Source organism: Capra hircus, chromosome 29 (assembly GCF_001704415.2).
Source record: "Capra hircus breed San Clemente chromosome 29, ASM170441v1, whole genome shotgun sequence".
NCBI lineage: Eukaryota > Metazoa > Chordata > Mammalia > Artiodactyla > Bovidae > Capra > Capra hircus.
Genome location: NC_030836.1, coordinates 25,508,430 through 25,629,856, shown reverse-complemented (window position 1 = coordinate 25,629,856; position 121,427 = coordinate 25,508,430). Strand labels below are relative to the sequence as shown.

General features: G+C 39.4%; 2 protein-coding genes, 1 long non-coding RNA gene and 2 pseudogenes across 9 annotated transcripts; 1 reads left to right on the top strand and 4 right to left on the bottom strand.

The window, feature by feature from the left end:
• On the bottom strand, window positions 3,544–46,277 carry TSG101 (tumor susceptibility 101). Its single transcript, XM_018043442.1, has 10 exons — window positions 46,085–46,277; window positions 41,043–41,127; window positions 38,784–38,849; window positions 35,183–35,346; window positions 28,261–28,387; window positions 24,825–24,891; window positions 22,152–22,243; window positions 6,822–7,024; window positions 5,345–5,584; window positions 3,544–3,889 (listed from the first exon to the last, which is right to left on the bottom strand). Exons 1-10 carry the CDS (start codon window positions 46,124–46,126, stop codon window positions 3,800–3,802), a joined length of 1,176 nt encoding a protein of 391 aa, XP_017898931.1. The 5' UTR covers window positions 46,127–46,277; the 3' UTR covers window positions 3,544–3,799.
• On the bottom strand, window positions 47,120–47,854 carry LOC102186839 (annotated as a pseudogene).
• On the bottom strand, window positions 48,679–107,324 carry UEVLD (UEV and lactate/malate dehyrogenase domains). Of its 6 annotated transcripts, XM_005699526.3 has the most exons (12): window positions 107,174–107,324; window positions 98,906–98,990; window positions 92,438–92,503; window positions 86,710–86,873; window positions 80,626–80,761; window positions 79,737–79,855; window positions 75,020–75,122; window positions 67,955–68,125; window positions 66,741–66,914; window positions 55,269–55,332; window positions 53,211–53,334; window positions 48,679–51,459 (listed from the first exon to the last, which is right to left on the bottom strand). In XM_005699526.3, exons 1-12 carry the CDS (start codon window positions 107,213–107,215, stop codon window positions 51,292–51,294), a joined length of 1,416 nt encoding a protein of 471 aa, XP_005699583.1. In that variant the 5' UTR covers window positions 107,216–107,324; the 3' UTR covers window positions 48,679–51,291. The 6 variants fall into 6 exon arrangements, with proteins under 6 accessions (XP_005699583.1, XP_017898657.1, XP_017898656.1 ...); XM_018043168.1 differs by lacking the exon at window positions 75,020–75,122 and having other exon boundaries at window positions 67,955–68,099; XM_018043167.1 differs by lacking the exon at window positions 92,438–92,503.
• Window positions 65,501–66,149, bottom strand: LOC102188382 (annotated as a pseudogene). The gene has a single exon (XR_001297441.2). The product of XR_001297441.2 is annotated as a cytochrome c oxidase subunit 5A, mitochondrial pseudogene (transcript).
• On the top strand, window positions 118,585–120,214 carry LOC106503731. Its single transcript, XR_001297444.2, has 2 exons — window positions 118,585–119,427; window positions 120,107–120,214. It is a non-coding gene; the product is annotated as an uncharacterized LOC106503731 (long non-coding RNA).

Genomic DNA, 121,427 nt, shown 5'->3' with positions numbered 1-121,427 from the left:
CTTATTAACACAGCATGAAGTAACAAAATGTAGTTTATATTTAACTTGGGATACTCTAGTTCAGAAAGGTCACAATTATAATTCAGTTAACATGAATTCTATTTACTGGAGAAAATTAAAGGGGAGAGGAGGAAGGGGTGCTAATATGATAGCAGTCCTTATTACCATCTTAGTTTCCTCTGGCTAAGAATGCTTGAAATCTAATACAAACCCTGGCTATGGAAAAGGACTTGAAGTGATAAAGTTAAAACTTAACTTATACTTGGCAATTTCAAACTGTCCCTTTCTTGTTTGGCGTATCTCTGCCAAGAGGATCAAATTGTAGGCTCCATCCCTGAAGATTTACATTTAGCTGACTGGGGATAGGGCTTAGACACCTGAATTTGTTGAGTTTTGCTACGAATTCCTAGTTGTAAACCTCTCAGGGCAATTATAACAGTTTTGCTAAGGTTTTTTTTTAAAAAGCAAAACACTTGTTATATAACACTATGTAATAAATGGATTTGGGGGTATCTTTTCCTTAGTTTCTGTGTGGATTGGGGTGAACATTGCTGGGGTCTCTCTGAAGGATCTAAACTCAGATAAAGGAATGGATACAGATCTAAGTAGTAGGGCAATGTCCACAAAGAACTGGTTGCCAGGGCAGTATGTTAGTTTTGCATCTTCAGTACCTTGAAAGTTAGCTATAAGGCTGAATTGTGCCAGAGGGATGAGATTTGGGTCCCTTAAGTACATGTTGTTGTGTCTCCAATACTTTTCTTTCATTAACACTTTTTATTTTTGTGTGATCATATTCACCAGATAATAAACTCTTAAGCAGTCAGGGACTAAGTCTTTCTTGCTCCTTGGTGAGCCTAACCCAGTATCTAACATACTGTAGGCACTTATTTGTTAAATTCTTGTTTAAAAGAATATATTTTTAAATTGTTGCTATAAATTCTTTACTGTTAATAGTAAAGTTGATTTCACATTAATTTCTAGGTCTCATAACTCTCACTTATCCTAGTAACTCTTTTCTACCTTAACCAAGTCCTGTAAGAAATTCCTAGGAAAAATTACTGATGGAAACAATTCAGATTTGTGGCATCGTCAGGCTGCCACATATGGATGTTCAAAGACACACACAGTGTACAGAAAGGGAGCCCTCTCTTGGGTCCCAGCTAATCATGTAACTTATGTTCATCATTTCTTCCAAATCCACAGTGGCTGTGAGACGATTAAAAAGAAATGGGGTGCTGCCCTATCTGTGCTGATGTAACAGCAAGTTTTTTGAACAATCTTAGGAGTGCATCCAGTTGCCAACATGAGTAAGGTAGAATGTTTATGTTTGAAAAAATGTTTATCACCAACATAAAATGAGATAAAAGAGCATTTATGGGGGATAATTTCTGAAGTTGATTCTACGGAAGCACCTCTTCCTATAATATATTCTTTACTGCTGTTGAAGAGAGACAAAGGGTGGGTGGTAGAGGAGGAAGAGACCTACCTTTGTAGACCTTTCTCCTGGCCTCCTGTGATATGTCTTACTATATTCGATTAGATGAAAGTCTTATTGCATCTTTGTTATTTAACTAAGTGAACTAGCTCTATAAATATCTAGTAACATTGGGAACCACTGTGTGGGCAGGTCTTGTACCATTTTGAGTTGTTCTCTGTTTTCAATTGGTCCAAGAAAAGACCTAAGAAATCAGCGCTGGTCACAAAGATATCAGCAATTGAGTCTCCTGGGGCGAGGGAAGTTGGGGCCCAGGTATGAAGCCTCCGCTAATTTGAATGGGAGAGGGTAAAGTAAAATAGAATTAAATCACTGGGAATAAAGTCACAGAAGTTTTAAAGTAGTTCCTTATAGGAAGTGGATTGTGGGCAAGGAGATAGGAAAAGAAGGGTAGGTCCCAGCAAACATGGGAAGAGGTTGGGGCCTGTGTGGAAAGATGGCAGGTGAAGCTGAACAATAAATGTCTAGTCATCTGTTTTAAACTGTTCTTTCCTGGTGGTCTTTTTTTCTGCCACAATTCATACTACAAATCTGTTAAATACTCATTCACCCAGCAACTGCTCCTTCTCATACTGCAGACCTTTGTTAGAAAAAAAGAAAAAGGAATAATTTTTAAGTCTTTATTTTCAGGGCCACTATTGAATAAATGAAGACCATACCTTAGTGTTCCATGTGTTCTGGGAGAGAATGGTATTACAGACCTCGTAAAGGTAAAGCTGACCCCTTGAAGATGAGGCCCATTTGAAAAAGTGCAGAAACTCTTTGGGAAATTCAGAAGGAGCTCAAGCTTTAAAGTTACTTAAAACTACTATTCTGAGGTTATTGAAAAAGAGATGGTAGTTACAAGATTACATATGTCAAACTTCTGAATAAACCTGAATTCCTAAAAGTTGGAAAAATGGGGGAAGGGGGGCAGAATGAGTCCTCTATTTAGCCCTTCAGCTCTTTAAGTTATCATCCCACATTTGGATGCAAATTCCCAAATGACTGTATCAAAGAAGGTGGTTTGGTGCCTCTGATGTACCAGTACTTGCCTTGTATATTACTTATGTAGCAGCCATTTGGTCCAAAAGGATGTTATAATGTATGTTTACTGTGTTTAGAAATTGATGCTTTTCATCAAGTTTATGCTAATTCTTTTGTTTTGGCTGGCTGATATATCCATGTTCATTTATATGCTGTAATAAAGCTGTAACTTCCTCTACCATGTAAAAATAAAAGTATATATACACAAAAATAACTTGTCAGCTTCAATCCTAACACTGAATTAAACCTTGTTAGTTTTTATTCTGATAATTTTTACAAGTAGATTTTAATTTTTTAAGATTTAAACTGTATAAACTCTTCAGTGATGAGAGCAAATTGGTCTGTCTTCTCTTGGGAAAGATTGCTTCACACCCTACATACCTTAAAGTATCTTAAATTAGAATGTTCGTTTCTTTAGAACCTTCCAGCTCTCATTTGACAGAGAACACTCTGTTCTGCTGGGTTAGCTCTATGGGACATATGGGTCGCTGGGTGGGTGACCACAGTCTTACCCAGAGTCACTCACCAGGGAGACTGACTGACATTCAGGTCACTAGGTGGGTGACCACAGTCTTACCCAGAGTCACTCACCAGGGAGACTGGCTGTAAACGACAGTAAGTGCAGACAGGCAGTGTACACTGTACCTTCCTCCTCAATTGTGGCCAGGTCATCCTGCTGAGTTAACATAAACTCTCAGATGTGTAGCTTGGCACTGGCCACTCTGCTACTCTCATGATGAAAACAGTTATGGTTCTGTCAGGTCTGGAAAGGGAAAAAACTACACAGAACTGGCAGGAGGATATGAGGACCTTTCACAGAAAAAGTCATTCAAATCCAAACATTTGAACATTTGGATTTCTATGTATTATATCCCATATTGAGTAGAATCCACTTTATATGCTAGAGAATAATACTAGATTTCAACTCATGATGGATATTATACTTTGCTAAATTAGAAGCTGAGTTTTACTAAGGTTTCACATATTTTGTTTCATATATTCTGTTGAGTAAAGAAGAGAAAAATTATGCAACAAATTTTATTTAGCATAGTCAGTCCCAACATTCAGCACAAAAAGAGTTTACAGAGGATAGAAAGTGCATTAATAAAAGCCAGTCTTTACCAAAAGAAAACAGAAAATATATTATTGATTCAAAATATTTTACACTTGAATGATAAACTGCAATAACTTATTTTGGGCACCTACTGATATAAGAGAAAGGAAGAGAAGAAAAGAATACTTTAGAAGAGTTCAGTCTCCCATCTGGTATCAGAGAAGTCAGTAGAGGTCACTGAGACCGGCAGTCTTTCTTGCTTTCTGCATTAGTGCCCTCAGCTGGAACTGTTTACGGGACAGAAGACGTACATGCTGTGAGGGGGAAGAAGTTAAACAGTTTAGACTAGCCCTTATCCAGGTCCAGGCATAAACTAGCAGACAGTTTGTAACCTAGATGGGAGTTAGGAACCCTAAACTCCTCAACGGTCCTCTGGAGCCCAATACTACATTTTATGTGGCTGTTAACTCACGGGATTGATGCTGGCAGGCTGTGTTAAGGAACCTGCGGAGGCTTTCCTGGCGACTCAGATGGTAAAGAATCTGCCTGCAATGCAGGAGAAACGCATTCAATCCCTGGGACAGGAAGATCTCCTGGAGAAGAGAATGGCTACCCACTCCAATACCCTTGCCTGGAGAATTCCATGGACAGAAGAGCCTGATGGGCTACAGCCCATGAGGTCGCAAAGAGTTGGACACAACTGAGCAACTAACACACTTGTATTCAGGAAAGTAGTCTTCTGAGACCATACAATGTGTCACAGGGAAAGCACCCCCACGCAGGATCTGGCTCAGTTCAAGCTACATCTTGAGACAACCAAGACGCCTGGGAAACTTGTACTGTGATCCTAACAAAAGTTAAAAAACTTTTAGAACTGTTTGTCACTACTTAGCTAAAAAAGGGGAAGGGCAGGGATGAGCAGCACAAGGCCACCTTTGGTCCAGTGCCTAGCAAACAGCATCCTTTTCTCACCTCTCCATGTTTATCTTGGCCTAAGTTATGCCACCCAAGCAGAGGAGAGCGTACAGAAAGGGAACCCTCTCTTGGGTCCCAGCTATTCATATGCTTCTACCAGGTCCAAGAGTGGTTTGGCCATACACTCACAGTGAGATAGGCAGGGTCAGCAAGCAACCTGACCAGCCTTGCAGGCACACTGAAGCATCAGAAGCAGCTGTACTGAATATCCAAAGGATGGCTGTTATCCCTAAAGCCATGCTCCTCATGACCTAACAGAGAACAGTAGCCAAACTTGGCTTACAGCTCTTCCACGTATGCACAATAGCATTAAGCCTGGAATAATCATTTAGAAGGCCCTATTGCTAGCAGGGCAAGCCCAATACTCTACAAGGGGAAACAGGTATAAAAGTATGCAAGTCTAAGAAAATTAACAGAGGGGAAAAAAAAAGCAACAAGGATGGGGCAGTCAATGATCTTAATTTAGATGATGTGACCTGAAAGAATGGAAATCTGACTGTGCCTGCTGATCCACCCGGGTGCAGTAGTAAGAAGAATTACATTCAGCTTGATGCCACCTTAGAGTAGGAACTGCAGCCACTAAGCCCACTTTTCTTCCCATACTCAGATTATCCTCAGTCCTCTCTGTAGGTGGGAAGACACTGCTCATAGCCATTTACCCCACCTGCTCACTTTTGGAAAGAAAAAGAATTTTAACTCATCCCCTACAGACAAACCCTCTTGATTTGTGGTTTTCAGCAACAGTGGTTCTAAAACGTTCCAAAACTCTGGAAAGCAGAGTGAAGAAGACATACCTTTAGGAAGACATCTAGGTCTATTACTCCCCGCCTCAAGGCTTCTCCCAGGTAAAAAATAGTGTCTTCAATAGCATTTTCCTCTGCATACAGATTTAGGATCTGTTTGTATAGTGGGGCTGTGGGAATGATAACTTCATCAATATCATTGTTTTCAGATTGATTTTCCATTTTCTCCAGGGCAGAACTGAGTTCTTCATCCTTCTTTCTCAAAAGTTCTATGTTTTTATCAACCTCAGCCTGAAAACAGAATAGTCCAAGCATGATGATTTTACACTAATTGTAATTATCCGTTTGTCAGACATCTACAACCCAACTGCACAGAAGCAGAATTGCTAATAAAACAATGCTTAAACAACTCATGGATGAGATTCACGTTTCAAATATAACACATTTCAAAGCTAGAGGAAAAGGTGTGCTCTAATAAGCTAAGTGCAAACAGGAGATGCTAAGCTGAGCACTTTCGGTGGCAGTGATAAGCCTGTCACTTAACAGTGATAAATACTGCAAACTAAACCTTCACACAAGACACGTTCCAGCAGGAGGTTTCTTACATTAAAATCATAAAAGAGGCCCTTCTTTCAAAACAAGGGGACATCTGCCTCAGAGGAACAACTTTCCCCAGTCTACACAGACAATTCAATGCACAGAACTCCACAAACACCTTAATTTTAGTCCCAAGATATAGCAGGTGGTGGTTGCGGGCTCTGAATTGTACTGGTGCCACCTTCCTCAATGTTTGAAAATAGCTGACCGTCGAGCAGCTCATTTTACACACTAGAACCATTTATTAGACTAACATGTACATACAAATCACTTTCTCCAAAGCCTCAAACACTCAATAAACTCTCTATCCTTTCATCAAAAATGCACACTTACTGGAACAGATTCTCCCTCACAAGAATGAAAGTGAAGAGTGAAGCTGGTACTCAAATTAAGCTAGTGCCTCTACATCTTTAAACAAAAGAAGTCACAGGACTGACTTATACCGACTCTTCAGGGCACAGCAGTCTGATAAAAACGTGAGAAAGCTGAAGAGCTAAAGGTTGCATACCAAAGATACTTTACATATAGTTCAAACAATGTTTGCAAACAAAAAAGAACTGATCCTTAAGTCTGCACCCTGAGTCTGCAGATCTTTATCATGGCTTAGAACTCTCTCAAATTCTTATTTCTGGTTGACTATCTGGTAACATCAACACTCCAACAGCCCTCCTATGGGTCAAAACATTATCCCGCAGTGTGAAGGTGCAAGCGAAAAATCCTCTAAATACATCCACTTCCCAGTCAAAGACTGTATTTCAATCATAGGCTCCGTTTTTTAACAAGCTGTATAGGAGCTATGTTCAAGTGCTTAAAGAGTGTGTACAGTCGTTTGAACTCTAATACCCACAGTACTCAGGGTAGCTACAGTACATACAGAAAACTTTGCCATAGCTACAATTAAAATAGTGCAGTTATGCAATGAGTTACTTACTACTTCTTGGTCTAAACGGTTAACCATCTCTTCGAGTTTCTGGTGACCTTTTTTCAGGTCTTCCTCTGTTCGTTTCAAGGCGTTGAGTTCTGCCTGGGCACGATCCATTTCCTCCTTCATCCGCCATCTCAGTTTGTCGCTGACCGCTGAGATGAGAGAGGCTCGGATAGTGTCCTCGCTGATTGTGCCATCCCTACTGGGACCTGCAGGAGGAAAAGGCAAAACGCTTGCTTACTTCCCAGTCTCTCTCTATTCCTTTCACGGGAATCATCACAAAACAGGACAAAATACGGGTCTACACTTTCAAAGTGTGAGGAAAGAAAATGCTGTATGCCGTATCATTAAACATAACATTAAAACAGGAGCTGATTCAGAAATACTCTCCCCATGAGAGGTTACTTCTTGTTCAGTCACTAAGTCATGTCCAGCTCTTTGCAATCCCATGGGACTGCAGCATGCAGGCTCCTCTGTCCTCCACTATCTCCTGGAGTTTGCTCAACTCATGTCCACTGAGATGGTGATGCTAACTGTCTTATCCACCACTGCCCACTTCTCCTTTTGCCTCAATCTTTCCCAGCATCAGGGTCTTTGCCAATGAGTTGGTTCTTCACAAAAGGTGGCTAAAGTATTGGAGATTCAGCATCAGGCCTTCCAATGAATATTCAGGGCTGATTTCCTGTAGGACTGGCTGGTTTGATCTCCCTGCAGTCCAAGGGACTCCCAAGAGTCTTCTCCAGTACTGCAATTTGAGATTATTGTTTATCCATATTTACCCACTTTCTTCGCTTACAGCCCAAACAATTAGCTATTTTCTCAATGAGGCAGAGGCTCATTGAGAGCTTCTACAGATATCTCTATAGATTACAAAGATCCCTAAATCTCCAACAAATGGAACAACAAATTATACCAAGGAAAAACATCTGATTCAGGTCAAGTCCATTCTCAGGCTTTACTGCTAAGCTGAAGGAAAAAAGCACCACCCACTCTAGAGGCCATTAAGATTGAGAATGGGCAGTTTCCTTAAACCAATGTAGAGGTTAATACGGCTTCCCTTCTGTAAGATGTTTATTCCGTTACCAAAAGAACAGGAAAGAACAGATGTGCAAGAGAACGCCATCCAAAAAATTCAGCTGATAAACTTCTGTTCTCAGATTCTTTACTCTTTACCTTCCTAATCAGTGTCTTATATAAAACTTACCCCTCAGATATTTTCTTGAAAAGGTTCCTCCCTTTAATATAAGCATAGATACTTTTTATGACTACCAGTGTTCTTCAGCTAGGGTCATAAATCAGCAAATGAGACACAGTATTTTGATTTTCAGTTATGTTTGATGACAGAATACCATGTGGGGAATTATACTTACCTTTACTGCTTACAATGAATAAAGAATGATTACAGACTAACAGTACCACTTCCACTCTGAGCTGAAAATTTTTATCACCTTGATGCTGAGTTCTACTTACTGAGGAGTGGGGTGGGGGTGGGACCTTTAAGTCGGTTTGTAAAAATGTACCCAGATTCTCAGCACTCGTGTTCTCATCCATCACAGGCCCATTCCTGTTTCCAGGCTTTTGTAAATGACACTGGGAGACCTTGGCGTCCTCAGACGTCACTGGTTTCAAAAACAGAGTCTAAGTCTACGGTTCTGTTTCCCCCCGTTTTTTGTTTCTACCACAGAAGAACTGTTTTTTGTCACTTGGATTCTATTCTTCTTGCAAGTGAAAATGAGCACAAACAGCACCTCCCATGGCCAGGTTTCCCTGAGGAGTGTCCTCTGTCCATCTGTGCTAAGGATGCTGCATGTATGCGGTAAAAAGAAGAGCCCACCATCAGACTCTCCTGCTAAGTCTCCCTCTTTCCTCTCAGGAACGTCCCGCTAAGAAGCGCCCAAACAGTACCCATAATCCAGCATTTACAAAGAGGCAATTAATACTTTTGATTATTACCACATAGATCCATATATGCTTTTCAGAATTTACTTCCAATTTTACAAAAGTATGTCAGCTTATTATTTCACATTTCTGAGAAGCAAAACTATTAACTTTCAGATGTGTGCTTTGGAATTCAGAGTTGTAAAGCCAGAGGGTAACTTGAGGTCTTATTTTTCACATCCCTGACCTCTTAATACCTGACTTTTCCAAAGCGTTCTCATCAATTTGCCAGTTACTGTATCATCTCTGGGCTCCTTCCCCTCAAGTTTTCCCAAAATCTTCCTCAGTGACCACCTCTCTATTTACATCGTCTTGTACAGACACCGGATGACTCTTAGCGACCTCCCCGAATTCACCAATTCATATCTCCACTCATTCCTCCTCGAAGCTTTGGCCTCTTGCTTCTCCCACTCCTGTTCCCCATGAGCATCCCCCCCCCAGCCCTAACCCCCTGCCCATCTCTTGGTCCTGAGCACGGGCTGCCTGCCACGACGGCCTCTCTCTCGTGTCAGATCGCCAGCCATCTTCCAAAGGCCTTGTCTGCCGGAACCTAAACCAAAACCTGATCCTTTGGATTCTTTCCTAAAGCCCTAAGCCCTCTTTAACCAACTTCTCATAAAAGAAAAAACAAAAACAAAAGTCCTCAGAACATGTTCAAAGACTGAAACTACCAGATGGGAGTCTTCCACTCTCTTCTCCCATTCTGCTTTGGAACAAGAATCCTAATCCTTTAATTATGTGCCTGACTCCTCACTATTCAAAAGCACTCACTTCCCTTTCTCAGGAAGACAACCTGTTTTCCTCTCAGTATGACTTAAAGATTTAGCTGTTTTAGACAAAACATTTTTGACATAAATTGATGCCAATCTCCCAAGACAATAGAAATAAAAATGAAAATAAGCAAATGGGACCTAATCAAACTTACAAGCTTTTGCACAGCAAAAGGAAATCATAAACCAAATGGAAAGACAACCCACAGAATGAGAGAAAACATTTGCAAATGATGCATGCGACATGGGCTTAAATTTCCAAAATAAACAAACAGCGCATCCACCTTGACAACAAAAAAACAATCCACTGAAAGATGGGCAGAAGACCTAAGTAGACATTTCTCCAAAGAAGAATACAGATGGTCAATAGGCACAGGAAAAGATGCTCAACATCGCTAATTATTATAAAGAAATGAAAAAACTACAATGAGGTATCACCCCACACCAGTCACATTAAAAAGTCTACTAATTACAAATGCTAGAGAGGGTATGCAGAAAATGGAAACCTCCTACACGGTTGGTGGGAGTGTTAAGTTGGTGTAGCCACTGTGGAAAACAGCTTGGAGGTTCCTCAGAAAACTAAAACTAGAATTACCATATGATCCAGCAATTCCACTCCTGGGCGTATGCCTGGAAAAAATTGTAGTTAAAAAAAGACACGTACCCCAATGCTCACAGCAGCACACTCAGAACAGTCAAGGCATGGAGACAACCTAAATGCCCATCAAGATGAGTGGATAAAGACGATACGGTATATATATACAACAATACCACTCAGCCACAAAAGAAGTAAATAATGCCATCTGCAGCAACATGGACGCAATCAGAGAGTCACACGAAGGGAAGTCACAAAGAGAAAGACAAACACCACATGGTAGCACTTGTATCTAACACGTGGCACAGATGAACCTATCCATGAGACACAAGCAATGACACAGAGAGCAGGCTGGGGGCTGCCAAGGAGGCGGTGGGAGAGAGACGGCGAGAGTGTGGGGTCAGCAGACAAACCGGGGAGGTCCTACTGTACAGCACAGGGGAGTATATTCGATGTCCTGAGACAGAGCACAGTGGAAAAGAAAACGAAAAACAACGTGTGTATACACATGTATGACAGTCATTCTGCTGTACAGTAGCAACTAACCTTATAAACCAACCATACTTCAATTTTTAAGAAAGACTTAAAAAAAAACCACTTTATTTGGACAGAATTTATGCCAAATCAAAATCTCTAGTTTTTCACATTGCACTAATTCATTTAAGTCCTAGGTGACAGCAAAAAAGGGTACAACAGCTTAGAATTTTGTGCTCACAAGGTGATTTACAAAATAATGACTAGAAATGGTATTTCACTAAGCCCTCATTTTATGATAGATGCATTAACAATAGGAATTTTAAAACTTTTTTCTGAAAGAACTTTCTTATTACGCCCATCTGAAATGTTACTATGATTCCTGTGAGATACAACAAAACTATTCCCAGTGATTAGGAACCCAAATGATATGAATATGGTTAGGCATTCAAACGTGTGGTCAATCACATGCCATCCAAGTGTCCCATTCATCTGTGCAGAGATGATCTGAACTAGTACAAACTTGAGGGTCTTCTTATAACTAGTCTGGATGTTTTACGTACAAACACATCAACAAACTTTGCTAAAATTATTACATTAAAATGGATCAAGTTATACTGATGCTGAATTTTCAAATCCCAATTAAAAAAATTTAAATCCTGGAATTTATATTGTTTCTCTTATAAAATATATTAGGGCAAATGAAATGCTACCATACAGGACCAAATAAGTCCTTCCAAGTAAGTTTCCAGCTAAAGCCACTATCATTCAAAACGGGAAGGAAGCTGAGGCAGCACTCACTTGGCTTTCAACAAAGGTCACAGTTCACCCGAGGAGCCTAGAAATGCCAAGTCTAGACCTAGTCCTCTCTCTTATCACAAACAGACATGTTCAGTATATCTGAACATTTTAACATCTATCTACTTTCTAAATAGAAGAAATGAATTGTAATTAAGTTATGAAATGTGAACGCCAAGAGAAAAGCCCAGATTAAAGTTCAAAATTAAATGAACCATGACACTTAAAGAGATTGTTTATGGGGGGTGGGAGGGAGGCTCTTGAGGGAGGGGATATATATATACAGTGATGACTGATACATGAGGTATAGCAGAAACCAGGGCAATGTAGAGCGATTATCCTATTAAAAATGAAAAATAATAAAATACATTAAAAAAGAGATTGTTTATATAAACCAGTAAGAAAAAAGTTGGTAGAAAATTCTTTTCTTCTTCCTGATCACTTTTCAAAAAATCTTTTTTTCTTCCCAAATGTCTTAAGAGAAATTTTAATTTCTGTTATAATGAGCCTTGGATTAATAAGAGTTTGTGGCAAACCGCCAAACCTCAAATCCCTACACATTGACCTTTTACTCATGCAGAATCAGATTTCAGGAGTGCCCTTCTACAACTCCAGATTAGCAGCAGTTGAAAAGGTAACACAGATTCTGAGAAACAATCCTAAACAAAACTTCATTTAAATGTCAGATAGGATTCAATCACTAACCTTAATCCTTTAGAAGTGAGATAATTTTTCTAGTATTAGGAAACCAGTACTCTACTCAGTGAATCTGATAATTCAGTCAATAATTTGGGCCAGTAAAGTGCACTTTCTGATTTAGAACCATTTTTTAAACATTTAAAGATAATCAGTTTTATTTCTCTCCTAACAATACTTACTGATGATCACTACTTCCTACAACTCAAAAAGAAACTCATTAGAGAAAGAATCCATAGTAACCCCAAAGAAAAATACAAAATAACTAGTAACTTTTCTGACCTCACATCTAACCAGCAAAAGTGAGTCATTTGCCCCCCCAGCATTTTTATTTCTGATGTTACCTGCTCAAGACTCACATAATCAACTTCAGTAATAATGGCATTTGTGCTACAGAGCAAATTACAGAGCCTAAGCAATCTGAAACAGAAGCTTAATGACCAACTACTCAGAAACTAGGTCAAGCGGACCCTGGGGATCACTGGATCAAGCCCATATTAGTTCCTTTTATAATAAAAACAAAAAAACAGGTCACTCTGAAACAGAAACATTTCAAACAACTATATGAGCAAAGTCATTCTGATTTATGCTACTAAACACAAATCAAGCAAATTCATTAAGCTGTGTACAAAGGGCTTTTTATTTATAGTCTATGAACAAGTAAGCTTCTGATATTACTGGCCAGGCTCTGGGCAGGTCATGGAACTTTCTCCCCAAAAAATCAGGAGACCTTAATTTTTAAAAAATATTTTAAATACTAGTAGAGCATACTCTGAAGTTTCAATAACCACAACCAATGAGAAAAAAGGAAAACATAAGCAGGTTAACACTTCTTGAAAAGAAACACACAGCAGAAAAAAAGATTTAAATTAATTTACATAACAGTTCAACAGACCTTATTAAAATAGGATACCAAAGTAGTAACTATTAAAAAAAAATGCTGCTACTATCATAATAATGAAAGATGCTACTAGCAAGGTTTAAGCACAAAGGCCAATTAATCTAAGGGACAGATTCCATCCTTAAAAAAATGGGTCAGAATCAGTCATTCCTTAAGATTATTTTGTGAAAGAGCACAATTAAAAAATTCTATAATGAGAACAAAACCAGAGGTATCGTGCTCCATGATTTCAAACTATACTACAAAGCTTTTCAGTAATCTAAACACTATGGTGCTGGGATAAAAACAGACAGATTAATGGGACACAACAGACAGCCCAGAAATAAACCCACTCACATGGTCAATTGATCTCTGACAAAGGAGGCAAGAATACAGAACAGGAAAAAGCCTCTTCAGTAAGTGGTTTCGGAAAGACTGGACAGCTTTGTGTAAAGAATCAAACTGAACTACTTTCTCACACTATATACAAAAATAAACTCAAAATGAATTAAACTTAAATGTTTATAAGACCTGAAACAAGACTCCTGGAAGAAAACACAGGCAATACTAGGGGTGAAACACACAGCATGATCAATGTAATTAACACTGCCATATAGGAAAGCTGTTAAGAGTAAATCCTAAAGAGTTCTTATTTTTTTAGTATTTTTTTCCTTTTGTATCTATAGGAGATGACAGATGTTCATTAAACTTACTGTGGTAATCACTTCATGATGTATGTAAGTCAAATCATTATGTTGTACATTTTAAACTTATACAGTACTATATGTCAATTATATCTAAATACAACTAACTGTAAGAAAGAAACTTAAAAAAAAAACAGAAAACATAGGCAGTATACTCTGTTTAACACTGGTCTTCACATTTTTTTGGATATGCTTCCTCAGGTAAGGGAACCTAAAGAAAAAAAAAAAGCACCCCCCCCCGCCCCGCCAAAAAAACCCAAGCAATAAAAAAACAACAAATGGGACTACATCAAACTAAAAAAAGCTTTTGATTAGCAAGAACTATCAACAAAATGAAAAGGTACCCTACTGAATGGAAGAAGATGCCTGCAAATGATATATCTGATAAGGGGTTAAGATCCAAAATATACAAAGAACTCATGCAACTGAGGATCAAAAAAGACGACCTGGTAAAAAACGGGCGGAGGACACCCAGATGCCGTGACAAGCTCAACACCACTGACCATCAGGGCACTGCAATCAAAGCCAGAGTCAGAATGGCTGCTACCAAAAGGAGAACGGGTGCTGGTGAGGATGCGGAGGAAAGGGGACCCGCATAATCGCAAACTGGTGCGTCCACCTCAGAAAACAGTACGGAGGTTCCTCAAATAAATTAAAACCAAAACCACCACGTGACACAGCAATTCCACTGCTGGGTATTTTTCCGAAGAAAACAAAAACAATGATTCAAAAAGATATATGCACCCCTATGTATTGCAGCATCATTTACAATAGTCAAGATATGGACGCAACCTCAGCATCCATCAACAGACGAATGGATACCCCTCTTCAGCACATGTGACCACCTCCTCTGTCCTCACACAGGTCCAGGCCACCATCTCAGACCTGGATTCCTTTAATGGCCTCTTCAAGGAGGCCACCATTCCCTCCCAGGGTCTCGCACAAGGTATCTGTTGGAACATCAATCAGATCTGATCACTCCTCTGCTTAAAGCCTGCCCATGGTTCCCCAGCTCACACAGAGGAAAAGCCACAGGCCTCGCCCTGACCCACAAGGACTTAGCTGAGCCAGGTCTGTTTCCTCTCCGACCCCATCTCTCCACACACCCTTAACTCACACCACTGGCCTCGCTGCTGTTCCTTGAACCAGAAACATACTCCCACCTCAAAGTATAAGGTGTAGAAACCTTTTTCCAGGCTTGGATAGAACTCTTCAAGCAGAGGTAACAGCAGTGAATAGATCTCCAGATCACCATACAAGCAAGCAGAGCACAGACGGGGCTGAAACAGCAAACCAGTGTGTTTGCTGCTCAGGGGGCTGCAGGAGGCCAGTGGTGTAAGCAAGGTGGATGCAAAGGAGGTGAGAAGAGGAGGCAGTCCTCCCCCTCCAGGTCTTCCTGTGCCCCTCTTCAATTTGAATGTTTCTAGATAGCATGTGTCTCCACCTGGCACACCGCCTATTTGCTGTAAGTTTGTTTCCTGTCTTCCCTCACTGGAATGCAAACTCCATGAAGGCAGTAAGTTACTCTGTGTTGTTCCCAGTGGGGTTCTTACTCCTGGTACATAGCAAGCACTCAGTAATTATACACTAAATGACCACATTAATAAACAAATAACTGGAAAAAAAAAAGACAAAAAACACCCAAGGGCTTCCCTTGTGGCTCAGCTGGTAAAGAATCCGCCTGCAGTACAGGAGACCTGGGTTCGATCCCTGGGTTGGGAAGATCCCCTGGAAAAGGGAAAGGCTGCCCACTACAGTATTCTGGTCTGGAGAATTCCACGGACTGTACAGTCCACAGGGTGGCAAACAGCTGGACACAACTGAGCAACTTTCATTTCACTTCAACTGAAAAAAACAGATGAATAGATAAAGAAAAGGTGGTATGTGTATATATGCGTGTGTTTGATGTACTGACAGTACATCCTCTAATGACCTTCATAAAGGAGCCGGTATGTGGACGGACTTTCTTCATATGTATATTCAAAACATGCGGAGGTGTCACTGAGCGGCACCACACTTTTCTGGGTACCACACGGGACCACACTTCAGTAACATTCTTGAACATTCGCTTGATACATCTTAAATCTTTCTTAACTTGGACTATAATATCCAACACCTTCATCACTCCTAGACTGCCACCTGGGTGCACCACCAGCACACTGGAGTCTGACAGAGAGAGAGTGCTACACGTGAATCAAGATAGAAGTGACTGGTCCCACATCACGCCACTCTTTGCTACCCAACAGTTTGGCCTTCTCCATGGGAATGCCCTGCTGGGGACCAAAGCTTTTCAAGGTGCCTGTTTTTCAGCCCTGAAAACATACAAATGACCACATATTCATCCCTGTTCCTGCATTTTTCTGGGATCTGCTATTAGAACAAACAAATACTAATGCTGTCTCCTAAACTTATTCTTTATAATTTGGTGATGGTCAAGTAGTTTTAAGCCTTTAAGATCAGAGTTCAAGTTCTCTTATAGTCTTGGCAATGCCAACTTGGTAAAAAGTTATATGCCCAGTCCTAACAAAAATGTTTGAGTCTTAAGAAATATATACTTGAATCTGAAAAAACAGAAATTAAAAATTTTAAGTTTTTTTAGATATCAAGGAAAGTTCACCTTCCTTCTGATGCTTTGTTAATAAATACTGGGCAGAAAATCTCAGGAAAACCATCCAAATTCCTCATCTTTTCCCACTGATCTTCCAGTAGAAAATGTTTTTGATAGTCAAGTGCAAAGATGACATCCAAAAAATAAACCTGATCTTACAAGAACTTCAAGGAAGAATTTAAGTTACAGATCATAAATTTTCCCTCATTAAATAATATAAATGTATTATAATATCACTACAGTTGCCCAGACCTGATAGAAAAGCACCTCAAAAGGCTTTTCATTATTCAACAGCTGCTGTCACTACTTAGTCAACGCCCTCTGCTGCTGCTGCTAAGTTGCTTCAGTCGTGTCCGACTCTATGAGACCCCATAGATGGTAGCCCACCTCGAGAAGGAAATGGCAACCCACTCCAGTGTTCTTGCCTGGAGAATCCCAGGGATGGGGGAGCCTGGTGGGCTGCCGTCTATGGGGTCGCATAGAGTCGGACACGACTGAAGCGACTTAGCAGCAGCAGCAGCCCACCAGGCTCCCCTGTCCCTGGGATTCTCCAGGCAAGAACACTGGACTGGGTTGCCATTTCCTTCTCCAATGCATGGAAGTGAAAAGTTAAAGTGAAGTCGCTTAGTCGTGTCTGACCCTCAGCGACCCCATGGACTGCAGCCTACCAGGCTCCTCCATCCATGGGAGTGAGGCAAGAGTACTAGAGTGGGGTGCCACTTCCTTCTCCGAGCCAATGCCCTCAGTGACCATCAATCTCATGAATGCAGTTTTAAAGGTCAGGTTAGGCCAGAAGCTGTCTGAGAGGTAACAAAAATATAAAATGAGATGACAGAACAAATTCTTATTTTCTTTTAAGTGGTGTTCAAAATCTACATGGAATGGAGTCAGAAAGAGCTGTTTTAAGTCCCAAGATCTGCATCAATCCTCAGTCTTCTGCATTATTTCAAGGGACTGCTATACAGAATGTCATCTCACTCTTCCAATAAGCAGCCTAACTAAGGTGATGTGCTATCACTAAAAATGGTGTGCTGTTCACTTGACCCAGAAACCCCCACAAAATCCAGCAAACGAAGAAGTTCAAATCTTCATGTTCACTTAAAGAACACTTGTGAAACTGCCCAGGCCATTAAGGGTACGCATATCCAAAAAGCCACCAAGTATCTGAAGGGTATCACTCTACAGAAGCGACATGTGCCATTCTGTCATCCCAACGGTGAAGTTGGTAGGTGCGCACAGGCCAAACACTGGGGCTGGATGCAGGATTGACGGCCCAGAAAGAGTGCTGCATTTTTACTGCACATGCTCAAAAATGCAGAGAGTAAAAAGCTGAACTGAAGGGCTTAGATGTAGATTCTCTGCTCACTGAGCACATCCAGGTGAACAAAGCCCCTAAAATGCGGGGCAGGACTTACAGAGCTCGCAGTGGGATCAAGCGGTACCTGAGCTCTCCCTGCCACACTGAGACGATCCTAAGTGAAAAAGAACAGACTGTTCCAAAACCAGAAAAGGAGGTTGCATGGAAGAAAAAGATATCCCAGAAGAAACAGAAGAAACAAAAACTTACAGTCTGGGAATAAATGTCGCCAAAAAAAAAAGCAGATAAAAGTGTTGGTTGCATTAAAAAAAAAGTAATCTCTATCAATTCATTTTAAGTGGCTCTTTTACTTCAATATTGTTCAATATTGTACAAGCATCCACACTAATAATAAGGTACGAGTTAATTAATGATGCCTTGAAACAAGTCTTTGTTTTATATCATAAGAGCAAATCTTTAAACTGTCAAGTTCCACAAAGGATAAATAAACACATTAATTCTTTCTCATGCCTAAATAGTACAAAAATAATAGCACAAATCCTGATGACCACTGGCAGACTGAGAAAATATTGACTACTTGTGAACTCTAATATTTAAATGACACATTTATGTTTCTGCTTTCCTTTATGACAATTTTGAAGTTCAAGAGTGTTTTTCACAATGTACTACTAAAATATGATGAAAAAAAAATCAAGTAGACAAGCAACAAAGGGTAGAAAAGCAACATACATTAAAGGATATTCTAGATAATCATATAATGATAATTTGTTTCTAGACTTTCTAAGAAAGTACTCTTAGAAATACAATAAAACATTGCTCTGATAATTTGTTCTAAAAACAAACATTAGATTTGATCCAAAATGTACCATTTTCCCCATATTCCTATTTCTTGTTATATGGATGTCATTTATTCTAAGCTATAAAATGCTTCATACCTATTGCATTGAAATAGGTTAACATAAAAGATCTTTGGAAACTTAGGTTCTCAACAAATCAGATACCATCATCTCAATGAGAAATACAGGGTTATCAAACAGCACTATCAATTTATTGATCATGCCTGAGCCAAAATGGAGAACTTAACAGGAATTAGCATGTTTTGCTTATTGGAGTAAAGACCTCCCATCATCAGGTTTCTAACCCAAGCACTTAAATTACACTGTAGGACTTCCCTGGTGCTAAAGGGATCTGCCTGCCAATGCAGAGGATACAGGTTTGATCCCTGGTGCAGGAAGAGTCCACATGCTGCAGAGCAACTAAGCCAGTGTGTCACAACTACTGCACCTGTGCTCTAGAGCCTGCGAGCTCAACTCCTGAGCCCACGTGCCACGACCACTGCAGCCTGTGCGCTCAAGCCTGTATTCCACAAGAAGCCACCGCAGTGAGAAGCCAGTGGCTACAACGAAGAGCAGCCCCCGCTCACAACTAGTCAAAGCCTGCACACAGTAATGAAGACCCAGCACAGTCAAAAATAGAGAAATAAAATTACACTGTAAAAAAAAAAAAAAAAAGACCTGATTACAGAAGGATGAGACAGACGGATGAGAATATTTTTTAAAAACAAAACCAATGCCACTAGAATCTCAATAATTAGAATGTATCAATGACAAAAACTGAAGAGAATACTTTTGCTGGGAGGGAGGGATATTTACAACAGATATCAGGATGGTTATAATCTATCAGAAAATGTAATAGAAAAGTAAACTTCACAAGAATCTATTGGATTGGCCAAAAAGGTCTTCCGGATTTTCCCATTTTACAGAAAAACCTGTATGAACTTTCTAGATGTTCCACATGTTTGTATACGTGTGCAGGGTTGTGGCGAGAATAGATTGGTCAGGGTAGGCCTGACTACTCCTTGCAAAGGAAATAGGCAGTGGACAAATCCTAAAATGAAAGAGTAGGAGATGAGTAGGAGAGGAAGTCAGAAGTAATGGGGAGGAAAGCGGGGTCATAAAGGGCCTTCCAAGCCTTAGAAATGTGGAATGAATTCTGAGTGAAACAGCAAAACCTTGGAAGATTTTAAGTAGAGAAGTGATATAATTTATTTATCTTTTAATAGGCTCATTCTAGCTGTTATGCTAAAAACAGATGTAGGGGCTAAGGACAGAAGAAGGCTTCTGAAGTAAATCAGATGAGAGAATGGTGCCTTGGATCAGCACTGGATATGATCAGATTCTAGATATATTTTGAAAATAACAGGTTCCTGATGAAAAATCAAGTATGATGCCAAAATCAGAGTATTAAGTAGGCATCATGGAGGTGATACCTTCAAGGATCACAGCCTTGTCATGGCAAAGGGGCCTGTATAACTCACTGAAGCTATGAGCCGTGCTGTGCAGGGCCACCTAAGACAGATGCGTCATAGTAAAGAGTTCTCTGACAAATCGTGGTCCAATGGAGGAAGCATTCTCGACACGAAAACCCCATAAACAGTATGAAAAGACAAAACAGATATGACACCAGAAGATGAGCCCCCCAGGCTGGAAGGTGTCCAATATATCTGGGGTAGAGAAGAGGGCAATTACTAGCTCCATGGAAGAACGAAGCAAATGGGCCAAAGCGGAAACAACGCTCAGTTGTGGATGTGTCTGGTGGTGAAAGTAAAGTCCAAAGCCGTAAAGAACAATACGCATAGGAACCTGGAATGTTAGGTCCACGAATCAAGGTAAATGGGAGGTGGTCAAGCAGGAGATGGCAAGAGTTAACATCAACATCTTAGCAATCAGTGAACTAAAATGGATGAGAACCGGCAAATTTAATTCAGATGACCATTATATCTACTATCACAGGAAAGAATCCCTTAGAAGAAATGGAGTAGCCCTCATGATCAATGGAAGAGTCCAAAATGCAGTACTTTAAAAAAGTACTGCATTGAGTACTGTATTGGTGCAATCTCAAAAACAACAAAATGATCTTGATTTGTTTCCAAGGCAACCATTTAACATTAATGGTTTAATGTTGGACAGTAATCCAAGTCTATGCCCCAACGACTGATGCCGAAGAGAGCTGGCAGAGAGAGTGCCTGAAAAACAATGGAAGGAGATTCATAACACTGTTGTACAGGAGACAGTGACCAAAATCATTCCAAAGAAAAAGAAAAGCAAGAAGGCAAAGTAATTGTCTGAGGAGGCTTTACAAATAGCTGAGGAAAGAAGAGAAGTGAAAGGCAAGGGAGAAAGGGAAAAATATTTACAACTGAATGCAGAGTTCTCAAGAATAGCAAGAAGAGATGCAAAGACCTTCTTAAATGAACAATGCAAAGAAGGAGGAAAACAATAGAATGGGAAAAGACCCAATCTCTTTAAGAGTAGGGAAAAAGCAAATACGGTGGTACAGGTGGTGGCAGATAGTCAGGAAGGGTGGTGGGAGTCTGCAGAAGTTCCTGTATCACTTTCATTTTCCCAGTTGAAGAAAATTACATTTCAGGTAACTCTACTAATAAGCAACATAAAAAAGCAAGAAATACTGGTCAGAAATAATAGGTCTTACCTGACCCACTCATATTTCCCAATGGTGCTTTCTTCTCCTAAAAATGCACATCTACCTTTACATATAACCAGGCTGGAAAACCTAAGAATCTGTTGATAGTTCAACACATACAAGGTTCACCAATAAAAACACAGGAAAAAGTGATTAAGAATCAATCAAATTTATTTCTATGCTCTGGTAGAAGGCTCATTTATATGACGATAAATCACTTCAAGATTTAGAGTATAGGACACTGATAAAACTCTTTCTAGAGTTTTAGCTCTAAAAAGAAAGAGTACTCTAACAATTCACATGTAAAAGTGAATGGGAAGAGGGTGATAAAACTGCTGGTATTTAAGGGTACAAACCTGTAACAAGTAATAAACCACAGGGTTTCCCTGGAGGCTCAGTGGTAAAGAATCCGCCTGACAATGCAGGAGATGTGGATTCGATCCCTGGGTTGGGAAGATGCCCTAGGAAATGGTAACCCACTCCAGTATTCCTGTCTGGGAAACCCCGTGGACAGAGGAGCCTGGTGGACTTCAGTCCAAGGGGTCACAAAAGAGTCAGACATGACTTAGTGACTAACCAGCAAAAGCATCAGCAGTAAACCACAGTGATCTAATGCACAGTATAACGGACTTCCCTGGTGGCTCAGATGGTAAAGTGTCTGTCTACAGTGCGAGAGACCCGGGTTCAATCCCTGGGTTGGGAAGATCCCCTGGAGAAGGAAATGGCAGTCCACTCCAGTATATTGCCTGGAAAATCCCATGGACAGAGGATCCTGGAAGGCTACAGTCCATGGGGTTGCAAAGAGTCGGACACGACTGAGCGACTTCACTTTACTTTACCTCACTTTATAATGAATATAGAATATAACAGTGTACCACAATTATGTAATTAATATTGCTATAATGCAATCACATTATAATATATAAATCTACCAAAATAACACACTGTACTCCTTAAACTTACACAACGTTACATGTCACTTACTCAATAAAAAAGAAAAGTGAAATGCACTTTTCACAACAGGAGACTGAATTTCCTTCCGAGCAGAAACACAGTTTTGAAGGGTACTTACCAACAGTGGTCACAGGAGGCTGGGAAGGGTACTGGGAACTTGTTGTGGCAGGATACTGACCACCAGGTGGGTAAGGACAGCCTGTGTAACCACTAAAGAAAAGAACAGAAAACATTAAATACTGTGATGGCCCAAAGAACCCCAGGAAGCTAAGCTGGATATTCTGTTGTTTTACCAGTTAATGACTTTCCAGTTTTAGAGCTACAGTCATCTATTCAAGCGAAGTTCTACAGAAATTCCATTAATGACATTGGATTTAATGAAATACTCTTGCATGGCCGTGGTTTTTGTTTGCTTTCTCTTGGCCCACAGCATGCAGGATCTTAGTTCCCCAATCAACTATGCCCCTTACAGTAGAAGCACAGAGTCTTAACCACTGAACTGCCAGGGAAGTCCCTTGGCCCTGGTTATTTGAGGGCCACCTTCACAGTAGCAGAAAGCAACTTGAGTTTTTCTAAAGGCAATCCAACAATATCAGAACTAAAAGCAACAGATATTTTGTGAGAACTTTTCCATTCTGATTTCCTAGCATATAGTACTCATATCCCATGAAAGTTGCACCTTTATTCTTTTCAATTCTCCTACTCATAATCCTGTATTTTCCTGACATATTAGAGTATTTCCTTATTCTTTGCTGGGTTTGTTTCTTTTTTGGTTTTCATATCATACCTGTGACTACATAAATGAGTTGCTGAACTTGATGACTAATATGTTTCCTCAGCTGTAAAACGCTATTACTGTTTGCTGCTCCCTCGATCCCTAAATGCTTTCTTTTCTTAAGGTCATCCTCATAAATCAGTTCCTTCATTTATGAAGCCACCTCTGAGCTCCCACCTCCAAATCAGATGTGACCTCTCCTTTAAAGCTCAGTTTATCACAGTATTTATCATTTTCTGCCTTTTCTGATATCAGGAACTCTTTCTAATAATACATGCTTGCTAGTATATATACCAAAACCGAAACACCTATTCTTGACATACTTTTTAATTTCCTTGTATACATGCTGCAGGTGCTAAATAAAACTATCAAGAGATCTTAAAATTTGAAAGAGACCTTAGAGGTTATCTAGTCCAACTTTCTATAACAAGAATAAATATTCTCATATTCACTGTTTTAAAAATACAAATTCTTGAGTCACTGACTTTTATTAACTCTCCTTTAGGATAAAGGGAGAAGGGAAAGAGGTTCTCAAGCTCTTTTGCCAAGACCTTTCATATGCCAAAAGATACAGATAGCAATTTGAATAAAGTTACCCTTAACTCATCAGCATGTCATGAGATTAAAAGTTACATCACACACACACACACAACCCCATTAAATCTTTGAAAAATAGCTGCCTCAAAAAGCAACTTCTTACAAATAACCTTACAAAAGACACTCTGAAGGTTATGTAAGATTAAGTGAATATGATTCACATTTCTGTCAATATTTTCAGCCTTCATTTTTATCTACGAGTCTTTTTTGAAGTGGCTTTATTGTTCAGAAGTCCATTTCCTTATTGTGTTTTTAATAATCATTCCCTATATACGTGAAGTTCATTCTAGCTTACTAGCAACTGTTCATTATAAAGGCTTCAGACAGAATTCCAGCCTTAAGAAATCCAAAACTGATAACCGGTTACTGTATATAACAGCCATAGGAATCTGTCTCTCTTGTCTCTGATGGATGTTCATCTAGTCTCTGCTTACTCATCTAAAGGTAGAGTATTTACTACCTTATTAAGCTAGTCCCTGAAACCAAGAAAGGCCCCCAAATAAATATGCTTGCTAAATTTAACTTATAAGAGCCGGCATATATATGTACATACATATGTTTATTTATGGCAGGTGTTGCGGAAATTTGGGTGCATTTATTTGTGAGGGTTTTTTGAAGCTGAGAAGAATTGAGGGTTAACATTTTGGTAATTCTTATTAATTTCTAGTAGCTGTAAATTTCTTCTAGGCATCAAGTACAGGCCTTTCTTGCATTCTAAGCTAGTCCCAAGACTACCTTGGATTCTAAGTTAACCCCAAGGAGTGGAACCTACTCCTAGATTGCCACTGAAACAGGGACACATTTAAAACATGAGTTAATAATTATTTTACTGATTTTTCTCACATGTATTATTCACAGACTGATTTTACTATTAGTTTACTTCTATAATATTATCACCATATGGATAATAAAGGTTGGCAATAAACTGAATAAACAGTAGTCTATGAACTGAATAAGTAAATATCATGGGGACAAGAGTGACCCCATCATATGAATTATTAATTCATTCCCTATAGTTTACAGAAAAGGTCAGTTTTTTAAAAAGGATATTAAAATATTTTTCTCCATGGCTGAAGTCATCATAATTAGTATTCCATTAATCTTTCAGCTATTTACAACAGATATACAGCGTTCTCAAAAGGAAAGAAGCAAGGATTTCAAGGTCCAAAACTAATCAAGATCATCGTCATTTCCCACCCCTTTCCTGTCTGTAAATAGAATAGAGCTGCATTTCCTTAGAATGGAAAAACAACTCCTGTTCAACTATGTACATACCATAAAATTTCACCAATAAACTGAGTTTTACCTTCCATTAAACTGCAACCAAATTTACTTTAATGCCCTAGTTAGCACCCATTATTTTATTCTAGATCTAACAGAATTTCTAAAACAATTATTCAAAAGATATTTTTTCATTACCTGGGATTGGGAGGGTACCCGGATGGGTATGCAGAAATCCCACTTGGCATGCCTGGCATGTAGGAAGCTAAAAATAATTTTTAACATTTTAAAATAATATGCACAGTCCTGGATATACAGGTTATTAAATAAGACTTACATCACCATCAAACCACGGCAAAATTTCATACAGGTAAAGAATTCAAATCTTGCCAGAAAACAAACACTCCATCCATATTAGTTCTTTACTACAGCTAATAAATATCTTCAAATCACCTAATTTTAAAAGCATTAAACATGAGTTATGACAACACACATGACAATCCCAATAAGGAATAACTGGCCAACAGGTCAACTCGGTTAGCTCTTTAAGCCTAAAGCAATCTACAATCTGAGAGACAGGAGTCAATTCAGTTTGGAATTTGGAGGAAGGGGTCCAAGGTCAGTTTCTTACAAAGTGACCTCTTTATTATATCTAAGGTATCTTTTGATATTTCTTACAAGATTATGTTGACCGATTAGCACAGTTGGTTTTGTTGGCTTGAGTGAAGATTTTAAAAGACTTCAGATTACTATTAAGAAGTCCTACACAAAACTTATATTCACCTAGATTAGTTAAAACAAAACAAACAAAAGCTTGGAAATACTAAGGGGGAATACTAAGGGGTTCAAAGCTAGTATGCTTAAAGAATGTTTTATATATATTTTAAAGAGAACACTAATGATGTAGAAGCTAGTCAGTGGTGCCAAGAAGCTAACCAACACTGAGGAAGAAAAAGAGAATTTCAGCCTTAACTGGAATTGACTTGTCTGAGAATCAAATTATCCTCAGTGAAATTTTTCACACTGAAATAATGATGAATTAGCTATTAATTCAATCAATCAATATTTTAGTGCCTTCCTATGAAAGGTATCAGATTGAAAAAAAAAAAAAGACTTCCTGGCCTCAAGCTGCTTATAGTTTTATGAGATAAAGGAATATCAATACAGAGAGACAAGTTGTTATGACAGGGTGAGTACAGAGTGTTATATACGGGATCATGTAGGAGGTAGCTAATTTCAGCACAGGCTGTGGTGGTAAACAAGAGTGATCAAGTAGATGAATAGTATACAAAGGCTTGAAGAGAGGCGGAACCTTCGGGAAATAAATTTTTGGAGTACATAATGCAAGTAGATGGGAAAAGCTTGCTGGGATCTGACTATAGGCCTTAAAAGTCTTTTTTTTTTCTTCTTAAAAGTCTTTATCAGAGTTGCTGAGCTTACATCTCCAAGCATCAGTGTTCATAGTTTTCTTGTTAAGATGAATCTATAGGTGTCATAAGTAAATTTTTTCTTAAGAAAAATGAAGCTAAGGATGATGTTTAATGCTATTTCAGAAAGGGAAAACACCTTCCAAAATGTTACAACTGCTAAATCTCATAAAACATTTCTTCTTCCCAGGTCAAAACACAGTTGATCTTTATGAACATCAAAAGATGAGGCTGGCCACTATTAGGTGTCAGCAACATGTACAGTCACTTACTAGTTTCTCTCCCCATGTTAGTTTCTCTCGCACACATATAAACGACATTTCACCATTATAAGCAATTTTCTCATAATTATAAGTAATTTTCCTTTTCTAAGGTTCTGCAAAGCTATTAATTTGACCAAACTCTTCAAATTTTGATTTTGGGAAACAACAAAAGTTATCTGAGTCCAAGACTAATAAGGAAGCTGATAATGAGGTGAAATAATTTCAGGGCTAGAATAAAATGGAATACAAATAAGCATAACATATATAAGGATTAAATAAGAACTAATATGAACTGTTTAGCTGTGTCTCACAGTTACCACTGATTAAGTGCTGACTATTACTATTAAAATGAGGTTTGGCCATAGCACACTTTTTTGGTGTGACTTCTACCTAACTCAAAAGTCATCCTAACACCAAAGATCAAAAATGTTTAAAAGATAATGATGATAATAATAATAGAAGTACATAATTTTTCAACTAGAAGATCGTATTTAAGTATGGATCCAAATTTGTGGGCTATTCCTTGATGTGTATGTGTAGGACAGAATTCAGACCTTCATTTCTTTGCAGTCATACCTAATAAAAAAGAATATTATTTAAATGTATAAAAAATATTGAAACTGTAATGGGTAGACAGTAAGTTGGTCTCTGAGTAATTCACATATATTAGCTCTAGACTGTTTAGTGATTTACAATGAGTGAGCACAGAATGGAACTGTAACAGTAATCTATTTAGAGAGATCTCTTTCTAGAATGCTGCACTTCCAATGTTAATATTAAACTAGGAGAAATTTAGGAAAAACGTGTTGCTTAGGAGACTAACTTTCTTACCTTTATCATAAGTGGTCACTGGCTGTGTTATTTGAGCAAATAAATATGAATGACAAGCTAGGAAATATTTGGCATTTCAAACTTAGATGGGCAAGATTAATCTTGTGTATTAAAATCAACAAAATTTATTAAGATGAAAACAAATTTCTGGACCAAAAGAATCCCTAGAATCTACTTAATTAAAAGAGCTACAAAATGCTACAACCAAACTTTTTCTGGGAAAGCAGGGAAGGAAAAGGATTCACGAAATTCTGTTAGATTCCCATTCAGCTTGTGAGTCAAGATGCTACTCAAGATAGAATGAATTAAAGAGGAAGAGGATAATTTTCAGCAGAAGGAAAATGAAAGTTCATGTAATCTAACTTATAAGATAAATAATTTGGTTAATTACAATATTAAACAAAATCTGTTAAAAAAAACAAACCACAGCTCAAAACACAGTAAACAGGTTTAGTAAAGTCAAAACAAGTACAACCAACTCTCAATTATCTATGGTGATTTTAAAGTATCAGTAATAATTATTAAGAAAAAAAACAACCAGAAATAATAGAGATAATGTACACCAATTAGGGGAGAATTGATACTGACTCCATGCCCCACCCCCTGGACTCAAAGTAAAATGAATTGGCTGTACTCAAGAGAAGAAAGCTGAGAGCTAGAAGGTCATTGTGTATACCCAGAATAGCTGAACATGAATGATACAGTTGATTTTAAAATTGATTATTATCTACAACACTGATCCTGGAGTTGCAAAGAAAAGGAGGTCAGATTGCCTTTCGAGTTGCATCTGCCTCTAAATTGATCAAATAAAGCTATTCCATGGCATGCATAATTTAAAAAAAAAAATTCCAGCTCTATTCCAGCATTCTTTCTCCTCCATTTTGGAATCCAGCACACCCATACTTAGATTTCTACCCACAAACGAAAGCCCAAATGCCAGTCTTTGTTGGGAATCTGTACATGCAGATGTGGGGCTTCAGAACACCTCCAAAAAATCCACTAACTTGATAAGCTAAAAAAGCAAAGGGAAGTCATTACAAAAAGCTCTTTTACAAGATTTTCTGTTTTCTTTTGTTTATGTGAGTTTAAAAATCAAATCTCAATTCTACTTACTATTTGGTGGCCCTGTTGCCTGGTATGGAGGATAGGATGCTGAAACAGTAGGACGAGAGAAGACAGGAGGCTCATCTCCAAACACCACAATCATGACTTGAATAAGCCCCAACAAGTCTGACTGTGGCTAAAAATGGAAAACAAATTGAACGCAGTTTACAGATTTAATTTTTGGTAAACAGGAAATGTCTGGCTAGTTATCTGTTTTCAACTTAGCTCCACAATTTTCTTTGTATGACTCCAAACGTGAAAATTACATTTAACTAACAGAGAGCTATGTGATTTCTTACTATTTATGTGTAGCAAGGCTGCTGTTTCATGTATAGAAAACCAGCACTAGCAAAAGCACTATACTGCAAAATTCAGGTAGTATTGTTCTTCATGTGACACCATACAGCTAACCAAAATTTATTATATTTCCAAAGGACAAATTAGGGATTCTGGTACAAATTTAGGAAAAGAAATAAGCACTAGTCACAAATATTATTTAACGCCTTTGAAAACACATGTTCAACTAATTTTTATTAAAGATAGTATTGGAATTTCTTAAATTATAGGTAGACTCCATTTTAAAAATTACTAGATTGTTCTACAAAAGATACAAATTGCTATCTTTCCTTCTAATACCATAGTCCAGTATTCTTGCCTGGAGAATCCCATGGACGGAGGAGCCTGGTGGGCTACAGTCCACGGGGTCGCAAAGAGTCGACACGAGTGAGCGACTTCATTTTCACCATGCTAGGCAAAGTTGTTCAAACTGGCTTATCTGATGATCCTGTTTCCACCCCTTACTATATTTTGTGTGTAGCTCATCTCATATACTTTATTCATGAGTTCATCAAGTTCTGAAGGATTACTCAACGATCTTGATCAGCTAACCATCTTCATAACTTTCCCTTCTCCTAACAGAAGAATTTACTAGCTGTTTTCAACTTTCCTAAGCATCAATTTTGTTTACTTCTGTCCCAAATATGGTCAATGACAACAGATAACATTTCAGAAAGCTTCTTATGCAAACTTACTGATTCTCACTATTCCATTATCTTTTCTTATGTATGTTTGTGAACTTACACACTGAGGCCGGGAGCAAGCATGTAAAGTATCTGTGTAGCACTGAAGAGAGTGGGCTAGAGATCATGGCTGGTGTGTGTGTGGGGTTGCTATTGAGAACCACAAAATTTAATCTCTTACTTTTAGTCCAAGAAAACTCCCAACTAACTCATAAAATGATTTTAAAATCATGCAACTTAAAAACTGAGATATAGCATAAAATTTACCATCTAAAGGTATACAGTTCAGTGGGTTTTTTTCCCCCATCATCACTATCTAATTCAGAACACTGCCATCATCCTTAAAAGTAATCTGTATCTATTAGTGATCCCTTCCAATTTCCCCCTCCCTCCAGCCCCTGGTAACCACTAATCTATTTTGTCAATGGATTGCCTACTCTGAATATTTCATGTAAATGGAATATGTGTCTGATTTTGTTAATGTAGCATATTAATTTCAAAGGCTCACTCATGTTGTAGTATGAGTAACGACTTCGTTTATACAGTCTCATAACCATCATTTTGTCAAGACAAGTTTTATTTTTAATTCTTCATCATACCATTCCTTTCATGTTAGTTTTTGAAGGAAGGAAAAGGAATTGTTTTACATCTACTTCCAGGCCTATTATAAAGCAACAGGTCATTAATATTTCAGAATGACAAATGACTAATTCAAAATAATAAGGATACTAAAAAAATGGCAAGAATATTAGTTTATTTTAGCTCAAATGCCTAAAGGTCAACTGAAACATATCTTTATAAAATTGCTTGCCTATTGAAAACCTGCAAAGAACAAAACTGCTTCCTTCCCTATCCCTGTTTGTTTGCTTTTCCAGAAAGCAATAAAAAGGTTAATTTTACATTCCAAGCAGTATATATGTTCAGAATTAAGATTAATAAGCAATTGGTAAGAGCAAGATAAATGACAGCAGCCTTCATTCATCCTCTGCATCATGCTGCTGCTGCTGCTAAGTCGCTTCAGTCGAGTCCGATTCTGTGCGACCCCATAGACAGCAGCCCATCAGGCTCCCCCATCCCTGGGATTCTCCAGGCAAGAACACTGGAGTGCGTTGCCATTTTCTTCTCCAATGCATGAAAGTGAAAAATGAAAATGAAGTCGCTCAGTCGTGTCCGACCCCCAGCGACCCCATGGACTGTAGCCCACCAGGCTCCTCCGCCCATGGGATTTTCCAGGCTAGAGTATTGGAGTGGGGTGCCATCGCCTTCTCCCCTGCATCATGCTAGATTACTGCAATAGCCTTCTGTGTGGCTTCTAGTTTTACTTATTTGCTATGATTGAGAGGACTGTCTATAGAAGTTCATGCTCCTCGCCCCTAATATAGAGTTGTTGCTGAGAATCAGTTGTTTATGCAGTAACTGCATTTTCTAGTCTCTCTTGCAACTAGATTTTACTAACAGACCATAAGCAGAAGAGATTTAACTTCTAAGCCAAGGTGCATAAGGAAAGCAGTCCTTCACTAGTCCCTCTTTGCTTGTCTTCCTTGATGCAGAGGACTCTGAAGCCCTGGCAGATGGTGGCACAATAAACTGGAAAGAGCCTGGTGCCTGAAGCTCTAGTGAAGGAAAGCTGCCTGCCAGCAAGGAAGACTCCTAGTGGACTATTATGTGGGCAAAAAATTTCTAGTGTTAAGTCTCTAGAATGTTTTAGAGCAGCTAGTGATTTTTCAGTCAGAAAGCTAATTAATGTATTCATCTAGTACACTTCAGATATTATACCTGATAATCACTGTATTTAATACCCTACTCTTGTTCAAACATTTAAAATGACTCCCAACTGCTTTTTAAAGGACAAAATCTGTAGCTAAAACTCAGAATCTTCCATGATATAACCTTGAATACCATGCCAAAGTTAGCTATCATTATGTCTTGTTAGATCTGCAGAATATATCATACATAGATAAATGTATAAAACAAATGTAACTTTAAAGAGGAGCCATAAAGGAAATATTTTTGTAGCCATCATCCAAGTTAAGAAGCAGAAGACTGCCAGTAACTTGTAAGTTCTGGACTGTATTCCCATCTATCTATAGTTACCCACTTCTCTGACTTAGTGGATAATCATTCCTTTCTTTAAACATACTACATCTTATAAACAATTCTCTAAACAGTATGTTTAATTTTTCCAATTTCTGAAGTTCATATGAATTAAATCAAACTGTGTATTCTATTCAGACTTATTTCAGCAATGTTTGTAAGATACATTCTTGTTCAAGAATATAATTATAAATTCATTTTGATCACTGTATGGTATTCTACTGAGTGAATATACAACTTCTTTATTCATGCTTCTACACTGCTAACAGTCACGTGGATTATTTATGTTGTCATGAACATTCTTGCTATGTTTCCTAAAGTATATATGTGCAAGGTTTACTCTTATGCAGTGGTTTTCAACTGGGGGTGCTATTTTAGCCTCCTAATGAATACTAGAAACGTCTAGAGACATTTATAGTTGTCACAACTGTCATGATACTGGCATCTTGTGGATAACGGGCAGGGATTCTATATCCTGTAATAAACAGGACAGCCTTTCTACAGTAAAGAATTATCCAACCCCCAGCCCACAATGCCAACAGCACTGAGGCTGAGAAACGCTGCTCTAGTGTAAAAGTAGAACCAAGGCGTGGAACTGCTGGGACACAGGGCACGGGCGCTACAGCTAAGGCCAAACTGATCTCGAGCAGCCGTGTAAACCTCCATCAGCGTGCCTAAGGCTTCTCTTTGTTCCACATCCTAACTCTTGGTATGGTCAACTGGGAGTGAAAATTTAATGGCCATGTAATGGTATCTCATGATTTAAAATTATTATAGATTTCCCTCTCTACTAGCAGGATTAAAATCTTTCCATATATTTATTGGCCATTAGGATTTTTTGTGAAATACTTATCCAATAGTTTCATCTATTTTTCTATTAGGCTTCCTTCTTTTTATGATTCCCAAAAGTTATTTTTATGTTCTGGATATTATACTGTAGGTGATGAGTATACTCTTTCAGTTTATGGTTAGTCTTTTCACACTTTTTAATTTGTGTTTAATGAACAGAAGTTCTTAATTTGCATAAACTCAAGGTAAAATTTAGTCTTTTCTTTTATAGTAAGTTTTGTATCTTCTTTAAAAAAAAAAACCCCACCTATTATGAGATCATGAAGGCAGTCTCCTATATTAAGTTTTACTTTTCTGCTTTTCACAATCTACCTGAAATTAATTTTTGTGTACAATACAAATAGGAATCTGTCCCAACTCCACTACTGAAGTTCTTAATCTTATTCCCACTGGTCTTCTATACCATCACTGTTATACATTAGGTGTTTATACTTAGGCCTAACTTTCTTTTTTTTTTTTTTTACTGCGCTTAGCTTTACTGTGTTTTCCAGATATTGCAATTTTTACAAATTGAAGGTTTGTGGCAACCCTGTGTTGTCAGATAATAGTTAACATTTTTTTTAACAATAAAATATTTTTTAAAAACTTTCTTGAAGTATACTTGATTTACATTGTTCTGTTAAGTTCTGCTGTACAGCAATGTGACTCAATTATACATATTCTTTTTCATATTCCATTATGGTTTGTTACAGTATACAATAATTTTTTTTTAAAATTAAGGTATAAACATTGTTTTTTTAGACCTAACACTACTGCACATTTAACAAACTACAGTACAGGGTAAACGTAACTTTTATATGCATTGGGAAACCATGCAATTCATGTGACTCATTTTATTACAATATTTGCCTTATTGCTATGGTCTGGAATCAAGTCTACAATGTCTCCAATATATGCCTGCACAGTGGATCTTTTTTCTCGGTTATTTATTATGCTCCATCTATCCATTTGAATACTTCTCTGACAATTTCAAGCCATCTTAATTACTATTTTTTTATAAAACATTTTGATACCTATAGGGCAAGTCCTTGCCATTTCATTCTTCTTGGCTATTCTCAATCTTTTGAATTTCCATATAAATTTTAGATTCAGCTTATCAAGTTCACAAAATTAAGAAACAAATACACAAAGAAACAAAAGCTTCTCTTAGGAAACAGTTCAGTTTGTAAATATACTACAAACTGAAGAGTCTATATAATACTGAGTCTTCCAATCCATGAATAAGGTTCTCTTTCTTTTGACTTAAGTCTTCTTTAGTGTCTTTCAATAAAATTGAAAATTTTCTCTGTAATAGATGTGTACATCTTTTGTAAGGTTTGTTTCTAGGTCTCTAGCATTAAAAATATAAAGTATTCATATGCCAGTTCATTCTCTATTCCACTGAGTCCAATCTGCTACTGACCCATCTATTGAGTTTTTAAATTTCTATTATTCTATTTTTCAGTTCTAAGATTTCTATTTGGTTCATTTTTTTAATATCTAATATAGTTCTCCACCTTGAACACATCAGTCATAATCATTTTCAAGTCTCTGTCTGATAACTGGGTTACCTGAGGGCAGTGCCTGTTTCTAGTGTCTTTTCCCCCCACTCTATCTATGTCCTATCTCTTGATGTACTTGGTAATTTTAAATTGGATGCTTGACACTGTTCATGAATAATTACACAGGTTCTATATACTATCTTCCTCCAGCCAAAGTTCACTCTATCTTATCCTTGGCAGATAAATGTGGAAAATCACCTTAATGTAATCAGGGGCTGGGCTGATTCAAGGCTGGAGTTTTACAGAGCTCATTCTGAGTTCTCACTCACAGGGTGTGTTCCTCCAGCATGCCAACTTAAGAATCTAGGGTATTTACTTCTACCTGTCCCTTATGGCTAAGATGGTAAAGTGTCTGCCTACAACGCCGGAGACCCGGGTTTGATCCCTGGGTCGGGAAGTTCCCCTGGAGAAGGAAATGGCAACCCACTCCAGTATCTTGCCTGGAAAATCCCATGGATGGAGGAGCCTGGTAGGCTACAGTCCATGGAGTCATAAAGAGTCGGACACGACTGAGCAACTTCACTCATCCTCCTTGATAAGGTTTCAAGATCCTACTGCTTCCACAACCTAAGACTGCTGAGAACTTGGCTGTGTTTTTCAGAGGCTCTCTGCTTAGCTTTTTTAACATCGTGTCTTTGAAATTTAGGAATTCAGCATATGTCTTGAGTGGGAAATGCAGATTATATCTGGCTCACTTCTTTGTAGCTTCCTTTTCTCCTTAATTCTTGGCTCCTAAAATAATGGGTGCCTAGCAGACAAACCAACAACTGTTGTCTTTTGAGCTCTAGGACACTGTTAGAAACTTTGCAGCCTTCTTTGCCTCTAGCTAAAGCCTTCTGCCCAGATTCTCAGCCTCTCACCTTGCACCAAGAATCAGTAAATACTCCTAGGGAAAACTGGCAGAAAGTTGATTCATCTTTTTGCAGTTTCCTTCTTCACAGGATCTTGGCCCTTCAAGTCCTAATTGTCTCACAGTTCTGTAAAGCATTTCACAGATGTTGGTTCTACTTTGTTTGGCTTTTCTAGCAATATTTTGGATAGAAATTGTCAGAGCTAAACCATCAAAAGTTTCTTCCTATTACTTCTTGACTGGAACACTTTGAGTAATGAGATTTGAGCAGTTTCACAAATACATGCCAAAGAATACTACTTTTTAAAATGTATTCCCCATATGTGAATTCTATCTACTCTTAAAGGTTCAACTCAAGCAAACAAAATAGTGACTACACATATTCTGTAAAGTACCAAGCTCTATAAAAATACAAGACATGTTTCTTTCAAAGAGCCTTTTTCAATTACCCAGCTCAGTGATTAGTGATCTTACATGAATTTATCCTCCTTTAATCCTACTTGAGTGTTAACATAAAGTAAATGCTAGTAAACAAAATATATAATACAACAAATTCACAGAACACCATTAATACTTACGTGCTTCCACTCATGTAGATAAGGAAGATATATCTTCCCATTAGCATCCACATGCTTTCCTGTTTTAATAGTCATTGAGCTAGTAGGCTTAACGAAACAAATAGGGGGATTATACGGATATGTGTCCAGCAGCCACAGGCAGATTGGAATATTGTATGTATTACCTGACAGAGAAAGAGAAACTTCAGTTACTCTAATGGTTTAGTAGGTAAGCAAGAAAGAGCTACAACTAAGCAACACTTAAAAAAAAAATCACAACAAATATTTTATGCCTCAAAGTCTGTTTAAGATCAGTTTCTCAAATTTTCAGTTTGTAAAATACAAGAGCAGGATTAAGGAGTTAACTGATCACTACTCTACCAGTGTGAGCTTACTGCTGTAAACATTATTCACAAATTATCTTTTGGTTCAAGCCATTATTATTTGACTTCAGTTACTAAAATTTCCTGGGAAGACCGGAGACAATGGCATTCTATCAGAAAGGGATATACATTGGACTTGAAACTCCCGTGCCAAAAGTTGGACTGTGTAAGACCTAACCCAAATGTCAAACAGATGCTGACTACTGGTCACAGCCTGACCATTGAATGGCTTTTCAGAGGTAGTTTCAGAATCAATGATGTCATCTCCTTCTCTTTGCTTTATGAAATAGAATCTCTCTCAGTTGAGAAATCTGCCTACATATAGTCAAAATGAACTGTGTTTCAAAGGATCCAATAGAGTTAATAAACTGAACATAAATCAAAGACTTTTCCTACTAAGCTCAAAGCCCAATGTCCCAAGCAATCATCTGAATCACCTAACAATTTAGATATATGTCCCCTTCTTAGGAAGAGTGTTACTTTATAAAAGTATATATACACACATTTCACTTGAAAAAAATCAGTGATGGGACTTTGGATTTATTTTTTTATTCAAAAGTACTTCTACAATGAACCGCCCCCCACCTCCCAAAGGATACATCTTAATACATAAAACATAACTTTATTTCCACCACCTAGAATTCTTTGCTTTGTGAAAATGATGCTTTCTCCAGAATTAGGCTTAAGAACTGTGCCATATAAAAAAATGGTGAGGGAACAGAGGTTTAGTTTAGATAAAATGCACATAAAAAAGGGAACCTTTGTGCACTGTTGGTGGGAATATAAACTGGTGCAGCCACTGTGGAAAACAGTATGGAGATTCCTTAAAAATGAAAAACAGAAAAAAATACGATTTGGCAATTCTACTTCTGAGTATTTATCTGAAGAAAATTAAAATACTAATTTGGAAAGCTGCAACATTAGCTACAATAGCCAAGATATGGAAGCACCCTAAGTACCTACTAATAGATGAATGGATAAAGATGCGGTATACAGATACACAATGAAGTAATACTGAGTCATAAAAAAGAATGAAATCTTGCCACTTGTGACAACATGGATGGACCCAGAGGGTATTATGTTAACTGAAATAAGTCAAACAGAGAAAGACAAATAAAGTATGACTTCACTTACAAGTGGAATTAAAAAAAACAAAACAAACGAACAAACAACACTAAACAGAAACAGATTCATAGATCCAAAGAACAAACAGGCAGTTGCCAGAGGGGAGAAAGGAGATCAAGAGGTACAAACTTCCAGCTGCAGAATAAATGAATCATGGGTATGAAATGTATAGTGAGGGGAAAGTCAATAATTATGTAATGATTTGTATGGTGACAGATGGTAACTAGACTTATCATGATGATCACTTTGAAATGCACAGAAATATCAAATCACTGTGTTGTGTAACAAAAACTAACGCAGTGTTATCAGTGAATTATCCTTCATACATGCACAAATAAGCAAACATAGAAAAAGAGATCAGATTTGTGGTTATCAGAGGTGAGGGCTGGGGGGAAGGGTGAATTATAGGAAGGTATCAAAAGGTACAAACTTCCAGATTATAAGATAAGTACTGGGAACGTAATGTACCATATGATAAATACCATGAACACTGCTTTATGTTATATATGAAAGTTAAGAGAGTACACATCACAAGAGAAAAATATTTTTTTTCTATTTCTCTAATTGTATCTGTAAGAGATGATGGATGTTTACTAAACTTAATGTGGTAATCATTTCTTGACGTATGAAATAAAATCATTTCACTGTATACCTTAAACTTATCAATGCAATTATCAATTATATCTCAATAAAATTGGAAGAAAAAATAATGCTTTTAGTTATGTCAACCAGAGTTTTCTGCCTCCTACTTTCACTCATACCTATTTCCTCACCAGAGCTTACTTCCTGGGGTAAAGGCAAAGTCAGCTATCCTGCATTTTACTCATACTTGCTCTATGAAATGCTGATGCTCAAGTGTTTTTTCCTTCTGAATGGCTGACTCATCCCTTAATATTAGGTTTGAACATCATTTCTTGGATGACCTTCCTATATGTTCCTGTTCTCCTCTATAATCTCATAGCACATATTTTATTATTCTATAGCAGTTATAGAATAGTATAAATATCTATCTATTCCCCATTTCCTCTATTTGTGTATTTCTTCCAGAGACAGTACATCTTTTATCCACCTTTGTATCCCTAGCCCTTAACCCCTACAACATAGCAGGTACTATATAAGATCAGTGGGTAGGTTACAGAGACACCGGCCTTATCTAGTCACAAGAAACAATTAACCAACAAAAACAGAACAGCTGCTTATGAAGCTGAATGCTCCATTATCGCTTTAAGTATTTTAGCAAAGGGTGCCTGACTGGCTAAGAGATGTAATTATCCTTCATCAGCATTACAACCATAGATAATAGCTAATTTTGGTACCTGTTTATTATTATATACCAGTCTCTGAGCTAAGTCCTTTGCAATATATATCATTATAAATTAATTATTCTTTGAGTTAGGACTATTATACAAATGCCACAGATGACCACTACCACAAAGCTTGGAGAAGGCAATGGCACCCCACTCCAGTACTTTTGCCTGGAGAATCCCATGGATAGAGGAGCCTGGGAGGCTACCATTCATGGGGTCACAAAGAATTGGACACGACCAAGCGACTTCACTCACTTTGTACTTTATCACTGGAGAAGGAAATGGCAACCCACTCTAGTATTCTTGCCTGGAGAATCCCATGGACAGAGAAGCCTGGCAGGCCATGGTCCATGGGGTCGCAGAGTCGGATATGACTGAAGTGACTAAGCATGCATTACAAAGCAAGAACTAAAACCCTATTCTGCCCTGACTGTAAAGCCTCTATCTTAGTCACTATATTACACAGCTTCCCACTGTCAGGTAAGTTTGAACAGGAGGGGAGGCTGAACTAGGAGGCAGCCAAGATCCCTTTCTAGTTCTAAGATTCTCTGAAACAAAAATCTCCAGTGCCCCTAGGCACATACTTGTTGATAAATCTTTGTAAGGAAGGTGGTGGCGAAGGAAGCTTTGTAAGGAAGCTGAAAATATTAGGTGCTGCTGCCAAATGAACTTCAACTAGAAGTTAAAGCTTCTATATCATCATGAAAGTCATGAGAAAGCAAGCTTAATTTACTTACAATTCTTTGGCAACTAAGTATGAATTAAAATGCATCTATGCTAGAAACATAAATCACAGAAGACATTTACCTCTATAAGGCACAGGAATTGTTCCAGTAAGGTTCATTAGTTCCCTGGAACTGCCATCATTAAAAACTGAAAGGTAAGAATATTGAGTTAATCAATAAGCATTTTGACAGATACTCTTACATAAGTTATTCTTTCTGAAACAATGGCTATAATGCATTATTACTCTTGAAAGGGACAAACCTGCTAATGTTCAAACATTTTGTCCAATAACAAATTATCCTTTGTTGATTCACTTAATGGGATCAACTTTTGAATGAGTAAAGATACTATGAATTACTTGGGAAAATATATGTGAATGCTATAGTATCAACAAATAAGAGCTCTGGGTCTTCAACCAACATGATTATAAGATTACTTAAAAATCACTATGAATTTTTGCCCTGGGGGCTCAGATGATAAAGAATCCACCTGCAATACAGGAGACCTGGGTTCGATCCCTGGGTCAGGAAGTTAACTGGAAAAGAGAATGGCTACCCATTTCAGTATTCTTGCCTGGACACTTCCATGGACAGAGGAGACTGGTGGACTACAGTCCATGGGGTTGCAGAGTGGGACACGACTGAGCGACTAATGCTTTCACCTCCACAAATATTAACCTAATAGCATTAAATTTTAGATTTCTCAGATGTTCACTCCCACTCACTGTCATTTTCAATCCCAATGTAGTATCCCACAGTAATAAAAAGAAAAAAGATTTTCACAAATATGGACATCTTTTAATACAAGCATTTCTCACATCACACAAGTTTTCCTATCTATAATTGATTGAATAACTAGGGTACATAATCTGTATTCCATGGACAGCTATTATTTGCAACAATTTGGAATTAACCCTGTACTATATGGGAAAGGGCTATAATGTACAGTACAAGAACACAGAACTATACTGTTGACCTCAGTTCTTTTATCTACTATTGACACTTATACCCTGTGAGGTAATTTACTCTGATCTTGTGTTTTAAAAAGACTACTCCATTAAATTCTAGGGTGATATTTACTCTAAAAGCATGTTGATGATAATGGTTTAGACTTGGTCCAGTCACACAAAGCTATATAAGATTTGTTCAATGAGGCTGCAGTCTTTGTCAATTTTGATCATTTATTCTTTCAGTACTCATTAAAAACTACACACTTACCATAACTTTCTAGCCTTAGTCACTTTATTCCCTAAGAGAAGCCATGTTAAAAGTAACTCTAACTTTGGAAAGATGAGTTTTTTGCAGCTCTAAATACACAGTGCAGCAGGTGGACAGGAGGGAGAGCTGGGCCCTCGTGTGGGAGAGGACTTCTGGTTCACAACTGTTCAGGAAATTCAGGACCGATTCCCCCTCTGCTGCCTCCCACCTCTCCACCAGGCTCCTGTTTACAAAGCCCCTGGGGTGAGTGGAGTTTAGAGTGAGTCTCAGCTACAAATTTCAGCTCCTTGCACTCACTGCCAGGGGCCTCACTACAGGCACAAGGCAGCACGGTTTCCCTCGGCCCTGGCACACTGTCTACACGGAGACGGGGTCGGAGAGATTACGTTAGGATTGGTGGGGCCAAAAGGACTATTAAAAACACCTCTAAATATTGTCATTTCTTACTTAAGTCACAACTTCATTTCATCTCAATAGAGTGGACACAAACCATCACCTACACACTCTACAGAATTAAGGACAACAATTTTTAAGTGTTTTCTTCATCTATAAAATGAAAAGAATAGTCTAGAATATAATTTCACAAAATGTGTTCCTAAGAATACAAAGAGATGCTCTAGAGAGAAAAAAACGGTTCACTAATTAACTCTAGAATATACTGAACAATGTATTATCTTCTCTCCCCTCTTGGTGAGACAAAATACATAAACATATTAAAAGTTCTGAGAAATCTTGCTCCAAAGAAATCCATTTAATTTTGTTTAACCTGCAAGTATTCAAACTTATCCACAGAATCCCCTCCGTCTCCCCACCCCCCAAAACAACATTCTTCACAACTATGGATACTATTTCTGGAAATGATGGACTATACTATCTATAACATCACTTCTAGGTCTAAATTTGCACCACTTTTGTTAGAGTAGTATTTTAAAGCTTAAAATAACTAAACAAATATAAGATGTTATTATTACATCTTGTAATTTCCTCTCCCCCGAACACATTTTTAGGTAAAGGCTCAGTCCTACAATGAAAAAAAACAGTAGACTTAAAAGGAAAATGGAAACCCTACGATTATTAACAAAAACAGTAAACTCCAACTTGGTATTTTTATACATAAACTCACCATATGAATCCAATACAGGTTTGAGATCTTTGTATAAACTAATAACGTTAACAGTTTCACGTACAGTTAGGTCTCTGTATTTGTACTGAAAAGGAAAGTAAAAAACGTATTTAGTTTAGAACAAATACACAAATTATACTGCTAGTTCAATTTTTTAAAAACTATTTTCTTAATAGCACTTTTCTTTAAAGTATAATGGTTCTGACTAATCAATAACAATTAAATAAAGACTGAAAGAACCTCAGTAGCTTTCTCTGTCACCTCTTCAAAACTTTACCTTCATTTTAGCTTTTCCCAACTTAAAATATGCTCTCCACCAAATCACATCTCATTCTCAAAGACCTAGCTCACATCTCTTTCCCTATCAATCAATTCTGTCCCAGACTCCCCTTTGGCCCATACCACTCTCACCCCGCAATGCGTCACGTGCTGTACTGTATTCTCATACCCCTGCCTTGTGCCACTCAAGTCCAGGAAACCTAGGAACCTTGCTTACAGCTCTGAGCAGAGTAGGAAACCAGGAAATGGGCATCTCCATGTGCTCACAACACCCTGAAGCTCCAGTTGACAAGCTCCACTCACGCACACAAAGCTTTCAATCAGCTTTTAGTGCTTCTCTCTTAAAAAGGAACAGTCAGCTATTCCAAAAAGAAAGTCTCCAAGAAGCATGTCACAGACCTAAACAAACAGAAAAGAAGGAACTAAAAATAAAAATGGGTGTTCCCTGATAGCTCAGTTGGTAAAGTATCCGCCTGCAATGCAGGACACCCTGGTTTGATTCCTGGGTCGAGAAGATCCACTGGAGAAGGGATAGGCTACCCACTCCAGTATTCTTGGCCTTCCCTTGTGGCTTCGCTGGTAAAGAATCTCCCTGCAATGCGAGAGACCTGGGTTCTTTCCCTGGGTTGGGAACATCCCCTGGAGAAGGGAAAGGCTACCCACTCCAGTATCCTGGCCTGGAGAATTCCATAGAATGTATAGTCCATGGGGTCACAAAAAGTCGGACAGGACTGAGCGACTTTCACTTTTAAGAATAAAAATAATGCAAGGAACAGAAGAAAACTTCAAAAACAATCAGCATTAAAAATTTCAAAGAAGGAAGAAATGATATTGTAGTGATAAGAACTCTCAGAAAAGGACGGACTCTTGGACGTTTAAACAAAAATAAAAGAAGAAACAAGACATTCTTTTTCCTCTCCTGTGTTTGCCCCTTCTCAGTGTTTTGGCTGGTTCTTTCTCTTCTCCTAACCTTTGATCGATTGAGTCCCAGGGCTCAGTCCTTGATCTTCTTCGTCTAAACTTACTCAGGTGTGGACCTCCATGCATTGCTTAAAATACCATTTATACACTGATAACTTAAAAATTCCACTTTCCTGAACTCCAGACATGTATATCCAATTTGATATCTCCACTTAGATATCTAACGAAAGTCAAATGATGTAACATGATCAAATTGAACCCTTTGTCTTCCCCTCAATTCTATACCTCTTGCTGCTGCTGCTAAGTTGCTTCAGTCATGTCCAACTCTGCGACCCCACAGACGGCAGCCCACCAGGCTCCCCCGTCCCTGGGATTCTCCAGGCAAGAACACTGGAGTGGGTTGCTATTTCCTTCTCCAATGCATGAAAGTGAAAAGTGAAAGTGAAGTCACTCAGTCGTGTCTGACTCTCAGCAACCCCATGGACTGCAGCCCACCAGGCTCTTCCGTCCATGGGATTTTCCAGGCAAGAGTACTGGAGTGGGTTGCCATAGCCTTCTCCCTCTACCTCTCTTACATTCTTCCATATCCATATCCTTCTAGATGCTCAGCACAAAAACTTCGATATTATCCTGGATGCCTTGGTTTCCTACACATCCACAGTGAGTCTGTCAGAAAATCTTGTTAGTTCTACCTTCAAAATCTCCAGCATCTGATCACTTCTCACTACCTTCAGAGCCACACTGAGGTTATTATTATACAACAGCCTTTTAAGGGGTGGCTATCCCTCTACTCTACTGAACCCGCTACGGTCTAGCCTCAGTACAGCAGCTTGAGCTAGACTGTTAATACAGCCCCACCACACGGCAAGGAGATGCCAAAATGCTGACAGTGGCCTGCAAGCCCCTCCAAAATCTACCACTCCTTTATTTAGCAGCACTGTTCCCCTTTTCTCACTCTAGTCCAGCCCCTTTATGCCCCTTTGCTGTTTCTCTATCATGCATGACAAGAGGGCTCTTGAGCTTGTTTTTCCTTCTTCCTGGAACGTTATTACTCCAGACTGTTCCAGTTTGCTTCCTCACCGCTTTCAGGGTCTCTGATCAAACAGACCTCAGGAAGGCCTTCCTTTACTATTCTATAAAACTGCAACTTATCCTATCCTCACATTTGAGAAGTCTATCACCCTTTCTTGCTTTACTTTTCTCCAAAGCACTTAACACCCTTCAACACGCTACTTAATGAACTTACTGAGTTGTTTATTCCTTCTATGCAAATTTAAATTCCACAGGTACAGAGTTTTCTATCTGTTCACTACTGTATCCCTAGAATCTAATAAAACAATGTGAAGTGCATTACAATGTAATGCTAATGTATCAGCTCTCTCCTAACTAGTTGGCAGTGACTCCACCCTGGAAAATCCCATGGACGGAGGAGCCTGATAGGCTGCTGTTCATGGGGTCACAGAGTCTGACAGGACTGGGCGACTTCACTTTCACTTTTCACTTTCACGCACTGGAGAAGGAAATGTCAATCCACTCCAGTGTTCTTGCCTGGAGAATCCCAGGGACAGTGGAGCCTGGTGGGCTGCCGTCTATGGAGTCGCAGAGTCGGACACAACTGAAGTGACTTAGCAGCAGCCACCAACAGGAACGCTGTTACATACAGCATGAAAGAATACAGATAGCTGTCTGTATGAAAAATCTAAGTAATTTGTGTAAAGCAAGATGGACCAACAATAGATATACCTCTCTTAATTACAAAGATGATGACAGAAAAGGATGTTCAGCTAAAAGCTATATTTAAGTTGGAAGCTAAAAGTTGCTCTAAGGAAAAAAATAACTGTAGTAATTCCCACAATCAGATAAGAGTAAAGGACCATCACCCTAGCAATGTGTCCCAGGTCCTGGCTACCAGTTCTTTCACTGGGCCACATCTACCTGAAAGGATAACAACTGAAGCTAATCCTCCACCAGAAGGAAAAAACTCCACAAACAGCTTCTATTATCCTACTTACTATTCCTACATACCTATCTATTAACAAGCTGGATAGAAAAGATGCCAGTAATCAGAAGTGACATCACCACTTGTAAGAGACTCAATTTTTCAGGTATTGGGTCAAGAACCAGATGAAAGACAAATGTTCTCTCCCACCTCTGCTCTATGTCCTTTTTTATTAAAAAAATATTTACTTTTAATTGAAGGATAATTGCTTTACAGTATTGTGCTGGTTTCCACCAAACTATGTCCTTCTCTGCTCTTAGGATATAAAGAGGATGGAGGGAGGAGATGGCAGGTGTAGGTATAAAATATCTTTTAAAGATGTTCTGCCTCTGTCTTCGAAGGCAGGTTCCTCAACAGAAAGTTTAGGAAACTTGATTATGGTTTCTACAATTCCAAACCAATATTTGAATATTCTTGTCCTTATATATAGGTACTTTCATACACATACATGAAGGAATAAAACTTTAAGGACAATGTAATCAATTAAAAGATTTTTTTTAAATGCTATGGAACAGACACCCTTCAGTTACATAGTATATAAAATAATGTACTTTGAAAAATTAAATGCTACAACATAGATTCAGGCCACAGTTTTCTAAGGCTCCCTAAAACTTCTTCTGCAATTAAAGATAAGTTTACTCTATCAAAAGAAAATCAACTATATTTTAATTAGAAAAAAAGAAAGAAAATCAGAAGCCTCGAAGATATGATTAGAAAAATCAAAGAGTAGCTTTATTTCAAAAATCATTAATTTCTCCTTAGAGATTATTTGCTCTTCAATCAAAGACTATAGGGATGATTTTACTGGGCAAAAAAGTATATTTTTCTAAGAAATAAGTTTACATGTAATAATGTGTTTTAATAATACGGAAAACTGTTTTAAACTACTTCACTTTCTACCATTCTTATTTTGACAAAAGTATCTAAAGGTAAACCTATTTAACTGGAGAATATTCAACTCTCAACCATTTCACATACATCTTATTTCCATTAATTAGCTTTGATAAATTTAAAAAAAAAAACACAAAACAACAAACAAACCAAAAAGCACCCAATTCACTCCGGTATCAGGTGCCATATTTTAAGTAGTTGTTAAAATAATTCACGGCTTTAAATACAACTGAAAAATACAACTTTTTTAAAAAAGGAGAAAAACCAGAAAACAAACCCACACCGGTCTTGAACTGTTTAGATTAAAAATTTCAAAGTAAATCAACTGGCTTTATAAGCAGCATACAATTAAAAGGGAGTCATTCTGAGCAAATCAAAGACCCTGGAATGGTAATGGAATTCTATTTCACCCGAGGTAATGAGCTTCTCAGGACGTTTCTATTCATAATTGAGCCAATTCAACCAACAGTTACGATTTCCCGCGGGGTGGGCTATTGAGCTGCGTGAAGAATACAAACTGAAAAGGACACCACCTCAGGAAGCCGGGAGGGAAGGGCGAATAAAGAATGAAGAGCCCTGCACTGGGACAAGAGGGGCGGGGGTGCCCAAGACCGAGTTTTAAGTACAACCCCCTCCTTGTGTTGATGAAAACTATGCTGCCCCACAGACCGCTCCAAACTCTCTCTCCCCGAAAAGAGGAGGGCGGGCGGCAGGTGGCAGGCGGCCTCGGCTCCGCTCCATTGTTGACCGTCGCCGCCCCCCGCCGGCTCCGGCCCAGGGACTCCGGCCCCGGGCGACAGGCATCCTGGCGCGGGCGGCGGCAGAGGCGGCCGGGGGAAGCCCGGGGCTTCGAGCCCGCCTGGGGGGGCTCGTTGGGCTGAGCGGGCAGGCCCTGGCGGCGCGGGGGGGAGTGGTGGGTGTGCGCCGAGAGGAGGGCGCGCCGCAGCCTCACCTTGGACACCATTTTCTTGAGCTGGCTCTCCGACCCCGCCATGGCGGCCGCCTCGCGACTCCGGTCCCCGCAGGCAGAGGGTCAGCCGCTCCGGGGCCGCCCCAGGCCGCCCCACACAACCGCACACGGACGAGCCAGCCCCCCACCCCCCCGCCTCTAGCAACAGGAAATCGGCCTCCACGCCAGCACTTCCGCTTCCCTTACGTCACTTCCGAGGTCGGCGGTGGGTAGGGGTTGACGGCCTAGGTCAGCTCCAGGGAAACCCGTTCCGAGGGTGGAATTGCTGAGCCGGGATAATAAGATCGGCAGCTCTTTCACAGTTGCCCTCACACTAAAAGAGCAGGTGCAGGGAGGGTAAGAAGTAGGAGTACCTTTACAGTGAGCTTTAATGACTGATGCGTCAAGTGGGAAGACTGGACTGGAGTCAGAAAACTGTTCTGCCACTGACTTACCCTTCTGATAATTGCAGGCAAGTGCAAGGCTTGCTCGAGGCTTTTTTCCAACTCAGAGGAAAGGCTTGGATTAGGCGATGCCCAGGGTGTCTCTGGTTGTCAGGTTGTTTTTCATTAAGCTTCATATTACATTCACAAGGGCAAAGTGCAGAGCTCTCATTTCACAGGAAGCCAGGCAGTAATTTCTTTACAAGAGACCATTCACTTAGGTCAGAACTCCACTGTGCCCGACAGGAATGATAATACAGGCTAACTTCTTCCTTGGACTTGGTGTGTGTACTAGCCTGTCCACTATAAAAATCCAAGTCTTTGAAATCAGGCTCAGCTTCAGATCCTCATGGTTTTGTACAGTGCAAGAGTAGGTACTCTTTTTTTTGGTTGTTGTTTGAAATTGACAGAATTTTTGTTTCACAGCACCCTAATATTGAAAAAGTGAACAAGCAGTTGAAAATGGTGCTCTGAAGTTCTGACATGATACTTAACAGCTGTAAGTTGCTAGGTTACAAGCAAGGTGTACACAGATGGAAATGAACATGTAATATAAAGTTTAGGTAGATAAGAGATTCATATTTTATTTCTCCACTGACATATTTACAGTTGAATATAAATTAAAGGCCTGCTTGCACACCAAACCCAGGTCCTTTTGGTGGTTCAGTCAAAGAGGTAAGACCTCGAGCTGGCTCACAGAAGTGTCCACTCCTTGGCCCAGGTTTTGGGATTTTGCCAGTCTTGAGTTCATCAATAATTTCTTTAACATCCTTAGGTGTCAGATCCTCATAGTAGTTGCCATTTATTTGAACCATTGGTACATTTACACAGGCCCCTAAACACTCCACTTCTATAAGAGGGAAAAGTTTGTCAGGTGTAGTCTCCAACCTTTATTCCAAGTCTTTTTCTGAATGGTCTCCAGTATGCTGTCGGAGTTCAGCGCAGACTTGAATGTGTTACCACTGGCTTTCGATTATACATTGTATAAAAAGTTGATACTTTATACACTCTCACTGGAGGTACTTGTAAAATTTCTTCAGCATTGTTCATAGCAGAGATGGGCAGCCATACATCCTGTCTCTGGGATAAATCCAGAACTGGAAGCACAGCTGCTGCCTTATGCCCTTCTGGGTAGTTTTTCACAACGGCCTCTATCCTCTGGTGTGAAATCAAATGGAGTTTCTGGGTTATTCTCAGGAGTATCTCTGTGCACAAATAAGCCTCCTCCAGCTCCATTCTGAACAGCTGTCTTATGCAAATTTCTTATATGTCTTCCCCAGTGGGCGCCGCAGAGAGGAATATGGCTGGCCAAACTGCAGGCCTTCGGGCCTCACCGGGCACGGTCCCAAGCAGTTGGTACACATGGCGTGCGCGCCCAAGAATAGGTACTCTTAACTGAATTTCTACTACCCATAAAAGCTCCTCATGGTCATTTATATTAGTCATTATACGTAAGTGTATATATATATACATATATATATATACATATATAAAAGTCATTATACCTTAGTCAAACACCTCACTACCGGTTTTGTAAGTACAATGCCATTCAGGGCACTTGGATTTGAGGGGGTGTGAAGTATGATTATTTGGATAATTTTAGCATCGTGGTACTGAGGAACAGGCTGTAGTATTAATTCTCTTCTAAATTGGCATCTAAATGAAGGTCACATAAAGAAGGCCTAAGTGAAGATATGTGGAAGCATCATTACATATTGTTGCGCACACACACACATAAAATATTCTATTCTAATAGGTATCTTTCTTTGGACAGTATATACTAGTTAAGCATACAGCTTCAGTCAAACCAAACTATAGGACAGTCTGTCCTTCCCTGTACCTCTTCTTTGTCACTTAAAAATATATGGTTTTCAAGCTATTCTTAAAGACACAGCTTATTAGCCAGAAGCACCTTCAATTAGAGCAACTCTGCTTTTATCAATTGGAAGAATGTAGGTTATATATTTTTCAAAAGGTTTTGTTAAAAATAATTTTTAAAATTTTGAAAATAACAAAATACATTCTCTTCATTTTGCAGTTAAGCCACTTAAAATGGAGTAACTAAATATCCTGAGGACTTATGAATCATATGAAAGAATCTTTCTCTTCGATCCGAATAAATTTCCTTCCACTCAATAAATTAGGAATCTCCTGGCAATTTTCAAGTCAAAATTTATTTTATTCATTATTCTTGATATTTAAGAATAATTATTTGATACAATGTAAGTTGGAAAATATTTATCTCTGTTATATCAAAGAAGCATTTTAATCCAAGCCCCATTAAAAACCATAACAAGTAGAGGGAATGCATGATTTTGGAAAGATGAAAAAAAAATGAAGGTTAATAGAAACCATCATGAATGCCAAATTATCACCAATTCACACTGAGATGGTGGTGGTACTACTTCTTAACTTATATGTGATTTGTAATACTCAACACTCAAGAAAATATGTGATAGAATTATTTCTATATTGTGGGTTTCCGTAGGGCAAGGACTATAACTATTCATCCTTTTTTTGTTTTTTTGCTTTATTCCCTCCCCCATCCCATCCCCCCAATTTTTTGTTATTTACCTTTGACTACTCATTCTAACACAGTTCTTGGAATAACAGTACAGTCAGTAAATATTGTACTGACATGTTCTTTTTATAATGCAGTTAATTCTTAGCAATTCCTCTATTTATACAGTATCTTGTAATTAGGTTATTGTTCAAGAGCATAATTAGGTATCTGCTATTAGAAAAGGCTAGGATGAAAACACAAGCAATGGTGCTTTTAGTTTTACTTTCCTAGTTCATACAGAAGGACAGTGAGGATACACTGTTCCAGTTAACACCAAAATAACCTATTCATGTAGTGAAATTACACAGAACTAATGTTCATTTCTTCAAACGTCCAAAGTTTTACACCTTTCCAAACATATTAAATACTTTTCTTTTTTCTTAAACATGGAACATTGAATAAATTCACCTTTCCTTTATGATTTAAGCTCATTATAAGCATCCATTATTATGCTAAATCAGCATGAGTTTAACTACTTCCTCTCTGCCTAAAATGTGTCTGCTCTTATAATCCATTGGCTCTCATCTCACTGACCAGGTTTAGGTTCACCTATAATATGCGTTCAAAGCACCTGGGACTTCTTCATGACAGTACCACACTTGGAATTGTACATTTATTTGTGAGGTTTGTCCCTGCACTAGATTATAAGCACCATGGGAGCCTGTACCTAGTCCAGGGTTTGTTCACCATTGTATCTGCGGTGCCTAATATGGCACCTGGTGCGTAGCAGGCTCCAAGTCTAGACTATCTCAATGACTAAATAACTAAATACCTACTTCAGTGCATACAGTTCGCCCCCCATCCTCCACCCCCCACCAAGCTATTTACTAAGGAATTTACTAAGTCAAAGAATGTGTTTCTAAAAAATATGTTGAAGAAAAAAAAAGCCCCTACATGAGAGTATCAGAGTACAGACCCCAGCTTTATGGTCTTGTGGTAACTATTTTGACTCTTAGGCCTTTTTCCTCTTCTAGAGTTTAGAAAAAGTAGAGGTGGTATGGATAAGTGTCCCTTAGTCATGAGATTTTGGGCATTAAACCTCAATTTCCTCCTCTACAAAATGATGATAATAGTCTCTACCTCAGTGGGTTACTGTGAGGATTAATAAATGGTCCTGAGGAATAAAACAATAAAGTGCTTATGACACTGCCTGAAATATTGGAAGTGTTGATGCTAGGTGCTGCTATTTTAGTTATGTGTCACATTCCTAATAATATGCTGTCTTTCACATATGAAGATGTTATTGACCCATCACCCATTCAGGGTGCATAATGGTGCACCCTGAATCATTTCTTCAGGAGTAGTTAAAGGATGTACCGTGAATCATTTCTTCAGTAGTTAAAGAATATGCTCAGAACAATCAGCCCATTCAATCAATCTCTCCCCATTAAGACCAATGCCTTTACGAAAGCCTCATATATTAAAGTAAATGCCTGGCTTTCATTCATAACCTATTTCCACTAAAAATATGCATGTCTCTATGGTTCTACTTATGGCATGGTGTGTTCTTAAGATGCTTGAAATCTTATATAGCCCAGGAGAGATGACAGAAAACTGCAGAAAGGACAGTCCTGCTGGATATTAAACTACACTTCTTGTTCATATATTTAGAAACTGCGTTTTCCTTTTTACTATATTAAAGTATGTGTACAAAGAAAAGTATGTGCACACTTCTTTTCCATTTTTTTGGTAGCTAATTAATTTGAAGAGGGAAAACAAAGCCCTTTATTATTATTATGTTTTTTACCAACATCATTTTAAAGAAAAACTGAAAATAGCATAAACTGGATCCTTTGAATGTAGAGCTAGCACAGATTTTAAATACAGACATACTGGGCCTTCAGCTTATGACGTTTAACAGTTAAAGGGTAATTTTCTTTTAAAAAGTTATGATTTTTAAAATATTCCCAAAGTGCTGAATGTGCTAATTGAGGATACATAATTTTTAAATGATGCATATTGCAGATGAATGTTTATCTCTGCTTAGGCTTAAAGAACAGTATAGACAATGTCAAGAACAGAGAAAATTAGATTTTTTTTCCTTCTTATCTAACTACCTAAGGATTTAAATTACAAAGCCAACCAAGAACCACCGACCTTAATCAAGCAGTTTGTAAGGATAAATAAGATAGAGAAGTTCTCCACCCCATATATATGCGTTGGTAAAATTAACCTTTCCTTTCAGGTAACTCTGAACTTTAGAATCAGAGTTTTAACTGTTGCTGGAGACCATGGATGGAGGACGCACTGCTCTGGAGTTTCTCAGTCACTGTTTCTTCTTTCACTGTGGTCTTGATGACTTCAGACACTCCACTTGTTCCAAGGATGCAAGGCAAACTTAAAAACACTTCACTATTTATATCATAATATCCCTGAAAGGAAAAAAAATTAGGATTAGAGCTACATCACTGCAAAAAAGTTAATATCATAAATATGGATATTTTCCTCCTTTTCTGGTCCTAGAACTACAAAGTGATACAAGCTGAATTTTTAAAAAACTTTGTTCATTTAGTTTCTAAATGAACTCCAGTTCATTTTTGTGAGAAGGGAAGAATTTGGTCAAAGATACTCCCTTTATGGGGAGGTAAGCTAGCACCCTGCAATATGCGTAACAGGATAGAGGTAAAGAAAAAAGACTGTCATTGGTTTCATATCTGGAGCAGAGAGGGGAAAGCCCAGGGATGTAGTGAAAGGAGGTGACCTGTTGCATCCCAGGGACTAACTTTCTGAGCTCTTTATCCAAAGCTGGCTTTATTCCATTAATGCTGGTGCTCTTGCATCTCACAGGTATATCCTGTTTGTCTGTCCTCTCCTCTCTATTTCATTGTCCCCATTCCCCCTCCTGGACATGGGGAAGGTCAGCACTGAAAGCGTTAAGCATCAGGCTTTGGTTCACGGTTTTAATTCCTTGGTAAAGTAAATTGGGCAATGCCAAAGGTTGTGGATTTGATCCTTGGAGGAAATGTGGGCCTTACAAAATGGGAGAGTAAATTTTGAAGGGTTTTATTGAAGAAATAAAAGATATTTTTTATATCTTTCTTCCCTGGAGACCCTCATTTTCATAACTTGGTTCCTGTTGGTTTAGTTAAACATGGAAAGTTAAGATGTTGTGTCCACCTGCCTTGGAGCAGACCCAGGTCTGAACTTTTTCAAATCCTTGATGCATTTGACTTGAAGGATATGAAACATGCAAGCACAGGTTACATGGTTCAGACTTACGTTCTACTGGATTAAGTTTTTCTTTAATGTCTGAAAGCATGGTTTTATGGTAGTCCTTTTGGGAAAGAACACAGTATTATCTAAAATTATTGGCAAAGTTAAATGTATTTTATATAACAAAGTTCTTAGAATGTTGAGAAGTAACTGAAAAAAAGAGTGATGACTAAATGTTTAGGCTGAGATAATTTATTTCAATAAATCTTTCAAAAGCCTTTTTAAAAATGCTGTTAATAAATTCCTGTGATTTTTCTTTTTAAATTCATTTTCCTGAGAGCATAGCTATTTGTTTTTTATTGTAAAACAACAACAATAATAATAATAAAGCAAACTCTCAAAAAAAATAAGAAAGAAAAAAGATTGTTAGAGTGGATTCCCAGGGGAGGGGCTTAACATGGGCTCTGAGGGCAGTCAAATTTGGTAACCTGTTTTCAGTTTTCCCTTCCATGTTTTATTTCCCTTCCAGTATTCCTAAGTTTTTGCGAATATTTGGTTAAGCATTTGTGCCTCATCTTAGCTGTGCTTTAGGGACTTTATACTTGGAATAAAGCAATAAAGGACAACCTGAACTGGAGAAACAGCCTGATGACCAGCTGAGGCCAGTTGGCATGTCAGCCTGGGGTGACGTGGCTGGCTGAGGAGATACATGACAACCAGACGTTTATGGAATATATAAATGCTTCTTGGGAATTCCAAAAATTAATGGGAGTGAAAGGCAACCTTGTAGAAGTCCAGACTTCCCATAGCCAAGCAAGATAGGGGTTAGACCAAACTATCTTCTCCCGTGTGTTACTCTGAAAGCTGGTGATACTCAAGACATCAGGTTACATTGTGAACAGCACTTTTTTTGTTATATTAATAATGTAAATATTTAAAACTATGATGAAACAATGAGAACAGCAATTACCTTTGCTAAAACGGATACAGAATGTACTTTCTTTTTATCATTCACAATACTGTCAAGCAGGTCAGCTACTGATAGTCCAACAGACCATGATCTTTGACCTTTTACCCTTAGTAGTTCCATGGCCCTAGGTTATAAAAAACAGAACAGACAAATCATGATTTCAGAAAATGCACAAAATATGTATGTTTAGTTTTAGCTTATGTATAAGGTATTGATATTTTTATGACACAGAAGAGTTATATGACAATTGTTAGGAAAACCAACAGACAGCCCAGTAATTAAGCTTTTCTTAAAATATTAGGCAGTCCACAGGGAATCAATACAGATGGCCTAATAATATAAAAAGATGCTTACCACCATTAGTACTTACTAAATATGAGCTAAAACAATAAATACATCAATTTTGCCCATCAAAATTGGCAAAGAATAAAAAGACTAATGGGCTTCCCTGGTGGCTCAGCTGGTGAATCTGCCTGTAATGTGGGAGACCTGGGTTCTATACCCCTGGGTTGGGAAGATCCCCTGGAGGAGGGAAAGACTACCCACTCCAGTATTCTGGCCTGGAGAATTCCATGGACTGTATAGTTCATGGGGTCACAAACAGTCAGACATGACTGAGCGACTTTCACAAAAAGACTGATAACTACTTTTGCAGAAGCTACAGAGAAACTGGCATTCCCATAAGTGCTGTTCAGAGTGCAAAATTATTCAAGTTTTTAAGAGGAAGATTTGGCAACACCTGATCTAGAAATTACTCTTCTAGGAATTTGTCCTATGGCAATATGATCAACTATGCAAAGATATACATATAAGTATGTTTGCTTTGTTGGAGACAGAAAAAATTTTGGAAACAATTCATCCAAAGAGGACTTGTTAAACAGATCACAACCAAATGTAGGGCCATATATAGTTCTTGAGAAGAACATAAAATACATTTATGTATACAATATGGGAAAATATCCAACATTTATTATTAAGGAAATAAAGCAAGTTGCAAGATAATACGAATAGCATAAATGTATTATAAAAACAACAATAATGATGATAATCCTTGCAGAGCATGAGAAAACAACGTTTGGACACATGGACGCTAAACTGTTAATAGCGGTTGTTTCTGGAGAATGAAATTACCCCTGCTTTTCACTTTATAGACATCTGCAGTATCTTTGCTGTACACCAGAAACTAACACAACATTGTCAATCAACTATACTTCAATTAAACATAAAGTTTTATGAGTGCATACATTCTTTTTGTAACTAATTAAGAATTATACAAATTAAACAAACATGTTTGAATTCATTCCTCTTGACAGCTATAAATGCAGGATTATATAGAGAAGCAGATTAGGATGGATTCTACAACATATTACTATTCTCAATATGAGGCTATTCTTTCCAGTTGTTACAGTCTAAAAACCATAAACTGAAGGTTTAAAAAGCTAAAATCACCTGAATCAGAATTCAGGAAACGATGTTATATTATGAGACAGTAAGACAACAAATGGCATGAAAATATATAGTATGTAGAGTCCAACCTATGGGGTCCAGACCCCTAGAAGGCCTCTGAATAAACACAAAAGATTCAAGGATCTGTGCGTTATACTTGGTTTCTGCTTGAAATTATAATGGGGGTTATCCATTCACATGAGACTAATTTCCAAATGTATTTAACTAGGATTAATAAATACATATTGATTTTTAAGTGGTATGGGCCAATTCTCCTCTACTTTTAAGAAAATAGCCAATATCCTTAGATACAGGATCCTGTATCCTAAATATAGAAGTGGTAAATCACTGCCTACAAATAAGGAGTCTATTCCACCCTTTAAAAAGTCAACTGCATATCTAAATATCAGGCTTGCAAAATACTCTTAGATCTACTTTGAGATAAGAAATCAAAGCACAGAAAATACTGCTCCCATGCACTCTGGATTTGTCCATACTAGTTAGTTTTATTTGCAGAAGCCTGGTAAGTACATGCCATGCAGACAGCCGTTATGTTAGCTATGAAGTGTATGGCTTTCAGTTGGATACATGCAAATCTACACTCAGCGTTACCTGTTGGACAGCTGCATCTGAGAGTCCTGATTTGTTACTTCCTCTTGGCCGCTCCATATGGGCACTAAAAATTAAATGAAAAATTGATTATTATCTTGTCAATAAATCTCTTAGGAGGAAGATGTGATAAAGGATCATCTGCAGTCAAGGGTACCTGCATCTAACTTCATAAACACTTCCCCCCCTTCTGGACAGAGTTACATACTTCCACTGGTGGCATTAAATGTGCTGTACTGACTGCCTGAGGTGAGAAGGCATAGAGCTGTAGCTCCCTCAAAACATGATCCCAGAGTTACCTGTTACCTGTTCTCTCTCAACACTGGGCCATTTTACTGACTGAGTAGAAAGATTTTCTCAGCAAGCAGTGTATAATAGGCTCCCGTGTGCTGTAAGCCCTTGGCATTTGCTCCACTGGGAACGACACAGGCTAATTCTATCACCACATGATGAATAATTTGGTCACCTATGGCTTCCCTGGTAGCTCAGCTGGTAAAGAATCTGCCTGCAGTACAGGAGATCCCTGTTTGATTCCTGGGTCTGGAAGATCCCCTGGAGAAGGGATAGGCTACATACTCCAGTATTCTTGTGCTTCCCTGGTGGTTTAGGTGGTAAAGAATCTGCCTGCAATATGCAAGACCTAGGTTCGATCCCTGGGTTGGGAAGATCCCCTGGAGGAGGGCATGGCAACCCACTCTAGTATTCTTGCCTGGAGAATCCCATGGACAGAGGAGCCTATCAGGCTACAGTCCATGGGTTCACAGAGAGCCAGATACGATTAAGCAACTAAGCACATACACTCTGGATGAGACTTCCACAGGTGTCAGAGAGCAGGGTATTATTTTCTAAGAGCATATTTGGGTTTTCCATTTCCTTTCACTACACCATTTATAAAAATAATTTAAAAACTCGAAGCTATACATGTGAAATAGATATTTATACCATACTTTAATACAAAAAGTAACATTCTGAAACCTTTTTAACAGTCATTGATTTCTCATCACTGTGAAGACATTCTTTGATACAAATCTTTGGGTAGGCAAAATAGAAATACATTCAGAAATGTAATACATATTTTACACTCAAGATACAAGTCTTCTTTTCCTTGTTTTATTTTTCTGCTGTGCCGTGCAGCTTATAGGATCTTAGTTCCCTGACCAGGGACTGAAACCAGGCCCCGGCAGTAAAAGTGTCAAGCCCTAACCACTGGACTGCCAGAGAATTCCCACAGCTCTTCTAAACTGCATTAAAAGTGAGGCCAATTAGTGATTTCTCAGCATCAGCAACAAAGGACACCTTCCTTCCTCAAACTGATTGTTAAGATTCCAGGGGGCAGGGATCATGTCTCCTTCTGTGTCCTCTGGCACAGATTCTCTACCAAAGGAAAGAATGCACAGGAGGCAATACAGAACCGACCTCACACACAATCCATAATTATACTAAACAAAGGAAAACATGCTTGGAATGGTTAAGCTGGAAAATATGGAAAAGTTTTAGAAGTTTTGTTTTTTTTTTGCTTTTATATATGTATATATTTGTAGATATTAAAAATCAGTTTTCATCTTTCTCTATGGTTTCCTTTTTAATGTTAATGGGGTCACCAGAGATTGCAGTTTAGATCTTTAAGTTTCAAGATACCCAAGAGAGAGAATGATTGAGCTAGAAAAGAAATGAACACTATTGAGATGAATAGAATGGTATATGGGATTTTTTATCTCCCCTTTTGGGAGATGATTATGGCTTTGACTTTACAAAGATTTTCCTATGAGAAGAATTCAGGACATTTGGAAGGCTGAAGTGAAGGGGAAGTCATTATTCCCTGATAGAAATGAAGTTCACAGTAGTACCACAGCAAGCTCTTGAGGACTACCCCTTTCACTGTAACAGACTGGATTATTTGCGGGAGATCCTCAAAAGTCCTCAAAGAATGTAGCAGCTTCCAGGCAGATACTTGAGCATATCTGGTTCGGTTAATTCAGATTAAAAAAAAAAACCCTCAGCATCAGTGTCTATCTCAATGATAGCCACTGAAGGTCATAGAAGTTTTTATATTAAGTAAAAAAAAAAAAAAAAAAAAAATTGTTACATGAACAATATAAATGCATGTGGACAAATTAATAAGGGTCTTTTTTTTAACGTTTCACTTGAATAGGACTATACATGAATTATTTTCTAAAAAAAAGTTTGGTACATTAGTATATTCACAATAGACAGAAAATTGCAGAGAACAGTCTGCTAGATGAATGAGGATTTACAGACCTTGGGAAAATAAATAAAAAGGGAAAAGTAGGTATGGGAAAAGAACAGATACCAAGAAGTCTGGAACTTAATTATGAGTATTACTGCTATTATTACAAACATAATCACATGTTCATCTTTCCTCTCTGAGTTTAGACCTTTTTATTTGAGTTTAGACTTTTAAGAGCCATGAGAAAACAATGTTCAGAGATGGAGAAAGCTTCACTATGCTCAAATTTGCTTCTGACACAGTCATTAGGATTTTCAGTTAAGTTTAGATAGACTTAATTATTTCATTTTTCGTTCACTTATTGCCCAACCGTTCACACTTCCTAAATGCATATTTATCCTAGATTAAGGATCCCTTTCAAATATTGCATCTAATCAATCCTTATCTTTCTAGTTCTATTCTTTAAGAATAGTCATCCTCTGGTCCCAAAAATTTTAATAAAAAATGACCATGGGATATTTCTTTTCCATTACACATAACATCTACCCCTTAGGTAAGACTGATACACACAGCAGATGAGCTAAACTGTTTTGATGTCCAGTCCTTGGATTTCTAAAACATCACTTGAAGGCGTTACCTGCACTTTACATGATTTCACTATCACAGCTAAAAACAGCAGCTCCAAATCACATGTTGTAACTAATTTGGTGGAGCACAGCAATGACCTATGATTACAAAAAGATGGTATCAGGATCATTCAAAATATTTCAAAACACATTTACTGAGGCCATTCCAAGTTCAAGGAGTTTACAGTCTGGTGGGGTAAAGACAGGTAAACATGCAATTGTAACACTGTGATAAGGAGTATAATAGAGGCATGAGCTTACTTAACCTGGAGAATTAAGGAAGGCTTCCTGGGAAAGGTGGCACTCAAGCCCAGTCTTGAAGGATAAGCAGGACTTAGCCAAATGAATGAATGTTCAGGGAAAGGAAGTCAGGTGCAAAGGCAAGGAAGCATGAGAGTGCATGAGCCCCTCAGGAAGCTGCAAGTTGATGTGGCTAGCACAAAATGCTTGTCAGAATGGCAGACGATGAGGCTTGGGAAGGAAGCAGGAAACAGATCCTAACGGGTCTTACATGTCATGGAATTCTTCCCCATGTCATGTTGCAATTGTCATTTGTAGAGGAAATAACTAAAGAAAATAACACCTCCTTTGGGGGGTGTTTTTAAATTTTAAATGAGATTACAAAGCATTTAATACACACACTAAGCACTCAATAAAAAAATTATTCTAATTTTGCTATGGTGTCACCAATACAAAGACATAACCAACTGGTGTCTATACATGAAACCAGCAGAAAGTGAGTCACTCAGTCATGTCTATGACTCTTCGTGACCCCATGGCCTGTAGCCTGCCAGACTCCTCTGTCCATGGAATTCTCCAGACAAAAACACTGGAGTGGGTAGCCATTCCCTTCTCCAGCAGATTTTCCCAACCCAGGAGTTGAACCCAGGTCCTCCCACATTGCAGGTGGATTCCCTGGTGTCTGAGCCACCAGGTAAGCCCAGCTGAGGAAAACCAGCACAGGGAGCCTCTAATCCGAGGGAAGACTACCTGTCAGGGCAGGCGTGCCTGCTAAGTCGCTTCAGTCATGTCCGACTCTTTGCAACCGTATGGACTGTAGCCCACCAGGCTCCTCCGTCCATTGGATTCTCCAGGCAGGAATACTGGAGTGGGTAAGCCATGCCCTTCCCAGGGGATCTGCCCCACCCAGGGATGGAACCAGCATCTCGTGTGTCTCCTGCATTGGCAGATGGGTTCTTTACTGCTAGCACCACCTGGGAAACCCAAGAATACTAGAGGGTGTAGCCATTCCTTCCTCCAGAGAGGATCTTCCCAGCGCAGGGATGGAACCAGGATCTCCTGCATCGCAGGCAGATTCTATACCGTCTGAGCCACCAGGGAAACCCACCAATCAGTGGATGTAATTATTTCTCAAACAAAGTAGAAGACATGATAAAAAAGTGATCTGACAGCAGTCCAAGGCTCAGTGGTAAAGAATTGCCTGTAATGCAGGAGATGCAGGTTCAATCCCTGGATTGGGCAGGTGCCCTGAAGGAGAAAACGGCAACCCATTCCAGTCTTTCCTGGAAAATTCCATGGACAGAGGAGCCTGGTGGGCTACAGTCCATGGGCTCACAGAGACTCAGACACGACTGGGCATGAACATGAGGCAAGACTAGACATAGGGAGGTGGGCTGGGGAGTACATAAGTAGCTTCATTGGCATTCATAGTGTTTTTAATTGAGTATGGATTCATGAATGTTTGGTCAACTATGTTTTAAAGCAAATATATACATTATACATATAGTCTATGTATCAAATATTACATAAATTATATTTAAGTAATCTCAGTTCCCATCCATCTACATCTATTTCTAGTTCCTACCTGAGAGTTCCATTCCTTGTACTTAAAAAATACATATGTATTTATTTTGGGGGGTGCTGTGGTGGGTCTTCATTGCTGCATGTAGGCTTTCTCTAGTTGCAGGGAGCGGGGGCTACTCTTCCTTGTGGGGCATGGGCTCTAGGCACGAGGGCTTCAGTAGTTGCAGCTCTCAGGCTTAGTTGCTCCAAGGAATGTGGAATCTTCCTGGACCAGGGATGGAACTGGTGCGCCTTGCATTGCAAGGCAGATTCTTAACCACTAGACCACCAGGGAAGCCCAGTTCCTTGTGCTTTTACCCTACTTCTCTTGGACCTCTCTTAAGGCTCATCAATACTGCCTATTATAGTCACTTTCTGTATCAGTCTCTAACCTACCTAAAGACAGGGTCTTTATTCATTTATGTAGCTCCAACAGCAGTCAGCAAAGTGTCTTAGGTTTACTTATCAAGTCACACCATCCTTTATTTTCTCTTTACAATTTGAGATATTCCTATAACCATAATATAAAATGTTATTAATTCAAAAATTGTAACTTAGGGGATTGGTTACATTTTGGTATTCTGGTACTTAAAAAGAATGAATGATGTCTATATGTTAGTATGTAGTCATTTCCCAGTCATGACAATTAGAAAGAAGGCAAGATGCAGAATGATGTATGATGCGTATTTCATATGCTTGTCCTTACACAGAACATTTCTAAAAGGTGGCATTGCTTCTACAGAGAGGGACTAGGTGTCTGGCATAGAAGGGAGACATTTAACACTATATTATCTTTTTATACTATTTAATTGTTTTGCAATGTGAATGTACGACTTTTTCAACTGAAAGAACAGCTTAATAATTTACTTTCAATAAGAAGAAGGTACACAGACAAAATTCAAATTGGATCAGAATAAACAGCAGCTTTACAAAAGAATAAACATCTTGAGACAATATATGATTAATTACATTTAACTAGCAAAAGCTTTTAATTCAAAGGAATGAGGGAATTTGTGATGATGTGATCAGGAAAAACTTCAAAGCTAAGTAAGAGGGACTTGACTGAGACCTCGAAGAATAAGATTTGAAAATGCTAAGTGAGAAGGAGAGGGATTATGAAAAAAGTAAACACAATGGGCAAAGATCCCTGTGGCTGAAGCAAAGCTGTAGGGCAGTGCCAAGATGCACAAGACCTTTAGTCCTTCTTTGACCTGAATGTAAGGCAATGCCAAAGACTGCTCAAACTACTGCACAATTGCACTCATCTCACACACTAGCAAAGTAATGCTCAAAATTCTCCAAGCCAGGCTTCAGCAATACGTGAAGCGTGAACTTCCAGATGTTCAAGCTGGTTTTAGAAAAGGCAGAGGAACCAGAGATCAAATTGCCAACATCCGCTGGATCATGGAAAAAGCAAGAGAGTTCCAGAAAAACATCCATTTCTGCTTTATTGACTATGCCAAAGCTTTTGACTGTGTGGATCACAATAAACTGTGGAAAATTCTGAAGGAGATGGGAATACCAGACCACCTGACCTGCCTCTTGAGAAACCTATATGCAGGTCAGGAAGCAACAGTTAGAACTGGACATGGAACAACAGACTGGTTCCAAATAGGAAAAGGAGTACATCAAGGCTGTATATTGTCACCCTGCTTATTTAACTTCTATGCAGAGTACATCATGAGAAACGCTGGGTTGGAAGAAGCACACCTGGAATCAAGATTGCCGGGAGAAATATCAATCACCTCAGATATGCAGATGACACCACCCTTATGGCAGAAAGTGAAGAGGAGCTAAAAAGCCTCTTGATGAAAGTGAAAGAGGAGAGTGAAAAAGTTGGCTTAAAGCTCAACATTCAGAAAACAAAGATCATGGCATCCGGTCACATCACTTCATGTCAAACAGATGGGGAAACAGTGGAGAAACAGTGTCAGCCTTTATTTTTGGAGGCTCCAAAATCACTGCAGATGGTGACTGCAGCCATGAAATTAAAAGACGCTTACTCCTTGGAAGGAAAGTTATGACCAACCTAGATAGCATGTTGAAAAGCAGAGACATTACTTTGCCGACTAAGGTCCGTCTAGTTAAGGCTATTGTTTTTCCAGTGGTCATGTATGGATGTGAGAGTTGGACTGTGAAGAAAGCTGAGCGCTGAAGAATTGACGCTTTTGATCTGTGTTGCTGGAAAAGACTTTAGAGTCCCTTGGACTGCAAGGAGATCCAACCAGTCCATTCTAAAGGAGATCAGCCCTGGGATTTCTTTGGAAGGAATGATGCTAAAGCTGAAACTCCAGTACTTTGGCCACCTCATGCGAAGAGCTGACTCTTTGGAAAAGACTGTGATGCTGGGAGGGATTGGGGGCAAGAGGAGAAGGGGACGACAGAGGATGAGATGGCTGGATGGCAGCACTGACTAGAAGGACGTGAGTCTGAGTGAATTCCGGGAGCTGATGATGGACAGGGAGGCATGGCGTGCTGTGATTCATGGGGTCGCAAAGAGTCGGACACGACTGAGCGACTGAACTGAACTGACCTGAAAAGGCTCTTGGAGTGGTCACTCCTACTAGCCCCACATTCATTGCTGACTCCCTACAACAAACTGTAATCAATGACCCTTTGAGTGGCTTCCAGCTCTCTAACAACATGACTGCCTCCATAACTATAACTGGGAAGAAAGATTAGGGCTGTATTTTGGGACTACTTGAATGGCAAGGAAAAGAATTTAATGATTTGGTCAGAGGAAGCCTGTGAAAGTTTTTGAAAAGAGGAATGTGATTTAGGAAGACTGAATTAATATGTGAAACATACTGCAAACACTGTAAGTTTTAGCTAATATCATTATTAATTTGGCATCATTTATAGGGTACACTAGAGGGAAAAGGGCAAATTAACTGGGAGATTTACAATAATCAGACAAGCAAGAGATCAACATGGACCAGAACTCAAATGGCAATAATAACATTTGGGGTCTTGGGTTTATTTGAATCCCTAGACATGTTACTCAAATACATCTGCTCCAAGTTTTTATTTGCTCCCCATTTTCTCATTCTATTGATTAGTCTTTAGTGTCAGTAAGCATTTTGAGCCTGAAAAGCTATGTCTGCTTGAATCACATAGTCAGGATTTATAAAGATTTATTCTATTGCCTGGAGAAGGCAATGGCACCCCACTCCAGTACTCCTGCCTGGAAACTCCCATCAACGGAGGAGCCTGGTAGGCTGCAGTCCATGGGGTAGCGAAGAGTCAGACAGGACTGAGTGACTTCACTTTCACTTTTCACTTTCATGCAATGGAGAAGAAAATGGCAACCCACTCCAGTGTTCTTGCCTGGAGAATCCCAGGGATGGGGAAGCCTGGTGGGCTGCCATCTATGGGCTCGCACAGAGTCAGGCACAACTGAAGCGACTTAGCAGCAGCAGCAGTCTATTGCCTGAGTCCTTCTAGCATTGAACTTTCTAGGTAGCCAGTGCAGATTTATACAGATTTTACATCTTCCTCCAGTTCTTGAGTTAAATGATCACTTCCTCACAGGCAGAGAAGTTCTTTTGTACAATGTGCTCTACCTCTCAGCAACTATAGCATGAATAAAGCAGTAATAATACACTTTAAGAGTCAGACACGACTTAGCAACTGGAACAACAGTAACAACAATACACTTTAAATGAGGAAGCAATGATAAATTTCCTCCAGATTACCTTTTCAACATGTCACTCCCACACTCAAATACCTTTAATAGTTCCCCTCTGCCTGATAATCTTTCCAACCCTTTATCAGGTATTCAAGGAAAAAAACCCTCCAAAATGAGTTATCAACAAGTTATCATGGAGAAGGAAATGGCAACCCACTCCAGTACTCTTGCCTGGAAAATCCCATGGATGGAGGAGCCTGGTAGGCTACAGTCCATGGGGTCACAAAGAGTCGGACACGACTGAGTGACGACACCTTACACCTTAGAGCTAGGAAGGATTTTGAGATGATCTTGTTTATCCCCTGAGTTGCTGAAGGAAATATCTTCTGTCTTTCTATGCTGGAATATCTGAAGAACGATATGAAACTTCGCATGTGAAATGTACTTTGTTATACAGCCCCTTCTAGTTAAGAAACTTTGTTTATACCTTATTGAAATCTCTGTTGAGAAGGTTCCAGCAGAAACTCATTTGTAGTTTCTTTATAGGAAGAAAACTAGTTCTGTCAAATGCCTGTTCTGTATTATTATTCTGGTTATAACACAGGGTAGGCTCAGTAATATGAAAGAGAAATAGGTTATTATTTGTAATTGTAATATTAGGTTGATGCAAAAATATTTGTACTTTTGCATTGTTGAACTTTGCCCTTTATATTGGCATACATTGTTTAATAAATGTGATTATGTTATTAAAAAAAAAAAGTTATCAACCAAGCTTATCTGGTTGAAACTCTGTAACAACCAGTCTAGATTTTTCTATGCCATGAACATGCCATACCTAAGTGTGTGCCTTTGCCTGTTTTCCCGTTCCTGGAATGCCTCTTCCACTCTTTGCTATTTATTTGAATCCTATTCATTCTTCCAAAGTGCAGTTCAATGATGGCCTGCATAGTTTTCTCCAGTCATTTCAACCCATGTTAAATGCTCACTCAGAAGTGTCTAAGCACTGTAAGTCTAAAATATATTCATTCTGGCCCTTAATCAAAGAGTACCCTATACTTTTAATGTCAGCCAAAATAGCTTTATTAAAAATTTTGTCTTATCGCTCTAAAATAATTTTTAAAAGATTTTTTGATGTGGACCATTTAAAAAATCTTTAATTTTTTTTTACAAGATTGCTTCTATTTTATGTCTTGGTTTTCTGGCCCCAGGCATGTGGGATCTCAGCTCCCTGACCAGGGACTGAACCCACCCCTCTGCACTGGAAGGCAAAGTCTTTACCACTGGATCACCAGCGAAGCCCCCAGAATAATTTTTAAGAGTGGCGAAGGAAGAGGCTGTGCTCTGTGCCTCTTCTGGATCACACTGGTATGTTACAGTAGTGAGTAGATATACTTGCTTAAAATGAATGAAGATTAGCAAACTTAGGATAACGCACTTTTATCACCAGACCAACCTGACTTTACAGCACGAGAGAAATAATAAAGAAAAAAAGAAGAGATTATTGAATTAAATAGGGAAAGCAATCTTATGGGATAGGAAAAACGGCTTTTAAATCCAAGGGGACTAGATTTTATAAATGGTTTCTATGGTAGGGACAGAGCACAGAGCAAGTAGCTGGTTAAAAGAAAAAAAAGAGGGGGCATAAGGGTAAATAAAGAGTGAATATTTTGTTTAAAAGGTGAGAAAGAGACAGGAGGTATGCACCTAGGGAGATAGTCTGGACATAGGAAAGGTAAGCAAGACTGCAGGATGGGAAAGTAAAGGAAAGAGTTCTGTCCATGCTTTATGTGTGTGTAAAAGTTGCTCAGTCAAGTCTGACTCTTTGTGACACCATGGACTGTAGCCTGCCAGGCTCCTCTGTCCATGGGATTTTCCAGGAAAGAATGCTAGAGTGGGTTGCCATGCCCTCCTCCAGGGGATCTTCCAGACCCAGCAATTGAACCTGGTTCGCCTGCACTGCAGACAGATTCTTTTTTTTTTTTTTTTTCAGTTCAAACTCATTTCCCTTTTATTAAAGTCCAAGTTACAATACATGGTTTGGTATTCAACAAAGGAAACCTTGTTTGAATAAGGTAATATGTTATCAGTATTTCCAGGTGACTGTATATAATCAAGTAGCATTATCAATAAGTCCTTGGGAAGCCCATCCATGAGGTTTACACCTTGTCAAGGCCCAGCTCCTCTGGAGTGGAGATTCCCAGTTCATTCAAAGTTGGTCTAAGTTCCTGGATGACATAGGGATAGATTTCCTTATGAGGTCCTGCTTTGTCCTTAACAACCTCTAGGATGCGAACTGCACTAGCAAAATCATATAAACGTCTGCATGCCCGCAAAGCAGCATCAGTGATTTTGGGCTCTGGAACCAGGTCACAGCCAACAAGTGTGTTCATCCCTTTATGCAACTCCCAAGCATCAATATCTGGCTTATTGAAGTATGTCACCCCACGAGCATCAAATTCCTCGTCTGTCTCATGTGACCCATGGGAGTAGCAGCGAAGTGACTGGACAGCGGCGGCTTGGCCGGGGGCCTGAGTGGGGTGCAGGAGGCTTCGAGGGCTGGCCCGGGCGACTGCGGCTGCAGCTCCAGAGCAGCGGCGGACAGCAGCGCCTAGCATGGCGGCGACGGCGGTACACAGATTAAGGCTGAAGAAAAGCCAGGTGTGAGCCCACGACCGCTCTGCAGACAGATTCTTTACCATCTGAGCCACCAAGGAAGACCTGTGTATGCTTTAGGGTTTATTTAAATGCTGCTCTCCAGAAAATTAAACTTTTTTTTTTTAAGTCTTTATTGAATTTATTACAGTATTGCTTCTGTTTTATGTTTCCACTTTTGACTGCAGGGCATGTAGGATCTTAGGTCCCTGACCAGGGATTGAACCCACACCCCCTGCCTTGGAAGCTGAAGTGTTAACCACTGGACTGCCAGGGAAGTCCCCAGAAAATTAAACTTTTAAATTCATCCTGGATGCTGAAATTCAAATACAAAATATAAAAATATATAACCTAAGGAGTCTTGCCTTTTATTTACAGAAGAGTAAATACAATTAGAATGACACGCTTATAGAGTTTATTTCCAATACAGGGCCCCACATACAAAAGGCACTCAAATATGGAAGGAAAACCAGCTAGGCTCCACAACTGGAATCCCCAGAACTGTGCATATATGCATACCATGGCCTCTGGTGATATAGATTATCAATATACGTAACTAATAAACATGTATTTCTTACCTTTGTCTTCTCCCTGCTCACCGATAACCCATACTTCTTTTCCTGAAGTCTGTGCCTTCAAGACATGTGTAATAATATATTGTAATCTCTGTGAATCCAGATTGCACCCAATTCCAATCACTCGGTTTGCAGGAAATGCACTCAGTTTCCAAGTCACATAGGTCATGATTTCCACTAAATATTACATGCAAGGTGAAAATATAAATTATTTTTTAAAATATACTTCTAGCCTAGTTCCTAAACAAGATATTTTAATTAAGTATATCAAAACCTATATATATTCTTCTTAGGTCTTAAATGCACTATGAGGCATTATTTATTTTTATTATATATTATATACATTTATTTTAATTAACAATTAACAACAGCTAACTGGTATTTGGCATCATTTTACATAACTTTGTATTAAATATAAATTTTTAACAGTGGAAAACAGATCATGTCTTAGAGCAGTTAAGGATGAAAGAGGAAAACTGGGTATAGAAAACCAGAAGATAATTTCTTTCATTGATCAAGTTCTCTTTTACATCTAGCTTAAGGTGAAATTTCTACCTTGAAATTAAAATACTGATTCATACACCACCACCACGTAGTAACAGCATTATCAACAAAAACACAACCATTTTTTTATTCTGTGACAAAAAGATGTCAGGAATTTAAAACCAACGTCTTTCAATCAATTACTGTAAGAAAACAAGTGAAATGCCTATCATACGCCTCTAATGGGAACATTAAAAAAAAAAAAAATCTGTTCACCCATTTGAGTCCAGTACCATCTAATCCTTTGAAAAAATTTCTCAAGTAATTTGAGAAATAATTAAAAATAACAAATGTTAAAAATTCACTCTGGCGTGCTCACTAGCATCTTATGACACTTCAGAGTTAACAAAAGATCCTTCCTATAAGATATTGCATCTTTCTTTTGGGCATTTTTAACTGTTTTCTCACTGAGAAAGGCATGGCTAACAACAGCCTGGAACATATTAAAAAGTAGTACTGTATAAAAAATTGTAAGTTGCAACCTTCTAGTTAATGCCAGTCAGCAGTAGTAACTGGCTGACAGGATGTGCAAACTACTGCCTTGTTCATCAAAAGAGCAAGTTAACTGAATACTCTAGCTGTCCCTTTATAACCCTGTTTTATGACTTTTATTAGAAATGGCAATTCTACTGAGGCACTGGTCCATCAAATTCATTTAGAATAAAACCTTATACCTGGTTGAGATGCAACGAGCAGGATGCCATGCTGACTATAATGTCCCAGAGCTGGGACAAGAGCTCTGAACATGTCCACGTTGCTCTGCACCACATCGAGGTAGGACTGAGAACTACCCAGAGAGTTGACTGTGAAGATCACCACCTTGGAATGAGCAGAGGCAGACAAATCTAATGAATAAAAAGAAACAGTCTAAGCTCAAGATAAAGGTTTTAACCAAGTTCTTGTTCATGATGATCAGGTTTTTCTTTTCTACAATTACACAACTTTTAGCAGTTGCCTCCAGATCAACCTTGGCTCTGTAGGAAGGATTCAAAATGCTGAGGTCTACTCCAAACAGAGAATTAGAAGCAACAGTGTATCCCAAGGGAGGAAAGAGCAGAAAAGATAAAATAAATTACAGGATCCAGACTTTACAAGCAGGGAGGGATTTGGGTTTTTATATAATTCACAAAAATATATGCTATAGGCAGAATGCACCTATAATCACTTACATCACTGATTTTTAAACTCTAAGTTAAGGAATCCTACAGTTCCCTGAAAGTGACTCAGAGACCATGTAGGATAGTAAAAAGTAGAAAGATGGCTGGCAGGCACAGCTTCATGCTATTTACTTTGACCTCTGCAAGTGGTGCAATGCTGCTTGCATCTGCTTTATTTATGAAGGATTCTACTCCAAAGAGGGAAAAAATGATTCGAAAATCTTTAAATAGTGTTGGCTCATTTTCTGCTTTTCCTTATGCTGAAGCCCAGTATTGGTTTTAGGTTCACGTGAAAGAGGAGAGTGAAAAAGTTGGCTTAAAGCTCAACATTCAGAAAACGAAGATCATGGCATCTGGTCCCATCATTTCATGGGAAATAGATGGGGAAACAGTGGAAACAGTGTCAGACTTCATTTTTGGGGCTCCAAAATCACTGCAGATGGTAATTGCAGCCATGAAATTAAAAGACGCTTACTCCTTGGAAGGAAAGTTATGACCAACATAAATAGCATGTTGAAAAGCAGAGACATTACTTTGCCAACAAAGGTCTGTCTAGTCAAGGCTATGGTTTTCCCAGTGGTCATGTATGGATGTGAGAGTTGGACAGTTTAGAATGCTGAGTGCTGAAAATTAATGATTTTGAACTGTGGTGTTGGAGAAGACTTGAGAGTCCCTTGGGCTGCAAGGAGATCCAACCAGTCCATTCTAAAGGAGATCAGTCCTGGGTGTTCACTGGAAGGACTGATGTTGAAGCTGAAATTCCAATACTTTGGCCACCTTATGAGAAGTGTTGACACACTGGAAAAGACCCTGATGCTGGGAAGGACTGTAGGCAGGAGCCGAAGGGGACGACAAAAGATGAGATGGTTGGATGACATCACCAACTCAATGGACATGGGTTGGGGTAGACTCCGGGAGTAGGTGATGGACAGGGAGGCCTAGGGTGCTGCAATTCATGGGGTCGCAAAGAGTCGGACACGACTGAGCGACTGAACTGAACTAAACTGAATGGGACTTACATATAAGCAACTGTTATGACGTAGGAAAAGCTGTTCAGAATTCATGCCTCTGATCCTTAAGCACACTTAAGCTATTTCACAACTGCATTTCTCTCTATTACACAGCATGTCTTGCAGTAAACTAAGACTGAAGTCACTCAGTCGTGTCCAACTCTTTGCAACCCCATGGACTGTAGCCTACCAGGCTCCTCTGTCCATGGGTTTTCCCAGCCAAGTGTACTGGAGTGGGTTGCCATTTCCTTCTCCAGGGGATCTTCTTGACCCAGGGATCAAACCCAGGTCTCCCGCATTGCAGGCAGCGCTTTACTGTCTGAGCCACCACGGAAGCATTTTCTTGCACTAAGTACATGCCAAAACACTGGCCAGAATTATCAGCATCAGTAACAGCAGAAAAATAATAAAGTAATAGATATACCAGTTCAGTCAACACGTATAAATCTTTATTAGCATCCTAGTGGGACAATGAGTAGATTCCAGGGTTTACAGTCTTAACTAAGCCTCTTAAGGCCATTTTTCTAAACAAGTTGCAGAAGGGAACCTGTGTGCAATGTGTCTGTGAGATGCATTATCCAATTTTAGTTCATGTTCTGACACAATTGTGGGGGTAGAGATCCAAAAGACTGAAGTTCTAGATTTTAATTATGTTTCTTCATGAGTACTCTTAATTCCTATGTTCTAATGCTCAGACGAAAAACCTGGTGATGAGTCTAAATCTCAGTACTGGAAGACATTAGAAGTGAAAGGTATATAGTTAACACTTCCATACCACTTCTATGTGCCAGGTACTGTTCTAAGACCTTGACATGTACGTACTCGTTTAATGTAGTCCACAACACACTGTGGGGTCCATATCATCCCCATTTTACAGATGAGTCTGAGGTGTAGAGAAGTTTAGTAACTTGCTCAAAGTTATAGAGCTAGTAAATAGCAGAGTCAGAATTCAAGCCCAGGCAATCTGGCTTCAGAGTGCTGATAAACATTATGCTATATTTAGAAACTCAGTCCTATACTCTCCTAAAATGGAAGGAAATTGATATCTGGAAGGACGAGGGAGCTTGTCCATATTATTAAATATCAGCGAATGGTTGAACTATGACCCTACTACCAAGACAGGCCCCAACCTATCTTGCCAAGATTTTTCTTTTCTTTTCTCTTCCTCCTGTAGCTTCCTCTACTTCAAATGATGGAAATGGCCTCACCCTCAAGGATGACTTAGAAGTAAACAGGGCAGTACCAAGTGCAAGAAAGGCTTCCTGCTTCAAAGCCTTTTACTCTCTCCATAGGCCTGGGGTGGACACCAGGCTTCTCTAAGTTTAAAAAGCACACAGGTGATTCTCACACAATTGATCAACCTATAACCCGCTGACTATTGAGCAAATTTTACTTGGTTCTGTATGTCAGCAACAACTTATAATATTCAACTATTGAACATTTTTTTCTCCAGGCACAGACATACCCATACACACATCTTGCTCATGTATGCAGAGACTATTTATTTCTGGAGTGAATCATAAGAAATTGGTAACAAACTTATTTGAAATGCCAGCTCAGCTGCTTACTGTGTGACTAAAGCCACAATCTCTCTGAGCAAACTATAAAATAAACTAAGAGCAGTAATGGGATATGAATACATGTAAATTAGCTAGAATACATTGCTGATTGCTTGAAAACACATGGAATCTATAATTACTATTAAGGGATAAGAGACCAACATAATAGTGTCTTCAGCCAGGAAATGACATAATCAAAATAATATCATAGGACAATTATTCTATTAGCTCTGTTTAATATAAAATAAATCAGCAAGAAGGAAATAGGAACCTTCTTATACTGCTGGTGAGAGTATAAATTAGTACAACTCAAAAATATATATTTTGAAAAACACCTTTTGTGAATTCCCCGGCAGACCAGTGGTTAGGACTCTGTGCTTCCATTGCAGAGGGTAAGCACTGAATCCCTGGTCTGGGAACTAATTTCCTGCATGCCTCAAGGCACAGCCAAAATTAAAGAAACATTTTACTTAACATAAATAGAAACAACTTTTGACCCAGTAATTCTAGTTTATCCTACTGGGTAGAGAAATACATAGAGATTTTTACATTACAATGTTCTCTGTAGCATTATCTGTAATCACCAAAAAACAAACAAACAAACAAAAAAATTAAATGTCTATACCAACAGGAGATACTCATCTGATAGAGTATTATTAAGAAGCTGTTCAAGAAATATAGGTATTTAGATCTTTATGTGCTGTTAATAATGATCTTCAAAATGATAATATAAATTCATCAATAATTTAAACACAGAACTGCCATATGATCTGGCAATTCCACTTCTGGGGACACCCCTAAAGGAACTGAAAAGAGGTGTTCAAACAAATACTTGTACATACATGTTCACAGCAGGACTACTCACAAGAGCAAAAAGATGCAACCCAAATGTATAGCAACTGATAAGCAGATAAATAAAATGTGGCATATCCACACCACAGAATATTATTCAGCCATAAACAGGAGGGGTGCACTGATACACACTACAACACTACGCTGAGTGAAGAAAGCCAGGCACAAAGGCCACATGCTATGTAATTCCATTCATATGAAACATCCAGAAAAGGCAGATCCACAGAACAGGCCAGTGACTGCCAGGGCCTTGGGGAAAGTGGAAAATAGGGGAGTGACTGCTTAAGGTACGGAGGGTTTCCTTCGGGGCTAGGAAAAATGTTCTGGAACTAGATAGTGGTGATGGTTGCACAACACTGTGAAAGTGCTGACTCACTAATGTAAATTTACGCATATGTATTTTAGCACAATAGAAAACAAAAAAAGGGATAAAAGTGCAAAAAACAAGTGCAGAACCAGTTTCCCCAATATGACTCCTAAAGCAATTACTCTTTTAACAGTTCCCTCAGTATTTCTCCAGATTTAGTCTATGCACACACTGTTTGTCTACGTATATATAGTATGGCCATTTGCAGGGTCATATACACACATGTATATCCTTCTCCAAAGTATTTTAGCAGCTATTTAAAAACTCCAAACGGAGCAAAGTACAACTCTAGGATGATCATCAATGCCTGTGGTGATGGGGCATTAGTAAAATGTCAAAATGAGCTTCAGTTCAGTCGCTCAGTCGTGTCTGACTCTGCAACCCCATGAATTGCAGCACGCGAGGCCTCCCTGTCCATCACCAACTCCCAGAGTTCACTCAAACTCACGTCCATCGAGTCAGTGATGCCATCCAGCCATCTCATCCTCTGTCGTCCCCTTCTCCTCCTGCCCTCAATCCCTCCCAGCATCAGAGTCTTTTCCAATGAGTCAACTCTTCACATGAGGTGGCCAAAGTACTGGAGTTTCAGCTTTAGCATCAGTCCTTCCAAAGAACACCCAGGACTCATCTCCTTTAGAATGGACTGGTTGGATCTCCTTGGAGTCCAAGGGACTCTCAAGTCTTCTCCAACACCACAGTTCAAAAGCATCAATTCTTCGGTGCTCACGTTTCTTCACCGTCCAACTCTCACATCCATACATGACCACTGGAAAAACCATAGTCTTGACTAGACGGACCTTTGTTGGCAAAGTAATGTCTCTGCTTTTCAATATGCTATCTAGGTTGGTCATAACTTTCTTTCCAAGGAGTAAACGTCTTTTAATTTCATGGCTGCAATCACCATCTGCAGCTTACTTTACAATAATTATTAATGTGCTTTTCCATGTCATAGAACATATCTGAGATGTTACTAACATTAAATCACTTCAAATAATAGTAATTAAATTGTTATCAGGACTATGCAATCAAAATTAACATGGGGAACATGAAAGTTACCCCAAAATAGTACTCATTCATTCAAAACTCCTTACTTGGTGGCCAGCAAACTCTATATATCTACTCCAAGGATTGTAGTCTTTCAATTATCTGAAACAATTGTTACTGATGGTTAATGAGACACAGAGGAAGAAACAATTTCCTCAGGTCCTAAATGGCCTCACAACCTCTAGGGTCCATGTACTAAGCAGTCTCTCCTGGAGAGATTTGGAAGGGTTACGAGGTCCATTAAGAACTTCAGTACCTGGAAACTGGCAGGCACAAGAGAATACTCAGCTCCCCAAAGGATCCTACAAAAGGATCATAAGGCAACTATTGTACTCTTTCCAGAGAAGGAAAATAAATCCATTGTATCTTACAGGGATCAAGAGACGCCACAACTACTATATCCAATGTTTATAACCTATAGGTACAATTTCAACTTTTCTGATCCAGTGTGGTTTTAGTACATTCAGGCTTGTGAAATCATATGTCTCATTATTTCACTTAGAAAATATGGTTAAGAATACTGGAGACCTGCGTAAGGAAAGGCAAAGGAAAGCTAAGCAACTATAACATATTACAACCTGACTGACTCTAGCTATAACCTGGTTTCTGAGACTAAACATTCTCTAGTTCAACGGTCTTCCAATTTTTTTGATCATGTATCCCTGGTAATGAAGTAATTTTAATCCCCAATCATATTTATATTCACCTACATATATATGTGTCTATACTAATATATTACATACATTGTTAAATAGGTGCAAATCTTTTGGATTAAAAAGAGGAAATAAAAATTACTTTTTAACATTTTATATTTCATTTGTTAATGATATAAATTCTCTTTCTGTCCCTGTTAAAATTCACTTTAACAATTATTTTTAGTGAAATAATGTGAATTCAATTTAAAAAAAGTTTTTTTAATTCAAAAGATTTGCATCTATTTAACAATGTATATAATATATATAGGGTTTGGTGCTTGCCACCAAGTAAGGAGTTGCTATATATAGCACTTTGCTATATACCAAGAGGTATATATTAATTTCCATTTTACAGATAATAAGATTGAACTTTGAGAGATTATACCATCTGGCAAATGGCAAAACTAGTATACAAACCCCAATCTGTCTAACTCTAAAAACAGTGTTGTTAACCAATATATTATGAAAAGAGAAGAGTTTAGAGGAAATAATGTATACTAAGGTGTGAGTCAGATACCAAGAACAAATCCTTCCAACCAATATGAATGTTATCTGCTTATCTCTTATTAACATCATTAGTTGTGATCTCTCTACTTCATTTATATGAATCTTAGTTTCCCAATATGTAAACTGAGGGACTTGGACTAGGTGATCTTTAAGATGCTTTCAGCATTAAAATTCTAGGCCTCCAGGCAGAACACAGAGAATTTTTAGGGCAGTGAAGTACTGTTTGATACTATAAAGGTAAATACATGTTTGATTTGTCCACATTCATAGAATACTCAGACAAGAGTGAATCCTAATGTAAATAAACTATGGACTTTAGATGATAATGATGTGTCCAGGGAGGTCTGTCAACTGTACTACTCAAGGAGGGGATGTTGACAATGCAGAGCCTATGCATGTACAGGGCAGGAGGTATACAGAAAACCTCGGTACCTGCTGCCCAACAGCACCCTGAACCTCAAACTGCCCTAAAAAATACAATCTACAGAAAAACTGACTCAAATACAGAGGCAAACAAGGCACAAATCTTTGAAGCAGAATAGCCAGACCTTTGCTGATTTCCACATTAGGCAGGTTGAAGATGTCAAGGTCCATCATCCCTCCTTTAGTCCCTTCTGAGAAGTCTAAAAGGACCACTTTGTCTGCAATGCCCTGGACAGTGCAAAAAGAAAAAGAACAGTATTACACTGAACATGCGCATTTACTCAGCTGAAATTTATTCAGAGATGACAGCTAACGAACATGTTTGTGTGTGTGTGTGTGTGTCTGCTCAGGTCCTCAGTTGTGTCCAGCTCTTTGTGACGCCATGACTGTAGCGCACCAGGCTTCTCTGTCCGTGGAATTTTTCAGGTAAGAATACTGGAGCAAGTTGCCGTTTCCTACTCTAGGGGATCTTCCCGACCTACATCTGTTGCATCTCCTGCACTGGCAGGTGGATTCTTTGCCACTGCGCCACCTGGGAAGCCCAAAGAAGAACACACATAGGCCTTATACTCTCTTATGAAGGAAGTAACACAACAGCAATAAAAGGGATATGCAAGCAAGAAAACAGTATCATGCACTTGAACGATGTGATCCTTTGGCTTAACCAAAAACTGTGTTCTAACAGGGTTTAAATAGAAAGTCTCAAATTGCAGCTATCTTTTGATGGGATAATGAGTAATAAGGACGACATGGTGCACTCAGTATGTTTGCTGTTGGTTTTGAGTTTGTTTCTGTTTTGTCATAACTTCCAATCTAAAGAATCTAGAGTGATTTTTTGATCTATTTTAGCACCATTGGTCATTTAGCCTTTGGTTATTTTAGCACCATTTGGTCATTTCAAGCATGAAAGTCAACATTGACGCCAAGTTTCTCTAAAGAAAACAAAAAAGTTAATAGACATAAAGCTAAAACAGAACCAATTATCATGCAGTTCTCTCTCCCAGAGATCTCATGGGAAATACTCCACACGCCAGGAGACAGCTCCCTGGGTGCCATGGTGGGTTGACTGTTTACAACGGCATAGAAACTCCTGAGAGTCAATTTACCTTTGTAAGAGTCCTTTTTCCAAAAAGTAAAGGATCTGAGCATCTCTCCTAACTTAGAGCTTCTCAGTGCCTTTATGGTCCCTTTATGAGGGCACCATTTAAAACATCAGTGAAGCACACTGATCATGAGGGATACTTTTAAACTGCAGATCTGGAATAGGGCCTGAGACTAGGCATTTCTAGTAAGATCTCAGATGATGCCAATGCAACACATTGGGTAGTAAGGATCTAGGATACAGGATCCATAAACAGAATGCCCAGCCTCAAACCCTGGCTCCTTTTATTAACAGTATGATTTGGGGCAAACTGGGTAACCTCCCTATGCCCTGGTTTCTCCATTTGTCAAACAATAGTAATGATAGTACCTGAGCAAATTTGGAAAACTCAGCAGTGGCCACAGGACTGGAAAAGGTCAGTTTTCATTCCAATCCCAAAGAAAGGCAATGCCAAAGAATGCTCAAACTACCACCCAATTGCACTCATCTCACATGCTAGTAAAGTAATGCTCAAAACCCTCCAAGCCAGGCTTCAGCAATACGTGAAGCATGAACTTCCAGATGTTCAAGCTGGTTTTAGAAAAGGCAGAGGAACCAGAGATCAAATTGCCAACATCCGCTGGATCATGGAAAAAGCAAAAGAGTTCCAGAAAAACATCCATTTCTGCTTTATTGACTATGCCAAAGCCTTTGACTGTGTGGATCACAATCAACTGTGGAAACTTCTGAAAGAGATGGGAATACCAGACCACCTGACCTGCCTCTTGAGAAACCTATATGCTGGTCAGAAAGAAACAGTTAGAACTGGACATGGAACAACAGACTGGTTCCAAATAGGAAAAGGAGTACGTCAAGACTGTATATTGTCACCCTGCTTATTCAACTTATATGCAGAGTATATCATGAGAAATGCTGGGCTGGAAGAAGCACAGCTGGAATCAAGATTGCCGGGAGAAATATCAAGAACCTCAGATATGCAGATGACACCACCCTTATGGCAGAAAGGGAAGAGGAAAAAAAAGCCTCTTGATGAAAGTGAAAGAGGAGAGTGAAAAAGTTGGCTAAAAGCTCACCATTCAGAAAACAAAGATCATGGCATCTGGTCCCATCACTTCATGGGAAATAGATGGGGAAAGAGTGGAAACAGTGTCAGCCTTTATTTTGGGGGGCTCCAAAATCACTGCAGATGGTGATTGCAGCCATGAAATTAAAAGACGCTTACTCCTTGGAAGAAAAGTTATGACGAACCTAGATAGCATATTCAAAAGTGGAGACATTACTTTGCCAACAAAGGTCTGTCTAGTCAAGGCTATGGTTTTTCCTGTGGTCATGTATGGATGTGAGAGTTGGACTGTGAAGAAGGCTGAGTGCTGAAGAATTGATGCTTTTGAACTGTGGTGTTGGAGAAGACTCTTGAGAGTCCCTTGGACTGCAAGGAGATCCAACCAGTCCATTCTAAAGGAGATCAGCCCTGGGATTTCTTTGGAAGGAATGATGCTAAAGCTGAAACTCCAGTACTTTGGCCACCTCATGCAAAGAGTTGACTCATTGGAAAAGACTCTGATCCTGGGAGGGATTGGGGGCAAGAGGAGAAGGGGACGACAGAGGATGAGATGGCTGGATGGCATCACCGACTCAATGGACGTGAGTTTGAGGGAACTCCGGGAGTTGGTGATGGACAGGGAGGCCTGGCGTGCTGTGATTCATGGGGTCGCAAAGAGTCGGACACGACTGAGCGACTGAACTGAACTGAACTGAACTGAAGCCATAAGCTTGTTGTAAAAATGAATCAAGTGTTTAGATGAGTGCCTGGTACCTAGCAAACATTTAGCAAAGGTTAGTTATTGCTGTAACCATCATTATAACTACTGCCATTATTATGACTACTACTGTACTAGTTGAATATTGTTGCACTATTTGAATACTGTACCTCATATCAAAATATTAACTTTTTTTCCTTTTGTTTTGCTTTTTTTGGGTCGCATGGGCATGTGGGTCTTTGTTCCCCAACCAAGGATCAAGCTCATACCTCTGCATTGGAAGTGCAGAGTCTTAACCACTGGAATGCCAGGGAATTCCTCAGAATACTAATGTTTAAAAGAAAAACAGAAAAAAACTTTCTATCGAGACAGTTCACAGACAAATACTGATAGTGAGACTTCTGTTAAGGGGCCTTCTTGTGCTGTGCTGTGCTGCGCTGAGTAGCTCAGTCGTGTCCAATTCTTTGCAATCCCATGGATTGCAGGCCACCAGGCTCCTCTGTCCATGGGGATTCTCCAGGCAAGAATACTGGAGTGGGTTGCCATGCCCTCCTCCAGGGGATCTTCCCAACCCAGGGATCGGACCCAGGTCTCTCGCATTGCAGATGGATTCTTTACCATCTGAGCCACCAGGGAAGCCCAAGAACAGGGTAGCCTATCCCTTCTCCAGGGGATCTTCCTGACCCAGGAATCGAACCAGGGTCTCCTGCACTGCAGGAGGATTCTTTATCAGCTGAGGTACGAGAGAAGCCCACTTACTGCACTTACCAAAAGCAAGTAAAATCGATAAAACTCAGTACTGTTGGGGATGCCAAAATGAGGTTGACGTGTACATTATTAGCAGCATAAATTACTTCTGCCTGTCTGAAGAGCAATCTAGCAATATATAGTAAGTGCCACAGGAACTACTCATGCCCTCTGACTCATAGTACTACTTGTGAGATTCTGTACATCTAAAAGAAAATTCAGACAAGAAAATAAGCAACTTCTAAGGCAATGTTTATAGAAATACTCTATTTAGTAACAAAAGATCTGCAAACATTTCAAATTCCAATTAAGAAGAAGAGTGCATTCAGACAAGAGGATGGAGGAAATGAAACTACAATGTGCCACAAGTTAACATATATTATCCTGAACAGTCAGCTTTTAAAATCTTCTAGCTCCCTGGATACAATTTCACTCTTTGCTTAAGTAGAACCTACCTCCAAGACTTAAGTGAATCTTAAATAAAAAGAGACGAATTTACATGTCAACCAATCAAATTTTAATAGAACAGAAACTCAAATACCAGCTACCAAACAAATATTTCAAGGGAGAGCCAGTCTATCTGGGGCTACATTGCTCAAATGACACAGACACGCTACTACCACGACACTGGGGACACTGGGCTGGGGAGGGTCTTTTCAACTTCCGTGGAAGGAGATTTAAGCCTTTCTAAAAATAATTTATATAGAAAATATCCAGTAAAAAAGGATTGATGAAAAAATAGACAAATCTCAGACCACTGTAAAATATCAAATCAGGAACTATGATCCTAAAAGAAAGTGGAGTAATTACACAAGAAAAGGCAACTTAAAAAAATGTTAACTTTAAAAAAAAAAAAAATGTTAACTTTAGAAAGAGCAAATTAAGTATTATATTAAATGAGAGTTTAATTAAAGCAGCATGACTCAGAAAACACAAAAGAATTTGTGACTAAGTCAGATGAGTGTCAACCTGAGGTTCCCTTGAATTAGGATGATGAGCCCATTGTTCAAACCAGGTTTTCCAAGCCTAGTCCATGTGTAACTACTAATTATGAAACAACATTACTAATGAGAGCTTTCAGCCATTTTTCTGTCAACTTACTAAATATATTTTAAGGCAAAATGAGGTTTTCCCACATGACAAAATGAAGTCATTATTTCTTGTGTGTTAAAACAGAAACTGCCTAAAAGTGTAGCAATATGACATGTATTTATAACCACTATGCTTACGTACTTTGGCTGAAATTGCTAATGTGCAGGCAATTCCCAGTTCTCCACCTCCAACCACGGTAATTTTATTGACTGTTTTATTCTCACGATTTGCCCAGTTCTTTGAATTTATGTCTGAAACACCTAAAAAGAAAAGCAGATTATCATAATTTAAAAATAATATCAAAAGTCTTTTTAGCATTAAAAAAAAACACCAAACTTTAATAACTTGAAAAGTTATTTAATAACAGAAAAGATGGTACTAGGCACTGCATACAGGCATTCAAAAATATTTTTGAACAAATGAAATGCAAGGAAGACAGAAATCTCATATTAAATATTTTATTAGAGGCTCCCCTGGTGGGCTGCCGTCTATGGGGTCGCAAGAGTCAGACACGACTGAAGTGACTTAGCAGTAGAGGCTTTAAAAACAAAATGTCTTTCTAAGCTTTAAAAAAATAGGATTTCCATAATTTTGAAAAACATTGTGACTCTTACTGCTCTAGTCTAGAATGAAAAAAATGTTTAAAACTTACTAAATTGTTGCAAGAATGGTTATTTTCCTTTGTCCTCAATGAAAAACAATGAGAATCACAGATTCTCTGGTCCAACAGAGGCAAGAAGCTACATACACATATAATGAAAGAGGTTTGGGATCATTAATACATATCAAATGGTATTCAACAAAACAAATTATCTTATCTGTCAGGATAAAAGTAATCTTTTACATTTTAAGAAACCATATTCATTGGAACTATATGGTAATACCCTATGATAAATATATAGGAATTTTTGATCAAACACAATTATGTATATACACAAGCATGTATTTATTTATAGAAATCAAGTAGCAGAGAATAAAGGATATTCGTGAGAAACTAAACTCATAAGCTATTATTAACAAAAATACAAACCTTCAGTGATTTTTGCAATATAGGCTAGCAAGTCTATCTGCCGTGCCTCGTCAGATGATGACAGAGAATACAGGGGAAGTTCCTCTTGAAATTTGGCAATCATTTCTTTAATTAATCCAACAATGATAGATTTAGGCTACAGAATACACAAAGGGAAAAGTTAGAAATTTTGCTAAGGAATACTACCTTATTAATCTATAGCATTGTTAGAGTTAGCCAAAAGAATATTGTATAATGCTCTCCTTTTTTGAAAACCCATACAAACCCATACAAAAATTACATAGTATTTTTAACTGAAAAACTTAATTCTTTTAATTAAAAAATACAGGGAGAAGTACTAAAACTACATCTCCAAAAAGTGCAACAACAGCAGAAATGTGTTTACTAGCAGAGTATCTTTATGTGGGAATAGTCTTGTCTAACTGCCTTTTAAAAACTTTTTTTATTTTTAAAAAACTGCAGATTTACAGAAAAGCTGGCAAAAAAAATAGTACAAAGAATTTTCATATGTTCTTCACTCAGATTGCTCAAATTTTAACATTTTATCACATGTGCTTTCTCAGTGCCTTTTCCTCTATTTTCTGAACCAACTGAGAATAAACTGAAAATATGGTACCCTTTCACCCCAAATACTTTATCATATATTTCCTAAAAGAAAAAACTAAACACTGTCCTATACAGCCACTATCAAATAAAAAAATTAATGCTCATAAAATATTTATCTAATTCATTACTGCTTATTTGAACTGGTAAAACAACCTTAATGAAATGCACTTAACCTCTCTGAGCTTCAGTATTATTAGCAATATAATGTGAATAATAAATTCCAATAAATATGAGAAGCAAATGAGCTAATGTATGCAAATTATGTTGTGAGTGTAAAATATATGTTTATTATTATTATAAGGAATACTTAAAGTGGTTTGCTCATTTTAAAAATTGCTTTTCTTCAATCTGAGTTTCACTATATAATATGTGAAGTTGTCAAGTGTAAGAAAATTTGGGGAGATGGTCATTGTGGTAAATTGGAAAGAGTACATGTACAGTCACTCAAATTTATATTAAGAACATAACAAAACAAAGCAAAACAAAACCTCTTTGTTGTTCAAACAAAATTCTGTAGGCCTAATGCTGCACACTGACTCTCTTGGGGAAAATGTCTGCAATCCTTAGCCTAAGTGACCTCCAGAGTCCTTCTAGTTCCAAAACACTATATAATCATAGTAATGCTATACAATTTCAACTGCATGTGGGACTTACTGCAGTACTTTTTTAATCATAACTCATACTTTTTGAAGTGAAATATAGCTGATTTACAGTGTGGTGTTGGTTTCAGGTATACAGCAGAGTGAATCAGATATAGATATATAGACACACAGATTATAGACATAAGTATATCTATCTATCTAGTCTCTTCCAGATTCCTTTCATTATAGCTTACTACAAGATAGTGAAATATAGGGCCCTCCTGGTGGCTCAGTGGTAAAGAATCTGCCTGCCAATGCAGGAGACACAGGTTCCATCCCTGATCCGTTAAGACCCCGCATGCCATGGAGCAACTGAGCACATGTGTCACAACTACTGAGCCTGCGCTCTAGAGCCTGGGGGCTGCAACTGCTGACCACACGACACAACTCCTGAAGTCCGTGCGCTCTCGAGCCTGTGCTGCTCACCAGGAGAAGACACTACAAGGACAAGCTCGTGGCCTGCACTAGACAGCAGCCACTGTATTAACGAAGACCCAGCACAGCCAAAAATGAATAAATAAATAAACATTTTAAAAAGGATATTGAATATAGTTCTCTGTGCTATCCTGTAGATCTTTTTAATCTATTTTATTCATGTATTTTTATTTTTTGGCCACACGGCGCTACATGTGGGATCTTAATTCACTGACCCACGTACCCTGCTTTGGAAGTGCAGAGTCTTAACCACTGGACCACTTGGGAAGTCTCTACATATTTTATATATAGTAGTGTGTATCTGTTCATCCCTAACCCCTAATTTATCCCTCCACTCCCCCTAAATGTAATTCTAAGTAGGGCCATTTAAATAATGTATCTTCTTTAAGACTAGTTTTGGCTTATAATAAAGAGGTTCAGAAAGTGAAATCAACACTGTCTGCAAGCAAGCACAACCTTGACTAGATTTTGGGACTACCTCTGAGTATTTATTAAACAAACTATGAAAAGAGATGCCAAAGTAAACCACAAAGAGGAAATAGGGAAGATAAGTTCACATAACAGGACACAGCACAGATATAAAAAAAAAAAAAAAATAGTTTTTTGTTTAACAGAGAGTAAAAATGGATGAAGGAGATAGACAATTCAAAAATGAAGAAATATACATGATAAATAAATACATGATAAGATTTCTATTTCTCAAGTAACCAAAAAACTAAGCATTAAGGTTAAAGACATCAATTTTGTCCTTCCAACTAACAAATTTTTATCATGCCCTAGGGAAAACCACTAGACCATTCAGATATGACCTAAATCAAATCCCTTATGATTATACAGTGGAAGTGACAAATAGAGTCACGGGATTAGATCTGATAGACAGAGTGCCTGAAGAACTATGGATGGAGGTTCATAACACTGCACAGGAGGCAGTCATCAAGACCATCCCCAAGAAAAAGAAACGCAAAAAGGCAAAATGGTTCTCTGAGGAGGCCTTACAAATAGCTGAGAAAAGAAGAGAAGTGAAAGGCAAAGGAGAAAAGAAAAGATATAAGCATCTGAATGCAGAGTTCCAAAGAATAGCAAGGAAAGATAAGAAAGCTTTCCTCAGCAATCAATGCAAAGAAATAAAGGAAAACAATAGAATGGGAAAGACTAGAGATAAAAAAGACTATCTCTTCAAGAAAATCAAAGATAATGAGAATATTTCATGCAAAGATGGGTACAATAAAGGATAGAAATAGTATAGACCTAACAGAAGCAGAAGATATTAAGAAGACGTGGCAAGAATACACAGAAGAACTGTACAAAAAAGATCTTCATGACCCACAATACCACGATGGTGTGATCACTCACCTAGAGACAGCCAGACAATCTGGAATGCAAAGTCAAGTGGGCCTTAGGAAGCATCCCTATGAACAAAGCTAGTGGAGGTGATGCAATGCCAGTTGACCTATTTCAAATCCTGAAAAATGATGCTGTGAAAGTACTGCTCTCAATATGCCAGAAAATTTGGAAAACTCAGCAGTGGCCACAGGACTGGAAAAGGTCAGTTTTCATTCCAATTCCAAAGAAAGGCAATGCCAGAGAATGCTCAAACTACCACAAAACTGCACTCATCTCACACGCTAGCAAAGTAATGTTCAAAATTCTCCAAGCCAGGCTTCAACAGTACATAAAATGAGAACTTCAGACATTCAGGCTAGATTTAGAAAAGGCAGAGGAACCAGGGATCAGGTTGCCAACATCCACTGGATCACTGAAAAAGCAAGAGAGTTCTGGGAAAACATCTACTTCTGCTTTATTGACTATGCCAAAGCCTTTGATTGTGTGGATCAAAACAAACTGAAAAATTCTGAAAGAGATGGGAATATCAGACCACCTTACCTACCTCCAGAGAAGTCCGAATGCAGATCAAGAAGCAAGTTAGAACTGGACATGGAAAAACAGACTGGTTCCAAATTAAGGCGGTATATTGTCACCCTGCTTATTTAACTTATATGCAGAGTACATCATGAGATATGCCAGGCTGGATGAAGCACAATCTGGAACCAAGATTACTGGGAGAAATATCAATAACCTCAGATATGCAGATAACACCACCCTTATGGCAGACAGTGAAGAACTAAAGAGCCTCTTGATGAATGTAAAAGAGGAGAGTGAAAATGCTGGCCTACAACTCAACATTCAGAAAACCAAGATCACGCCATCCAGTCCCATCACTTCATGGCAAACAGATGAGGAAACAATGGAAACAGTGAGAGACTTTATTTTGGGGGGCTCCAAAATCACTCTAGATGGTGACTGAAGCCAAGAAATTAAAAGACGCTTGCTGCTTGGAAGAAAAGCTATGACCAACCTAGACAGCATATTAAAAACCAGAGACATTACTTTGCCAACAAAGGTCCATCTAGTCAAGGCTATGGTTTTTCCAGGAGTCATGTATGGATGTGAGAGTTGGACCATAAAGGAAGCTGAGTGCCAAGAATTGATGTTTTTGAACTGTGGTATTGGAGAAGACTCACGAGAGTCCCTTGGACTGCAAGGAGATCCAAGTCCATCCTAAAGGAAATCAGTCCTAAATATTCATTGGAAGGACTGATGTTGAAGCTGAAACTCCAATACCTTGGCTATCTGATGTAAAGAACTGACTCATTGGAAAAAACCCTGATGCTGGGAAAGACTGAAGGCAGGAGGAGAAGGGGTTGATAGAGGATAAGATGATTTGGATGGCATCACCAACTCGATGGACATGAGTTTGAGCAAGCTCCAGGAGTTGGTGATAGGGAAGCCTGGCAGGCTGCAGTCCATGAGGTCGCAAAGAGGCAGACACAACTGAGCGACTGAACTGAACTGAACTCATCACATTTAACTGGTAATTTTATTATTTAAATCACCAAGCAATGCAAATAATCTACAAGTTCATCAAGTAAACTCCCCATCTAAACTCCACTACTGACAATTTGGTGTGCATCTTTTCCTTTTTTTCTCTTCTCTTTAGAAGTTTTCTTTATATGAAAAATATAGAAAACCATAAAACAAAGTGAAATGCATCCACAGTTGCATACCCTTTTACAGTACATATATAAAATAAGAAATGATAATTCTAACACCACCCCTATACTTTAACCTCACTCCTCTCGGACATCCCTGTCCTACAACTTTCTCAGTATATACAAATATATTATAAATTCTTTTCATAAAAGTTTTACTTATAAAAATGAGAGCATATTCTATATCCATAATAAATAATAAAAATAATAAATGAACCATAGGGATAAGCCAAAGCTTGTTTTGTCTTAAAGATAATACCTTCTTTTATAGCACCCTTTACAGCAAGGGTGCTATAAACCAGATACCCTCCTTCACTGATTTCTATTAATGGCAGAATCACAAGACTCTGTCTACTTCTTGGAAGCCAATTTGGGAAAATATAAGAATAGCCTTCAAAACATTTTAAAACTTTGATCCAATAATTCCATTCCTAGAGATTTATCATTAGAAAATTCTTAAAGATTTATAAGATGTACAAACATTTTATATTTACAAATATTTATATTTAAGGATGTTCACCATTAAATTTCTAACAAAGCAATTTACAAATATATCATGCAATATCCTAATGCTGGATCATCAGGCAACCATTTAAAAACCATGTGTTTTGAAAATACTGTCTACTATGGAAAAATGCACAATATAATGATAGATTAAATATACAGAATGCATAATCTGAGGGTTTCTTTTTGTTTTGTGTTTTAAACCTGGGCCATATTTTTTTATTTTTTACTTTTATTTATCAATTTATTTGGCTGTGTCCCATGGCACGCAGGATTAGTGCCCTGAAACTGTGCTCCCTGCAGTGGAAGCTTGGAGTCTCATCCACTGGACTATCAGCGAAGTCCTTGTGAGGGCTTATAAAATATATAAACTAGTTTCATGCATCATCGGGGTGAATTTTTAAAACTTAACACTCAGTTAAAACAAGGCATGTAATAGAAGATCATGTACAATATGACTAAATTTACATAAAGGTTAAAAACAGGCAAAGCTACAAATAAATACACCTATTACCCAAGAATCTTTACTGGGGAGGAACTAGGAAATAACGCCTCAATATTTCGCTAGTAGCTCTTCATTTGCTGTATCAAACAGCAAACAACTGTAAAAAGACAGGGAGTAAACAATGGTTGGCTCCCAGGCCTGGAGAGAGCAGATTCAAGCAGGCTGCTGTCACCAGGGTTCTGGGACTTGGGTGACCTCCAGGAAGTTCAATTTCAAACTATGTTTAAAGACCATAAGAAGAATATCATTGAAAGAAAATTCAGTAACTTTTTATACCATCAGTATCAAAGGTAAACATTCAGAAAAATAAAAATTTTCAAAAGAAAATCCAAATTGATCTTACATGGCTCCAGTTTTGGAGATAGGGCAGGTATATTCTGCCTTGAGCATCCACATGCTTTCCAACTAAGATTCCCATATTTGCAGTTGGTTTTAAGAAGCAAATGGGGGGAGCAAAAGGGTGAGAATCCAAAATCCAGAAACGAATAGGTATGTTATATGTATTACCTATTTGAGACAAAACAAACACATCTTCAAACAATAATGAAAAGCACACATGTTATATTTATGGTATAGCTAAGTGGCATTTTAAGATACAAGTCTAGTCAAATGTATAGGTAAAGGGTTTATGTAAACTGAGGCCTATTTCCCTATATTCATCCACATTCACACTGGAAATATGTTTCCATTAAAGCACCAGCATAACATTTGAGGAAAATTAATCAAGACAATGGCCAGCTTATTCAATTCAATTCAGTAAATATTTATAGGACCTACTGTACTAGAAGTATGGGATACAACTTTTTCTCTGTGTAACATTCTTTGCTCCACCCAAGTTATTTGTCTACAAGTCTATTTCCCCTTTAACACTATAAACGTCTAGAGGCGATTATATATTATTCATTTCCATGTTCCCTACTACAGTGCCTAACATATTGGATGCTCAGTAGAAGTTTCTTATATAAATAATGAATGAATGAATGAAAGATGAATTTGAGACTAGCCCTCAAAGTGCTCATTAATTAAAGATACCGTAATATACAAGCTGGGTTAGATACACAGAACTCAGAGCTGAAAATAACCTTAACAGTCACCTCATTCAGTGGATCTTAAATTTTAGTACACTGAGATAGGGACCCAAGTGAAAGCTCTTCCATGTACATGTACCATGTAACATGCTATATAACCATGTATATCATGCCTCATTTCAGTTCAGTTCAGTCGCTCAGTCATGTCCAACTCTTTGCAACCCCATGGACTGCAGGACACCAGGCCTCCCTGTCCATCCCCAACTCCCGGAGCTTACTCAAACTCATGTCCATCGAGTCAGTGATGCCATCCAACCATCTCATCCTCTGTCGTCCCCTTCTCCTCCTATCTTCAATCTCTGCCAGTATCAGCATCTTTTCCAGTGAGTCAGTTCTTCACGTCAGGTGTAAGGGCCAAAATCTAATTGCTTTGGTTTAGAGGAAGCCCAAAGCTAAAGCCAGGTGCAAAACCTAACCTTAAACCAGAAATCTGATCAATCACCTTAACCCTTCCATTGGGTCTCCCGATATTCGCTCCTGCTTTCATGGTCTTACTGCATGTTTTCCAGTGTATTTCAAACATGGCTGCTCAGGAGCAAGAATGCACAGGTTCAAATCCTAGTTCCACAAGTTACTAGCTATAGGATTTTAGGCAAGTTACTTAACTTCTCTGTGCCTCAATTCCTTCCTCTACAACAAAGAGTAATAAAAGCTCCCACTTCACAGGACTGTTGTAAGGATAAAATCAGTTAAGGTACATAAAATGCTTAGAATAGTACATGACATGGTAAGTACCATGTTGTGCTCAGTTGCTAAGTCATGCCTGACTCTGCAACCACATGGACTACAGTCCACCAGGCTTTTCTGTCCATGGGATTCCAGGTAAGGATACTGAAGTGGGTTACCATTTCCTTCTGCAGGAGATCCTCCCAACCCAGAGATTAAACCCGCAATTCCTGCATTGGCAGGATTCTTTACCACCAAGCCACCTGGGAAGCACAGTAAGTACCATGATGGTTTGGCAATTTTAAAAATTATCTTCAAACCCATTTTGGAAATAAGCAAGGTATAAATAAAAAGTTTTCTCCTCTACTGAAGAAATCTTTTCTCACTAAGGAAATCCTTTATTTTTTTCATCTTGCTTCATTCTCCCCTAAGCACAATGATACTCAGCTCTGCCTGTGTATTAGAAACTCTTTAGGAACTCTGAAATATACCAATACCCAGTCCTTGCCCCCCAAGTTTATGATTCAGTGGGACCAGGTCTGGACAACATTTTTTAAAAGCTTCCCATGTAATTCTAAAGGACTGAAAGGCAGTACATAATAGAAATGTCCTGGGATGATTTTTATTATTTTATATCAGCAGTTCTCAGAACCATATTCCTCTTCTAACTTTATTGAAGTATTTAAAATTTTTGTTTTTATTTGGGTATAACTGACATATCTGTTTCAGGTATACAACATAATGATTCAATATTTCTATATACTGCAAAATAGTCCCCACAATAAGTCTGGTTACACCAGACACCATACACAGTATCTAAGTACTTACAGTATGGGAACAGACATAGCTATTGGTCCAAACTTAACTTTATGATTATAAAGTCATGTGATCACAGCACCAAAAAATGACTAACAAATACTGAGACATATCGTCACATTCCTCCAGAATTCACTCTAACATTATATACTCTAGACCAGTATATAATGACGAGCATTTTTCAAATGCTGGTCACAATCAATAGCTCATGAAATTAATTTAGTGGACTGCAAACAATAAAATTTTTAAATGGAATCAAACAGAAAAATACAATGGCAAGTAGTATGGAATTTCAGTTATATACATATATAACTATGCATATGCAAGTATTTCTTATTGTGGGTCACAATCAAACACTTAAAAGCCACTCTTTAGGCCATGCAATTTTTTTGTTTTGGAGTGGTAGTCCCAATCTCAATGGAGCCATTTTCTAATGTTAATCACTACCCTTTAAAGAAAAGGAAACTAATGTCTACTGAAGTTATCTTCCTGGTTGATCAAGGTTCTGCTGTCTCCATCAATGCCCCTCCCCAGCTGCATTTATGCATTTTAATATCACACTCATGACAAAGCACGTGTGAGCCTGATTCCCATGGCACCTGGTCCCGTCACTTCATGGCAAATAGATGGGGAAACAGTGGAAACAGTGACAGACTTTATTATTTGGGGCTCCAAAATCACTGCAGATGGTGACTGCAGCCACGAAATTAAAAGACACTTGCTCCTTGGAAGAAAAGTTATGACCAACCTAGACAGCATATTAAAAAGCAAAGACATTACTTTGCCAACAAAGGTCCGTCTAGTCAAAGTTATGGTTTTCCCAGTAGTCATGTATGGATGTGAGAGTTGGACTATAAAGAAAACTGAGCACTGAAGAATTGATGCTTTTGAACTGTGGTGTTGGATAAGATTCTTGAGAGTCCCTTGGTCTGCAAGGAGATCCAACCAGTCCATCCTAAAAGAAATCAGTCCTGAATATTCATTGGAAGGACTGATGCTGAAGCTGAACCTCCAATACTTTGGCCACCTGATGCGAAGAGCTGACTCATTTGAAAAGATCCTGATGCTGGGAAAGATTGAAGGCAGGAGGAGAAGGCGACAACAGGGGATGAGATGGCTGGATGGCATCACCGACTCAATGAACATGAGTTTGAGTAAACTGGGAGTTGGTGACGGACAGGGAGGCCTGGCGTGCTGCAGTCCATGGGGTCGCAGAGCCGGACATGTCTTAGTGACTGAAGTGAATTTGTAAGATTTCACTACTGGTATTCTCTCTGCCCTTCTTCCTTCTTTTTCATTCCTTTTTGTCAGCAAATGCCCTGCCTCCTAGCCTGCCCATTTACTTTCAGTAATTCATTACCCAAGATTCAGAACTCCTGGTAAAGTCCTTGGATTTAAAGTAATTATATCATAAGAAAATCATTTGAGCTAGCTGTATAAAAAGTTCAGATGGGTGTGATACACATCTCTAAAGAATGGGTGAATGAAGAAAAAGTATATCACCACCTTGACACCATCTGGAGGGAAAAGAAATAATCCAAAAAATTTCTGCAGGTATATATTAGGAAATATCAACAGAAGATTCACCTGCAGATTAGGACTGGGTAATGGGAGGTTAGATATAAGCTTAACCTCATCTTTTCTCAACTGTTTGAATTTTTTTAGCATGAACGTGTATTTTTTAAAATTATATTTTATTTTGATAAGACTTGGCCTCTGTTTTTAAATTTTTTATTTATTTACTTTTGGCTTGCTGCACAGCTTTTCTCCAATTGCTGTGAGCGGTTGCAGTGCACGGGCTTCTCACTGAGGTGGCTTCTCCTAGAGCACGGGCTCTAAGGCGCTTGGTCTTCAACAGTCGTGGCACATGGGCTCAGTAGTTCCCAGGCTCTACGGCACAGGCTCAACAGTTGTAGGGCGCGGGCTTAGCTGTCCTCAGCATGTGGGATCTTCCCTGATGAGCCATCAGCCCGTGTCTCCTGCACTGGCAGGTGGATTCTTGACCACTGAGCTACCAGGGAAGCCCAGTATGTACTATTACATTAACAGAACTAGTAACCAGAACAGAGCAACAAAGGCAAAGAAATAAACGGGCAGCACTTACCTGGGCACTTACTACGTGCCAGCAACTGTAAAAGCCAAGAGCTTTACTTAAGGGCAGCGCATTTAATCCCCAAAATTCTAGAGTTAAGCTCTACCATTGGCCCACCTTACAGACGAGAAAGATAATAGACTCTGACCTCCTCCTATCAGCTTAGAAATAACTAGTGTGCATCACAAGGAGTTGATATAACTCTAGTCAAAAGCAAAAGGGGAAAAAAGGGTGTCCTACAAAATGAAAACGTATTGCATTACTACCTTGGAATTACTACTAGCATCAGAATCAATGACTCTACAGCTCCAGGAAGATGCAGAGGGCCAACAAGTGACATTTTAAGATAATTTTTATGGCCTCTTGTTACCTCCCTACATGATTTAACAAGCAATGATTCATTTAAATCCGTAAGTTCCTCTGTCGATATGCAACTACCCTTGAAATCACAGGGGTTGCTAAGAACTATGAATTAATAGTGATTTAGTTAGTGTTTAGTTAGTGACTTTTTGTTTCTTTTTGGGGCAATACTTAACTATTTTAACCTGTCTGGTCATGAAAATATGTTGCTTTTTTTGAGTTTTAATGGGCTCTGTGTTTTAAAAAATTTCCTATTGGAGTTCTAAGTTCCAGTCTGATAACCAGCTATGTGGGCTCAGATAAAACACGTGACCAGGATTCAGTTTCACCTATAGCATAGGGATAATGCTACATCATACAGAGGGAAAGGAAGGGGAGCAAAACATGCAATGGGAAAAAAAGGTGGAACCCCTGCAGTTTGCTATGGAAAGCAGAGTAAACTCCACAAGCACAGGCTTATGTCTGTCCGGATCACTTGTGTACCTCAAAACCTAGCAGGGTAGTGGGCAGACAGCTGACATTCAATAAATAAATATCCACTGAACTGAACTGAATTTGTTGATATTAACACCTAGGCCTTCCTTCTCTGGGACAGCATTCTGCTATATCCAGTAAGGTTCAGTATAGATCATTTACACTTTAAGTGAGGGAATTCCCTGCCAGTCCAGTGGTTAGGATGCCAAGCTTCCATTGCTGGGGGCCAGGATTTGATTCCTGGTCAACCCACTCCAGTGTTCTTGCCTGGAGAATCCCATGGACGGGGGAGCCTGGTGGGCTGCCGTCTATGGGGTCGCACAGAGTCGGACATGACTGAAGCGACCTAGCAGCAGCAGCAGCAGCAGCAGGTGAATGAAGATCCCACAAGCCACATGGTGTGGCCAAAAAAATTAATTAATTAAAAATAAATAATTACTTAATTAAAAATCAACCAGCTTTTTAAAATGTTCTTTAAAAAGTACTTTGAGAATGTTATGGAACTAAACGAATACAAGTTCTAATTAAATTGCTCTTTTACAAAATTCCCACATTTTCTCAACTTCCATACTTACCCTGATATATCACAGGAATAGTACCAGTGAAATTCAGTAGGTCTTTCTGGGAACTATCTTTGAAAACTAGAAGAAAAAAAAAGTCCCCCAAAGTGCAATCAGAAGTAGGAAGAACTGTATTATTAATGTGCATGCATGTACATACACACAAACAGAAACACACAATTTGTAAATACCATAATCTACAAATCAGTAAATATACTGACATGGGCAAAGTACTAAATGATGTTCTCTTGGAAAGCAGAGCAAGTAGCTGAAAGAACACAGAACTTTGACATTAAATCCCAAGTTCTTAGCCTGCTTTCCTACTTAGAAGTGATGGAAGAAACTTTTACATATTGAGATATGGGGAAGTCATCCTGGCTCATATATTATTTAACTTAAGCTTTATACTAACTAGAATAGCCAGTTTTGTGGCCCCTTAAACATACATCATGTTAAATTTGTTTTAACAATGAAAGAAAAGGATACATTGTCCAGGAGCAAAGAATGTTTGTTTTGAAGACAAAGATAAATGCCTCTCTGCCCTAAAACATCAATGCTGGTACTCCTTCAATGATCAAGTTCCCTTCACAGGTATCAAGGCCATGTTGACTCACTGTGTGTATGCTCATGAATGTTTTATTTGAAAACCCTGAAGGAATGAACCCCTGTCACGTTTGATGCTCTTTGTTCTGACATATAACACTGTGCTAAAACCATGCTTCTTCAGACTAGCCCTTCAGAACTTTATGAGAGGCTGTCTCCTAAGCTATGATCCTCAGCTTGGCTTGAATAAAACTCCTTTCTGAACTTCCCTGGTGGCTCAGTAGCTAAGAATCCACCTGCCAGTGCAGAGGACACGGGTTCGATCCCCGGTCCAGGAAGATATCATGTGGCGCACTGCAACTAAGCTTGTGCACCACAACTACAGAGCGTGTGCGCTAGAACCCTCGAGCCGCCACTACAAGCCCGAGTGCTGCAGTGCTGAAGCCTGCCTGTGCTCTGCAACAAGAGAAGCCAGCACAGTGAGCAGCCCGTGCTTATTAACATCAGTTAATAATCACTTTCGGATATCAGATTATAAATTTTATAATCAGAAAAAAAGGTTTTATTTTTGAAAGCGACCTTCCAGAAAGATTACTAATAATCTTTGACTTCTCAAACTCCATTATTCTCAACCTTTTTTCAGTCTTCACATTCCTGAAGTTTCAAGTTACCCATCAATAATTGGAACACACTGACAGACAGCTAATGCCCTATTTTCTGACCTGGATACAGAAAACACTACATGTGGTTTCAAACTGTCAAACTGCCTTAGAACAAGGTCCTTTTGACCTCAGCAGCTAACTATGCTACTTGGGCAGTGTAAGAAAAAAGTCTAAATAGATTTGAAGACTTATCAGAAAGGGAGAAGAGGAAAAGCTAGGCTAACAGAAAACTCAAGGCCAAGAGTGTACATAAGTACACATATTTACCTTGAACTATATGGGTGAAAAATAACAACGGGTGAAGGGGTCACTCTCAGGGAAAAACTAAAGTGGACAGAGGAGTAGAACAGAGATTGTTTCTCAGGGACACAGAACAATCAAGCAAATTATTCAAAAACCCAAAAGAGAAATGATTATAACACATGACCAACACTGTCTTCAGTAACAAAATGTACACTGGCAATATTAATCCTATAGCTTGAGGGTTTAATGGCACCATAGCTCACTTCTCTAGATGAGAGAAAAGAGATAAAGAATTAACTGGTACAACAAAGCTTTAAATCTGTAAGATGAAGGAAGACACTGTAAAAGAACATGTATTATTTAAGCAGAGGGCAAGAGGAACATGAGCACAAGCCCTAACTCCATGCTTAACTAGTTGTGTAATCTTAAGCAAGTTATTTAAACTCTCTGAAAACTGAAGATGATAATACTCACCTCACAGTTCTGGTTGTAAAATAATATAGATAAAACATTTGGAAACATATTTGGTGTTCAACAAACAGTAGCTGTTAAATCCCTCATCCCTGGCATTTATGTACCAGATGCCAGGGTGTTATTCAAGAAAGGCAAGAAAAAGATGGGCCAGAATCTAATCATTTCTTCCACACATAAAATTAGCTATTCTTTGGCCACCGTGAAAAAAATCTACAAACAATAAATGCTGGAGAGGGTGTGGATAAAAGGGAACCCTCTGGCACTGTTGGTGGGAATGCAAATTGATACAGCCACTATAGGAGGTGGTATGGAGATTCCTTAAAAAACTAGGAATAAAGCCACCATATGACCCAGCAATCCCACTACTAGGCATATACCTGCGGAAAAAAAACTTAAACAACACATGCACCCTAATGTTCACTGCAGCTCTATTTACAATAGCTAGGACATGGGAGCAACTTAGATGTCCATCGACAGATGAATGGACAAAGAAGCTATGGTACATATACAATGGTACATATACAATGGGATACTTACTCAGCCATAAAAAGGAACACATTTGAGTCAATTCTAATGAGGTAGATGAACCTAGAATCTATTATACAGGTAAAGTAAGTCAGAAAAACAATTCTCGTATACTCATACACATATATGGAATCTAGAAAGATAGTACTGATGAACCTATCTGCAGAGCAGCAATGGAAAGCTAGTGGAGGTGATGGAATTCCAGTTGAGCTGTTTCAAATCCTAAAAGATGATGCTGTGAAAGTGCTGCACTCAATATGCCAGCAAATTTGGAAAACTCAGCAGTGGCCATAGGACCGGAAAAGGTCAGTTTTCATTCCAATCCCAAAGAAAGGCAATGCCAAAGAATGCTCAAACTACCGCACAATTACACTCATTTCACACACTAGTAAAGTAATGCTCAAAATTCTCCAAGCCAAGCTTCAGCAATACGTGAACCATGAACTTCCAGATGGTCAAGGTGGTTTTAGAAAAGGCAGAGGAACCAGAGATCAAATTGCCAACATCTGCTGGATCATGGAAAAAGCAAATGAGTTCCAGAAAAACATCTATTTCTGCTTTACTGACTATGCCAAAGCCTTTGACTGTGTGGATCACAATCAACTGTGGACAATTCTGAAAGAGATGGGAATACCAGACTACCTGATCTGCCTCTTGAGAAACCTGTATGCAGGTCAGGAAGCAACAGTTAGAACTGGACATGGAACAACAGACTGGTTCCAAATAGGAAAAGGAGTACATCAAGGCTGTATATTGTCACCCTGCTTATTTAACTTCTATGCAGAGTACATCATGAGAAACACTGGGCTGGAAGAAGCACAAGCTGGAATCAAGATTGCCAGGAGAAATATCAAGAACCTCAGATATGCAGATGACACCACCCTTATGGCACAAAGTGAAAAAGAACTAAAGAGCTTCTTGATGAAAGTGAAAGAGGAGAGTGAAAAAGTTGGCTTAAAGCTCAACATTCAGAAAACTAAGATTATGGCATCCAGTCCCATCACTTCATGGCAAATAGATAGGTTAACAGTGGAAACAGTGTCAGACTTTATTTTTGGGACTCCAAAATCACTGCAGATGGTGACCACCGCCATGAAATTAAATTACTCCTTGGAAGGAAAGCTATGACCAACCTAGACAGCATATTAAAAAGCAAAGACATCACTTTGCCAACAAAGGTCTGTCGGGTCAAGGCTATGGTTTTTCCAGTAGTCAAGTATGGATGTGAGAGATATAAAGAAAGCTGAGTGCCGAAGAATTGATGCTTTTGAACTGTGGTGTTGGAGAAGACTCTTGAGAGTCCCTTGGAGTGCAAAGAGATCCAACTAGTCCATCCTAAAGGAGATCAGTCCTGGGTGTTCATTGGAAGAACTGACGAAGCTGAGAATCCAATACTTTGGCCACCTGATGCGAAGAACTGACTCATTTGAAAAGACCCTTATGTTGGGAAAGATTGAAGGCAGGAGAAGAAGGGGATGACAAAGAATGAGATGGTTAGATGGCATCACTGACTCAATGGACATAAGTCTGAGTAAATTCCAGGAGTTGGTGATGGACAGGGAGGCCTGACGTGCTGCAGTCCATGGGGTCGCAAAGAGCTGGATGGGACTAAGCGACTGAACTGAATTGATATGTAAAATAGTAGCCAAAGGGAATTTGCTGTATGACTCTGGGAACTCACACTGGGCTGGCAACAACCTAGAGGGGTGGGATGGGAAGGGAGGTGGGAGGGATGTTCAAGTGGGAGGGGGCATGGGTAAACCTATGGTTGATTCATGTTGACGTTTGGTAGAAACCAACACCAGGGACTTCCTTGGTGGCCCATTGGCTTAAGACTCCATGCTCCCAATGCAGGGTTCCTGGGTTCAATCTTTGGTCAGGGAATTAAGAACCCATGCTGCTGCTGCTGCTGCTGCTGCTGCTGCTAAGTCCTCATACACCACAACTAAGACATGGTACAGCCAAATATATTCATTAAATAAATAAATAAAAATTTAAAAAAAGAAAGAAACCAACACCATACTGTAAAGCAATTTTCCTTCAATTAAAAATAAATAAATTAAAAACAAAACAAAAATTAGCTATTCCTAAGAAATAGTTCAATTAACACCCCAAATTTTCTAATATATGAGCTGAATTAGATGTATTTTCTTAACTCAAGCTAATTCAAATACAAAATATATAGAATAAAGTTTTCAAAACTCTGTGCTTTGACTAATTCATAAGTCCTGAAATCAATTTAGTCAGTCTTAATCATCAGTTGTTTTTAAACGGGAGGGAATAGAAAATGCCAGAGTGTACATCATATTTTAGTTATGTATACATGGGATCATGATATAAAATGTATTTCCAAGTGTGAGCTGGGGTCAGAAATTTTGAAAGATGAAGAAGTAAAATCTTTCTCAGGTAACCGGACTCTATATTAAGCTAAAAAGATAACTAAAATGTCATTAATTTATTATCAACTATATATGTGATAGGCAAAATAATGGCCTCTGAAGATGTCCAAAACTCTAATCCTTGGAACACATATATTTATATTACCTTGCTTGGCAAAGAAACTTTTTTTAGATGCAATTAAGTTAAGGACCCTAACAATTTCCCTGAGGAAATTATCCTGTAAGATTAGAGTGGGCCTAAGCTAATCACTGGAGAAGGCAATGGCAACCCACTCCAGTGCTCTTGCCTGGAAAATCCCATGGACAGAGGAGCCTGGTGGGCTGCAGTCCATGGGGTCATGAAGAGTTGGACACAACTAAGCGACTTCACTTTCACGCATTGGAGAAGGAAATGGCAACCCACTCCAGTGTTATTGCCTGGAGAATCCCAGGGACGGGGGAGCCTGGTGGGTTGCCGTCTATGGGGTCGCACAGAGTCGGACACGACTGAAGCGACTTAGCAGCAGCAGCAAGCTAATCACATTTGGTTCTTTCTTTTTTATTATTTACTTATTTTTCACTGTGCTGGATCTTCATTGCTGCACAGGGTTTCCTCCAGTTGTGGCCAGTGGGGGCTGCTCTCTAGGGGCAGTGCGGGGGCTTCTCATTGCAGTGGTTTCTCTTCTTGCAGAGCACGGGCTCTAAGGCCTGTGGGCTTCAGTAGTTGCAGCACATGGGCCGAGTAGTTGCGGCTCCCAGGCTCCAGAGCACAGGCTCAATAGTTTGGTGCATGAACCCATGCTCCCTGCATTGGCAGGCAGATTCTTTACCAATGAGCCACCAGGGAAGCCCCATAATTGGTTCTTAAAAGTAGAGAACCTGGATTTCCCTGGAAGTCCAGAGAGTAAGAATCTGCCTTGCAACACAGGGGACACCAGCTCAGTCCCTGGTCTGGGAAGACCCCACATGACGCAGGGCAGCTAAGCCCACATGCCACAGCTACCGAAGCCTGACAACTCCAGAGCCCGCACTCCCAGCAAGAGAAGCCGCCACGCAGAAAAGCCCAAGCACCGCAACCAGAAAGTAGCCCTGCTGGCCGCAAGTAGAGGAGGCCCGGGCGCAGCAATGAAGACCCACACAGCCAAATAAAACAGATTAAAAAAAAATTTTAAAGCAGAAAACCCTTTCTGTGGAGATTTGTGAGGGATGGCCAGAGAGATGCAAATTGCTAGCTTTAAAGATGGAGGAAGGTGACTCTGAGCCAAAGAATATGGGTGGCCATTAGAAACTAAAAAAGGTAGTCTTTTTTGCCTTTTTTTTTTTTTAAATCTCCCAGAGCCTCCAGAAAGGAACTAAGACCTACCAACATTTCCAACCTACAGAGACTTATGCTGGGCTTCTAACTTACAGAACCGTAAGATAGTAAATTTGTTTCAAGACACTTACTGTGTTCTAATTTGTTACAGCAGCAATAGGAAACTAATACAATACAAATTTTATTAACTTCAAGTTTCCTTAAAAACCACAGGTCATAAAGTGTAGTTCAGAATCAGGGGATAAAAGAGAGAAATGAGAAATTATAACACAGTTATAGCTCTCTAAGAACAAATAATTAATAGCTTAATAATGCAGCAAAATCTAGAGTAAATGATTCTTACCATAGGTATCCATGGAATATCTGAAATGTGGGAAAAACATGTTTACGTTCTTCAGTTCTTCCACAGTTAAATCCCTGAACTTGTACTGAAAAGAGAAAAATGAACACAGAATAAGAATAAAACTATAGGCAATGGAACAATTACAAATTAACATTTAACTGAACACTTACTATGGGCTAGGCCCTGGGCTCTGAATTTTACAATCATGAATGGTATTTGATTTAATCTCATTAATAACAACCCTGTCAAGTAGGTAGGGCTTATAACTGCTCAACTTTATAGAAAATGAAAGCTAGAGAATCAAAATAACTTGCTGAGTTAGATAGCAAGTGAAACCACAGCTCAAACCCAGTGCCTGGGCCTTTAATATCTATATGAAATTACACTCCTGACATCATGGTTGAAGATCCATCTCTCATGCCTGAATACCTCATTCACTTGAGATACCTTGAATTTCCCTTCCTGGCACTACAACTAGGTTTCAAAGAAAGAACAGAAAGCATGCAAGGGTTTGCAGTCAGGCTGAGAGAACTGCCTCCTCATTCATCCAGATGTAGTCTCAGAAACACCACCTTGGTTGCCCTGTGGGTAAAATCATTTAACTTCCTTGATCTTTTCTCATTGGCAAAGAGAAGGAGACTCCTACACTCCACCTCTTAGATTTGTGGTGGGGATTAAATGGAAAAAAAAAAAAAAAAGTATGTTAACAGTCTTACCATTCTGAAAATGAAATTGAGAAAACAATCAAAAAGAATAAAATACTTACGAATACATTTAACAAGATGCAAAACAGACTCTAAAAACTACAAAACATTGTTGAAAGAAATTAAAGTGGGTCTAAGTAAATAGAAAGACATCCCTTGTTGCTACATTAGAAAACTTCATATTGTTAAGATGGCAATAGTCCCCAACAGATTCAATGATCAACAATCCACATTAAAATCCCAGCTGACTTTTTTTTTGCTCATTTGCAAAAATTCACATAGCGATCTGAAAATTCATATGGAAATTCAAAGAACACAGCCAAAACAATCTTAAAAAAGAACAAAAAAATCAAAAGAGTCATACTATAATCAAAAGACAGGCTGCAATAAGACAGACAATAACAACTGTGGGAGAGGATGAGGAGAAATCAGAACCGTCTACACACACACCACCGCTGGTGGTAAAATGGTGCAGCTGCTGTGGAAGAGTCTGGCAGTTCTTCAGAAGATTGAAGAGTTACCACTGTTGTTGCTTAGTCGCTAAGTCGTGTCTGACTCTTTGCCACCCTATGGACTGTAGCCCACCAGGCTCCTTTGTCCGTGGGATGTCCCAGGCCAGCATACTGGAGTGGGCTGCCATTTCCTTCTCCGGGGGATCTTTCCAACACAGGGACCAAACCCACATCTGCTGCAATGGCAGGCGGATTCATTACCACTGAGCCACTAGGGAAGCCTGTTAGAGTTACCGTATGACCTAGCAATTCCACTCTGAGGCATACACCCCAGAAAAATGAAAACATGTCCACACAAAAACTTGTACACAATTTTTCACAGCAGCATTATTTATAACAGTCAATAAGGAAAACAATCCAAATGTCCAGTATATATCCATTAAGTGGAATTCACCCATAAAAATGAATAAAGAACTGATATATACATGGATAAATCATGAAAACATTATACTAAGTGAAAGGAAACAGACAAAAAGCCACATATTAAATGACTTCCATATAAAGTACAAAAATAGGAAAATCCATAGAAACAAAAAGTAGATGAGTGAGTGCCTAGGGCTGGAGGTGACTAGGAGAAAATCAAGAATAACTTGTAACAGATCCTGTTTCCTCTCTCTGAATCTTTTCTTTTCATGTACAAGATCAATTTTTCATGTGCAAGAGATATAATTCTACCACCTGGCAACTTCAGCAGGAAAGCATGAAAATCTCATGATTAACATTTGTAAAAGTGAGGTATTAAATGAAATGTGTGTACAACAGTAAGTGCAGACAGGAAATGATGAATCAACAGCATACCTAAATTACAGAGAGGCCTCTGAAAAGAGCTGTCTACAATTCATGTTAGAGCCTAGAAAGGTATAGGAAAATAGAGGGAAGGAGGAAGGTCATTTTAGGAGAAGGTCATTTTGTTTTGGAGAAAAATTTTAGCAGAAGAAAAAGCATATCATTTATTAACAACTTGAAAATAGAAAACTCTTACTCATCTTTGTATTTCCCCACAGCAATTTGCACAGGGCATGCCTTCAATAAATATAGGCTAACTGGATGGCAGCCAGCAAAGAGACAAGAGTCATACAAGTAGAGTGGATATAGAAAGCAATTATGATCCACAGGAGCAGCAATCACTAAGATCACTAAAATAAAGGGTCGAACCAGTATTCCCTACAGCAGGGTAAACATGAATCCCAGATTCAGTGTTCCTGACTCAGTGAAATCAAAAGTGAATGAAATCATCCCAACTCTAAACACTAAACAAATGTGCACTTGGATTACACATTTATTATGCATCATATCATTTCTCTTTTGTTTTCTAGTTGATATTATATGCTGTTTTCTGCATTCTTAACATCCTCTGAGAATATAATAATTAATGGCTGCATAGGGATATATACTAGAATTGATCTAATTGCAAAGTAATATGAAAGTCTGTTGAAAAAGGGCAAAAGCACTCTTTGTTAGGGCTTGAAAACCCAAATATCACTACTAGTCAAATAGGTAATTTTCATTCTTGATGAAAAAGATCTATTTTATCTGTTAAAAATATATATATATTACGGAAAAATCCCTAGAGGTCCATTGGTTAGGACTCCACATTCTCACTGCCATGGGCCCAGGTTCAATCCCCTGTCGGAAAACTAAGATCCTGCATGCCTTGCAGCATGGCCAGAAAGAAAATGAAATAGAGTATCTTCTTAGTGTAATAGTAAATATAATCCACGACTATTGACATATAATCCATTACTATTCCTATACCACCTAAGAGAAGTCTGTGTAACATTCTCTGAAGATATACCTCAGACAATGCCATTTGCTTAAAGGGCGCAAGCAGCAAACTAAAGAGGAAAACTGGCCCATGAAATCCTAAAATATTTATACTATCATACAAATCATTATGACTGGGGTTTCCCTGGTGGCTCAGTGGTAAAGAACCTGCCTGCCAATGCAGGAGACATGGGTCCGATCCCTGATCCGGGAGGTTTCCACATGCCACGAACAGCTAAGCCCACGTGCCACACTGTTGAGCCTACACTCCAGAGCCTGGGAGCCTCTACTGAACCCACGTGCTGCAACTGCCGAAGCCCATGCGCCCTAGAGCCGTGCTCCACAGCAAGAGAAGCCACCTCAATGAGAGGCTCGTGCACTGAAACTAGAGAACAGCCCTGCTCACCGCAACTAGAGAAAAGCCTGTGCGGCAGTGAAGACCCAGCACAGCCAGAAATAAACAAATAAATAAAACTGTACACTAAAAAAATGGATACGACTGCAAAATTGAGAAGTTACTAAAATTCAATCTTAATCTGCTCCACTGCAGTGTGCGTATTTAGTAGACTGGTATTTATGAACATCAGAGTACTCCTGTATGACACTGCTCAAATGCTGGACACTGAGGAGTATTTTACGGCATCATTTCATTTTTTTTTTAACAAATTAAGCATTAAGGAATCTTACAAATTAAGTCCAATCCTATTATTTTATGAGTGAGCAAATCTAGGTTAAGTTACCTGTTCAAGGTAACTCAGCCAAGGAAGGTAGAAATAGAAATTAGGGAACCAGAAAATCTTTCCAAACCTAGTATTTAATATATACTAAAGAATATATATATATATATATATACACACACACAGACACATAAACATATATATACATATATACACATTTTGAAAAATAAACACTTATAAACCAACCTACCCTCCAGTGCTGTCCATCAAAACTTTCTGCCATAATGGAAAAGATCATTGTGTGTGCTGCTGAATACGGTGTGACTTGAGAAACTCAATTTTTAATTTTATCTAATTTTGATGAATATAAGATGCCGGGAGCCAGCGTGAGGAATTCTGCCCATGGCAAAGGTCATGAGTAAGGAGGCTTCGGCATACGCAAAGGCGGGATCGAGCCTCAGGAAACCCCGTTTCCGAGCATCTACCCCCAAAACCAGAGTCTACCTACTTTACTGTCTTATGCGCTCACCTATACCTCTGACTTTACAGGGGGCTGTTCCCCCACCACCTCTCTCGGAGGAGTTAACTTGCAGCTCCAGTTAATAAAAATTCCTGGGCGTGACAAGAATGTTTCAACTTACAAACTCCTCTGAAGGTTCTCTAGCCTGCCTGAGCAGGTTCATCCAGCCACATGTGATTGTTTACAGCCTCCCAACCGTGAGAGGCACGAGATGCTTTAAACTTTCTATATACAGATTCTTTTGAGAAGTTACAAAATTATTAGTATAGTATTAGTGGGTTGATTAGAAATTATATTGGTGAAGGGTTTTTCATTTGTTGAGCCAATATTTGGTGCTAAATCTCCATATTCCCTGACCTTATAATGAATATAACTAGCATATAGGAGAAATAAGTATTAACCTTTAAGATTAATTATGTTAAATCTTAGGCTAAGTAAATTTCCTTTCTTGATTGTAACTCACTACACCCTCACCCTATAGGAATGCAACTTTATTTGGAGGGTGGTGCCTGGTTTAAGAAAAAATCACCCCTGGAAAAAATAAGTTTTCTGGTTGACTGACCATTATCAGAAAGGGCCATAAAATGTCAGCAGGCCTCATGGCCAGAAAATGATGTAAAACCCCTAAGACCTTTGTATAATTTTATATGAAGCACCTGATTTTGACAAAGGTCAGGTCTGCTGACTCCGCGTGACTCTGTATTCATCCCTATGTATAACAAAAAATATATAAGCAAACCTGAAAATAAAGAAATCAGATCAGTTTCGGGAAAGACTGACTCCCCCGTGTCGTTCTTTCTTTCCCCTTCTGGCTGAATTCCCATCTGGAGCGTGGATGCTATTCCATGTAAACCAAGTTATTCAGCCTCTTTTTCTCCACTAATTTTCCTACTACACTATTCTTTTCTAATCTCTCTTTATATCTGTAATTAAGTAAGTTTTTTCCTAGGACGCCTACTCCGTCTCCCCTTCGAATTACCCTGGATCCACCGGGGCTGGACCCCGGCAGTAAAAAGCGACACGTGGTGAGTGGCTACCATACTACTGGACAGCACAGACCTTCCCAATCCCATTACATCTGTCTGGGTTTTTCTTCTCTCAACCATTCAACTGCCTGCCTTAAACTGTAGTCATATTCCTTTGCCTTTCCTCCTCCATAGTTTTTATCATTTGTGTGCATCCTTAAATACCACTCTCTATTGCTTAGCTGCTTTTTGGTTTAATTAAAATATAGTTTTGTATATAATCTCCAATTTTTTTCCTGAACATACTGTTTCTAAGATTCACTCCTATTGCTGCGTGTTGTAATATTTCATTCATTTTCACTGCTGCAGAGTAGTGTTTTCCATTGTGTGAATGAATATAGAACAAACTATCTTTTCCATCAATGAACATCTGGGTTGTTTCTAATTTTGAATTATGAATAATTCTGCAAATGTCTCTTGCTTCATATATTATGAATCATCTACGGTATCTACTTAGATGTAGAAGGACATAAAATAGACACAATCAAATTAATTTTAAAAAGCCCAAGCTGTTTCCCAAATGATTAAATAACCATTTAACCACCAACAGTGGGGATTCCCAGGTGACACAGTGGTAAAGAATTAGCCTGACAGTGCAAGAGACCCCTGGGTCAGGAATATCCCCTGGAGGAGAAAATGGCAACCCACTCTAGTATTCTCGCTGGGAAAATTCCACGGACAGAGGAATCTGGTGGGCTATAGTCCATGGGTTTGCAAAGAGTCAGACATGACTGAGCAACTAAGTCACCCACATAGTGAGAGAAAATGGTGTTTTACCATGGTCTCAATTTGCTTTTCCATGGTTACTAATGAATTAGAAAAACACTCATTTCCCTGTCGTCTTCTTTTATTTTTCAAAAAACTGATTATTTATGCCTTTTGTCCAATTTTGTATTGGTTTTAATATTGATATGTAGGCTAATTTATATAATCTGGATACCAATACTTTCTCAATTATGCATTACAATATTATTCACCAAGTTTGTATTTTGCCTCTTCACACTCTTCTTATACATAAAAGTTCTTAGTTTGAATGCAGTCAAATTTATCAGTCTCTTCTTTGAGTATTTTACATCTTGTTTAAAAAATGTTTGCATACTCTGAGTTCATGAACATTCTTCCCTCCATTTACCTCTGTATGTTTTTAAAGCTCATCTCTTACATTTAAATCTTTAATCCATGGGGAATTTCTAGTTAGTTAGTAAGGTCCAATTTCATTTTCTCCAACATGGATAATCATTTGTCCCTGTATTCTCCTTTCTGTAGTTTTCTGCAATGCCTCTTCTGTTTTATATAGCATTTTCAAAACATATGTGAACATGCTTCTAAGCCCTCTAGTCTGTTCCCCTGGTTAATCATTCTATCCTATACCAATACCACACTAAGTCTCAATTACTAGTCTTGATATTTGGTAGAGCAAGCCCCACACCTATTCTTCTGTATGAATGTCAAGATTATTCTTGGCCTTTTGTCCTTCCAAATGAATTTTAGAATCAATTTGAAAAATTCCCCAAATACCCTGTTAGAATTTTTATTGGAACTGCATTGACTCTATACGTCAATGTGGAGAAAGCAGATACCTTCATAGCCATGAAGTTGGAATATTTATCTAGGCGGGAATATTTATAAGGTTTCCTTTGTTTTCAAGATTTTTCACATTCTCCATACAGTTGCTTGCTTTTAATGTACTATTCACAAAATTTGCAGCACTAAAATTATTTCTAAATATTAAGTTGTTATATTATTTGCCTACTTCAAGGACTAAGGAACTTTGGAAATATCTGCTAGACTGACTTGTTTCTAACTGGTTTCCTTAATTTACATATCCAACAGACATTTATTAAGCACCAGTGTGCCAGACTCTATCCTATGCACTGATAAAAATCTTCCTCAACTATTCTGCTCCAACCCCTGAGAAAATCACTGTCTCTCTTTTATCTTTTTCCTGCATTCCAGTCCCCTCAAAATTATTAAGTGTTTTTTTCTCGTCTCAACTTCAGCAATTCTTCCCCTTGGACACATCATGTTCCCCTCATTGAAAAACTTGATAGAGCGGTTCTTTTAATTTAATATTCTCTGAAGAGGAGCCAGAAAGCCTGTAACCCTAGGTACGATGATATTTCTTTTCCTACAAGACCTACACATCTGTCACAATAGATAAAATCATCCAAATCAGGCATATAAACAATTTCAATCAAAAAGACACGAACCCAACAAAAACGTCACAAATGTATGCTTTCCGCACAGCTAAGTCTTACAAAGCGTTATGAATCACTGAACTAAGAAACTGGTGGAAAAGTATGCCTCAAGACTGTACACTGGTGGGGAATCAGACAGCCTGGACTAACAGCCTGGTGTAACATGGAAACTGACCTTAGTCACGCCCTAGAATTGCAGGTCAGACTTCTGGGTCAGCCCTCCCAGTCAATCTTTCAACCTTAAGAGGATCTCTTCTGGGCCTTCCAACCCTGTTTTCATCCCCAAATCTACACCAGTCTTTCATTTACCGCAGTTACTTAGCACCCCCGTCGTTGTCAGACACAGGGCTAGATGAGGGAATAAATACAGCGCTGTCTGTGCCGCCATGAAGTTCACCTTCAAAGAGTAAGGTCTGCATAGAAATAATTACTCCACGGTGTGAACATCGATATATCCGAAAGCAAGGAGAGAGGAGGGAGTGATTCTATCTCCTAGGGAGTAACATCTGAATCCCAAAGAATGAACACTGCAAGTCAAAAACAGAGGGGTGGGGGTGGGGGTAGGCCATTTCTGCTGAGAGAAAGGCGTGGTTAAAGGGATAAGCGAGTGCTGGATGCTGAGACAGAGAGAGAAGCTGGTGGCGTGAGAAGGTGTAAGAACGGGTGCAGGCTGGGGGGATCTCGGAACTGCGGGGGGAGCCAGAGCCGCGGCCGCACGGCACCCATTCCCCGCAGCCGGCTTCAGGCCAGCCCACCCTGGCTCCGAGCCCCGAGAAAAGCCGGTAAACGCCCCGAGGAAGTAGGCTGGCCACGGGCGGACGCCCCGGGACCCCGGCGCCCCAGACCCTGCCCGGCCGGCTGCCCGCACCTTGCCAAGGAGTCGCCGGAGAGCCTCGCTGTCGAACTCCATCTCCAGCCAGGACCACGAGGCCGGTTCCGCGACCCCAGCCCCAGGATCTCCTTCCGCACTTTCCCTGGACGGAGGCTGCCGCGGACCAAACTTCCCGAGCGGTCCTAGACCCCGCCCCTTCCCAGGCTCGAAAGTCCGCCCGCGTCCAACGCCCGGGGCTCAGCCAGGCTCCGCCCGCAGTCTGATGACCGATCCGCCGAGAACCGTGAGCGCCCACGGAACCATGACCCGGCTTGCTGGAAGGAAACTCGGGGACATCTGTGAAGAAAGGAATAGGAAGGACCCTAGGAGAGCCAGTAAAGGAGGTAGAAGATATTGGCGCTGTTCTGGGCAGAGAGTTTCGAGAAGGTTGTGTTAAATTCGGCTGAGTATCGAGAAAGATCAAGACCCCCGAGTTGTAGTTGCATTTAGAAAGGAAGAGGTAATGGAACTTCAAAAGCAAATCCTCGGGGGGGGGAGGGGCTAGACAGGAAAACCGAACACGTCTAGAACCTTGTTAAAACTGGGAGGTAAGACAGCTGAGTGAGGGTTGTGCAACGTGGGGGGAAGGGGTTGGCTTTGCGGGACGGGGCAGGGCAGAGCATAACCACGCTGGCGGCAGAAAGAGGAAAAAGTCAAGTGACAAAAAGATTTTGAAGACAAAAGTAGGAGATTCGCGGATAAGGTCATCTGGAGCAGTAAGACGAAGAGATGCAATTTGCTGGCCTTGTTTGGTCTGCTTGAATGAGTTACTTACTTACCAGCTTTGCAGCCCTGGTTTGAGCCGGTCTCCAGAGCTTGCTGTTGTAACTCTAAAGAGGTTGTGTGGGCAGGAGGGTGATTGTATTTATGAGAAGAGCCAAAGGTAGGAATACTGTGACTCTATTAGTAGATGATGATGAAAGGTTGGAAGGAGCACTTATTTATTCAACAAACTTTTGTTGAACATGGGCTATTTGCTAGATATTGTTGGGGAGGAAGAAATTTTCCTCTATTTTTGTAACTTCTTCTCGCTGGTCTAAAAAGTAAACTGACACCAGACAGAAAAACAGGAGAAAATCAGACTGAAATTAATAACACGTATATCTGGGAGAGACCCAGGAGAACTGTAACCACAATGGCTGAAGCCCCCACCTTAAATACCGTCTTCAGCCAAAGGCAAAAGAGGATGTTGGGGGTTGTGGTTTGAAACCTCAAAAGGGAGATAGTTTACATGGAGATGAAAAGTAAATGTTTGATAAACAAATATTTGCTGAGCCTTGTAGAGCCTAGGAGACTCTGAGTTCTAGGCTCTGCCCAGTTACTCCCACGCCCAGCTCATATTCCTTGCGGGTGATAGCTTACCTGGGGAACAAACCCTCTATCTAAAACCTTTGAGGCAGGTGAAAGTGAAAGTGAAGTCGTGTCCGACTCTTTGCGACCCCATGAACTGTAGCCTATCAGGCTCCTCCGTCCATGGGATTTTCCAGGCAAGAGTGCTGGAGGTGGGTTGCCATTTCTGTCTCCAGGGGATCTTCCCGACCCAGGAATCGAACCCGGGTCTCCCGCCTTGCAGGCAGACGCTTTACCGTCTGAGCCACCAGGGAATCGGGGAAGGTCAAAGATTCTTCCTGAGTCTCTTGGGCTTTAAAAGTAATCGTCGTCAATTAATCCTCCTACCAAAGGGACACGTTTTAGGGTGGCAGATTTTGCTCCCCTACAGTATTTTTCTAGATCTGACGATAGAGAAGTAAACAAAGTAGACAAAAGTATGTCATTCTTTTATTAGTAAGAGCAAAACAATAAATATACTAAGTAAATGAGACCATATGTTAGAAGTGATTACAGGTCGTGAGGAATAAATTTTTTAAAGGCAGGGTAAGAAGGTAAGGGTAGGTCTCCCTGACAGACTAAGCATTCCGTGGAGAGGACATCCAGGGCCTTTAGACAGGTGTGTGCTTGGGGAAACTGCAGGGAGGCCAGTGTGGCTGGAGCCAAATGAAGAGGTGAGGAAGCAGAAGTAGGCAATTCAAAGAAACACGGGGGAGCCACAGATGGTTTAGGGGCAATGATTCTTCCAGTATGGTCCCCAGATTTCCTCGGCATCACTTGGATCTTTACAGAAATGTGCATTCTAAGGCCCCACCCCAGACTTAAATAGGAAACCCTGGGGATTGGGTCAAGCGGTCTTTTGTTGCTTTTTGTTTTTAGTTGGAGTTAGTTTCTGCTGTAAAGCAGTCTTTACAAGCCTGCGTGATTCTAATGCATGATAAAGTCTGAGACCCACTAAAGGGATTTTGTGGACAATTGTGACTCTGGCTTGTTAGTGCCCTCCCGCGAGAGACTATCAGGAACACACCCATACTCAAGTAGGGTTGATCCCTCCTTGTGGTAAGGGAGCACATACTGTGGAAAACTGCCAGGACGACTGAGTAAGAGCGTGGAAAGAACCTATTTTAGGATTTGGGCTCTGGGTAATTTGGGAGAGGACTTATGGAATCAAAGCTTTACTTTGGATTGGGTGTTTTCAGAAGCCAGGGACAGTTCTGAGATTGGATATCTCAATAAATATTATCTCTCAGATGGCCAAATGGGAGCAGGGTTAAGGCTGTAATTGGTAAAGCAGCAGTAGTCACATCAGCAGAGAGAAGAGGATGTTTGCTATTTCCTGGGTTGCACAGTAACCTTGTTTTTGTCTCTGCTTAGATGAAGTTATGATAAGGACTTGTTTTGTCTCATCTTATCATGGTCTGTGCTGTCTGATGCCAGTGTTCGGAGAGATTGTTTATATCCAACAAGAGATAACAGAAGCTTGGCTGTGAGTCCAGGTCATCTTCTAGCAACACTGAGGCCTATCTGGGTCAGTCCAGTTCTCAGATGTCAGGGGCTGCTTTTTTCTTCCTTAAACTTTTGCTCTGAGAAAAAGAGGATGCCACTGCAGGGTTTTGAACAGAGGAGTGACATGACCTGAGTTGTAAAAGAAGTCTGACTGCTTCACTGTGAAGAGAGGAGGCGGGGAGTGGAAGCCAGGAGACAGGTAGGAGGTGAGAAGGTTGAAGGATGAGGCCTCTTAAGAGCACATCACCCAGACCTATCACACCTCAGGAACTGTGAAACTTCCAGGGATTCTGAGGTCTTACAGATCCCGTCACAAATCCATTAATCAAGGAAAAGCGATCTAGTTAGAAGAAAGGCCTAAGCAAGTTTCTTTAGTCTTTTATGAAAACCTTTTATGAAAGAGGCCTTCCATTCAAACCAGAAATTCTCTTCTGGTTTAATCACTGTGGATGGATCACAGGCACTAGGACACTGTGCCCGTTTGTGCGTGCACGCATGCTATCATTTCCCACGTGGAGGATGCATTGCTCAGAGTTTTATGTGCTCTATTGCATGAATTCACCTAGATGGGATTTGTATCAATTATTATTGATAATAATATTATTGTTGTTGATAATATTATTGGAATAATTATTATCAATTATCTCTTTTACTGATGAGCAAACTGGGGTTTAGTGAACTATTTATTATCTATGTCCTTGTTTCTGAGATCCTGTTGAATAAGAGACATATCACTGACAGTGTTTGGAGGGAGAAAAGATTACGAAATTAAATATGTACTAGTTTTAACCTCACTTTGGGGAATTTGCCTTACAGAAATAAAAGTACCCAGGATGTTTGTGCGAAGATGTTCATTATATTAAAAGGGGAAAAAAAGCCCCCAGGCTAAGAAATGGGTAATGTGTATATTCTGCACCTTTGTTTATAGCTTGAAAAAAATCACAAGAATGGCTTGTTTAAAATTATAATATTTTTTATTGATGCTCTGCTTCTGATCTCTGTTGATATTCTGCTTTCACAGTTATGGGTCCTACCAGACACATTGTTTAGGGATAAAACCTTGGTATTCTGACTATCAGACAAATGTATCCTTATCATTTACTTCTTAAAAAACTTTTTTTAATTGTAAAATACACGTAATGTACAATTTACTATCTTAACCATTTTAAGTATGCAGTTCAGTGGTAATAAATACATCCATAATGTTTTATAGCCATCACTACCATCTGTCCCCATAAATCTGTTTATCTTATGAAACAAAGGCTATACCCATTAAATAATAACTTCCCATTCTTCCCTCCCTCCAACCCCTGAAAACCACCATTCTGCTTTCTGCCTCTATAATTTTTACTAACGTATGCCACCAATGGAGTAGAGAGTCCAGAAACAGACCCTCACATTTATAGTCAATTATTTTTGACAAAAGTGTCAAGACCATTCAATGGGAAAAGAATAGTCTTTTTAGCAAATGGCATTGGGAAATCTGACTATCCATATGCAAAAATGAAGCTAGATCCTTATGCAATACCATATACAAATATTAACTTAAAATGGATCAAAGACCTAAATGTGAAGACTTAAAACAATAAAACTCCTAGGAGAAAATATAGGAAAAAAACTTCCTAAGATTAGATTTGGCAGTGATTTCTTGGATATGACATGAAGGACATAGGCAACAAAAGAAAAAAATAGACAAATTGGGCCTCATAAAAATTTAGAAATTTTGTTCACCAGAGGACAGTATCATTTACTTCTTAGATGTGTGAAGATTGTGGTGTTGATCACTGACGAACAGCATATGCTGCATCTCAGGCAGTCCTGCCACAAATGTCCTTTGACCTCGTGAAATGAAACTGTAATCTTTCTTTTTTAAACTGGTTCTTTTTTTATAAAGATTTTATATAACCTCTCATGCTCTGTCTGAACCAGCATAACTCTTTGAGGGTCACTATGCCTTCTCCGGTGAAGTAAAAAAACATAATACTCAAGAGAAATTTGTCTAAGAAATTTTGTTTTTCGCAATCACAATAATGTTTATGGTGGTAAAAAGTTGGGGGAAAAAAGAAGTCTAAATGCATATTTTGCCTATTGCTTGCTTATTACCTTTCAGTTCCAAGCCCACCATTCATTGCTTGCTCTGCTGTACTGGAACTGGACCTTTTAAGCATTTTCCTCTGCTAATGGGCTTGATATTAAGTTCTGTCAATAGAGGGCCTAGGGTGATACTAAGGGGGAAGAGACTTCCTCCCTCCAATGTGCTATTTTGGTCCTACTGTGTGGCTGCCAGGGGTACGAGTGGGGTGGTGGTGCTCACTGTGTGCAGCTTCAGTGGTCCTCTGTAAACTCCTCACTGAGTTTCAGTGGCACCCGTGGTAGTCAATCAGTTCTGTATGCCGCCCCCGCCCCCACAATGAGATGGCTTTCTAGTCCATTCTAGTGGCATATCCCCAGAAGGTAGATTCTCAGTGAAGATCAGTAAACCTGACAAACCATCCCCCCACCACCTCCCGCCACCGGAGACTTCCAGCAAACTCCACCAGCATCTCAATGAGTGGTTCCCTATGTACCAGCTCCAGCCTACAGCAGCTCATTGGATTTTCCCTACCATCCAGCTGGCCCTGACCATTGCTTCTCCAACAAGTTTTGGATCTCTGCCCTGGAGGGGAAGGCACTCTTTCCAGTTTATTCCTACCTTGGATACTTTGCCTCAGTTCTAGTGGTGATGACTGCTGTCTATATATGCTAGTCCTATGATATGTACAGCTTTCAACCTCTTCCATTAATCTCCTGTTCCTAGTTACTAATTCTTTTTGTTGAACTTTCTCTGTCCAAATTATTGTGGTTTCTATCTCCTGACTTGATCTTGCCTGATATATCTATTACTGAGATAAAGATGAGGGAACTCCGTGGCAGTGGTTAGGAGCGGCACTTTCACTGCTGGGGCCCACGTTTCATCCCTGGTTGGGGAAGCTGCACAGCACAGACAAAGAAAAAAGAAAGAGTAAGAGAAAGGGAGAAGGAGGACATACACGTGGAATACTATACAGGAACAGAAAAATAAGTTAGACTTCTGCTTCTATGAATGATCAGCCTCTACAGGAGTTGCCTTCTTTCCATAAACAAACAGAAAATTGTACAAAATATATGAAATAATTATCTTCAGGTCTTGCACAAGGGCCAGCACCAGTCCATGAACTTTGAAAGACAGGGAACAAGAGAGTTGAGCCTTCCAGTTGCCCCAGCCTACTGCATCGAGGCAGCTTTCAGCCTGCAGCACAGATATGGGTTACCCGAACCAAGCCAACCAAGTCAAAAAGAAAGATAGTGGTGTGCCAAGGAAACCAGAGTGCCAGGAACTTGCAGGGTGGAGTCCTGAAAAGAGGCAATTCCACAGAGGAAGCACTCTGGAGATCTCCACAGGGACCCCTGTGAGTCTTTGGCTGAGTTCTGTCTGTGCATATGTGGGGTAAAGACTCTGTGAGGCTGGGAACAAGAACCACCCAGAAACAGTAGGCCAAACACTTCTGGGAGCTCCCAAAGAGGCTGGGGATGTGGAAAATTCCACAGAATGGGAGACCTAACACCATAGGCATCAGGGAGAGTGTTCAGAAGGGTCATAGTTCAGCAATAGGGGTGATTACTCTTAGAGTAAAGGCTGCTCTTGATCCAACGCCACAGAGCTTAAAACACACCTCAGAGAACCAGACTGACTCAGAGAACGTAACTGAATCCCAGAAGGAAACCCAACACTGCTGAATAGAATGCAAAAAATTCCTGCACTCAAGTGTAAAATTCCCAATGTTGAACATCTAACCAAAGTTGCCAGGCATTCAAAGAAGCAGGAAAATATCATCCATGACAAAGAGAAAAAACAACCACCGAAACAGCCCCAGAAGTAACAGCAATGGGCCCTTAAAATGTTTATTATCAATCTCACAAATACGCTCAATGATGTAAAGGAAAACATGAACATGATATGGAGAAAACTGAAAGATAGCATTTGAAAAAAAAAAAAGAAATTGAACTTCTAAGAGATGAGAAATACAACATCAAATTTAAAATATACTGTATGGGATTAACAGAAGCATAGAAGATTAGCAGGAAAGATGATTGAAGTTGAAAAAGACCGCAATAGAAAATATCCAAAGTGGAACACAAAGAGAAGAATAATGAGCAGAGTTCCAGCAGGCGGTGGGACAAACTCCACATGTAATGGGGGTCACAGAAGAGGAACTGGGGGACAGAAGAAATGTTTGAAGAAACAGTAGCCAAACATTTCTCCAATTTTATGAAAACCATAAACACACTGATTCAAGAAGTTCACCAAACCCCAGGTAGAAAAAGCATGCAGAAATTTACACAAAGCAACCGCAAAATCAAATTGCTGAAAATTAGTGATAGAGGAATTTTTAAACAGGCACTTTCCCTATGATCCACTAATCCTCCTCCTGGGATTTACCCTAGAAAAATTAAAACTTATGTTCCCTCTAAAAATTATACGCAAGTATTTATAACATCTCTGTTCAACATAGCGCAAAACTGGAAACAACCCTAACGCTATTTGACAGGGAAATTGGCAAACTGATACAACCATACAATGCAATAATATTCATTGAGAAAGAACTGACTATTGTACAACATGAATGAATCTCAAAAGCGTTAATGCTAAGTGAGAGAAGCCAGTGGAGAAGCCAGTGGAAGAAGGTTATGATTCCATTTACATGAAGTTCAGTGGTTGTCAGGGACCAAGGGATTTAGGGAGAAGGGATTGACTTCAGAGGGGTATGGGGAGTATTTTGAGATGATCACAGTTTTGTCTGTCCTAATTGTGGTGGTAGTTACAAGACTGATACATTTTTTAAATTGTAAGAATCATACACTGAAAATGAATGTGTTTTATCCTATGAAATTTATACCTCAATAAAGCTCCGTATTAGAAATGGAAGAAAGAATGTGTTTAGATTTTTTTCTCAATTGACCTAGGATGTGTTGTTATAGGAGAAAAGCCAGTAATGAGTTAGCAAAAAGTTCGTTCAGGTTTTCCCGTAACAATTTAGAGGAAAAATCTGAACAAACTTTTTGGACAACCCAATATGTAGTAGAATATGTGGTATGATCACCTTTAATGAAACAACACTAAAACCCCCTCTGTGTGTATCGCTGTGTATTCCTGTGTACCTCTATATGTATAGCCCTCTGTGTGTCTAATGATGTTCACAAGCTCCTGGATAAGTCTTTGGCAGAGGAATACACACTAGACTGTAACACTTGTTACATCATGGGGCTAAGAGGAGGAAGAATATTAGAGTTTTCTTTATACATCTTTGGATGATTTCATGTTTTACAATGAACACCCATTAGAAAATCATGAAAATAAGGGAGAGGATATCAAACTAATGGGATGTGTATGTAGGAAAAACTCTGATGGGGGGAGGAACCCGCCATGTCAGTGCAGGGGTGGTCATTAAACTTGACAAAAAAGGAGGTCTTTTTTTTAACCTCTGAGAGAGCATCCGGTTAGTGGGGTTGGGGCAGAAGTCAAGGTGTGAAGTGTGGAAGCAAAGCATGGACTGGAAAGAAAGGCTTTATGAACCACTTGTTCAGGAAGTGTGGTCATAAAAGGCAATTTAATAGACAGGACAGTTAAGAAGGGAGCCGTGGCATTAACTGGAGTTTTTTGTGAGAATACGTAAAGAATGCTTGTGGCTTCTTGGAGGCCAAGAAAAGAGAACCCGTGGACAGGAACTGAACAAAAGTGTTAAAGAGTGCTATAAAATGATGATGAGGAGAGGTGGGAGGGGAAGGGTTGAAGGGACAGAAATAAAGACTTCTCATTTCCCTAGAATTCAGTTGTGTTTCATTCACAGTTGTCATTGACCTAGGAATGCACCTTTCCCAACCGCAGTCTTAGTCTAAAGAGCTCAACAGGCAACTGGGCCCTGATCTGGAGCATCACCTGTGTGACCTAATGCAGATTACTTGGGACCATACAGAAAGCTGAGCTCTGAAGAATTGATGCTTTTGAACTGTGATGTTGGAGAAGACTCTTGAGAGTCCCTTGGATGCAAGGAGATCAAACCAGTCCATCCTAAAGGAGATCAGTCCTGACTATTTATTGGAAATACTGATACTGAAGCTGAAGCTGCAATACTTTGGCCACCTGATGCGGAGAGCCAACTCATTGGAAAAGACCCTGATGCTGGGAAAAGATTGAAGGCAGGAGGAGAAGGGGATGACAGAGGGTCAGATGGTTGGATGGCATCACCAACTTGATGGACATGAGTTTGAGCAGACTTCAGGGGTTGGTGATGGACAGGGAAGCCTGGAGTGCTGCAGTCCATGGGGTCACAAAGAGTCGGACACAACTGAGGGACTGAACTGACTAGGCTTTGTAAGCCTCAGTTTTCTCATTGGTAAAATGGGGTAAATAATAGTACCTACCTCATATTGTTGCCGTGAGATAACGCATTCAGAGAGCTTACATTGCCGCTCACTGCTCATCTGGGGGCAGTCTCTCTGACCTTCTGTGGTCCAGTCCGTGTCATCATGATGTCACAATGCCCTATTGGACTCCAACTTCTCCACTAGAGAGTTGTGGATGCTTTGGAGCTAAGGACCTCTACCAACTGAGGGTTTCATGAGCACATTCCTTTGTCAAGATCTTGGTGAATAGCCCTTCACTGTGCAATCGTGTCTTAGAAATTGTTTTACTTGTTATCATGATCGTGCTTGGCTGGATGCTTTTTGTTGGATTTGCATGTTACTTGGGCACATTTCCAGAGTTCGTGGTAAGTAATGACCTTGCCTGTTAATTCTTGGTAGTCAGCCTTGGCTCTGGCTCACCCTCCCAGCTGGGATTTCTGACCAAACAGGAAAGATGGTTGCGGTCTCACCACTAATAAGAGGTCAGAGTGTGGTGGGAACAAAGTTAGTTTCCCAGGCTACTTCCCATCCCACTGGGACATCTTTAAGCCTTTACCCCTCCCCTTGGTTACTTAATATCACATATTTCAAAGCATGATGGAATCTGTAAGGGTTCTGCTAGAGACATTGCCTGACTTCTGGATTTCAGGCCAAGTGGATCAGTGGTTGCTGGGAGGAAAGGGAATGTGGGTATTGGTGGACGTTTGAGCAGCCCTTCCAGTCACATACAGGGGCAGTTACCTACTGGGACAATGAATTAGGGCCAGCTCTGCCTTTAAGCTTCTTTTTGCCTCAGCCTCCAACTCTGAAGTGGAAAGAGAGGTGGGTTGTTCAGGAGAGCAAGACACACCTGAGGAGCCAGCCTTTGGATGAAGATCTGCAACTCTGAGCGATTGTGACGGTCTGTTGAGCTGGATTCCTCCCTTTCAAGACAACTTGATAACACCCGGAAATGTCAATGGAAAGTTTACTTTCCTCTGGAAAATAAAATGAACTGTGAAACGAGAGAGAATTTGAGGAGCACTGCTGAGGACAGCAAGCCCTGGTTCAAAGATTTGTTAATAACTACACACCTTCTGGGTATTCTTTTCAATGACTGTTCCACCTATTATTTTTTCCATGCAGACTCTATAATAAATTACACCAGCATTTTTAATGCCCCTTTTGGCAGATTCTGAAACTTGAGTTAATGTAAATTTGAGTTCAGGTCCTAACTTTGCAACTTCCTGGCCATATGACCTTAGGAAAGTTTAATCTCTCTCAACCTCAGTTTCTTCATCCATATGATGGAGATATTCCAGTATCTTTCTGTTTTTGTGAGAATTACACTTGGAAATTCATGTGAAGCATTTAATGCAAACCTTGACAAGTTAGTAAATGCTAACTTTAAGTAGTAAATGCTAATTTAACAACTAGGCCAAATAATGAACTAGTCAACAGACTTACTTGTGACTATGACCTTACCTGCTTACCTAGGGCCACACCAACCCATTTGTGAAGGTGAAGCATAGATCTCTGGACTTAAGACCTCTCTCATTCATTCCACTTGGCCAGTCTGTCTATAGGAAACATTAGTATCAGTGTCTTTTTAGCAAACTATCTCCTGGGTTTCTTGAATCCCACCCCATTTCATTCAGACTGGTTTTTTCAAAGATGTTCCCATTGTTAAAGAAACTTAACTCTTAAGAGTCTTAATATTATATAATATGCAATTACAGGAGCAGGTTTTCTGGGAAGCTTCTCCAGAAGGCATGGGTATCAAGCAAGTCCCAGCCCTAGATATCCTAGGAGCAGGGCATGATGGGGTTCTTTTTTTTTTGCCATATGCTCCAGAATTTCTATGAAAGTATCAGCCCAACAGTCAGACCTGTGCAGGGTGGGGTTGCACGTGGAGTCACTGGGCACCTATTTAACTTGAACCACTGCCACGGAGAAGGCAATGGCACCCCACTCCAGTACTCTTGCCTGGAAAATCCCATGGATGGAGGAGCCTGGCGGGCTCCAGTCCATGGGGTCGCTAAGAGTCGGACAGGATTGAGCGACTTCACTTTCACTCTTCACTTTCATGCATTGGAGAAGGAAATGGCAACCCACTCCAGTGTTCTTGCCTGGAGAATCCCAGGAACAGGGGAACCTGGTGGGCTGCCGTCCATGGGGTTGCACAGAGTCGGACATGACTGAAGTGACTTAGCAGCAGCAGCAGCTGTCACGGTGTGATCCTGACCAAACCCCAATTGTGTGTGCTTTAGTTTCTCCAGCTATGAAATAAGCAGAATAGCCCATTTTCCTCTTCCCTTCTCAGGAAAGTCAAGAGGAGGCTTTCCCTGCATGATGAGGGTTTAGCTGTATCATTTCTCAAAATGCAAGACTTTTATTCTTTGAGTAGCCTAACAACAGTTATTCAAGTTATTTAAGTAATTGCTTATAGTGTACATAGCCAGTGACTCCTCCCCATTAATCCATAGTGTGTTGTTTTGTTCACAGCAATGCCTTGTGCATCTGATTGCATAAAACAGGTAGTCAAACTTGTGGCAGGTGATGAGTTAATAAAGATAAGATCCCAGCTAGACCCTAACCACACAGTCACCAAAGAACAGGGCCCTCCTACTCAGAGTTTTTTAGCCCTAAAACACCTGACACCCTGGTCAACTCTCCCATACTTTCTGACTCTGACTTGTCCTCAAGGTCACAAGAGTTGATGTCACAATTGGTGTCCGAGCTCTGCCCCCCAGATAGCCATGACGAGCCACTTCAGGTCAAACTAGACCACGAAGCTCCCCAGCCAGGAGCTACCATGCTGGACCATCCACCATCTGGTCTTGAATGAAGACAGCCCAGTTTCCAGGGCTCGGAATAGAACACCACACCTTCCAGAACCACCTGTTTCGCTCTGCACACACCACCAGCTAAGAAGCCCTGCAATGATTGTTGTCTTATGGATGCTTCTCATTGCAGGAACAATGTGGAAGGGATACAAATATCCCCCAGGAGGGGTAAGTGTGCCTTCAGCTTTGTTCTCTCTTCCTACTTTGAAAATGTATTCCCTGGGATACATGAACCAAGCACCAAAATCCAACTTTAAAAACACTCGCTTTATTTTAAAAAGTTACTCTAGCATACCTACTTCTATTGTTATTCAGTATCTATCTGTTTAGAGTTGAGCGAGTTCCCTGTGCCTCTCATGTGATCTTTTACACATCTTTCCCTGAATCTTTACTCTTAAGTTCTTTAGTGTCTTTCCAAAAACAAAACCAAAAAACTGGAGATACTGAGGGTGAAGATTAGGCCCAGAGTCAAAGCTGTCTGACAGGCATGACCTGTTCTCTTACGGAACACTTCATATGCTCTGCCTTCAATTTCCCTTCTTAAATTAGCCCACATCAGCAACCCAGGCTTAACTGTCCCTCGTCACATAAACACTGAGTTGTAAAACTGCCCTGTTGGCAGATGTCTTTCCTCTCTTCTGTTAGACCCTGGGTGTTTGTCTTTTCTCTACCACTTGTGTGCTCCCACACTGCTAAGTCCCAGTGGCAGCTGGGCTTGGAGGCATTAGGTGAGGCAGAATGGGACACAACTACCCCTACCTGCCCTTGGGAAGGAGGGCAGTTCCCGCAGCCCCACACCCTAGCCAACACTAGTCAAGACCCACCTGACCTCCTTTTCTCCCCCTAGACCCCAGTGGAAATAAGCAAAGATGATCCTGGTGAAGTGATGCAGCTCTGAAGCTTTCCCACCCAGCTGTACAGCTCCTGATGGTGTCACATATAAAGTAATTGCACACTATTTTGTCATATTTTATGTAACAAGTTACCACACTTAAAGATGAATGAAGACTTGGTATTCTGTTAGCTCGAAACAGGGAGATTGACAGCAGGGAGGTAGTTGGGGGAATGGGAGGGATTGGGTCCCCTGTTTAATAATCCATAAGACTGGCATTAAGACTAAGATCCTTAGTTCAATTTGTCCCCTATTCAGTACCCTTGAGGAAATTCTGTAGAGCTCTTTAGACCTGTTTCCCACATAATACCTTTCTCCTGGGTCCAAGGACCAGGGTCCAGGCAGGGGTGGAAAAAAGACTGCAGCAACTTTAAGCCTGTCCTCTGGGTGGGGCTATTTCTCTGTGGCCTTTTCACAGCTGTCATTAAGAACCCAAAGTTCACACCATATGGGGAAAGGGGATTTTAACATTGGGTGCTAGATACTATTCGGTATTTTAATCCTTGTAGTAACCTTCTTAGTGACTTTTTACAGTGGCAAAAATGAAGTTGGGAGGCTTAAATACATTACCAACCCATAGTTCTGTGTAGCAGAGATTAAGATCCAGGCCTATGAAAAGAGCATGCCAAGGAAAAGAGCTGAGCAAGAGAGACTGGGTTTTCCAAGATCTTGACCACCTTGGTTCAAATGTCTTCCTCACCTGAATAGCCCAGCAGTTGCCTTTTCTTTTAGCAGTGATCGCTGCTGAGCCCGGCAGCATGGGTAGAAACAAAAGCTAACTGCCCAGCCCTCAACAGGATGCAGTTTTGAGTTCATGAGACCCAGAAAAGGTTCCCACTCTTGTGTATAAGACTCATGCTATTAATCTGGGTGTCTGAGCCCTAGGATATTCCTAATAAGCCCTCTAAAAGTGGTTTGAGCTTTCTGACCCTAAAAGAGAAGTACATCTTTTGGTTATATAGACAGCATTTTGTTAATGACTATAGTATGTTTGCTAAAGTATTTTTAAGTGCCTCTATGCACTGAATGGCTTACCCTTTTTAATAGAACAAATGAATTCAAAATTTATATGCAGGACTGGATACTCCTATCTTTTATACTTGTGTGACCTAGAGTCAACACATTACACTGAGTACATACACTCTGGCTGCGTGGCTGCACCCACTTGCCTCATATATTCCTAAGGACTCATCTTCCCATTTAGCTCAGGCTCTTTTTATCACAGGGGTCGGAACTGCTCAATTTCTTGAAAAGAGGTGCTATATACCCCGTTCTT

Coding starts and splice junctions, on each gene's coding strand:
- TSG101 (XM_018043442.1), bottom strand. CDS start 46,126: ATGGCGGGGTCGGAGAGCCAGCTCAAGAAAATGGTGTCCAAG. Junction 35,347..38,783: donor AATTCCTGTGCCTTATAGAG/GTAAATGTCTTC, acceptor TTTCTCTGTCAG/GTAATACATACAATATTCCA. Junction 28,388..35,182: donor ATCTACATGAGTGGAAGCAC/GTAAGTATTAAT, acceptor TTCCATTTTTAG/CCACAGTCAGACTTGTTGGG.
- UEVLD (XM_005699526.3), bottom strand. CDS start 107,215: ATGGAGTTCGACAGCGAGGCTCTCCGGCGACTCCTTGGCAAG. Junction 92,504..98,905: donor ATATTCCATGGATACCTATG/GTAAGAATCATT, acceptor TTTTTCTTCTAG/TTTTCAAAGATAGTTCCCAG. Junction 66,915..67,954: donor GCTCGTTGCATCTCAACCAG/GTATAAGGTTTT, acceptor TGTAATATTTAG/TGGAAATCATGACCTATGTG.